We start from the raw sequence: 138,229 nt of genomic DNA, 5'->3' as shown, positions 1-138,229 counted from the left end.
AACAAAGGCATTTTTTTAAAGTGTTTTTTTTTTCAAGTTTCACAATTATGCCATAATTGTGTAAATACTTTCCAAAAACATGTTGCATGAGCCTACGGACAATACCCACCCGATATAGCCGACGCATACGACCTGGGATGGTTGGAACCCTCAAAATAGTCGGTTCAACTGCTATGGTACGTAGATATTTTGTCAAGGTAGCTATATTTATCCCATATTTTCAATTGTCAATGTCAATCTACTATGGCGTCACAATGGAATATTTGTGACGTCATGACTAAAAAAACAAAACAATAAAAGACGTGTTTTAAACAATGGCCTTGTTTTAAACGTGGTTGTTTTAAATTGATTTTTGATTCAATTGAAACCCTATAGCTGTGAGTACTGTTTCACCCCGATGGACAAGCTTGTGCAGATGAAACGGTTGTACCGATTACAAAAAATGTGAGTCAAAATTTTCAAACTTATAATACCAGAGGAAAATCCTGAAAAAAGGATTAAAAAACGGTCAACTTTCCACCTCAGCTACCGAAATACAGTTTTTCTTTCACACTTTACGTTGGTTGACTGACAAGATGGTCGTCACTGTCGTTCGAACCAAGAATTTCCTATTTAGCGTCATTTATGCCCATTATCACTCGAATCTATCCGTTATCTTTTCTCTAAAAGCTGTAATGGAGGACATTTACAAAAACCGGAAAAATGAGGACAAGTCCTCATAAAGGAGGTAGTATGGTAACCCTATCATAAAGTAATAACTAGTTACTATAAGGCGTGTTTTTGCAACTTTTGCAACATGTTTATTTACAGCTTCCGGCAGCTTCCTAAATACTCGGAAATTATCTATTATGGTGTTTTAAGCTGTTTGGAGAAATCTTAGAATGCAACTTTTTGCAACTGTTCTCCATTTTTTCATGCAACTTTTTCTAATTTTCTCGATTTTTCATGCAACTTTTTGCAACAATCTTTGATTTTTCATGCATGTTTTGCAATTTTTCTTGGTTTTTCATGCAGCTAACTTTTTACTTGAAATATTTGGCACTTTATGTGTAAATAGATCGCTTGATTATTTCACTGTCGTTTACATTTGAGGTCCTTTCTGATTTGACGTAGGCTACATTCAGGCTAGACTGCCAAAAAGTAGGCCTATATTTTAACTGGGTCAATTTTTTCAGTCTTTTGATTGTGTTGAAGTCGCCAACACTGAGTTTTGTTACAGTGCCTTGAATACGGATCGATTCGAGTATCTCATACTCTAATAATTTAAAAGAATTTGTTATTAAATGTAACTTTTAGTACAACTTTAGTGAAAAATAAATCTTTTTACTGCAACTTTTGTGAAAAATTAATGCAACTTTCCATGGATTTGACTGCAACAAAAACTTGCCCTAGTAATAACGCTACTAACTAATAAATATCAGTACATTTGATAACAAAATAAGTTATTCAGAATCCAGCTGGTACGCATTGTAGTAAAAAACAAACAGGTGGTAAGCGATCAGAAAAAGTTTGAGAAACACCATGGTGTACGCAATTGAGAGACACTTTGAAATTATTCCACAGCGGTGATTGAGATCGTGACTGGTATTGAAAGTGGGGGTGAAGAGCAAAAGACTCTCCATTGTCCACGCTGCTGGATGCGGCTTTGCCATGCCCGTTTCATAAGCTGTAGCCTGCTCATTGATCATTTGTACTTTTAGTATCGGAACAAAGGTGGCTACATTTGAAATAGTAAGTTCGCGACCAACACAAAATAGCTAAGGACTCGGCAAATTTCTGGACTAACCGAAATTATATGCATGTACCAGGGTTGTTCAAAACTTGGACAATGTTTGAAATACTGCGTATCCATGGCTTGTTCTGTGTAATATTGTTAAAAAACAATAATGGGCCTGAAAGAAGCTCGCAGGAAAGTCGGTAAGATTTGTCTAAATCAGGATTGTAACCAAGTCACAAAGCTCCGAGTCACAAGTCAATCTCACTTTTATAGTTTTGACTCGAGCCAAGTCGAGTCATTTTCAATTCACGACCGAGTCAAGTCCGAGTCCAAGTCATCGATCAGAGGTTCGAGTCCGAGTCATGATATTATGACTCGAGTCCGAGTCCAAGTCATTGTGTTGACTGCTCTGTTTCCAGTTAAAGTCTTGTTAAACCCACTTTTTATAACTCTGTTTGGTGATATCGAATGGTTCGCATTTATGATATACTGATTTCCCTCACTTTTAACAGTTTCTGGTCGCATTTTCAAGTACCAGTACCAATAGACGAAATGCCAACAGGGTGGTTACTTTACTGCCCTTCAAAATGACAATGAAATGTTGGTCTAGGCCGTCTGATTCTCGAGTCTTATGACTTGGTTCGAGTCATGCGCAATGACTCGAGTCCAAGTCGAGTCAATACACAGATTGACTCGATTCGAGTCGAGTCATTTCCGTATTTTGAGAAAATGACTCGAGTCAAGTCGAGTTATGACTCGAGTCATTACAACCCTGGTCTAAATGCGTTTGAAAGTCGTTGTTGAGGAGTGGGCGGGCCACCGACAGCAGAGGCGGGCAATCGCTAAAGCACGGTTCTTGATTGGCTAATCAGCTAAGCTTCACTGATTACTGCAACAGCTGACTCGGATTCGGGAGCTTCGCTTTACTAAATTGAAAGTCTGTTTTGCAGAGGCCGGGTCTGTTGGTACGGAGCGGCTGTAGTTCTTTACATGCGGTTTGTGGGTTGATGAGTCATTAGCGGAGGTGGTCAAAGTAGTCATGAAAACTACTCAAGTAGAAGTAGAGGTAGCGACAAAAAAATCTACTCAAGTACGAGAAGAAGTACTTTTTCAAGAAGCCACCTAAAATTACTTGAAGTAGAAGTAGAATTGACTGACTTTAAATCTAATCAAGTAAGTAAGTAGTTTTGAAAACAGTCTTAATTCGTTCGCATGGACTGTCGAAAGCCGCAAATTGAGCTATGCGGAAGGTGCAGAAAGCTTGATACTCGTATTGATGCACTCCAGAAGGTATCAATTTCCGACAGAATAAGGTGTAACGTTCAAAAAGGCTGGATTTTCCAGATTAGCAAGACACGTAATGGGCTGCTAGATCACGATATGATAGGTAATAGATAGATCGCAAAACGGTAGTTTCAAACATTATGGTAGGCCATATTTACTGTGATGAAATATTTGATATGGGCGACAATGCGGTGTGAGCGGAAACAAGCAATCCGGTACCCAAATTATATTCAGTGATACTGTCGTGAGAACATATTTGTCACTCCAAAACTACTGTCCGCGAAGCGCAACAAAATTTTTGGGCTTTACTTGACTTTTATGAATATTAAATGTTGGTACTCCGTGAAAACAGCCCCGAAATTTGTCAGGCTATCTTTCGTATTGAGGGATTAAACTACTTCTACTTGAAAAACTGAAAATAGCGTAAAGTAAGTAAGTAGACAGACAGAAAACAGCAATTCCTACATGTTTTAAATAGCGAACAGGAATGACAGTTGATAACTTCAAGCTAGAAAAGATTTCTTCACAAGGGATGACTACAGACAATGTGTGGCTAATGCTCTTGCTCTTCTCGGTGCAGGTGATGCTACTACTGGCCAGAAAAGATTTCTTCACACGGGATGACTATACAGACAATGTGTGACTAACTGACCAATGCTCTTGCTCTTCTCGGAGCAGGTGAAGATATAGGCTACATCATCACAAACCTGGTGCAACACATCATGCAAGATGGATGGGCACAATTCTGTATGCTCAGAAGACGTTCATGTGGACTTATTGCAGTTACATAACAAATCTGAAGAAGTGGAACTACTGCATTGCTTCAATTTATTTTTAGCTCTCTGTTATATCCCTGCCTGGGTTGATTACAGCATCGGTCGTGATGCAGCCGGTAATGACTTGAGATTCATCCAGGACATGTTGAGTTACAAGGAACATGATGAACAAGTTTCCAAAGCTGCTTCCCAAAAACTTTTAAAGCACGACTGGTATATCGTGGAGGAAACCGCTGTATATGCCTTGTTTTTTCGCCGAGTGATAGCAATGAAACCCCAGAAAATATGGCAAAGACGCTCCTGCAGGTAGAGCGAACTTAAAGTTTCCGAAGGGGCCCGCCCTCGTTAAATGCAACTGTACAGATCATCAAGGACACTACTTTGTCTGATTTTAGTGGGCCACAGTCTTGGTACATATTTTATGTATTTTAATGCTCTGAGGCGTGGCTAACTCAACCGGTTGATGTTTGGGACTTATCAGATACCTACACCAGAATGAGCTTCTACATAGTTCCGTCAAACTAGGTAATGATGCAGCAGAACGAAGTGTAAAGCTAAGCACAGACTATGCTGCAATCTTGATTGACAATTAACCACAAAGACAGTCTGATTCAAGCTGTGGAACTGCATAGGAAGACAGTTGGACACAGCAGGAAGTCAACATTAGTCAAAAGCCTGTAATCTGCCACGTGTGCCTGACAATGGAACACTGATCCTGCAACGTACTTTTTTAATGTCTTTTGTAAATAGTGCTTTTAGCCTTCATTCAATCGTGAATAAAAAGTCTAATATGCGTTCGGTTATTGGTGAGGCGTCGACTAGTCATAACAAGTACTACTGAGATGTTGACTACTGGTGGGAAATTTTTGAGTTTAACTCACTGTCAGTAACTCTGGAAAGATCGAAGGTAGCACGATGCAAGCATCTAGTTTATTCGTATCTCAACTGGCGAGAACTTCTGTGAAATACATAGCAACACTGTTATACACATTCTGCAGGTAAATAATAACTTATGGGGTTGCAATGTTGCATTATGGACTCTCGATGACAGCATTAACAAAGGCAATATATCATTATGCAACGCCACCAACAGAAACGACTGCACAACAGCAGACAGAAATCGTTACCAACAATGTTCACAAAGTCGGTCTTTAAGCCATTCAGTAGCTTATTTATTTTTACCGGCTTCAACCAATCAAGAATATTGGCTGCTATTTGCCCACCCACATCGTTGATTCCCCGCTCACTGTTCGACGGCTACTTTCAAACGCATTTAAACAAATCTTACCGGCTTTCCTGTGAGCTTCTTTCAGTCCCATTATTGTTTTTTTAACAATAATCTACAGAATAAGCCATGGATACGCAGTATTCCCAACAGTTTCCAAATTTTTAACAAACGTATTCGTACAGGGGCTGTCTCACCTATTCGTCAATATACAATTTCACTCATGATCGTGTTGGAAACATGTCCCAAAACTACTTCCTACTTTAGAGCAAAAGTCCAGAAAGTGAATATAGTTTCGCCTATAAAACGGAAACTTAGAAGTAGTCAAAAAACTTAACCGCTAAATTATTTCAACTAAACAAAATCTACCTGAGCACTCTTGAAAAGTAATACGTTTCCCACACCTGCATGTGAATATAAGTCCAGTTTTCCAATACATCTACTTGATTTTTAGTTGGCTATTTGTCAACAGGCTCAAACAAAATCGATAGTTTTGCAGTCCACAATGCGTCTCTAATGCAGATGCCATTCAACGTGTCTTTCGCGTTTTCCGTCGCATGCGCCTGGCCGATTGCCTATACAGCAGCGAACGCTTGTAAAGCATAATATTTTTAATTTTATTTCAGTTGATGCATGAGTGAGCATCATGCTATCAGGACTTGTTTGATATAGAATTCCGGATATGTTTTACCGACCACATCAACCCTTGAGGTAAATTCTGCAGGATTCGCGAGTATACCGAGTCTGCCCGGCGCCGGGAGATATTGAAAACAGGATGTGCAACCATCGGTCATGATGTGTGTGCGAAACACGCGATTAAGACTTAGGGGAGATGTGGTACCGATGAATCACTGGAACCGAAAATACTTGAAAAATTCTCCATGATAATTCCATGATTGCACTCCGTGAATTTGTCTACAATTACATGCTGACAGAATCTTTCCTCACGTGCAAAAAAATTCGACCTGCGTGAGTTATGGCGTCTGTGACAAATGATTTGCGTTTTAGAGGGTGTAAAGTAAATTTGGATCGACATTTGCATTTTTCTATATCACCTTTCAGACTAACAAACCCGCAATAATTTTTGATGTGAAGTATAGGGCTTGTTTCAGGGTATATAATGACACATATTTTTTGAATCAATACCATCCTCGAGTGGACTATTTTCAAGTCAATTACAATATTTATGGGGTGGGGGACCTATGGTACCATAGCCAAATCAAGCAAAATAGATGGGCCAACTAATCACTTAACAACAGAAACTCGCCTGCATATATATAGCCTGTAAATCATAGTTACCTGTGGTGTTTTATTGCTATTACGAGGTATTTGAAAGTCAAAATGTCGATTCGCGGGTAATAGGTATGTGGCATTAATTTTGTAAGTTTCGGCGTAAATCAAAACATGATTTTATGCCAACATTTGAATTGATATGATCTATTTTATTCTTGAAGGTCGCAACTAAATATTCTTCATTGGCTTGCTGTAGTTTAGCTTATAGTACACAACAAAACAAGTTAATAAATTTGAGTTTTTGAGCGTATGTCTCATAGGTCCCGTGGTCGTGTGGCTTTGGACCCACCGGGTGGGGACAGATGACACGTTAGAGCAACAAATTTTAAACGCTTATAAATATTTTTTGAGAAGGCGGATATTCATGTAAATGTCCGCGATAGGTAGAGCTTGTATCGAAGTGTTGAGAAAGCAAAAGATCCGCTATTCTCGGCTGAAGATTTGTGGGCCAGAGATCATTTTGCAATTTTTGATCCATCGGTACCACATATCCCCTACAGTCCGTGCTTGGGCAAGAATCATGCGGCCTTGCTGAGAAGGCCACACTTCTCGGGCTTCGCTCAATTGCCAAGGCTACAATACCTTGTTGTTTTAAGACAAACCTATGGATTCGTAACGTGCTTATAGTTCCCTGAGATAGGGTAGAGTGGGGCAACGCGCCTACCCTAAGCGGGAAACATCATAATATCCACCAAACTAGTCGAAACGAATTGAATTTCGGAATTTGCACGCGAGATATCGTCCCCACTCTACCACAATCGTCTGGAAAGTCCAAGTATCAATTATCATGTGTAAAATTATCATTCATCTATGTCCATCAATTTGACGTTTTGCTACATGGGTGGGGTAAAATGCCTCCATTGGCGTTTCACCCCGTTATACCCTACTAAATACCGCATGGCACCCAGTATCCGATGAATATTTAATCCATATACAGACCTATACAAGTTTCTCCGCCTCATCATGGCGTAACTATTCTGTTGAAAACAAATTCCTTCCAGAAATACCAACTGATTATAATAAGACAAAAAACAAAGTCGGAATTTCTTGAAATGTATCATGTTTAGTCAGAGGGATAGCCAATATTCGCCAGCAGAATAGCAATTTCAATAGAAATGGCGTTCTCCGAGAAGGCATCCTTGAGGAACCCATAAACGGCTACTCAATCCACATTTACTGTACTTTAAGGGGTGGGGCGTTTTACCCCACGGTAGGGGTAGGCGTTTTAGCATCGAGGTCGCCATTGTTTGTCGATCAGCTACCAGACGGTTATTATTAGGGCTGGGCACAATGATTCGAGTACTCGAATCTGAATCGAGTATTAATTTTAATGATTCGAGTCGAGTAGTAAAATTCGATTTTTTTCGAGTACTGAAATTATACGTTCCTCACCACTGAAAGTTAATTTATCAACGAGAAATATAGTTATGATACTAATTTTCACTGTTGAAGCCTTGAGGCCTTGATTGGCGGTATCGTAGCACACGAAACATACAGTACAAAGCTACGAAGGTTACTGGACGTAGCACATTTCTCAAGTCATGATTATCCCACAATATTGTCATCAAATGGAATGAAATCGGTGTAGTCGAAAAAATAGCAAAGTATGTTTATGTGATGGATATATCAGACATTATAATCTTAGTGGTTGCATAAACGGTACATATTTAAACTTTGGCGTATTGCGTTGTGGTATGACGTCATAATGAGTGATACTCGATTACTCGACTCGACTCGAAGCATATTACGTGATTCAGAATCGAATCACTCAGGTACTCGATTTTGCCCAGCCCTAGTTATTATGTGAATTCGCCTCCGGACTGTGGCTTAAATCCAACTACGCGCTGGTAAATCATAAATAAGACCGGAAAACTGTCTGCAGCATCCGTTAAATATGACATTTCACGTGGTTGTAAAAGGCTCTCTCTTGGTAAGAATATGTGTAAAAGTCATAAATTCTCATAAAACGTTACAAATCTTCATTAGGGCTAGGAAATCAAAGTGACAGTTTCGTCTGACCATTAGGCGATATTTGCAATACTGTGACGCATTCAACGTTAGCTTTGTTCTAATATATTGATGGTAGGCGTCTTACCTCGCCGGTGCGTCTTACCCCATTACATATACCTTCCTTTTACAGAAATGCTTCCCGGGCCACGGACCAGCATCACCCGCACCTGCGACACGCGCATACTTTACAACACATTACTTCGCGATCTTTAAATTTTAGTCGACTTCACCACGCATAATATCTTGGTTACTCCTGAATTATTAAGCAAATAATCGCCGCGTTATTGGCCTCATGTCGCAGATTGTTTCAACTTCCCCAATGATCTTTATCGTGAACAATATAACTTGTCTAAACATGTTGACTCATAGAATATTGCAACTCTACCTAAAATCATAACGATATGAAACCAAACTTCAATTAACTACGAAGTTTATTTAATTGTGAGTTACAGCCGATTGCTCAACTATGTTTAAACGTTGGTGTTAAAATTGAGCAGGGCCAAATATTATGAGCAAGGCAACAAGCTAAAAAGCGTTATGGCATATTTATTGGTAGTTCAGCAATCTGCAAAGGTTCATTTTCTTGTCGCAATGAATTTGAAAATATTTGGAGTTGATAATCATCGCTTTGTAACCGTTAACTCGAACGCAGTAACGACTTCCTGTAATGTATACGCAATATTGCTCATTCAGTTTTCCATGATAATAATAGTTCAAAACTACTATACCACTAGTCTAGAAATACCCATGGTTAACCAAACGATGAGAATACGAAGTCCCAATTCACTTCATGACGTCACTGAAAGGCTAGAATTTGGTCTTATAAGTTTGGAAGTGAGCGTACGACAGCCCAGCTCTCAAAGCTAACTCCACTCACAATTTGCAACCCCGACCTGGATACGACCTCAGCTAGTAAAAACACTCTCATAGTCACATCTATAAATTCGTCAGAAGGAAAACAAAACAAAATCAGCAATATCACAACAAAGTTATGATATATGATCCTGACCATAGCTACTGTTACTAAACAAAAAACATGATCAACCAAGATATGAGTTCAGCATTACACACATCACGGCTCAATGGGAGATATACAATAAGGATTAATATGTGAACAAATTGGCCAAGTAGGATAACTCAGCATACTATCCAATTAACGGGTTACGAATCGTTTGATACTGTTTATTAAACCAGCTCAATTTGTCAACTTTATTCGTGCTTACGGACTATATGAAATGAACATCGAAAGGATATTTGTTTACGGATTTATCTAATCCATCGATTACGGAGTAGTCGCCGTTTGGTAACATGATGTTTCAACATCTGAAAGCTCGTTTTGTACCATGTCCGGTTTCGTTGTAGGCATTTTGTGACACAGATCCACCATATACAAAATCCCGGAATTGAGAAGATGACTACGACCCAAAAAACTACCAAAAACTACCCAAAAATAATGCAGATACGGGGCAGGATAACGGCTGTTTATCATGGGAAGGAACTAAAACATCACTATCTTGGGAGCTGCATAAAATTGCTTCATCATGCAGGTAATCGGTGACACCATTTAGTAACTTTTCACCTGACCACATTTATGCTAATCACAAATCCATTCCGGTCGTAGTCCTACTCCCAAACCTACGACTCCTCGACTTCAATACGGGTCCCTCGGATAGGATTTTAAAATCCAACTTATATCCTTACAGTAGCCTACTCCGCACACGTCCCGTAAAATTCCTGGCCACGGGTAGGCCTACACGTGCAATTGTAATTTCGCAAGTATAGTTTTAGAAGACGTTTGCTCGTGCCAAACCTGACGATTCTTATTCCTTGGCAGTGCGTAAAACTTATCACTTATCAGCATAGCGTCATATCGATGCAATACCGAAGTAAGATCTATTCAATCAATCCACCCTGGACAAAATATATTATCCGTCGATTTTAAGTAACTATTGTCAAACGCCATACTCTACTGTCACATATATTTTCGGTACACGGTTTTCAGCCAATAAAACGCGTACTCTGGTCCGGAAACCTGTAACTTACCAGGTGGTTTCTATAAGAGGGTGTCAACATCTGTTACTCAGATATGGGTCGTCTAAATTCTCGGTTCAGTCATTCCCTGCTCGTACACACACTGCTTTCTTAAATATCTACTATACCAACTAGTGACAATTCCATTATTTCTGAAATAGTCCTCGACTAGACATTTGCGTTTAGGAGAGTCTTCAGCACAGTCGCGATGAAGTGCACTTGTACATTCAATGGGCTATCGTGTTCGAGGTAAGCGAAACGTCATCGGGAAGTGTGTATTTTCGCTATACGGTAATCCAAGGAGTTGTACGACGTGGGATATACGCAGCTATGCTATATTAAAGTTGCACCCGAAAATCAGCACGTCCAGTATTTTAAGTACGCATATATCGAATGTAAAGCGTGCTAAGTTCAGAACTCAAATAAGAAAGGCCATTTTCTCGCATTGTCCATGTTAGCAGTGGATTACAGGTTCGTTGACCATGTTACACTCTATCGCTCGGATAAATAGTAGGGATGGTGTGAACCTCTGAAAGGTTCGGGTTCGTGTGAACGCGAACCTTTTTGAAAGGTTCTGTGTGAACACGAACGTGAACCTCGTGACGTCATATTGCTAATTCCAACCCTATCCTTCAATGAAGTGATAGCCTATATCAGAGGTCTCAAACACGCGGCCCACGGCCCGCATGCAGCCCGCCAGATCATTTTGTGCGGCCCGTGACGACATTTTAGATTTTCAATAATTTTACAATACATAAGTGGCACATATATCTTTTCAAGTTTTAAAGTGAAAATTCGCTCTATTGCTCCGAAAGCCTGGAACTATTCAATAAACTTCACTATCCGCGTCCATGCAGTAGAATTTTCACTATTTCGCCACATTTCCAATTCATGATGATAAACCCTGACCCCTAGACGATAGTCGTTTACAGCACTACGCTTAAACGATGCGTGACTGAAATTTGTGAGTTAGACTTGGACGCGACCTTTATTAGAATTACTCCGACTCGGGCTGACTCAATGGTTAAATGAAAATGACCCGAGTGGACACGGAGTCATGGGAATAGTAATAGACCAGAAGGTCGCTGCATGGTATTTCGCTTACTAAGCAAGTAGTTTTGGCAACCATTGGCAATCTATTCGTTACATCTTGGGTCGCTAAATCATGTTATTAGGCTACTTAAAGGTACGAGTGCCGTAGTGGTACGGGCCAAGATGTAACAACAATGGGTTGTTCGGCATTTCGACATTTCTATACCTATGACACATTCATTACTATATTTATATTGTTATTTTTCTGCTCTATATTCGAAGGTAATTGATCATGAGCTTAATAACCCACTTATCAGGAGTATACCCCAATCCTGGATTGGGCTACACTGCTGAACCCCAAATGCTGTGATATCAGATCAATCTCTATTATTATCAATCTGTTAAATTCACAATATTCATAGTAGCTGCAAAATTATAACGTGATAGCTTTTATGATAACATTATATATTTTTCCGCTCACATGGCGTCTATATCTTATAATTAATATATATCAAGTACAACAACATTTCTATTAAAATAGTTACAAATGTGATGATTTTTTCATGCCAGGCCTAAATTGATACAAGAGTAAATCACATTTTTACGATGTGTGTTGAATGTCAGTCTGCTGCATCAGCTCACTTTTAATAGCACAACTTCATCCCGTCAACTAAGGCCTACTTGGAAAGACATGGAATAGCCTTATTGATGCTGCGGCCCGCGGCGTCGTCAAAAACTGGAAAATTGGCCCGCGACCACATTTGAGTTTGAGACCTCTGGCCTATATTAATGTACCCTAGGGCTGTTCAAAAATAACCTTTTTTCCTGAATCTTGCTGGTTACGTGATTAAATCGTTAGGTTGCCTTAAACAACGACGCACACCAAATTTGAATTCATTCCAACCGATATTCGCGGATTTCGTACAGTTAGATAATTTTGAATTTGCCTAAAAATGCAAAAAAAAATTTTTTTCAAATTTTCCTTCCAACCTTATGAAATTGTTGCGCTGTCTTCAAAAACGATGGAAAACAAATTTGACTCAATTCAAAACTGTAGAAGCGGAGTTATTCAAGTTTTTTTTATGATAATCCTGGGATGATCCACCAATCAAGGATAATCCCAGAATTATCAAAGAAAAACTGAAATAAGTCCACTTCTATGGCTTCAAATCGAGTCAAATTTGTTTTGCATCGTTTTTGAAGACAGCGCAACAATTTCATGGGGTTGGCAGAAAAATTTGAAAAATTTTTTTTTTGCATTTTCAGGCACATTCAAAATTTTCAAACTGTACGAAATCCGCGAATATTGGTTGGAATGAATTCAAATTTGGTGTGCGTCGTTGTTTAAGGCAACCTAACGATTTAATCACGTAGCGAGCATGATTCAGGAAAAAAGGTTATTTTTGAACAGCCCTAATGTACACGATACCTAGCGAAGACTCGGGCCACATAATGTCACATTGCTGAAGTACATATTGGCGTTTTAAAGGTCGCTAAACCGCGGTTATGAAGGCATATAATAATCTCATAAAATCAATACATTCCGTCGCTTTGCCAACAATTTCGACCAGGACTTACCAGGGAATATAAGCTTACGCCTTAACGGTCTTTGACAGACCGGGCAATGTGTTCGGAGTCTGAGTATTGCTACATTGATATTGAGCAGAGTGTAAAACGGGTTTCTATACTCGCTACCGATACCGTAAACAACAAGTTATATAGCAGTAGCCAGCACCTTAATCGGTCGGATTTAGTTTCAATGATACAGTAAGGATATGAAGTCAAGATTGACCCCGTACGCCCGCTCGATTTTTTACATCAGAAAACGATATCAATGTCATTGATTGGTTGAATAAGCATCATTCGCTGACTACGTATATCGCTCTTGATGTTGTGTGATTGCGGGTCAAGTTCACAGCAGAGAGTCACTAAATATTCACAAACGGAAAGCTGGATATTTCGAGAAATATTTTGCAACAAAAAAGCAAGTAAAACTTTTAATGTTGTCAAGGCGCATGCTCGTTTAGTGTTGATTTTTTATGCTGCCAGCGCCATGCATATAGAGTGACCCGCAGTTGAAATGCAATATATTTTAATCAAAGATCTTATAGTGAAGTCCAAATTGCTATTTACCAAAAAGGTTCACGGTGCAGAACCTACCAAGGTTCTGTTGTGAACGCGAACCTCTAAATTTCCGAGGTTCACACACAGAACGCGAACGTGAACCTCGCGTTCACACCATCCCTAATAAATAATTCACCGCACCTCAGCTTTGGATCCAGTTTACAAGATGTGCGCATTTCAAAGAAGATCTGAAAACATCGCCAAGGGCCATGTAAGTTTTAAAGTATAGTTGATGTCCATATTGCTATTTATTCTAATTAAAAATACACGTTATCCTCCTATAAATTATATTATTTTACTTCCATAAGCGTCACGGGTCACGTTACGGCGGTGCTCACAGTAATTCGTGGGATGAGTCCTCGTGATTTTGATTGGAGCGTGAAATCGTACAATGCGTTATTGTGTATGTCTGAGAATTGGGATTTAATATTTTCTTCAAAGGCATTGCGCAGGTTTTCGGAAACGCAGCAATCAATTCCGATTTGTCGCTATATTCAGCAAACAATTGCCGCGACACCAGTTGCTTACAGCTAGTTTGTATTCGACGTAAAACACAAATTGCTGATTGGATATACGCTTTTTCAATCGGAATTCCTTGTGTTGTTTTTCGACTACAATGGTCACTTCACCAGGCCGATATTCTTTATTATGATTCGGCATCTGCCGTCTTGGAGCACGGCCCACTTCCAGGCTTTTTAGACAACGCTTACGCAGATCATATGCGAGAAGGATCCTGGATAAACCCTCCGTTTGTAATCATCTGTTACATGCGGAACCATATCTGCTGCACCCCAAACCTCCAATTGGGGGCCGAAAATGATCTCATGAATCAACATAAGTCATGGAGTATTGTTTGTCGAGTAACTCAACTTTTTTCAAATCTTCCTAACGCCTAGCGCGATTACACATCATTTAATTTCTTTATTTTAATATGCGCACACCTTCACCCTGTTAAAAATACGCATAATTTATAGAAATAGGCATTTTGGTGTCGGTCATTACCGCGCCACGACACACCCTGGAATATGAAGTTTGCACAAAGTAATTATTAACAACGGGCCCGCCCGAAGATGTAATGATTATTACGTGACCGAACTCATTCATGAATTCAGGAAAATGCTCTCGCAACGGGCGCGACCGTATAACTATAACGCACACTGAAAACATTAAAATTCAACCTCGCGAGCATTGGTTAAAACGTTAGTTGGAAGAGGGGGTGTGGTGGGTCGCGCAATGAAATTTGAATGAAAAGTGGTCGCGAACTGAATAACGTTGTGAAGCACTGCTGAATAATATCTGGACATCTATCAACAGACCGAACCCAATATAGCGGAAAATCCGTAATACACTCATTAAAAAAGCTGATATTTCAAATAATTTTCTCTGAGGTTTCTCTAAATGTCACCATATTACATAGCAGAGGTGGGCAAACTGCGGCTCTTTATTGATTACACATTCGTTTCATCAATTTTCGAGAGAGGTTAAACCTAATTATAAATTGATGTACTCTATTAATGATGAGTATTGTTTTGTGTTGTTTCTTTCCTGATAGTTTACGGAACACTTGTCAAGTTTACAGAACACTTGTCAAATTTAGGTAAGGTTTAGGGTTAGCCGTTGGCAATTGAGCTCTCGGATAGAGCTCATATAAACGTTTCACCCGCAACAATGGTGCATGGTCATTGGTCGATGGCCATGGCCATGAATCAATGATAAATCATTGTGTTGAACAATGAAGTTGATAAATTAGTCGTGGTAGTGCAGCAGGTCGCGATCATTTCCGGGCTGCCAATGATGGATAGGCTCTCCCATTTTTATAGTAACAACTAACAATAACTGCATAGTTTGGTCAAGAAAATGTCGTTGATCGATAATTACCAGGACAGAAAGTATGAACAAAAAAATAGAACTTTTAAAATAAAATGGAAGGAGCAGTTTACATGCAGTGATAATGGCGGTAAGCCGTTGTCCTTATCTGTCAAGGTCAAAGCTGGAAGTTGAAACGTCGTTACGAAACCAAGCACCAAAACTTTGCCACTAGTTACCTAAAGAAATCGGAATAAAGGAGTAGTAACATTACTTAGCTGGAATGTTCCTTACTGCTCCGCAATGTTTTAACGTCAAATTAGCCTGGTTTCAAACACCTTACAGCCCCAGGTGGAGACGCACCGTGTCAACATACAATAATAAACTTCATTCGAAAACTTATACATTGCATGGTGACGGATTAAATTCGTATTTTCAAATTTTAGTGTTGTGGCTCTTTTAAAACCAAGATTTTAGATATGCGACTCGCAACGCACGCCTTCCCACCCCTGTTATACAGTAGTGTGTTGTCACTGCGACTACGGTTTTATAAAAATCCCTTCTCCCTCTAGCTAACACAACCAGATTTCTACTGAATATAGGCTAGGCTTACCATATTTCGGAAATGAAAAAAGAGGACACTTTTTCATAAATTTCAGACAAGCAAAACTGGAGAAGAATTCTCAAAAACAGGTAAATTTCACCCGCTTCACGAAAGGTTGACTAAAAAAAAAAGGTCTTCTTTTCGCTCAGAGCTGAAATCACCACTTTTCCCTCCGAAATACCCGCCGGAGCTTCACTTCTGCGCTAATTTGTGGCATATCACTCGCAATTTCCTCTAAATATGACCTAAATTTTCAAAAAAGAGGACAAAATCTCAAAAAAAGAGGACAAAAGGGCGTCCTCCGAGGACACTTTCAAAAAAGTCAAAAAAGAGGACAAATCCTCTTAAAAGAGGACGTATGGTAAGCCTAATATAGGCATCATGCGAGCTATTCATGAAATCAGACAATCTTTACTACATAGCCTACTGGGTTATCATCAGATTGTCTTTCCTATATATCGGTGGAAGGGAAAACAGCTTATAGGGGTACAATTCCTGAATGAAGCTCAACCAACTGTGTCATCTGTTTAGGCTTAGGATCATCTAGACCAGTGGTTCCCAAACGGTGGGGAATTCCCCACTGGTGGGGAATTCAATGGTTTCTGGTGGGGAATGGACGCATTTGTTCAAAACTATATGCAGAACAGTCAACATATTCACGGGGACACATGCGCAATTACCGTTATCAGTTAACTGCTCTGGAATGTATCTATCGAAACTTATATATTTCGTGTGTTGTTCACAAAACCTCATTTAAACTCTGGATGGCCAATGATGGCGTCACAAACGCATCTAGCACGACTAGTTTGACGTGAAATAACGCTTTCGCGAAATTTTGAGCTTTACTGGTATCGGTTCACAATACGTTTTATGTTGCAGTTATAGGCGATTGTCTTGCGTATTGGTGTGGTTGTGTGTCTTGTGTACTCAAACCAGTACATAGCTGCTTTGTGATGACAAACGTGCTGGGTAGTGGGGAACAGGACCGTAACTGCCCACCCCCATTGGGGGGGGAACTCGAAAGCGCCTAAAATTATTTCGTGAATTAACATAAATTAAAGTATTTTTTTAAAGTCATGTCACTTCTTCAAATTTTTTTTTTGTGCTGGGTGCGCGATTTAATGTTGCCGAATATCCGATTATTAGGTACCCTTCCCCACGGAAATTCGTAGAGTTTATAGAAATGAACACTTCGGCGTCGGCCATGACTGCGCCACGACTCATCAAGGCATATGAAGTTATAGGCCATGAAACATGCAACTCCGAGAAGTGTGTCAGAACGATCAGCAGCGAGAAGACCTTGGCTGAGAAGGAATGCCCTTGTGTTGACCCAAAACTTCGAAATATATACAATATACATGTATGTTTAATTGGCTAAATGGCTGGCGCCGAATGGTCCTGTCCTGGCGATCTGAACCCCACAGGACAAATGCCATCGCATAGGGAAAAGTATATGCCAGTAAAGCAATACCAATTTGAAATCGTGTGTGCCTTTTAGTTTTTGCGATTCCCATATCTTTTGACATAGCAGATATAGGAGGTTTCGAAATAGCATAATGTAACGAAGTCAATATACCAATGGGTCCGACCGAAGATGTTCAATTCTTATTTAGGGGTCCTACCTTTTCCAACACACCTCACTCAGCTCTACCGGTAAATCTGATTACGTGAGCAGAGAGCGGATGAAAAATTGATAGCAAAATATATGCAATTCAAACACGAATTATATTTTTTCGCGCTTCGCGCGTTTAGTCGAAATAAAGCGGCGCACTAAACATTAGACCAAATGTAGCTGATAAGTTGTAGGGAATAAGCGTACAGGCTCAGCGGGGTTGAGGGGGTTCTGTGGGCCCAAGACCTACGTTTTTTTGGCGTGGCTGACAAAGTGCTGTTACGGTCCTAGTGGGGAATGAAGGCTCGGAATGAACCTGAAGTGGGGAATGAAGACAAAAAGGTTGGGAACCACTGATCTAGACACCTTCTGCGCAGACTTGGACAACTAGAAAGTTCTAATTATCTAATTTCACTAATTCGGAGCGAAATGCCAGTAATCGAATTCTAATTTAATTTGTGAAATGTATCTACGCTATAATTCTAATTCTAATCTAATTTATGAAATGTTCTTAAGCTCTAATTCCAATTGTAATCTAATTTGTGAAATATTCCTATGTTCTAATTTTTAATTCTAAACTAATTTATTGTTGCCCTGAAAATGCCTCTTTTTCTGAGGCATTTTGCAGCGAGTTAACAAGAATATCCCTCTCGCTCAGGGAAATCCTCTGTCATGCCGCCTTCTCCTACTTACAATGTAGCCTACGTAGGCTACACTTGTACAATCATGGTAGTTTTTGTGACGAATAACAGCCCGCTAGCATAGTAGCTTGTAGTCTGCGAACAACATTCTAGTTAGTACAACGCCGTGCTGACTAACACGAGCGATGCTCATGATTACCACAAAAGAAGAAATATTTTATTAAAGTAGCACAAATACAACAAGAAATATCGTGATCATATACGCCATTTTATTTTGATCTATATGAGCTGCGCACGATCCCGACAACGCTTTCCAGCGACTAATGAATCGATATTGGGGTTTTTCAGACATGTTGATAACTGAAGGACCATCTCATCCTAACGATTGATCTTGTGGGGTCGTCCTATGCCGTTTTCTAAGCGTTTCGCTCTTGGCAGTGTCTGGGCCATTGCACGTCAAGGCAATAGGCTTATTGATATCATATGACACTCCATCGATTAAATGCTGTTGCCATCGCCGTTTCAGCTAGTCTGGAATAGTGTTTTTGGGCACAGGCGAATAGTTTAATTTGAAACAACAACAATAAATGAAACTGATGTCAATTTTTGCATTTCAAAATGCGTTAATTTGTGTTCTTCCAAAATCACACATCAGATCTCCGGCCGCGATTGCGGTGACCGCAGTCATAGTACAAAAAGTGCCAATAAGCTTGGTGTACGTACATTGTACAGGCTAGAACCATTCTCATTGGTGTCGGAATGCACTGTGATTTGATATGAGCTTCTTTTTGCTGTATTTATTTCCCATTCGCTATTTCATTCAATATCCAAGTTTTTGCGAATTCAGTAATTCTAATTCTAATCTAATTCGGAAAAAGCTGTGTCGCTCTAATTCTATAGCTGTAATCTAATTTGGAAAAACTTGTGTAGCTCTAATTCTAATCTATAATTCGGGAAAACGGTGTGCCTCTTATTCTAATTCTAGTCTAATTCGGAGAAGCTAAAAAATTTCTAGTCGTCCGAATCTGCTTCTGCGAAGTTGTGATCTCAATCGAATCTGAAATCTACACCACATCGACAGTTATTATACTTTGTACATCCTTGAGGCACGCTATTCGGAAGGTTTTTCAAGTCATTCTACGCAGTATAACATGAGTTAAGCTGAGCTCAAATTTTTAGCAGCTTAAGCTATACTCAATATAATTCCAAATATTCGATAAAAGAGCCGTATCTCTTGAAAGAACTTAAGGAACCGAAAAGTAAACCGTTACTGTCACCCACCAGCTCTCTTTTAGACGCCTATATGACAAATATAGAATTCTAATCTATGTGCTCTTTTCTTTTGTACCCTATGACACAATCGATCAAAGTGATGACAAAGCAAATATCTATCGTATAATAATCGCATCACAAGGTAGCGTGTTATTACAGGTTTGTTAACATTGAATTGAGTGTTCGGCTTTATGTCAGTAATTCCCTACCGATGAGCGATATGGCCCACTTTTGGGCTACAGAGATCTATGAGGAAATGAAGTTCATGAAAACTTAAGTCATAATGTCAAGTTGATATACTCCAAGCTTTTTCGCTGACTCTCATCAGGAGCGAACGTATTTAAATGCGGTGAGCCGACCTTGAAATGAAGAAATAATCTTTTCCCTGTGACTTACGTATTGCTGACGAGTGCACTGGCTCGCTAATGGCAAATGACATCGAACGGCAATAAGAATTTTGTTCTTGTCCTTACACCATTGTAATATTGGTGAAATGAGAAACGACATCTTGTTACTATAATATCATCATCGCGTTCTTTTCTATAATCTTTTAAACCTGTAAGTAAGACACCCGTTTTCTCACTTACCGCTGCTACCGCCACGTATTATTCTGTATGGGCGAAAGAGTTAAGTGCCGAGATGCATTCAAAGTTAGAATTCTCTTTACACTTCCCGCAGAACAATGATAAATGGACAATGGACATCTACCAGTAAATATGATCATGATCACATACAGGAAAGTACTTAAATTAATGACCAAATTCATTCATTAAATTTGAAAAGGCCATGATAAATAAGTTATCCCAACACTGGATTTGGCAAACCCACTTTGAAGATTTGTGGTCAATGGATGAAGTAAATATCCTTTTCAACTTTTTCATACCTCTTTATGCACGTGTTGTAATCACTTTTATTAATTGGTTTCTTTGGAGGGGTGACGTAGCCTACCTGTTGAAGTTGCGCACTCAGTGCAGAATTGCCTCTATCTCCTTACGTGCCACCATGTTTCCTATATTCGCACAAAGCGAGGATGCAATATCGGGTTCAATTTCTCCGCGTCGCTCATCATCTTAGTGCAAGTCTTACATTTTGGGTTGCCGCAGCCAGGGGTCGGCAATCATTTGTTTGCAGCGTGCCAAAAAGAGTCAATTTCAAAAATATTACCAACTGGTGTGCCAAATATTTGTTATTTACGATTGTCAATTCATTATTTTCCTTGCGCAATGCAATCGTTGTAGCAGTTTAATTATTAACAACCATTTCTCTCCTCTTTTCACTTTCACTCATTTTCACCGTACGGCTCAGGCACAGGACCGTTCGCCGCGGGTCATTTCGACGCCTCGACGATGGACGCATCAATATCGAACGTTTGGCAAACCTGCGGCGGGTATTCAATTTCAAGGGTTTAACGGTGCCAATAATTTTAGGAGTGCAATTCACTGAGTCGCATGTTTCCCGAAACGGTATGTGTCTTGGAAACACCCAGGAACGAAATGGCGGTTTGTAAATTTCGCGCTCCGACAGGCTACACAGAGCGCACCTCTAGACCAAAGCATCTCCAGGGCAGCCTGAGATATTAGCATGCAGTTCTCTCATAATTGCTAATACAATTGGAGTCATTGCTGCATATTAAGCATATTGTTTTTAAATATTTTTCTATGTATTGTTTGGGGGTATCCACAATATAAATCAAATTCAGAACCAATAAATCGTGCGAAGCGCAGTGAGAATTTTCAACATAAATAGAACCTGCCTAAAACGACTCCGCTTTATTATTGATGTACGAAATACTCTTTGATCACGTTCGAGCGTTTTCCATTTGGTAAACTTATGTTTCACTTTTTGCAACAAGCATGTTTAATCAGTTTTGGTAGGCTAAAGGTTGTTTGCGTCAAATCGTTTGGCGTGCCATGAAAAATCATCTCGCGTGTCGCAATTGGCACCCGTGCTAGGTGTTGCCGACCCCCGCAGCACACAATGATAAGGCATATAGCCGAATATCAGGTGAAAACGGGCGTTACACTCTATGGCTTTGTTAGAAAAGTAGGCTAAACATATAAGAACGTTTTTACTGTCAATAACAAAATCCCTAGCACACTCACTTGGAGCACTATATCATCGGTCATTCAGAGAGCAAATAGACCCGAGTCGGGTCGATCACGAATAAAATAGTATAAATACGAGAGCGAGGCACACAAAGGAATAATGATTGGTCACACAAGAAAATATATCTACTTGTAATCGCAACTATACAAGAACGGTATATTCCTAGAGTCGGTTAAAGCCGTTTAGACGCTTTAGTCACAGATAGTGGTTCTGAGCTGGGGGTCGTTTGCCTTTATTCTGGGATTCGCGATGATGTTGAACGTAATCAGCTTACGAAATGGGCCGTGATTAGGTCTAGGCTTATCAAATTTTGAGCTGCACCACGGAACATTTTCAAATTGGAAATGGATTCGAGACCATAAAATGATTAAAGCCACCAGGTGTGCAAACTGCTGGGGTGGGCTCATAAATAGTCTTATCCGTGTGACATGAATATTACTTAACGATGTACAATTACGCTTCCTGCATTCTCGAATTTATCACTCTCCACCAGCTCTACCGTAGGGTTGCCATACGTCCGGAATTTCCCGGACATGTCCGGAATTTCACTGTTTTTATTGCGTCCGGGAGGAATTCCCAAAATATGCTCAAATGTCCGGAATTTTGAAGGCTTGAAAAATGCTCATAAATTTTTCGTAAATGAACATAGACAAGATTGTTTTTAGGCAGATTTTTTAAATTTTTCTTCGCGTTGTTCGAATTAGTATCACATATCTTCGTTTGGATATCGGACCTACAACCCTCTCAAAAACTGCGATAAAATTATAAAATAGCAATTATTAATTGTAATCGCAATTACAAGGAAACGGTATATTCATAGAGTCGGTTGAGGCCGTTTGGATGCTTTATTCAAAGGTAGTTTGCCTTTATTCTGGGGTTTACCAAGAGGTTGAACGTAATCAGCTTCCAAAATAGGTTGTGAGTATAAATCTGGGCAAATTTGCCGACCATCAATTAGTAATCAGCTGGGCAACGCCAAGTTGGAAATGGAGTCGCGACCATAAAAGGTTGGAAACCACCGAATGTGCGATGTTTATGTAGCTCAGTGGTGCAGGTTGATAAATGATCTTAACGGTGTGACATGATCATGACGTACAATTGCTCTACTTGCCTTTTCGAAGTCGTCATCCTCCACCAGCTCGACCGCTAACTCTGATCATGTGGGCGGAGAGAGGATCAAAATTAGATAATAGTATATGGAAGAACCAATATTATTGACATAATTCCACAATACGCGAGGGAGATAGCGTAGTGATTGACGATAAGGGTCCACTAACCAGGCGGCCCCGGTCCGATTCGCGCCGGAGGTTTATCTGGTCTCCTTTTTCACCGCCGTATAAAGCCCAGAAAAAGATCCGACGACAGAAAGAACTCACATGGAATAGAAAGAACTATAAAGGGCCGTGGCTTCATAAAATGTCAACATCGAAAAGAACTGTGACGTCGGGCACTATAGGCCTATCTGTTCATTACAACGCATTGTGTCTTATCGCATTATAGGCTACCTTGTGTGTCTTGTTCAGATATAAAAAAAAGTATCCCAACGATACATCATTATCATTATCGATATTGATTATCGATTATCGTAGAGGATTGGTTCTCCGCACTCTTCTGTAATTCATTCAAATCATTTGCGACCAGATGCATATAGTAAGGCCCCAGAAGTTGCATCGATTACCGTACGGTGGGCCGATCAGTGTCTATTTGTGCGGGAGTGAGGTGAAAAAATGTGGCTTCGGCCGTGGTTACAACTTACAACACACATCAACATACTCCTGAACAGAATCGTGACCACCTCAAGTCGATAGACAAAGCTTTGCTGGTGTGACGTCATATTAATCGAAATGTGCTCATAACTCATTTAAAATCCGCCAGTGGGCGCTAAAGAGCGTCCGGAATTTGGGTCACAAAAATATGGTAACCCTACTCTACCGCTATCTCTGTTCATGTCTGCAAAGCTAGGATGAAAATTCAATAGTAATAAATGGAAAAACCAATATTACTGGCAGAATTCATTCACAACATTTAACGACCAGATGCATATGGTAAGCCCCTCGCCCTCCCGCAGACGTTGAATGTATTACCCTATGGATAGCCCAAGATCGGTGTTTATTTGGGCGGGAGATGGCTGAAAAATGTTGTTTCGGTCCTAGTTAGAACACACAGCCACATACTCTGAGTCCTGAACCGGATCCCTACCAACTGACCACCTCTGGTCGATGGGTAAAGCTTTGCCAATGTGACGTCATATTGACAAACAATGCCCATACCTCATTTGAAAATCCGCTAGTAGGCGCTAAAGAATGACCGGATTTTGACCCACAAAAATATGGTAACTCTACACTAATTACATAGTCCTGAACAGATCAGAGGCGAAGGATTCCAATGTAAAAGCAAGAATGTAGCAGTCCTCTATTCTAATTAGAAAAGGTCGTTCACATAGGTTGATAACAAAACGTTGCGTCCATACATCTAAGCCAGGGGTTCTCAACCCGCGGCCCGCAGACTCCTATTTTGCTCCTACCTTGACTCGACGCTTCAGAAATGTAGATTGACTCGTGACTCGAAGCAAAATTTACGAGTCAATTAAAAGTCATCAAGTAATTGATGTTGACTAAATCGCTGGATCTTGTATAAGTTCGCCAAACCTCCATTGTTATATCACAAATAAATTGATCGCAAACGCAGTGATCGGAGCTGATACAACAGCTTACGTTTCTTGCTCACCTCAACCAGCCCTCTTGTATATAATTTAAATCAAACGAATGTCGCTCATACGTTTATAATTGTATATCGTTGATAAGTAGGTGGGTAGGGTATTGAACTATATCATTTTTTAAACTTTCTGAGGTTTCGTATGTTATCCTGTATTTTGGCTGATATTTAAAGACTGGGGCTACACCGCTATACTTGCGTAGTTGAGCAGTTTTGCGTATGCGTGAGCGATACAGCGCCTTTTGCGAGTAAAATCAACTCTTCATTCCATTACTCCTCGCCACTTAATCCGCGTGAGCGGTGTCTTACACAAAGCCTAGAAGTGGGCCGTGCTATAAGTCGGCAGTTGAGAAATAAATATGAAGAATATTGGCCTGGTGTAAATGACCGTAGTAGTCGACAAACACCATTAATATCTCAAAATAAACAAACAAACTGTTTATTCGTTCGTCGATTGCGAATAAATGTCTGTATTTAAAACAGTTAGCAAAATGTAATGACTTTGAATCATGTCTAGTAATTTAATATTTCAACTTGACTTGACTCGTGACTTGGCTTGACTTGACTAGAGTCACCTTCAAAAATCGAGTGACTTGACTTGAACCGAGTCACCTTTGAGAATCAAGTGACTTGACTCGAGTCAAAATGTGCAATGACTCGTGATGACTTGTGACTCGAAGGTAGTGACTTGATCCCAACACTACCACGAACATTAACGAGGAAGGCCGCGTTCCAATATAACTGATGTTCGCGTGCAGTCTTTAGTAAGGGTTTCCGCATACGACATGTAACCAGAGTTCGAAAAACTAGTTGACAATATTGAACGATCACAGATCTCTGATTGACTTCAATAGCTGTTGTGAATAAATTCAATAAATACTGTTTTTAGACTCTATGCTTTAAACTTGACGTTTACATTAAATACAGTGGATTCCTTGTATAGGTGGATAAATACGCGATTGAGATATAGTGTATAAAGTATATATTCTGTAATCCGGCCCGCCAAGTGCTTCCTTTTTCCATATCCGGCCCGCCGATCGGAGAAGTTGCCCGCCCCTGCTCTACTTATTACTGACACGGTATGGTGACATATTAATTTAGCTACTTGGCTCTCTTATCGCACCGTCTCTGTTTCGATTGATTACTCATTCTTTGGTGTGTTCTGGTTTCTTGATATATGCTCTGGTTTCGATTTTGATTGTTGTGAATCGGTATTCGGCTGGACTCTGGTTCAAGAGAATCCCAATGCGTAGTATATTTTACAGAGTGTTTCACCCACCGCGAAGGGTTTGAATAGAAACAAGGAACGGGAAATTAAGCCGCGAAAACTGGGTTAGCAAATCTGCGTGGAAGCTAGGACTGGGCACAATGATTCGAGTACTCGAATCTGAATCGAGTAAGTATTTTTAATGATTCGAGTCGAGTAGTAAAATACGATTTTTTCGAGCACTTAAATTATACGCTTCTCGCCACTGAAAGTTAATTTATCGACGAGAATTATGGTTTCGATACTAATTTTCACTGTTGAAGCCTTGAAACCTCGATTAGTGGTATCGTAGCATACGAAACATATAGTACGAAGCTACGAAGGTTACTCGACGTAGCACATTTGCGAAGTCATGATTATCCCACGACATTGTCATCAAGTGCAATGAAATCGGTATGGTCGAAAAAATATCAAAGTATCATTAATGAGATGGATAACAGGCATGATATTCTATGTGGTGGCATAAACCGTACACATTTGGACTTTGGCGTAGTGCATTCTGTTATTACGTCATAATGAGTGATAATCGATTACTCGACTCGACTCAAAGCATATCACGCGATTCAGAATCGAATCACTCAGGTACTTGATTTTGCCCAGCCCTACGTGGAACAATGGATTTACTTTCTCAGCTATATATGCAGGATTGCCATACCGTCCTTATTTCTACGATTTGTCCTTCTTTTGAAAGCCCAGGTCTTAGAAATCTCCAACTGTCCTTATTTTAAGAAATGTCCTTGTTTTCGACTTGCATCCTTATTTTGTCTTATTTTCAAAAAACTACAGAACTTCGATCGTTTTCCCGTGGCATCTGTGTTGAATAATATTCTCAAATTAGGCTTGTGAATTTGGGTTATATATGACACAAAGGAAAGGAACTCCCGTTGTGTACGTACCACAGGATTTGATTTCTAAGTGGTGAGATAGCTAGGGCGATCGTGAGTGGTGACAGTTTCGTCTGTACCAAGCTATCGCAGCGAACCTCATCTTAGCAGTAAACAGCATACCGGGTTTCTGCTGTTTAGTCTACAGCAGAATAAGCTGTGGGGAAGGCAGCATTTATTGTGTAGTGAAAAAAAGGGCTGTGCAGTCGACACTTTGGTTAAAAAGTAGTCAATCTATAAATCATTCATAAAATTATCTAAATTATATTGTACATATAGTTTTACCTACTGCTAATCTAAGACTGATTAGTTAAACTGAGCAAGCGTGAAAACGTTATTTGTGAGAGAGAATTCAATAGTATCAAACGAAGTTTGGGTGGCGAGTGTTTTACACATTGCAATATTTGCGATTGTGACATTAACCTGGGGGCCATAGGAAAGACCGGTATGTCAACTCACACAAAGTATCTACAAAAACACTTTTTTAATGATGCTCTAATTTTTCGACTGTCCTTATTTTTGGGTCCATGTTGATGGCAACTCTGTATATATGGAAAACCGATGTGTCATATTTGTCGAAGAACAGTGTTCGTAAGTCGTGACGAAGCGCAGAAGCTAAAAATGCTACCACGGCCGTGGAAGTTTCTTCTGTGGTTATACATATACATATATCGCCTGATCTTAGAAAGACGTTGCTAGCTAGGTGTCAAGTCCGGCAATTCATATCTCGAGGCATTGTTGAACTTGGCGACGACGTTACATTTGCATCGTTCAAAATTGCTTGGAAGATCGCTAAGCCAAGGAAATCTGCTAGAGATTGTCATAGCAGACAGGAGGTCACGAAATAACATCATGTAACGAAGTTATTATACCAACGGGTCCACCCGAATATGTTTTAATTATTATTTACGGGCCGTACAAGTTCCAAAACACCTCACTTAGCTCTACTTATTACGTGAAATGAGAGATGATAAAAATTGATAGCAATATTTATGAAATTCCCGATCATATTGACTGAATCAATCAAGAATTACAGAAATTTTTCACGGTTCGCATAGTACGCCACATCAGCTGACTCACTAACCATCAGTTAAACATATATCTCGCTGATAAGTAGCGGCCAAAACTTATGCTATAGCTTCCCTCCCCAGAAGTTTGGTTTAACACCCAATGGGGGTCCATAACCAACGTTTTGTGTTGGCCTGACGAAGTGCTGTTTCGGCCCTGGCGGTGTGTCAGTACTATTTGAAAGCAAGCGCCTTTGAACTTGGTTCTCATGCTTTCTCCAATATCCACGATCAGTTTTCACGACGTACACAGCACGTCCCAAATATTTCGTCACTACGCCAGCACAGGGACTGCGGGCTTAAACCAAGGAAGCAGCCAACCCTAGAATGCATACACGAAAAAACTTACGCTAATGTAAAGCAGGGGTCATTTAGACCCGTACTTCTATTACATGCAATTCTATTTTAAAGACATTGAATATTTTTCTTCTTGTTCTATCCTCGTCTCTTCCATTGGCGTTATGATGAGATATCAAGATTTTCCACCTGATATTAATGAAATAACCGACGAAAACTGTATAAGGAAGTCGATGAGAAAATGTATGCATTTTGGTGAAAGGATATACCAGATACCTAGCGACGACTCAGGCCATATTATGCCACAATCAGTGACGTGCGGTGAGTTCCATGACTGCTGAGGCACTGGCGCATACGAGGTATCCCATGTAGTGAGCTCGAATTAGTGCTACCATGACGTCACGAATTTTCAATTGTGACGTAACAGTTGATTAGCATGTATGGCTCTTAGGAAGTTGAGATGGAAAAAAATAGAGCCAATATGGCTCTTCGGACAAAAAATGTTCCCGACCACTGTTCTACAATATATTTTTAAATGTTTCTCTTTTAGTGAAATATTTAGTTATTCAATTCAGATTGATCAACGAAAAGGAATAAACGAAAAACATTTAAAAAAATAGGTTTATATTCTCATTGCCCTTTGCTCGTCCAATCTCCTTTTTACAAGATTGGATGGACAGTGGAACACAGTATCAGCAAAACTGAATATGTCGTCCTCATCAAACTTGGTTGAAGACATCATTCAGACTGTGGAAAATCAGGGTTAGATTCATTATTAGGAATGCCGATTTCCTTGATTCACGAATATTTCAAACCTACAAGGTTAGCTGGTTGAGTTGGCGTCCTTTTTTTTATCACATTAACCATCTGTATCTTCACACGCAAGCTATCTTGGCTACTCCTCGCCATCTGTTCCATGTAAGCGGTGTCTTACGAAAACGTAGAAGTGGGCCGTGCTACAAGGTGGCAGATATGGAATTAAACATTTAATATCGACCTGGTGTAAATGACTATTGCATTCGAAAATACCATAAAGGCCACAAACAACGACAACGCGGGCTATGTTAGTAGCTATCATAAACCACAACTAAACCAGCTGCATCAGTAAGGGAATGCATTTGCTCCGCATTAAGTATCGCCCATCTCTGCTTTAGAATTCATACAACACCGTCGGTTCCAAAATCGATAGCACGTTTCGCTGTGCTGCGATTATCCGATTGTTAGCGAATAGTTAATGAGGCAGATTCGATTCTGCCTCATGCACCTGACTATTGTTTCTCTGCGCTGCCATTGTACGCAAGAAAGCCAAATTTCACATTCAGTGGCGATTTTGAAGGGGTCCCAACTCCCAGTGCTCGAAGATAGTTAGTATTCGGATTTTCGGAATCGGTGCGACAATAGCATTTGATAGATCCCAGTTTTTACGAATTCTGAGCTGTTTATAATGAATTGCATTGTTCCAAGTGAGGCACGACCCACCCATGCCTCACCTATACTTTCGCGGTGTATTTGTCAACAATAAATATGAAAATATGTGATGTTGGATGAAAAAATATCCACAATTAGTTATTCATGAACATCGACGGTAAATATCAATAATCATGAAAGGTTTCGCAATTCCCCTTACTCATCCAGGCGACAGGTTACTGGTCACAATGCTGCGATGTACAGGTTGACTTTTTAAAACATCGCCACATGTATCAACTGAAGCAATCAAATGATATAATAATCCCATAAAATCAATATCTTCCGTGACTTTGCCAACAATTTCAACGGACTTGCAAGGGAATATAAGCTTATGCAATAACGGTATAGGCCACACCAGACAATGTATTCGGGTTCTGACTTATTACGTTGATATTGAACAGGAGTGTAAAACCAGTTTCTGTACTCGCTACCGGTGTTACCCCATAAACAAGTTATACAGTACACAATTGGCGCGGATTTTTTTTATTATACAGTAAATAGGGGGTGGGGCTGTTGTGGTGGTAAGCAATGTTCCCTCTAAGCTGCGCACGTGCGCAAATGCGCAGTGCTGATACGGTCTCTGCGCGCAAAAAATCTAATTGCGCAAAAAAATCCGAAGTGATGCCCTATTTTTTAGTCGGTACGCACAGTTGTCCAAGTGTCTGCGCAGTGAGTTGGTGAGTGCGCGCAGACTCGTCAAAAATTAGAGGGAACATTGGTGGTAAGTCGTATGCATGGCGTACACAGGAGAGGTTCTGGTTTGAAAAGGGAAATCCCGTCCTTCTGAAATGCCAATTCTATCTCCAACAAATCGGCTACAAGCTCATTTGTAACTAAGCAATTCGTTCCACGGTATTGTGCTTCGACCGAGAAATGCAATATTACTTTCCAATAAGGTAATGCCTTGCATTTGGGAACTGATACCTCAAAGGTAACATCATAAGTTACACTGATTAAGAGTAGGCCTATAGATATTCATTCTGAGGTTTTCGTTTTGAGCGAAAAATTTATTTTGATGGTATTTTAATGCACAGTTCCTTCTGTGCCTCAGTAATCTATAGTAATGTAGGCCTATTCGATGCGTATTTGTGGTAGGTTTCTGTTTTTATGGCTCAGCTAAAGTTTGGGGGTTCCACGAATGCTTCCAGCAGATTAGCGTAGACTTGTACATATGTACAAACTACTGGGTTTTCAAAAAGCTCAACTAAAACTAGAACTAAAAAGAGTAAACAATGTTCCTTGTTTACCATTGTTTTGAATAATTACGTTGGATAAATATTATTTCTGTACTTTAACTTTATACTCTTAATTGCCTAATAGTAACACATCCACCCATAAACTTGTAATTCATTGCTAACAATTTATCGATTATAATTATTGGAAATTAATACACCGCAAGATATAGTGCAAACTATTTTCTGGTTGTTCGGAAACTAAAATATGTTTTTCAACTGTGCAACTAGAACTTGAACTACAACTACTCAATTTTCAAAATTCCCAACTAGAACTAGAACTACTCAAAAACACCGTTAGCTAGTTTACTATCAACTAACTAAATACGTAGTGAGCATATAAAGAATATTCTGCTCCGTCACAATTTTGAATTCTGTACGAAACATCCCGCTTCCCCGTTCGAGACAGGGTGAAGGGTAATGATAAATCGGCGGTTCTAAGAATGCACAATGTATTATACCTAAGGTTAAGACGCAATACGGTGTGATGAACTGATAGGATGATGCTGAAACGACCAATTACGGTCTCTCAATCCACATAGGGGTAGTGCTTGTTGTAGGAGCGTCTGATCTTGATCTTTCTGATATCTTTCTTTTCAGGCGCTTTTCCTTTCACTTTTTTATTCGTCCCGAAAAAGACTTGATGAAAGTGCGCACTCACAAGGAATGGAAAGAGCAAGAAAGAGCCGCAGAAGGCGTATTAGAGACTAACACCGAAACAAGACATCGTTCTTGTAATGTAATTTACATTTGCCTTTTCATGCAACTAACTTTTTACTTGAAATATTTAGCATCATTTCTAAATAGATAGCTTGATTATTTCCCTGTCGTTTAAATTTGAGGTCCTTTCTGATTCGACGTACATTCAGGCTAGGCCGCCGAAAATTATATTTTCACTGGGTCAATTTTTTCAGGCTATTGACTTTGTTGAAGTCACTAACATTGAGTTTTTCTACAGTGCCTTGGATACGGGTTGATTCGAGTATCCTAATACATTCAAGGAACTTGTCCACAAATGAACTTTTTAGTGCAACCTTTGTGAAAAATAAGTGCAACTTTTTACTCCAACTTTTCACGGATTTGACTGCAAAAAAACTTGCCCTAACGATGTCGCTTTGAAACGTACTGCTGCCAAGACCTGAACAGGGGTCTCTCGCTTCAAGGGATTTTTCGACTGCGCCAACTCGACCAACAAGAACGGTGGCACGAATCGGACAATTGTCAAAACGTATAGAATTGCCGCGATGTGAATGGAGGTCACGACGATTGTGGCCGACAAGATGTGATAGTGTTGGAGCGTCCGGCTTCTTGATCGCTAGGTCGTGTCACACCGAAGACCTGATCAGTAAGAACGGTGTCTATATGGCGTTCAGCATATCTCGGTTAGCATGGCGGGGTGGTACAAGACTTGGAAAGACTTACAAGACTACTTCTGCCTCGTCCGGCGGCTCAATATGCACTCATGCGACAAAGGAACGTCGTATTCGCGCCCGATTGTGACAAGCCTTGCCTCGTAGCCCATATTGAATATAATAGCCAACATTTTTCTACTAACCAACTCACAAGAGCTACCTGCACTAGATCTATGTCTTTGGATAAGACACTGATATACTACCTTGTAACCATGCGTCCAGAGCAATCCGAATTAGATTCCTACAATAACTTTGCACACAAAACCGTATAAAAATACCACTCCATTGCACATACATTATATTTCAGTCGGTACATTTCGACATGCGACATACCAAGTTTGTACAAATGGACAGGTAGACATAAATATCTCACGCATCACATAAATGCATATCAAATAGCAGAGAAAAGATTTATGCGCATAGTCAGAAAACGCACTCCATTCATAAGTCTCGCCTCATCGGTACCAATTCTTAATGAGATATTGAGATGATCCAACTGCTAGAAAGCATACGGCTGGCCCATAGTGTCATTGCGTTATATATAACTGGCCCGCTATTCATAAAGGTTGCACGATGAACACTAGGGGTGTTCTAAAATGTAGTTTTTTTCTCAAATTGTACGGGCCACTCGATAAAATTGTTAGGTTACCTAAATAAAGGATGCACAACAATTCCGGTGCAATTCCAGCTTATACAGGCATTGTTGTAGGAGAAAGAAGTTTTGGATTTATTTAGGAAAAATAAATATATATTTTTATAAATTTTACGAGCTACCCGATGAAATTGTTAGGTTGCCCAAGAAAACGATGCACAATAAATTTGGCACAATTTTAACCAGTAAGAGCAAAGTTTATTGGAGTACAAAGTCCTGGATTTGGAAAAAATAGTATTTACAGTGGAAACCCACCGTAAATACTATGATTTGAAATCTCAAATATTGAACATTAATAACTTCCTTTCTACTGGCTCGAATTGTGTTGAATTCGTTGCGCATCGTTTTTTTTCAGACAATCTAAAACTTTTATGGGGTAGCCCGTAAAATTTGAAAATAATTCATATTCAATTTTATTAAACATACCCAAAACTTTTTTCTCTTATAGCAATTCCACTAGGCCTATAGGTTGAAATTAAGGAAAAAATCCTAACAATTTTATCAAGTAGCCAGTACAATTTGAAAAAAAGTCATTTTCGAGCACCCCTTGCTCCGACCGGTATGTAGCTGGCTACTTGGGTGCTGTTGGGTGGATAGGCTTACCCAGCTTTGGAGGTGTGCGGTTTGCAAGTTACTTAGTGGCAATCTGACATGGAATAACGAAACGTTCAATCACCCAACCTTCTTCCGGCTGGGGCGGAACGTTGACGCCCGCTAGCAGGCCTGTTCCCTGTTCCCCTTACAGTACGTTGCGTGCCAGAAAAGTTGTTACTAAAGTATATAACCGCATACAGCAGTATCAGGAACATAAGCCCCGGAAGTCCGAAGAACAGCATTATCATTAGAAAGATTATTGTCATCAAGGGCTCCACTGTCATACTGCCGACGGTCCACCTCGGTATACCCGCTTGCACCAGTTTCGCGTTCCAAGTATCGAACAGCGTGGGGCCTTCCGCTGCGTGGTGCTGACCACCATGATAGGGAATGGAATCGTCTCCCTGATATCCCCCATCTTCTGAGTGTATCCTTCCCTGGAGAAAAATAGAATATCTAAACATGGCCATGGCTGGTCTTAGTAGTAAGCGTTGGAGACCCACTAGAATTATGGGTTAAGCTTTGCTCATGCTTTGCAGAACCAAAGCGAATAAGGCATGCTTAGGACTATGGCATTTGCATGGTGTGTAAGGAGGGCTTGTGACCAAATTAGCACAACACTGTATACTGCACTAGCCCTTTATAAGCGATGAACCTTTGAAATAGAAATAACTAGGGCTGGGGACGATAAGCTGAGTACGGTATAGAAATCTGAACAGAGTTTCAATGTTAATGATTGGAGTAGTAATTGATGATTTCTTCAAGTAGGCATACTGAATTATATACACACTCCTTGACACTACAAGGTAATTTCTCAACGAGAATTATAGTTTTCGATACTATTTTCGACTGTGAAAAGCTGTAAACCTAGATTGGTCCTATTGCAGCATAGGCTACAGAACCTCGAGTGAAGAGCTTTGCACGTTAGTGACAATGATATATCTATGAAGTAGCGATCAACTCACAGCATATTTGCAGTGTGGTCGAAAAATTACTAAATAATCTTCAATGTCATAGAGAACTGGCATTATATTCGTTTGAGGCGCAGATAAGGTACGTGTACGTACATATTTGTACTATCCACAGTATTCATACTAAATTGCGATGTCATCATGAACAATATGATTCAGAATTTAGCATCGAATCGCTCAGGCACTCGACTTCGCCGAGCTGTAGAAAAAATGCTGTATATTTTCACTCAATTGCAAGTAGATGTGCAAGTGCGCTACCGTAATAGCGATTTCGAAAACATGCCACAACTTGTTTGAGTCGAAGTAGATGAAGAACATTTGAAAAGTACCCAAGAAACTGGTTTCTTGGCCACGACATCGCATACTGTTGGTAGTGTATCGAAAGTACAACTTTGAGACGAACGCAAAGTGACTAATGACACTTCAAATTCATGCAACTTTTGAATAAAATACGGTAGATACTCAGTTACCGTTACACACGGGCCATTTAGCCACCGAGTCGTTACGGCAATTCTTCATGCAAAATCCAAAAGGTATCAGTGAAAGTATATAGGCATAAGGCCTATCCACTGAATCAGTAATACAGGTAGGCAGTACCTACTCTAGTAGCCTAGAAACCAAAATAGTTAAGTACTTTGTTACTGACGACCTCTGGACACAGCATAATCCAAGTTCTAAAATATTTCATTCCACTATAATCAACAGCAAAACTAGACATTTGGGCAATGGGCATGTTATCAGTTGAACAATGAATAGTAGTCTCAAATCCCTCACCACAAGAGTGCAAGAGTAGTCGGCGCTTCTTCGATATACGCCCCAGATCGAAACAGTGATCCCCATGTTACCAACAAAAGCTCCCCATGAACACAATAAAATTAATAAATGTCAAAATATATATTTTTTTCTTTGGAGAGACGGATATTAGGGTTTGGAGAATGGAGATATTAGGGTTGGATGTGGGTTAGGCTTAAAGTTGGGGTTAGGGTGCTCCAAGATTAGGGTTGGGGAAGGGGATATTAGGGTTGGGGAGGGATTGGAGGTGGGTTAGGGTCAAAGTTGGGGTAAGGGAATCCCAAGATTAGGGTTAGGGGATATTAGGGTTATATATCGTGTCCATCACCCCAACCCTAATCTTGGGATAGCCTAACCCTAACTTTGACCCTAATCCACCTCCAACCCCGCCCTAAACCATAATATCCCCCTCGTCCAACCCTAATATCCCTCTCTCCTCCAACCCTAATATCCCCCTCCCAAACCCTAATATCCCCCTCTCCAACCCTAATATCCCCCTCTCCTGGATCGTAATATCCCGCCCTCCCGCAACCCTAATGTCCCCCCTTCCCAACCCTAATATCTCCATTCCCCAGCCCGAATATCCGACTCTCCAAAGGCAAAAAGAAATAATATATTTTGACGTTTATAAATGTTATTGTGTTGTGTTGTGGGAAACATTTGTTGATGTCACAGGGAACACTGTTTCGATCTGGGGCGTATATCGAAGATGCGCCGACTAGTCAGCAATCAATATATTGGTAAGCATGAAGGAACACGGTCATCACCAATCAATATATTTCCCAGAGTTGGACAGGATGTAATTTTTGAGTACTGTAACCTGACCTATTAATGGTTCGCTGAATAAAATACCTGAACCAGGTTTCGGCTACAGCAAAAAAATACATGAAAATAAAATAATTGACACGGACATGTCACAAAAAGCATGTCGGTGTTTATCGAGGTTTGACACACATCATTTGAGATACTGGTATTGGCAGTATAGGCTATATAAAAATGAATAGAAAATCATAGCTGCATCTATAGGCCACAGTCTCCCACAGACATTACCGGTCAGTGTCTGAAACGCATCCGGAAAGTTGGCATTTCAATCATTAGCCTACGACTCAACAGCGAAAGCTTAACTGGGGAGGGAAATATTGATTTAACACATATGTAGCTATATCTGATATTGTGAGCACGAACATAAAGGTAGTTAATGGTGGCATTAGTTTAAAGCTGCTTGCAGGGTAGGGTGCAATCAAAATCAATGCCTTTGGCACATGCAGCAATATACTGCCAATCTGCCGTAGTATATAATTTAATGACCCATTACCGACGGTGTTATGACACCGGTAGGTGTAGTTTATCAGCAAATATATCATATATCTACTGTTGTTGCTTGTTCCAAAGAGTTTCCTGGAGGTACAGAACTTCAATAGGCTATAAGCACGAAATCCTCATTCTTCATACTGCTGCAATTGCTCAAGAACCGATCAATAAAGTTATATTAATTATATTCTATTCTACTCAGAATTGAGTACTTTAGTTGTACATGATATTGCAGAGAAATCTGAGAGGGTGTGAAGACGAATTGAAATATTATTTGGATGTTGACTCGAATTACTGATAGTCGGTAAACCCAGAAGCACCCTTGCAACTTGCAAGCATAATGCACAGGCAATAAATAAAGGTACTCTCTGAGCATGGCAATAATTATCTACTGAAACACATTATCATATAACGAGTAGAATAATGGCAAAATCAGATAATCACTGAATTAATATAATTAAAATTAATTAAAAAATGACCTATTTTGCATTATGCACCATATTATATTTTTAACCATGTTGCTGTCAAATATCAATAATAAAACTATGTTTCGTGCATTCTAGTTGGAAACAGCTTTCAAATGACACCTTGCTTGTGAATTTTGGTTTGAATAGAATTGCACCAGATGAGTTGAAAAATATCGTTATGCATCACCGATTTTAACATATGCCAATTTTGAAATCACGTTTTGAACCTTGACCCAATACTGTAGAGCGGGGATATTCGTGGTAAGGGAAGAACATGTACCAGCAATTATTGCTAAATAACATTCAAACCTTTACTCTACGTAACCTCTGAGCTATATCAGTTACAATCATACACAGGTTTTGTGTTACCAAATTTCATGGTTGAGTAACCACAAAATCATCATTTTTCAAACTGCAATAACTCGAGAGCTGTTCAACGAAATTGTCCGAAATAAATTTCGTTGTACTCGGAACTAGATACTTTAGTTGTATGTAGATTTAGAGAAAAATCTTGAGGGGGTGTGGAGACGGATTTAAAAAATATTTGCATGTTGACAGGGAATTACTCCTATGCAATTGAATAGTAGGCCTATATTCATATTGAAATGAACCCGCATATTTTCAGCTAACACTAGTCAGGGGTAAGTAAATAAGCAACTAGTATAGAATTGGAAAGAACATTGTATATCAACCGACAACAATCGTGTTACAAAATATGGCGTCAATTGCTTGTTCTTTTAAATGTTTCTTTATAGTTTCATTCAAAGCAAACTGACGTGCATTGATGCATATGCATATTTTCAGATTAATCGTATTTAATCACAGATAGTCTAACAAGTCAAGAGGCCAAGAGGTAATATATAACTCATGATTTTTAAAACGATGCAAAAATAGAATCTTACAAATCTATTTTGCTGATTTGGCCTTCTCAGAATCCTCGGATCATCATCCTGAACAATATCACCATTCGACAGTATACGCACCATACTATGCTTTTGATATATCCACGAGAAATTCTTCAGCGTTTATTACAGTTTAGACAAATGATTCTGAATAGCAAATCCTATGGTCAAATTGATCACTCATCAAGACACTTATCAACACAGACATCGCGGTTACATAAAATTTTCAACGGATCATATGAAAAAACACGTGTCAACGGAACCTACGAGCACTATTTGTGTCTGCAAAGAGAGAGAGAGAGAGAGAATCTTCATTCGTATACATTACAAATCAACATAACACTACAAGAGTGTGACAGTGAAATGCGACATGCAAGGTAGACGGGAGGCTCGATATGACATAGTCTTCAGAGCCGAGCCACCCGGGACAGGAGCAATTTTCACAGTCGATAACTAATAAATAAAAAATAAAATTAAAATAAACTAACGAACGAAAGTAAAAATAAGACACAGTATCATGGACCAATTTAAAATACAACGCAAATACAATTCAGCGGTAGTTAGAGATAAGAGAATGAAAACATTGTTTTTTAAAAGCACAAGAGTCTAAATTGCGGATATTAGGTGGCAGCTTATTCCAAATATTGACTCCAATAAAACTGATTGAATTTTGTACTAGACTGGTAGAGCGGTGTTGCACAGACAGAGACAAGTTAGAAGAAAATCTGGTATGATGTTGGTGGGTATCTGAAGGTATCTTGAACAGATTATCAAAAGGAAAGGAGGACGTAGTTTATTTTTGTCCTTGATGTTTTTGCGGCATATACACACCAACTCATGATACACATACACACGATCTGCGCATATGCATGCCATGTGTGCATGATGTGCATAGTGCATATGCCACTGAACAAGGAAGGTGCAGAGCAGTTATAGCCTGGTATGGCTCTCTAAGTCTTGCACCACCTATCTGGAAAGTCGTGGTCGTGGATACCAGTATCCGAACTGAACATGGAAGTTCTAGCAAGGCTGAAGGGTCGAATATTTAGTGTTATGATTTATAAGTAGGCCAATATTTCACACACTTTCTATAATTTAACTAGCTCATCTAACTCACTAAGCCTTATCTGTTGACGAAACTGCGTTTTGATCAATGCTAGCGAAATAAATGCCACTGCATATGGCCTGAACGCAAGAATGACATTTCGAACACTGTATTGATCTGAAGATCAATACAATCAATAACTATTCTACGTTATCGATTGTAGTGAGGATGAGGTAAAAAAAGTCGTTGAAGAGCAGTGCAAAAGTGCCCGGCAAGTGGGCCAGTGGTTCTAAACCTTTTTGACCTCGCAGCCACCTTTGATAATGAGCGAGCACAGTTTTCAAGTTTTTGGCTAATACTAATAGCAGGGCCGTAACAGCACTTTGTCAGCCCCCCCCCCCCAAAAAAAAAAACGTTGGTCCCGGGCTCCCTATATAGTGATCAACCAAACCTCTGGGGGCTTTGCTCCCAGACCCCCCTACGTTTCTCCGCTGTATTAACGCCACTTGTCATCTAGATTGGGGCTGTTTGTTGAGTTGGCTTTTCTCGATTAGACGCGCGAAGCGCGAAAAATTTGTATAATGCATGATTGAATCGGTCAATATGATCGGGAATTGCATATATATTGCTATCAATTTTATCCTCTCACTACTCATGTAATCAGATTTACAGGTGAGGTGTGTTGGAAATGGTAGGACCCCTCAATAATAATTAAACACCTTTGGGCGTATACCCGTTGGCAGGAACGAAACAGCACTTCGTCAGGCCCCCATCCCCGAAAAACTGGGGTCTTGTGCTACCATAGGATAATAAACCTACCCCCAATCACCCTGTTCGCTTTTGCCACGAAATTGCCACGTACCGTTCAGTGAGCCAGCGCGAAGCGCGAAAATTTTTCGATAATTCATGATAACATTGGTCAATAAGATACGGAATTGCATATACATTGCTATCAATTTCATGTCCTCTCTGCTCACGTAATCAGATTTACCGGTAGAGCTGAGTGAGGTGTCTTGGGCACTGTATGGCCTGTTGGTATGAATCCGTAACATGATGGTATATCGTGTCCTCCAGACGCACACGATTTCAAATTGGTATTTCTTCACTGGCATATGATTTTTCCCTGCGGGATGATATTTGTCTTGTGATGTTCAGATTGCCAAGACATGAACATTCGGCGCCAGTCATTTAGGCGCCTATGAACAAATAAACCTATATGTATTTTGTATATATAACAAAGTTTTCGGTCAGCATAAGGGCAGTCCTTTTCGGTCAAGGTTTTCTCGCTGCCGATCGTTCCGGCACACTTCTTGGAGTCGCATATGTTACATGGCCTAAAACTTTATATGTCTTGGTAAATCGTGGCGCGGTAATGGCAAATGCCGACATGCCCATTTCTATAAATCTTGCTTATTTTTTCTTGGGGGAAGATTACCCAAAAATGAAGACGTCTGGCAACTTGAAATCGCGCCCAGCGCGAAAAATTTTTGAGAAAGTTTCAAAAAATACTCTATAATTTATGCAAATTCACGAACTAATTTTGCGCCCCCTTCGAGCTCAGCCTTCCTCCCCAATTGGGGGGTTTGGGGTGCGGCAGTTACGGTGCTGACTAATAGCACCTGCAAACTACCAGAATGTTTAGCAGAACCCAAAGTGGTACATGGGTGGTTTCTGACGAAGTATTTCTGCCTTTACGGAGTATACTCAAGTAGGCTTTGCTCTGCTTCATATGCGAAATTACGGTACCTTGTAGGCTATATATATCCGGACATATCACAAATACGTCTACGAATGGTATCATTTAACATGGAAATAGTTTTCAATTCTTCCACATGCAGCTTCGGTCCATGACATTTTTTACAGTTCTAGAGCAAGTCGGAATAATATTTTCTCCGCTTCCGTGTGAGGTTTTGAAATTTTAGCTGTGACCTGTGCTACCACATAACTGGCCTGTTGCGAACTCTTCAAACGTTTTGGTGAACGACTAACAATGGTCTTTTCGCTCATCCAAAAGTCTTGGATCGGCGATATGTTAGATATAAGTGTCTATGTTTTTGAACTCGTGCTCTTTTTTTCTAATATACCTCCACTGCCAAAAGCTCCATTTTCACTGCAATGGTCGTCTCACCGCGTGACTTCTTTTCTTCAAAATAAACTTTATTTCAATATTGTTAACAGTAAACTATACTACGTAAGTCATTCCTACTACAGCTCACTAAGCGCGGATAGAATAATGTCGTCGCACTAATCGGGCCAGAATGCGGTTCCTTCCTGATTACAACAAGCATGGCGCATTCAGACGAAAGTATAGGGGGACACTTTGATTTAGTAACCATTTACGACGTCGCAAAAACTTCGGATTGCTCTTAAGATACTCTTTCATGAGATTTGTATGACAAGAAACTCTGCCCACTACCGCATTTTCGATGTAATTAACCATCGCATGGAACAGGCCAAGTTCGATCGCCACTAATGAAGAGACCCAGAGGCGTAGGCCTACGCAAAGCCAAGTGCATTTACATGCAGATCGTGTAGCACGAGTGAGGATAGCCATATCTTAAACGATCTACTGTCAGACACCCGCAGTTTAATTATAGTTCCAACAAACCGAAATCTCAGCCGCGAAGACATCATTGACATGCAGGGGCCTTCATGTCTGCTCCTTTCTGTGACCAAGCAACGTATTAGGCAAAACTGAATTGAGCCTTCAAAGGCACGCGATATGTCGGTAAAGCGAATTCGTAAGGGATGTTAATTGTGGGCATGAGAGCAATTTAATTTGGCAAATGTCCTAGCTTCATTCACATCGAGCCCGATTTAGATTATTAATGGTTTGCTATATATATAGACTAGAATTATTTTACGCATAATTGCAAAGTTTTGAAGAAATCTCTCGCTGCACCCTAGCGAGATGTAGATGGCAGAGTGCCTCGGCACATCGGTTGAGAACCACTGAACTAGGCATACGCAATATGAATAATATTGGGGGGACGTTACATTAAATATTGCGATTTGTAACCTCTCTGCCCTGAAACCATAGTGGCTTCGGACCTCGTACTAGCAAGACCTGCGTCCAGTCATTCGGCCCGCGAGGTAATCATGAAAACAATGCCACGTTTTGCTGTTATAGGGAATAAGCCGATCCGATGTGTGTGCGTAGTCACGCGAAAAGCGAAAATTTTTTATACTGAGGTTCGAATTATGTCTGTGTATAATATTGGTAATGCATGTATAGATAATAATTTATAATTCTCTCCCAGTCCACGTTAATAGAGTTACCAGTAGGGCTGAGGGAGGTGGCAACTTCAGAAAGCAAGCGCAGGACATTGCCATGGACAATAGACAATTGACAATAGGTTATATATATGGGCTATATATTGATGGTTTCGGCCAAGATGCGGATGTAATTTTCGGCCATGGTTTTATTTGGTAACAGACTTTGCTAAGTCGCATGTTGGCCCTTCAAAGGTTATAAAAGTATGGTAGCAAAGGGTATAATTTTGGGTCGACACGGTTCCGGAGCTATTTGTTAATATGTACCTGTAATATTTGTTAAAATTATTGCAAGAAATCCTGCAATGGATTTTACGTATCCAAGCTAACTGTGTCGGGTAAGCCAATAACCGAGACACGCAGGAAATATGGCATGATCATGAGAATCTGCCGATTTTTGGTTTGAAATCATGATAAGATTTGACCGACTGTTTTTTTCTGAAAAACATGGTCGAAGACCGTTGGATGAACTAGCGTAGGAGTGTGCAACGAGCGAGTTCAGGCCCATGCGACGCATTCATTTCGAGGTCAACCCCTTCTGCGACGGGCATAGGGTTGCGTTTGGAACAAATAGTTGTTTCACACACTTTGTGTAAAACATGTTTTAAACAGTTTTTTAAAACAAAAGCCGTTTAAAAAAATGTGTTGTTTAGTTGTAAAATCACGCCATAATTGTGTAAAGACTTTCCAAAAATATGTTGTATGAGCCTACGGACAATTACTACCAGATATAGCCGACGTATACGATATGGGATGGTTAACCCTCAAAATAGTCGGTTCAACAGCTATAGCACGAAGATATTTTGTCAAAGCAGCTATATTTACCCTATATTATCAATTATCAATGTCAAACCACGATGACATCACAACTTATTCTTCGTGACGCAATGGCTTAAAAAAAACGATAAAAACACGTTTTACACAAGGGCCTTGTTTTAAAATGTTTGTTTCAAGTTCATTTTTGTTTTAAATGCAACCCTAAAGTCGGGCACGTGAAGTCGTAAAGTTTTGGCCAACATACCGCTGATAAAATGCGATGCCAAAAGCGTCAGCGGCGACAAAACCTTGGCCAAGAATGACCTTCGCTTGATGGCCGATATGGATGCTCCGTTGTCGGCGGTCAGCAGCAAATAGTCTCGCTCTTGCAATCTGAGTGGTACAACGAGCAGAGGAATTGTCTTCATCCTAAATTGAAATCGCGTGCGTCAGACATGTGTTTCATAGAGCTGTGTTGGGTACAATTGTGGACGTGTGTGCGCGTTCCGTATGTCATACATGTCCGTAAAATCGTAACATGCTACTGCAATATTACAAATGAATTCTTTTTCATGTGTGAGGCTAGGGTGGCGAGATGCCACGAAAACTCCGATTTTGGTCGTAGTCTAAAATGCTACTTTAAGGTTATTAAACTGTTATGAACTTTCAAGCAGGGTTGTAATGACTCGAGTCATGACTCGACTCGAGTCAGACTCGAGTCACGATTTTCTGATGACTCGACTTGACTCGAGTCATTTTCTCAAAATACGGAAATGACTCGACTCGACTCGAGTCAATCTGTGTATTGACTCGACTTGGTCTCGAGTCATTGCGCATGACTCGAACCAAGTCATATGATTCGAGACTCAGACGGCCAAGACCGACATTTCATTGTAATATCGAAGAACAGCAATCACCCTACTGGGATTTCGTCTATTGGTACTGATACTTGAAAATGCGATCTGAAAGTGTTCAAAGTGAGGAAAATTAGTATATTATAAATGCGAACCATTCGATATCACCAAACAGAGTTATAAAAGTGGGTTTAACATTACTTTAACTGGAAACTGAGCAGTCAACACAATGACTTAGACTCGGACTCGAGTCATAATACCATGACTCGGACTTGAACCTCTGCTCGATGACTTGGACTCGGACTTGACTCGGTGGTAAATTGAAAATGACTCGACTTGACTCGAGTCAAACCTATAAAAGTGAGATTGACTTGTGACTCGGAGCTTAGATACTTGGTTACAACCCTGCTTTCAATAGATTGAGCTGAAGAGCCGAAAACACGGTATAGTTACTTCCTTTAATCTTCTCATTTACTCGCGAGACAGAAAACCGTAAATCGAAAGAAAAAAAAGAACACAAGTTGGTAGCGAGCTCTTATGTGCCTATAATCTCCTTGATCGTTTCGGAGCTTATTTTCCAATACATCAAGCAAAGGTGTCAACACAAACATGTGGGATTTTCACCCTGTTGACAAACTGGATCCTATGGGACCTTTGTGTCATCCCTAAAAATCGATTTCTGTCAGCAAGAATTTTTTCACTCTCGGAAAATACGCTGTATTTTGGATAGGGGTGTAGAGCAGTTCTTAAGACCTGGCCATCCCAGCGTTAGTAGATGTTCATGTACAAAACCCAACTGTTTGGCCGAGAAGGGTCTTAGTGAAATAGTTGAAATCAAAACGAGGGAAAAGAGTTGCCTTTTTAATGAGACACTTGATGGCCTAAGTTATATAGTAACCAATTTGTTGCACATCTGAACAAAATATTGTTAAGTATCTTCATCTTCAATTTTCGGTTGGTTTGTGCGAATGAATTTTTTTTCTAAAATACGTGCGAATGGAGTTCAAAAAGACTGAAAAGCAACGTAGTAGACGTTTAATTATGCTAAATTACGCTACGAACATTTGAAGTTGTACAAAATTTCCTACAAATTACTCTACAATAAGTTATGTTGATTTGCGAAATAATTTTGGGCCCCCTTCGAGCCCGCTCACTTAATTGGGCGTTTGGGGTGCGGCAGTTACGACCCTGCCCAAATTCTAAGGACCCCAACATTGTTGTGCACGTATTTTAGCGACTGTCTTTATATTGCGCAGTGTGCAATATGTAGACTTCGACAACTAGAAAATTTTCAGCCTTTCCAAATAGATTAGAATTCGAGATACGCATTTTTTCAAATTAGATTAGAATTAGATCTACACAGCTCTTTCCAACTTAGACTAGAATTAGAATAAGAGTTACAAAGTTTTTTTTCCAAATTAGATTAGAATTAAAATTACTGAATTCGCTAAAACTTGGATATTGAATGAGATTGTGAATGAGAAAGAAATACAACAAAAATCTCAATCGATTTACATTGGTGCAGTCATGGCCCATGTCTGGTCGTATTTGAGCTATTCATACAATTGCAAAGAGCATATGCCGCGCATTCCAATATCCAGAGGTGCTCACCTCTGCTCACCAGTCACTGTCTAGAAAGGCGCACAGAGGTAGACTATTATCAAAGAACATCCGGAGAAAAGTAGATCAAGCATCACGTATATATAGCCTATTCATCGTGCAATCGCTTGGTGTCCCGCAAACCAGTTTTGTCGTTTACAATACCGCAGTAAGGCTTGGATCCGGAAGCGAATACAATTACCATGAAACGGCTTGTTGTTAAGTTGCATAACGCGAATGAATGAGGAAGCTCGTGCATCGCGTACAGGGCAGTTTCAGCTGTTGAGAATACTGCTTTTCGATCGCGCAGGTATTAGCAAAGAGTGACTCCTTACTCCTGCACTGTCTACTAGTAGACGGTAGGAAGGCGTAATTCTGTACCAGTCGTCGTTCTGTACATATGATATATCCAAGACTGTTTAGTTGACTGATAGTTTGAATGTGGAAAGAACGAAAGTGTGTTGCCTGTGTATACACTGTACGTGTACACACATTGTAGGCTACGCAGCATGCAGAATTGCAGAGCTACGGCGATGGCATTAAAATTTGTAATCTTACTGCAAGCGGTTCTTGAGATAGCTGAGGAAGTTTGCGGCTGAGTAGGCCTACGGATTACAGGAAGCGCAATATGAAATGATATGCCATAAACCACTGGTTCCTCTATTGGAAAATGTTCCGAGACCCATCTCTAAATTTAGTGATAAAGTAAATGCTGACAGAAAGGTCAGCACCGTCACCGATCTATACTGATTGCTCACCGCTAATCTGGGAATCTGAGTAATAAAAAGGCCAGCACTTTCAGCCAGAGCTTCTCTCGGCCTATTTGGGAGCCTGGTTACAAAAATACAAGGCCAGAACCTTCACGGCACCTAGAAAAAAGATATACGAACCCTGCGACCTCGAACCTGGGTTGAGAACCGCTGTCATAAAGGACACCAATTTCTGGAAATGTCACGGCCTAAATGTGACTTCTATTCTGTCCTAACGCTAATATTTATTTACATCTTGACGAGATGCCCTGCCGTGTCATGGAAGTAATCAATACTCAATCAGGTCTGCTCTAGTTTTCCATCCATTGAAATGGAGGATTTGCAGATGGCCAAGTCACAACTCGACACGATGAAAATAAAGGCTCAGTCAATATGCCGAAATCAACTCTGTAACATGTTAGTAGTAGAGTAATAATCATAAAAGCTACTGGTATTGAGTGAGCTATCATAGCTACTCTGAATTGTGATCAGAGGTGAAATTCGTCCGTGCACACTGCGCCCGAACCTAGTCCGACTACGCCAGCTTCTATATTGAAACTTCATTCAGCCATGACTACGAGCTCTGGTTGTGATATCAAGACTACATAATCTGCTGAAAAAACGAGGCTGACCTATAAAATGCCATGTACATTAGAGGTGTTCAAAAATGACTTTTTATTTTAAATTGAACTGACTATTTGATAAAATTGTTAACTAGACTAATTTAAGGTTGCCCACCAAAATCGGTTCAATTACAACCAGTAGCCGCATTGCTGCATGAGAAGAAATTTTTTTTAATTTGTAGGGGTTCTGGTGCTCTGACACTGTTAACATTTGGATTTTCAGAATCAGTGCGACGACAGCATTTGATTGATAACAGGTATTATAAATTCAGAGCTGTTTATGATAAATTGCATTGTCGCAGGTGAGGCACGACCCGCCCGTGCCTCACCTCTGCATTCGCGCTGTATTGTTGAATAATAATTATGCAAATCCTGACGACAGGCGAGGCACTGCCTCACTTGCCTCATTTGACCGCACTTCACTGCAATGATTTATATCTACATCAGTGGTTCACAACCTTTTTGTCTTCGCGGACCCCTTTGGGACGGTCACGGACCCCCGCGGACAACCCAAATTTTAGTTCAAATTTAGCTCAATCATCGTGCAGTCGTCATCTGTCTTGTGCAGATGATATCTGTAGGCTAGAGATAAACAGCAACAAAATTACTTTTCTTGAAAATAACATTATACTATATATCTAGAAATTGAGTTGACTTTTATCATCTGAAAGTGAATTTCGCAACTGCATTTCTTGAAATACGTGGTCGTGTCTTGAAATTCCACGCCTTCGATTTGATATTACCGAGTGCCACAGAAATAGGTGCTGGCAAATGTTATAACAACGCGTAACGCTTCCGACGACACATTCGGGTATATGATCGCAACAAACATGGCACCAAAATTGACAAACAATTGTTTATTATTACGGGAAATGGTTACGAATATCACAGGAGAAAATGGATCTTTGTAAACATTTCTAAGTCACCGTGATTGACCTTACCCATCCAACGTTTTATTTTTATACAATCCTCAACAAAATATCTCTAAACAGCAAAATATATGTATCGGTGGGCTATTGGTAATTTAGCAATTAAAATGGGTCTGCACAGTGGGATATTTCATCTCTGACGACCATTCTGTTGATGTGAGTTCTGGAGTTTTACTATAGTAAGAAAGCGAAACTTCCTCGTGATTTTCCTAATTAAAAAAAATTCAAGTTAGGTTATCCACTATTTTGCAAAATTAGAGGCTTCGCGGACCCCCGGTTGAGAACCACTGATTTAGGCTACATGCTATAACTGTGGAACCGACGATAATTTCGAGGGTTCCAACAACTCCACATCGTTTACGTCGACTATATTGGGTGCGAATCGTCCGTATGCTCATATTACATGTTTTTCGAAAGTATTGAGGCAGTTGCATTATTGCATTACACAATTATGGCATAACTATACAGCGTTTGAAAGAAAAACTTTTCTGTTAAAGCCATTTTAAATGCAACCCTATGATGCTACGCAGCTGCAATGACAGCATTGAAGTGCCGCAGTAATTCGTATCATCTACAGATACGCCCGATACGATGTATCGATAGGAATATATAAGAGATATAATTTTGATTACGCAAAACTATCACGGCAGCGTATAGCGTCATTGCGTCGAATATCATGTCTGATTGGAAAAACCAGATGGTGACGATAGCTGACAATGGCTGAATGGGCCCACGCATCTTGAGCAATATCGCGCATATATCTTATACGCAGCTCATGATAGAAACACCTACAGTTAATCGCGTCAAGATGCAAGATATGTATATCCGGCGATATAGGAAGCTACTTCAAGACAAGAAGTGAGCTTGTACGCTGAAGGTTGTATGCTGGCACGCGATATGCGTACGCGACGGCGTACAGGATGTGTAACCGACGCTTGCTGCTAAACGCAACCCACAGCTAACAAAATCGAAACATATGGTTACCATCAGCGCAGCAAGATGCAATAATAGTTGGTCGGCGAAATAGTTCGGTTCAAGTATCTTAGATAACGAATGGATGGCGTAGTCTATAGATGTCGAGAATGTTTTCGACTCGCGGACCTGATGAAAGGAATTGTGAGGTAGACGGGTCGGGTATACCCTGACCAATATTGAGGATTCTCAATCATGTCGAATTCACGTCCGTGGTATGCTACTTTGCATGTTTCAGTGACAGTTCGTTGTTTGCAACAGGCTATTCGAAAGCAATTTATTACTTTGAAATTATAATAGTACGTATAGCAGGCCTGGGCAAAGTGCGGCCCGCGGGCCACATGCGGCCCGCGAAGCTATTCTGTGCGGCCCGCGAAAGTTTACTTGTAAATCAAAACATAAAACTTGCTTTTTGAATGATTAAAACTGGCTGTATCAAATGAACAGGAAATTCGTTTACTTTGAAGTATTGTTCATTAATATGCCACGATAACGCTGCCTACGTACGCATGCGTAGTTCAGATTCAAAATAAAGGCAACGTGGCAAAGTATGAGTAGCAATTGAAGACAAAAGAAATCGCTCTTTCCACATAGTTTAGTTCAAACCTTCCTTGTTGCCATTGTCAAATTACGCATTATACGGTATGAAATTCAATTTGTTACGTGATATGTTTCCCAATCACTAATTCGTAAAACAGGTCAATCATTGCATGTGATTGCTATAAGACTCGTCATACCTATCAGCACACATAAAGGATTAACGGTCATGCCCAAAAAAGAAAGCCGAAAACTGAAATTCAAAGAAGATTTGGGTTTAGCATTTAGAGCACTATATAAATACACTATACTGGAGTCATGGGTAGACCCGTCCTTTCAGTTTTTGCCGAGCATGTCGCCGAGATTAAGAATTTTAACAAAAGTCGGTCTTACGATAAAAACACGAAAAAACACTCGGCCAAGGGAGGGCGAAGTTCAGAAAAACTGCAAGCTTCGCTCAACATAATGGTTATTTAAGTTGTACACTACTCGGAAGGCAGCGACCAAGAAAATAAGCTTTGTACTCTTGCATATACATTTCATTGCAGTGGTTCTCAAACTGGGATACGTGAAAGCATCAGAAGGGTGGCGCGAAGCTGAAGTTTATTGAAAAAAATTTTCGCGCTCCGAGCGATATACCCCAGCTTATAGTTGTTGCTTTGTGTATTGTCCGACTTTATATTTGTCACAATTCCTTCATTAACAGCCATAATCTTCCGTGCTATCAAACTATCTATTGGGATTACTAGCATTCCGGTTGCACTTTTTAATACTTTGTGATATCATGATAAGGGGGCTCGAAATTGTTCACTATCATAAAAGTGGAGTGCCTGAAAAAGTTTGAGAACCACTGATTTAAATTCATAATAGAAGAATGTGGTTAGGGGTTTTAAGAAAGCAAAAATGTATCATGTTTAACAATGTTACGAATCATGACAGCAAATAGATATTTTTTAATTAACCGTCACTTTCTCATTATCTAATATCAACACATTCACTGAGCAGCATTTATTAGGAATGTAATTTACAAATAAAATTAAAATACGCTGGAGAATATAGCTAAAATATTTCACTCGGCCCGCCAACTTATTTATGTTTCTCATTTGGCCCGCGGAGAAAAATAATTGCCCACCCCTGACGTATAGTGTAGGGTTACCATTCGTCCTCTTTTAAGAGGATTTGTCCACTTTTTTGACTTTTTTGAAAGTGTCCTCGGAGGACGCCCTTTTGTACTCTTTTTTGAGATTTTGTCCTCTTTTTTGAAAATTTAGGTAAGATTTAGAGCAAATTGCGAGTGATATGCCGTAAATTAGCATAGAAGTTACGCTCCGGCGGGTATTTCGGAGTGAAAAACGGTGATTTAAGCTCTGAGCGAAAAGTTGACCTTTTTTAGTCATCCACCTAGCAATGTGGAGAGAAAAACGGTATTTTGAGCTCTGAGCGGAAAGATGACCTTTTTTTTAGTCATCCACCTAGCAATGCGGAGAGAAAAATGGTATTTTGAGCTCTGAGCGGAAAGTTGACCTTTTTTTTAGTCAACCGATCACAAAGTGGAAAAAATTCACCGGTTTTTGAAAATTCTTCTCCGGTTTTGTCTCAAGTCTCAAATTTCTGAAAAAGTGTCCTCTTTTTACATTTCCAAAATATGGTAAGCCTAGTATAGTGTGGACTAATTCAGCGGGATGATTGAAGTTACGTGGGTTCTTTCGTAAGATCAAAGTTGGTAGTAGAAATCTACAATACTCCATTCAAACGAAGATGATATATTTGGGTTATTTGTCTTTACTTCGAGCTGTTGTTGTTGTTGTTGTTGTTGTTGTTGTTGTTGTTGTTGCTGGGAATCAGTATACATCGTGTCGAGACAGCCACGGTCGTTTCGCAGTCGGCCGACAATTGCTATGTTTGTCAAATTCGTCTGTCTTGTGGTAGATCACTTTGAATAAAGTAAGAAACCGTGCTGCACAATCTTCTTATAAATTATATGAGTTTGAAACAATATTATTTATTGAAAAGACGATATAGTTGGCATATGCAGCAGAGAAAGATAATGTGTAAAATTGCACATAAGCATATATTGTCTCACAATTAAATTCTTTTTTAGATGGTAATATGATTTGTGATATCATAAATTCAATCAGTAATGCAATATGTAAATTTGAATATGTGATGTTTTTATTTTTTCTCCTTATTGTACAGTTAGCGACGGAAGCGAAAGTAAGTGAATTTCGAAACCTTTGATAATTGTAATTAGTCTGTTTGGTTAGCCATGTGCCTCAACAACAGTCGGGCGTGCTGCCGAGTATTCTTTATTGGCATACCGCTTGTTGCTCTTTGGGAATATGGTCCTGAACACATTTTGGGAAAATTCGTCCATGAAAGCTTTTCGCAGGTTGCAGCGCTAATGCTGAATGATATCGTGGTGTCATGCGCATTCAGGCACGGCAGGTTGTCAGGACGCGGGAATATTTGTATGGGGGGGGGCAAACATACGGACCGCGGGTAGGATTCTGCACGCAAAAGAATTCTGAATGACAAAAAAATACAAAGTGCTAGTAATAATTCAGGACATAACTATGATTGATTGAGGTTTTCATCAAAAAGTAGTATGCAAATGTCGAACATGTTCTATGTTAGTTAAAGTGACCGTCCGAAGGCAATGTTGAGTTTCCACTAGTCACCGTCTATAACCCGTCTGTGACATTGACATCGAATCCGAGAGTCTTCAGAGTTTCAAATCAGAGTTTTCAGGTGAAATGGACGATTGCTAAACCACTGCATGGAAATTACACAGTGCTCGAAGAACATAATTTAAATGTGTATGGTGGCACTGATACGTACCTTTCGACTCAAAATATCCCGGCCTCATCAAGTTATTTGATCTATTCTATCCATCCATGTGCAGTGTGCAGCACTCTTGCGGCAACCATATTCTAGAAATATGCCAATTTATACAATATAGTCGTCACCCGACGGTTAGAGTCAATGTTCGAGTTGTTTATAACTGTATTCAATGGTTCAATCATGGAGTTGTTGGAAATCCATCGTAAGCGAATAATGGTGTGTCTAGGAAAGAGCCCCTATGATCGGCAATGAAAAACAAAGCGATGGATTCGCAAGTAACATTTTGGAATGAATTGACCGGCCTGTTTTGTAGGCGATCAAAAGGTTTAAATCCAGCCCGCGACCAAAATAGAGTTTGATATGCCTTTAGCAGACGGATTATCTATCATTTGAGAGCGGTGTGGGACCAGTCAATCTGGAGCTATCTTGGAGTTCCATTCTTTCAATTTTGGTCGCAATAAATCAATCGGGAGGGCCCATTATAATATTGTCGTCAGTGTTACTGCTCAGAGTTTATTAGCTATTCCTTTTTGCAGGGTGATGTGTTTTGCGGAAACAGTAATCCTCTATCTGAATCTCACGTTACTTATTGTTATGGTAAGTCTTATCTTACGCTCTATATATGATTTTCCCCATGCCTTTACTTGTCAACAAGATAATTTTTAAACGATGACAGACCAATGTATGCCTGTCACTTGGCGTTACCATATTTTGGAATCGGGAAAGGAGAAGGCTTTTGTCAAATGATATAAGTTAGTTTACCAAAATTGAAAACAAATGATTTCGAAATATTTACTGGAAATCTTGTTGAGTTGACTCGAACATTTGCATAACGTATTTGGCGTCATTTGTGGCGATTTTCAGTTGACCCTCTCCATTAGCCTAGCTGTTAAATCTGCAAAGGACGACGAATTTCCAAAAGGAGGACATTTCGGCGTCCTCTTGTATTGTAAACAAAACATGCATCTTTAAAAACTCTATCGAAACGTCAACAAATAATATCTAATAAACCTTAGTTATCTCTTGGCATAATGGTATTCATTAAGCCCAGTAACAGACTCTACAGATCGCTGAAGAATGAATGGTCCAAAACCTGACATTGGACAACTGCAATCAATGTTGTAACCAAGTCACGAGGTTCAGAGCCACAAGTCAATCTCACTTTTATAGTTTTGAGTCGAGTCAAGTCGAGTCATTTTCAATTCACCACCGAGTCAAGTCCGAGTCCAAGTCACGTAATAGAGTGTCAAGTCCGAAGTCATGGTATTAAGACTCGAGTCAGAGTCCAAGTCATTGTGTTGACTGATCAGATCCGAGATAATCTCATGTGAAACCCACTTTTTACTGCTCTGCTCGGTGATATCGATAGCTTCGCATTCATAATATAATCATTTTTCTCACTTTTAACGGTTTTCTGTAGCATTTCCAAGTACCAGTACTGATAGACGAAATAACAATAGTGTGATAACTTTACCATTCTTCGAAATTACAATGAACTGCTTGTCTTGGTAGACCCATTCGCGAGTCATATGACTTGGTCCGAGTCATGCGCAATGACTCGAGTACAAGTCGAGTCAATACACAAATTGAATCGAGTCGAGGTATTTTTCATTTTTAGGAAAATATCTCGATTCAAGTCGAGTCACCAAAAAATCGCGACTCGATTCTGACTCGACTCTCTCAAATCAAAACGAAAGCATGGGAACTATACTTCAAGAAACAATTTTCCAAACAATAAAATAATTCGCGTGAAACATGGAGATCCATAAATCGTGCTATCAACAAAATATCCAACTCTCAGGCACCTAACACAATAAAAGATTTTGTTTCTGATCAAATGGTCTCTGATCAATCCCGGATGACTGAGATCTTTGATATTTTCTTTTCTACCATCGGTATACAAAACTCTCATAGTTTTGCTCGAATGAAGATTTCTATTACCATCATATTTTTGGAAAACGTCCAAGTACATCATTCTATCTTCAACCAACGTCACCAAATGAAATCATAAGAGTTCCATATACAATGAAAAACAATAAAGCTAAAGGTCATGATCAACTACCTGTCATTATTATCAAACACATAGGAATTCACCTGTTAGATAGGCCTACCATTGCTAAATTATTCAATTTCCCATTTTCTTCTGGGATGTCCTGCAAGACTCTGCGGCAGACGAAAGCGAGAGTGACGCGCACTTTCCACGGAGGTAGCCTCGTTGTGCTGAGGGTGGTCAGCGAGTAGAAGTAGCGGACTCAGTTACAAGTAGAAGGAGAACGTCTGAAATTTTGTCGAGAAATGTCAACCGCGGACAATCTATCGCTGACCATTCTCTGTGTGCGGTGTCGTCACAATGTTGTATCGATGTTCGTAGTCGTCGTGACGTCGTGGCATGGCTTGCACCGACCGTCGTGACGTGATAACCCGATATTGCACCTGTGGTAGCCTACCTGCATTTATATGCGGTGACAAAACCAACGCAAACAACTATATCGACCCAATTCGAAATTGTCACCGTTTGCCACTCTGCTTGAGAAAATATTATTTCAGAGACTTGACAGTTATCCTAATAGAATGAATACCTTAAACTAAAATCAATACGGTTTTAGAAATAACCACACAACCTCTCAAGCTACATCACAGGTTACCTTGATAATATATAAGCTCATTGACTCTAAATATGTTGCCACTGGCTTGTTTTTAGATCTGAAAACGGCATTCGACTGTGTCAGTCATTCCAAACTAGTTGCTAAACTTGAATTCTATGGTATACGTGAACTTGCAAATATGTATTTCGAAACATAGTTAAATAAAAGGAAGCAATTTGTCCATATTGGAAATACGCGTTCACAATTACTACCGATACAGACGGGCGTACCTCAGGGATCAGTTTCCGGCCCCTGTTGTTCATAATTTACATCAATGATAATATACTGATTTCATATTGCCACCTCGTCGTATGAGTTATTGTTCAAGCAAGATCAAGAACATAACACAATCCTTCAGATACCCACCAACATCATACAAGATTTTCTTCTAACCTGTCTCTGTCTATGAAACACAACTCTCCCACTCTAGTGTAAAATTCAATCAGCTTTATTGGTGTCAATGCTTGGAATAAGCTGCCACCTAATCTCCGTAATTTAGACTCTTGTGCATTTAAAAAACAATGTTTTCATTCTCTTATCTCTCACTACCACTAAATTGTATTTGCATTGTATTTCAAATAGTTCCATTACACCGTGTCTAGTTTTTCTTTTCGTTCCTTAGTTATTTTTTATTATTATTTTATTCTTTAGTCATACATACTGACAATGCTGTTCACTTATCATTACAGGCGTGACAGCGTACTGTTGCGGATACCACCATGAAAGGTGTTGTTGGGACTCCATATGGAAAGTGTGGTGTGAGTATCTGTATTCGTATTGCATTTGACATTCAGCAATAGTCAGTGAATAATACAATAAATGTATATTCGTCATCTGAATCATGCGATGAATAATATAAGCCTCCAACGAAGAGGATTCATACCAAGTCAACTGTACTACGAACCCTTGATCATAATGATACGTGATACGGAGGCTATTAGTCAACAAACGACGTACGACTATCCTGTAACGCAAAGCGTTTGCATTTCTTTTTCATGTCTTTATATCTCAAGATATATAGATATCATATATCCCAATGAATATATCAAGAATTGGAGTAACGTTTGCAAACGGTGTCTTAAACTGCTAGGTCTGCATAACCGTTACAGACCCACCGCAATATATCCATCGAAATTGGATAAGAATACTTACTAGCTGTTGTAAACATGTCTTTCAGGGTTTTGGGTCGTGGTGCTTGTAGTATTGGGGGCGTTATTCTCTTGCATCGGTTACTTTTGCACTTGCATGAATGATGACTGGAGTAGCGAGGGCCGGACGAGCCCTTTTTACGCCTTCGGGGATGGTATTCGGAGACGTTTCTCTTCGCCGCAGGGCATCGCCGATGAAACAGATCCCTACAAGGTACGTTGCACATCCCGTCGGTATACAAAAGGAATATATTTCTACACGCTAACATTGCATGGACAATGAACACATTGCGTTGTTTTTACGAAAACTAGTTCGATGTCACATGACTCTGGGATTTCCGGTAATATCAAATATACTTTACACGCAAAGTACGCTCAATGATAGGTCGAATGGTCTTTTTGTATGAAACTACATGGTATCATTGCGAAGTTTGCACGTGAAAGCGATAGCACTGGAGGTTATATACACTGGCACAGTCGAGTGGGCCTTTGCGTGAAACGCTGTTGAAATTGATATCCCTCCAGACTCTAGCAGATGCGTGGCATATAGTCAACTTCCTTTCATGAAAATCTATATGGTATGTAATGTCACGTCGAATGGGAACTAATGTGATGCAAAGGCCAATGATACGACTGTCCGAGGGGTGACAAGTAGCGTAATGGTACCTTCCATCGGTGCAACCCCGTGCAGGTTCGAGTCCGACCGAGAACTACTCCAGGATCCACAGTGTTGTGGCTTTATCTGGGTTTCTCATTGACATTCAATGTTTTTTTTATGTAATTCACAATCATACAAACAGCCAACTCTATTGGGCATTACTGTCGCGCCTCATATTGTCAGTCTGAATACGCATTTGTGTTGCAGGACTACAGAGCTCAGTCGGTAGTTCTACCTCCATACTACCCTTCTACGAGTTCGGTACCGGTAGCAAGTGAGCAGCCTGCGTCTAGGACCTATCCAGTGAGTTGTCAAGGTTCATGTTATCGAAGTCAAGATGCAACAGCCGATCCTGTTTTGGAAAGCTCTATGGTCCGACTCCGGTCGGACCTCTCAGCCGGATTCTAGAAATGACCGTGTTCCGGTCCAAAAAAGTCCGATAATAATTATCTACTCACAGGATGGTATTGGATATTGATTGAAACAATGCAAACGGTATATTAAAACTCAAAGATCAAACCCAATCCTTATCTGAAGTAATTATGTTAACTTGGACTTGGCATGTGGTTTATTTCCATGAACGTTTCACTTTAACTATTGATTCGAGGGGGAAGGAGGTAAGGCTGTCGGTGTCATATTCTTGGTAAAAAGTACTGATCCGGCTCCGATCCGACATCGACCGTATCATAAAAAGTACTGATCCGGCTCGAGCCAAAAATGAGAAAATCCGGCCGGATATCCAATCCGCCTCCGGTCCATGCTCCGCCCTACTACGTACTATAGCTGTCGAACCAACTATTTTGAAGGTTCCAACCATCCCATATCGCATACGTCGGCTATATCGGGTGGTAATTGTCCGTAGGCTCATACAACATCTTTTTGGAAAGTATTTACACAATTATGGCATGATTTTATAACTAAAAAAAAGCAATTTTTTTTCAAAGGCCCTTGTTTAAAACATAGATTTAAACGGTGTTTTAAACAACCATTTGTTCTAAATGCCACCCTAGCAACAAGTGTAAGTAGTGACCTTCAAGACATGTCAAAACTATTTCAAGAAGAGTTAGAAAAGAAAAAGTCTGATGATAAGTAGGCTACTCGAGTACATAGTTTCAAAACCTAGATTTGCTCGAGAGCTGACATGCTTTGAGCAGTTAATCGGAGGTGGCAACTTTGGAAATTACAATATATATCTTCGTGAGTGTCGAAAAACGACTAATGTCACTACAAATAGGTACAATACTTACATACTTTTCAAGATCAGATCCAAATTTTAAAAAGTATGTAATGTTGCCTACAAGTCTGAAGTGGAAGAGGTCAAAATGAGTTATTATCTCCATAACCGAACCGAAATATCCGCTCGTCGGTGTCATGTTGAGATTACCAACGTAGAACGTGCCGCCGCACAAGTTGTACCATGCCTATAGGACAGGGGCGGGCAACTCCTCCAGTCGGCGGGCCGGATATAGGAAAATTAGGATCTTGGAGGGCCGCATTGCTGAATCGATACATTATTCGCCCATCTATCCACATATACAATAAATAAATCGTATTTAACGAATGTATTTGAACGACAGCAATGTAACTTCAAAGCCATTCCTCGCCAATAATGACGAGAACAGTGTGGATTTGAGAACAGCATTGTCGTACAGGCACCACCAGTCCACCATGTCTGATTCTCTCTGATCAATCAACATCTGGTGCAATTCTTAATTAAGATTTGAAGGCGTTCGATAAGCCCGGTACCCCAAATTTACCAAGATATCAATTCATTGGGGTTTAGTAGGTGACGAGATAGCGTGGTTGTTCCGTTCAACTATGTGGCCTCTTTTATCTCGATATTGAATTTATGCGGCCCGAGGCCTCCACGAAATTTGAAAGTGGCCCCCGATCCGTTTTGAGTTGGCGACCCTTGGCATAAGATCTGTCTTACAAAAGCCTAGAAGTGTGCCGTGCTACAAGTCGACGGTTACGAAATCAAAAATAAGAAATATATGCCTGGTGTAAATGACCATAGTCGACAAACACCATGATTACCACAAATGAAATTAGGGTTGAGTAGCCTACATCGTGAATGCCGATAATGCAATAAGTCTTCTCGCTTCGACGAATTTACGCGTAAGCTGCACCCTCACTCGCTGCGCATACATGTGTATAATGACTTAGTCATTAAAATATGTCGTATGCAAGCAAGTAGTGGGGAATCTCGAAAGACTGGGGCCGTGGGCCACACTATCATATAAGACGGAAAACTGTCCGCGGGCCGTATGTTGCCCGCCCCTGCTATAGGACTATAACATCACAAAATGTCACCTTGAATGAAGTACAGAGCAGGATTTATTGTCGTAAAATCAGAATCATAACCTTGTTTCGTACCATGCGAGGAAATAGAACGGATATACGCACGGGAGCGACACTGGCAACTTACCATGAAATATAATATGACGTTTTCTTTTAGGATTCGCCACCGCCCTACACGGAGCAGCCCTCATCTGAAAATACCCCGCTTTTACCAGTTTCCACGTCGGCGTCGTACGTAAACTCGCGACAAGATTTAGCGCCAAATCCAGTTACTGCAGGAACATTACCACCGCGATAAAACTTGTCTGCTTTTCTAATGGCGCTAATTTTTTTTTGTCTAATTAATATAAGTAGTAATAGTAATGTGCATTAGACGCCGTTTCGCGATTTATAAAGAACAAACAAACATTATCAAGATAATAAACAGTGTAAGAATTAGCTCATTCTCAGTTTTGCAGCAATACTCGAGGGGAATTCCCTTCTGACTGTGCGGCAATTAAAAAAGGGGGAATAATTACCGATAGAGAGAAAACGAACAAAGAATCTGGATTGACCTTTGTACTCAGACATGAGACCAGACATGGGGTGATTACTTTATGAATGTAATCGATTGCGATTACGATTACTTCGGAATCACGCGATTACGATTACGATTACGATTACAGCAAAATCAGGAAGTAGTCGATTACGATTACGATTACATTGAAAAAGTAATCACGATTACTCACGATTACATTTGTTTTGCTTAGGACTATAATCTTAAATGATATATGGGAAGGCAATACAAGGATTGCGATGAAAAGGCTTAATGAGATATCAACTTTCTTCATACATCTTGCGTCTTTTGCTTATTACGTCATAATATATCAATTGCACAACTTTATAGTGCATGATTTATCGCATCCAACGATTTGCATTATTGCCAGGTCTTTACCTGCCGCGCCCCAAATTCCTTAATAGAGTGGGGAGCGTGCTCGAAGGGGACTCAAAAGTATTTCGTAAACCAACAGATATTATAGAGCATTTTCGAGATTTTAATTAATTCTTGTAAATGTTTTTCGAGCTTTGCGATTCAAATATCTCTAGTACAGGGGTCACCAACGCGGACCAAATGAGTCGTCCGCGGTCGCTGTAGTAGTGGTGGCTTTTGGGGTGGGCGAGGTGGGCGGCCGCCAGGGGGGGCTGGCCGAAGGGCTCCCCTATTTGGATTATGCGCTTTTTTCAGGGATAATAACGAATAAACGTGGAAATCCGTGTAAGGCAAGAATAGGATTCCGTACAGATGTGTCAATCATCATCAAATCTCTGCATTTGTTAGAAACGTACCATATCCCGATAATCATCACGTCTCTGCATGCGGTAGAATTACTTAGTTTTAATGTCGTCTATCTTTGCACACATGAAAAAATAGACATGGCCGAATCCAGCACCTGGCCAAACCTTGATAGATAGATAATAATAACAGATGCGAAAGAGGGGTCTGGGGGGCGAAGCCCCCCATAAGTTACGGATAGATACTTATAGGGCGGCCCCCGGTAAGTCTCGCCCAGCCCCCCCCCCCCCCCCCGTTCGTATGGCCACCACTGCGCTGTAGCCAATATCAAAATGAGAGATTTGATAGTTGAAGCTCGTTTCATATGAGCAGCAGTTGAACATGGGTCGGCCGACGCCAAGGAACATACGAACGCAGTCGCTCGGGGCATTGCTTGTCTTCGTCCACGCGGCGGCTCAACGGAAATCTATATAGTTAATATTCCCGAGTCTAGACGCGGAGATCGGCGCTTCTGCGCGCACTGCAGCAACGCAACTGAGCTTGGAGGAGCTGGTGTGAGTCCCTGCGAGTGAGCGTTTTTTTCTTGGTAAGGGGCGGAAACCCGGCCCAGTGCTCTGATTGTCTTACTCTAAGTGAAGAAATCCAACTGAACATGGATAAACGACGGGAGTAGGCTACGTGGTAACCCGTCGGTCGTCGCAATAATCAGTACACATTACACAAGAAGTAGCTTTTTGTTTCAAAGCAGTTGGTGACCCCTGCTCCAGTAGATAGCTGGGTTTGAAATGCATACCTGTTCCCCTCAAGAAAAAACATACATAGGCTATATTTTATGGGAACAGGCATTTCGCAGCCGGTCATTACCGCGCCACGATCCCACAACACACCAAAACATATAAGCAGTTTCGGCCAACACGCAACTCCACGGGATGTGATACCAAAGAAATACCTTGGCCGAAACTTAGGGTATTTTATTGTCAATAGCCGCGCTGAGTGGGCGGGACTAATAACTCTTGTCCTTCCAATCTGGTCCCACAATGCAAATGTCACCCGGCGCATCCACAAAGGAATAAAGCCATGACAATTTGTGTGTGCGTCTCACAAAAGATATTCTTTTAGTCTGCTACGTTTGGGCGAGTACAATATCTTGTGATTATACAACGGACTGGAGGTCGCGAATTAACAACATACAGTAATTATAACAACATACCAGATGCTATGAATATGAATTACGTGCCCCAGCTTTACAGGTAAATCTTACACTCGGGGCTCAGAGAGGTTATAAATGAATAGTAATATAATGCAATTACCAATATTATTGACGAAATTCACTTTTGAAAGTTGACCAACGGTTGAACAGGGGAATTGCTGTTTTGGCTGAATTGCTGATTCTAGCTACAACCCACGCTAACATGTCAGGCTATATAAGCGGATGGTTATGGCGGCAGGTCCAAATGCTAAGTAACGAACTGTGAAATAACGATTGACGCCCGTTTCAAGTAGTTATATGAGAATAAGATATGGTTAACATAAAAATTCTGCCTTCAACTTAATACATATACAGCGAGCTGCTGTTACGAGAAACGGCTAAGCACGGCTAGGTTATGATATATATCAGCAGCTGTTTATTTGTAATGCTTCATTGTGGAAACTGCAATGTCTTATTCGACGAGTACAAAATTCCGAATCTTCGTCAGGTGCACGTGCGTACGTAGGCCTCCTGCTCGCCAAGCAGCAATGGTAAACAGCGTTTTACTAAGCACAACTAAACATTAATACATAACTTACTATTTGAAACTATAGGCAGAGTGGTGATCAATATCCTGCTGCGAGATAGCGGCTTCTGTAGTGTATTGATAACCTGATATACACCACGGGAGATGTTCTTACAATCACACTACAATGTCCATCGCATGTCTGTTTACTATATGTGGATACTGGTTACGCAATGACGAGCGGAGCTAATACTTCTGACGTAATAATGAGTCAGTGGCGTTTTAAAACAGACGTTTGTGCTAACGCTAACGTGGTATATTATCTCATTCTTGTTCACGAATATTCAGTTTATGTCATAGTCCTTGTACAAACAAAAAGTAATCGTTCATTCACAAACAAATCGATTATATATGGGAAGTAGTCGATTACGATTACGATTACTTCGGATTTTTTTCGAATGTAATCGATTGCGATTACGATTACTTCAAAATGCTGTAATCGTCGTAATCGATTACGATTACTAATCGCGATTACCCCATGTCTGCATGAGACTGGAGTAATTCTACTTGTACTTTTCCACTCGCCTCCTGATTATAATACATTGTAATTTTACTGTATTTTTCCACGATCCATAGCTGACCTCGGTTTGTACTCAGACTGGAGTACTTCTACTTGTACTTTCCCACTCCTGATTCTACCTCGCCTCTGGTACACGAGACTTGTGTATTATTTTTTTATATTTTCCCACGAATAACAATGGATCGACTTTTAATTTCAATGGTGTGCACGCCGACGAATCGGTATAGTTCTCCTGGCTTGACTTGTCGCTCCGCGGTGGGTTGATTAATCCAATTGCGTGTAAACACGATGGGATTTGGGAATATTTGCCCGTCAAACATGACGTCAGTATAGTATTTGTTACTTTGGATCCGTATGTGAGATCCCGGATCGTGTTTTAGGTGGATTGTCAACGCGTTCGGCCAGACGAAACGATGCAAGGTAACGATTCTGGTCTGCGTCATACTGTCGTAGTGGACCTCTTTTTGCTCCCTGGATAGTAGCGAGTATGATCTTTATCAACACCTCCACGCATATTTACAATATCATACTAAGGAACTATTGCTTCGGCAGCCACGCACTGTCGTATGAATTCGACAAATTTCGCTGCAGACAGTCAGTTGTGTTCGCGTATGTGTCGTGAATATATCCTCAACACACGTTATGCCAATACCCCCGAGCATATTTACAATATCAGGAGCTATTGCTTCGGCAGCCACGCACTATCGCTCGAAGTCGACAAATTTCGCTGCAGACAACCAGATGTGTTCGCGTATGTGTCGTAAATATATCATCAACACATGCTATGCCAATACCTCCAAGCATATTTACATCATACTTAGGGTTCTGGTCAGGTTGATTTAAATCATCACGTGTCGACAATCGCTCGAAGCCCGTCAACTGGTATTTTGAAAGCTCCCGGTATGGTGTATTATTGTGTATGGATTGTTGCGGTATTAGAATTGTGGTTACGGGTCGTTGACGGTGCGAGGATCAGGTTTATAGTAGCTATAACTACTTAGCTCGGATGTTATACGACGCGCTGCTATCGTTGCTTTGTCCAAGACCTGATTCCCGATAATCGATCTCGCTGTCGAAAATGACATGCGGCCGCGTAGACTGCATAGCGCCATTTTGTTTTGTGATCCATCCTGCTGTGCCGAGGATCGAAACATATCCTCAGCACATGTTATGCCAACACCTCCAAGCATATTTGCGGCATCATACTACGGATATATGGATTCGGGGGAGTGTTACCGTCAGAGAATTGCTGTGTCACGCCTTCGGGCCTTGCATTTTCCTCTCGGTAACTGCGAGTACGATGTCAGATTCAATTGTACAGTGACGAATCTGGGATAGCTCGCTTTAGCGCGGATCAGTGGACCGACGTTATTTTGTTGAAACACTCTCGGTTGCGGTGGTGCAATAATGGGGGATGAATTGTGTCAGATCATACGAGATGCGATCTAGCCTACTTTCGGTGAGGTGTAAAGATGAGCGAGAGATTTCGAATTCTGACTCCACCCCGACTCGGGTTGCCAAATCAAAGTCCAGAAAATGTGGCTAGCACGTAAAGTCCTGTTATTTTCACATGTTGTGAGGACAAAATATAGTATAAATCCGACTCTCAAGGTCATTTGGCCGCATCCAGACTGGCTTCCCTGAAAACTGATGAAATCTGCCCCGGGTCCGGAGATGTTTCGTGACCTCCCCCGTCCAGACAAGATTGTTCTGCTGTAATATAGGTGTCGTTGTATAATAATTTACGTACAAGGAGACTTGGTATCGACCCTTTGGCGGAATTCTGTTTGGTTCGTCTGTACAGGTGTTATTAGTGCGATCAGATTTGGCACCTCAAGGAGTATATTGATAAAAATCACACAACGATGACAATAACTTTACCGGTCAACATTCAGTCAACGGTCAACGATGCGGTGTGATGTACGTAACAGAGATGAGCGGATTTGAAATTTCTATGTCCTAATCCAATCCAAATCCGAACCTTCAAATCCAAATCCATATCCTAATCCATAACTTTTTCATATTCAAGTCCATGTTCAATCCTAATCCGATTCCAACTGGAAATTCAGAAAAAAATACTATTTTATGCAATGGAGGGATTCGAAAATTTTCTTTCACAACCAACGATTCACTTGATTCAAGATAACTTAGTAACCATAAGTACATTAATAACTGATCTGAATAAAGTTTGTCGCCATTCGCCACACGACATTTCAATCTCCCAGAAAATATGTAAATCCAATCCAAATCCTAATCCGTTCTGAAAAAAAATGTCTAATCCAAATCCGACAAAATTTCACAAATCCTGTTTTTTTCAAAACCTAATCCTAATCCATGCTCATCTCTGGTACGTAAATCAGCTGTGATCAATCGAGCGTGACACAATCGCTGTCAGTCATCAATCTGCGACTTGACAAAACTCGCGTTTTCGGGTTGACAGCAACACAGTGCGATATATTTGATGTCCCCGTCGACCCTCCTAATAGGGTTACCATGCGGCCTCATTTAGGGGAGCATATGTCCTCCATTTCCAAGATATGTCACCCAATTCACCTAAATGTACTCTCTTTCTGTCAGTTTGTCCTCCTTGTTAGCTCAACATTTCCAAAAAAACACCACGAGTAACGCAAAATGTGGGCCTAGATTACGAAAAGTCGGGTACGTAGCCAAATCGGAAAAATTACCCTATGATGGTATTGTGCAGGCTATTACGTGGATACGCGGGCGTGTGTAAACATGTGAATAGTAAAAGCGCCCCAAACTACCATGAAAAAAGATCGAGCGCACTCGACCATGACGGGGCCCACCTTAGTACAGCCAAATGATCCCATGTCGTACCGGGAATAGCCGAGGTGGTGGTACATCATTCTCACAAAATGTACTTTGGAACGCGTGTGAAATCGACATTGTCCGCTACTCGACTGACGCAAGTCGCCACTGCAGTCCCTCTCTGTGTATACACAATGTGCTGAGCACTGCAGATCCAGACGAGACTACGCATTCTGGCGAGGTTATCGAGATAGCTGGAGCGATTTACAACACATGCTACATTTACTTCAAACGGAATGACAAAATATGGTTTTGGAGTACTCAAGTAGTTTTAAGGGAATGTCAGTATCGTGATATCGCTTTCTATCCTAATTATAAAAGAGTAGGTCCCCATAAAACTGTCGAGCTCAAGCACGTTGGTAACTGTGATAGTAGACAAAACTGACTCGAGTACCTCAGAAATAGTGACTGTATTTCGTTGCTGACCACGCGCCTGTTTATTCACACCGACTGACTCTCGTAGTAAGCAACTGCGCCCCCGTCATCTTCTTATTGCTCAAATAATTTTACAATACACGATATTCATTCTCATTTGTCGATAGTTTTATCAGCACAAAAGTCACAGTTACACAAGTCTCGTAAATAGGTGTCGATACACTACAATCGTTTTATCGCCACTATTTAACTCATAGCCCGATCACACGACTGACGTTTCCGCAGATCAATTTTTGACGTTTGATCAACTCTTGCCTGGTTATGGGGTTTCTAATCACAGGGCGTTTGAGATTCGGGTGTGTCTTTTCGATACGTTGCTCAAACTCGATACCTTTCGTTCGGAGTACGTATTCGCACTGCGGAAACCATTTTACATGTTCTGTCCAAACCTCGTCTTCACGGTCCCAACGAAGCCCGCCGTCACAGTAAAAACATTTGGTTCTGTCCGAATCGACGTAGTAAAACCCCGCTTTTGCTAACTGTTCAACACTAGCCTTAATTTTATTCGGTTCCCAGCCCTTGTCGAACGTTGCGATTCTTTTTGACAACGACGACATGAGAGGGTTCACGGGTTTAAGACAAGGAAATAGTTGCTCAAGACATCGCTTTTCGTCCTCGGAGGGTTCCTCTGGTTCTTGCAGATGTAAAGTGAGACGTCGTATTTTGTCGTCAAGCAACTTATCCAAATTGTCTCGTTCGTACTCGGTTAACGCCACATTCCCCGAATCGTCGCCACGTGCAAAACAACAATCCGAGCGATACGTCAAGTGTATTTCAGATATATCGTCTGTAGGCCTCCAATTGCGGAGAACGCCGGAGCAGTTGAAGCACTGCGTTCTGTCCAGGTCACCGAGGTAGAATAAACCTTGTTTTGCCAACTCGCCGACCGCCCGTGGTATGGGATAGCTGGGCCATTTCTCAAAGGTTTCGCGACGCTCCGACTCCTTTCGCAAGTCGAGATTCCTAACCCGATGCTCGTGCTCTTGATCAACGATATTCGCAAAGTTGATGTTGGCGTTTCCAGCGGCTTTAAACTGTCGCAATAAACTTTTGAAATTCGATTTCACAATAGGTATGTTCAAAGCGTCTCGTACACAATTCGCGTCATGACGCCGTGCACTCGACCCAGTCCATCTTTCTAGGTACACACTACATCCAAAGCATTTGATTTTGTCTTCAAATCCTAGCCAGTAGTATCCCTCAGACGCTAAATCGGTGCGTGTTGCGTATGATACTTTAGAGAATTTGGCGAACGTGGCGAGTCTGTATAATTCAGTGCGGTGTGAACCGGAAGCGATATACACTCGTTTCTGTCCGGGCGGATCAGAGTATCTCTCCATTGACGTTATGCCAAGCTCTTTCATAAACATGGAGTACTAAGACAGAGCTTTTTGTGTCTAAACCTGTACCATAGCTCACACATATATATTCCTAGTTTATCCTTGCGAGCTCTATCGATTACTGGTTGGTTGTACTTTTATGTGTGATTGACAACCGTCAGCTGTCGCTATTGCACCATTTATATATGTGTTATACCAGGAGCGGTCAACTTCTGCAGGCCGCGGGGCGTGTATAGCATAATTAGGTACTCGGCGAATTGCTAAATCGATACATTATTCGACCACCGATCAGCATATGCCAGGAATAAATCGTATTCAATCAATGTATTTTAACAACAGCAATGTCAATGCAAAGCCGTATCTCGCCGATATTAACGAGGACAAAGTGGATTTGAGAACGGTATTTTTATACAGGCACCGCCATGTCTGCTTCTCTCTCACGGTGCAATACTTAAATATAAGATTTCATAGTGGTCTATAAGCCCGATACCCTAAATTGACAGAGATATCAATTCATTAAAGTTGTTTTCTAACGACATTACAGAGGCCTGGCCTATTTGCAAGACCTCATGGCTTTGGCAAACTTACTAAAGCGGAAATTCACAAAGTCACTTGCGTACGTGCTTTCATGCCTTTGAATGTTTGTTATCATCGAGTCTGGTCATAAATAGACATGGGGACAAATTTGATGCGTTCAGCACAATTTACGTTTACCACATCTCATTCCGGACCGTAACCGATCGTTTACCGCACCCTCTATATAGCAAACGTCGCTTTTGCTCATAGGTAAGCCGATGATCTGTGAAAACACATGCGCTAACGTGCCATTTCGTTATTCCTTCAACGTCACATGACCGCCTATGAAGGCTTTTTGGGTGCCCACCAATACAGTGTTGAAACGTGATCCATAGGGACCCCACTGCGTGCTATACGCCTAAATATATATGTTTACTCGAGTATACACCTGGTGTGGAGCAGTGAAGTGGATGCAGAAAGTAAATTAGACAACGCAAACCAGTTGACAACGTCGATTAATATTTTGTCAAGTGACTTTTGAATGGATGTTATTTGTTTGTTGTTTGATGGATAAGATTGTATTCATTCATAAACTACTAATATACTTCTTGTGGTGCTAAACCTGATTATACAGATGAATCAGACAGTATTCCGCCAATTGGGACTAGTTGCCTGTCGTCGTGATTGATCTCCTAGTTCGCGGTGGTAACAAAAAAAATGTATAACACAAAGTGTAAATCGTACAATAGCGACAACTAACTGTTGTCAGTCGTCCACAAAATTACAGATAACCAGTAATCTATAGAGCTTTCAAGAATAAACTAGGGGTATAAGCGGTTAGCCCTAACTTATCGTTCCACAACTGATTAATCCTATTTCGTCACGACGGGGCTAGGGAGTTGTAGCCTGTACGATATAGTAAATCAATCTCAAAATCTAATGCAATCCTAATCCAGCAAAATTTCACAAATACGTTTTTTTCTAAATCCTAATCAATACTCATCTCTGGCGTATACGTACAAGTTTTGTCAAAGCAACAGATTGATGGAGCGTGGCTGACATTGATTGCGACACTCGATAACAGCTTCTTCCGGTGGAGTTTTTCGAACGGTAAATCCAAGGCTAGGTCGAGGGGGTCAAACAGCATTTCTCTCACGGTAGCACTCCGCCGAGTCAATACGTCCATAGTATGATATGTTTCGCAACTATGTTTTGTTGGGGGTGATGAGGATATTTTGCGGTACACGTTTTTCACAGGTTGCAAGTTACGATTGGGGAAGACGTATTTTTATATTTATACCGCTAATTTCATTAGATTGACTAGAAAACAATGTCATTTCTTCTGACTTGACTACCGAAATACCCGTCAATTACTTGTGTTGTGCGAGTTAGCTAAATGAAAGGTCACTCACCGAAATCGATCAGACCGACATTTCGCGTTATTCGTGGTGTTTTTTGTTATTTTAAGCTGAAAATAAGGACAAAATTACAAAAAAGGAAGACATGGGAAAAGGAGGAGGACTTTGGTAGCCCCATAAATATAAGGATCGATGTGAACATCAAATGTATCGCATTGCTGTCAACCCGCTCGAATATGCGAGTTAGTCAAACAGGAGAGTGTCGACTGACACCGTTTGTGCCACACTCGATTAATCACAACTGGTTTGTGTACATCACACCGATATTACAAGCATTCGAACGACGAGTGATGACCGTTGAGTTTGCCGACAGTTAAGATGTTATCGGTGTGTGATGGATAAGATTTTGCCAATATACTTCCTGTGGTGCTAAACCCTACTGCAATAACAACATATGTACAGACAAATCAAACAGAATTCCGACAATGGTTCGATACAAAGTTTCACTGTACGAAAATGAATATGCAACGAAACCCCGCATATCGTGTAATGACAGCAGAACCATTTTATCTGGACGGAGGTGGTCATGAATCGGTTCCGGACCCTCGAATTTCATCGCTTTTGAGTGAAGTCGGGACTGGATACGGCGACGTATCTTTGAGAGTCAGACATATACTAGATCAGGGGTCTCCAACACGCGGCCCGCGGGCCGCATGCGGCCCGCCAAGTCATATTCTGCGGCCCGCGACCTGATTTGAGATTTCAGAAAAAAAACTAAGAAAACCAATTTGAAATGCTAAAATTGACTACAGTCTCAACTTGTTTTGTGTTGTTTCAAAATAAGCTATTCTCCTGTGTCCAACATCACTATTCGTCACTAGCCAAAACGGCTCTGGTGATGGCAACAGCATTCCATCGAGGGAGAATCAGCTGATATGAATGGGCATATTGCCTTGACTTGCAATGGCCCAAACACCGCCAAGACCAAGACGCATAGAAAACGGCTCAGGGCAGTGGTTTACAAACTGGGGAACGCGAAAGCATCAGAAGGGGAGGCGGAGCTGCGCTCAACTGAAAATTTTTTCGCGCTTCGCGCGATTTACCTCTAATTCATCGTTATTGCTCTGTGTATAGGCCGGAATTCATCTTATAGAGCTCTCTCATCATCAATCATAACCTTCCATGCCATTAAACTAGCCGTTGGTATTGCTAGCTTCCTGGTTGCATTTTGTGATATGACGATTTTTCAGTATCATAAAGGGGGGCGTGTCTAAAAAAGTTAGAGAACCACTGGCTTAGGGCTTTCCCACAAGATCAAACTTTACGTGGAGATGGTATGTCAGCTAGTAACGGATCTCCCTAGTCCCAATATCGCTCAGCTAGTAACGGATCTCCCTAGTCCCAATATCGACTCCTTAGTCGCTGAAAAGCGTTTCCACGTATCGTGCACAGCTCACAGTTCAAAATAGCTCAGCGTCGTACTGACGTAGAGTTTTAGAACGTGGTTGCCTATTTTAGATCGATATCGAATTCATGCGGCCCGCGGCCTCTACGAAATTTGAAAAGTGGCCCGCGACCCGTTTTGAGTTGGCGACCCCTGTACTAGATTTTGTCCTCACAACATGGGGAATAACAGGACTTTGCGTACCAGTCTGGATTTACTCCAATTCGTAGTGCAAACAACCTTTCGGTACACCCGATAACGCGCGTCCACCCCTCCAAACACATAGTTACGGGGTATGGCGGCGACCCGGAAACTCGGGGCATAGCTTATTAGTAATTTTACGCGATCATTTTTTTTTTGTTACCACCGCGAACTAGGAGATCAATCACGACGACAGGCAACTAGTCCCAATTGGCGGAATACTGTCTGATTCATCTGTATAATCAGGTTTAGCACCACAAGAAGTATATTAGTAGTTTATGAATGAATACAATCTTATCCATCAAACAACAAACAAATAACATCCATTCAAAAGTCACTTGACAAAATTTATCAACCCCCGTATATTAATCGACGTTGTCAACTGGTTTGCGTTGTCTAATTTACTTTCTGCATCCACTTCACTGCTCCACACCAGGTGTATACTCGAGTAAACATATATATTTAGGCGTATAGCACGCAGTGGGGTCCCTATGGATCACGTTTCAACACTGTATTGGTGGGCACCCAAAAAGCCTTCATAGGCGGTCATGTGACGTTGAAGGAATAACGAAATGGCACGTTAGCGCATGTGTTTTCACAGATCATCGGCTTACCTATGAGCAAAAGCGACGTTTGCTATATAGAGGGTGCGGTAAACGATCGGTTACGGTCCGGAATGAGATGTGGTAAACGTAAATTGTGCTGAACGCATCAAATTTGTCCCCATGTCTATTTATGACCAGACTCGATGATAACAAACATTCAAAGGCATGAAAGCACGTACGCAAGTGACTTTGTGAATTTCCGCTTTAGTAAGTTTGCCAAAGCCATGAGGTCTTGCAAATAGGCCAGGCCTCTGTAATGTCGTTAGAAAACAACTTTAATGAATTGATATCTCTGTCAATTTAGGGTATCGGGCTTATAGACCACTATGAAATCTTATATTTAAGTATTGCACCGTGAGAGAGAAGCAGACATGGCGGTGCCTGTATAAAAATACTGTTCTCAAATCCACTTTGTCCTCGTTAATATCGGCGAGATACGGCTTTGCATTGACATTGCTGTTGTTAAAATACATTGATTGAATACGATTTATTCCTGGCATATGCTGATCGGTGGTCGAATAATGTATCGATTTAGCAATTCGCCGAGTACCTAATTATGCTATACACGCCCCGCGGCCTGCAGAAGTTGACCGCTCCTGGTATAACACATATATAAATGGTGCAATAGCGACAGCTGACGGTTGTCAATCACACATAAAAGTACAACCAACCAGTAATCGATAGAGCTCGCAAGGATAAACTAGGAATATATATGTGTGAGCTATGGTACAGGTTTAGACACAAATAGCTCTGTCTTAGTACTCCATGTTTATGAAAGAGCTTGGCATAACGTCAATGGAGAGATACTCTGATCCGCCCGGACAGAAACGAGTGTATATCGCTTCCGGTTCACACCGCACTGAATTATACAGACTCGCCACGTTCGCCAAATTCTCTAAAGTATCATACGCAACACGCACCGATTTAGCGTCTGAGGGATACTACTGGCTAGGATTTGAAGACAAAATCAAATGCTTTGGATGTAGTGTGTACCTAGAAAGATGGACTGGGTCGAGTGCACGGCGTCATGACGCGAATTGTGTACGAGACGCTTTGAACATACCTATTGTGAAATCGAATTTCAAAAGTTTATTGCGACAGTTTAAAGCCGCTGGAAACGCCAACATCAACTTTGCGAATATCGTTGATCAAGAGCACGAGCATCGGGTTAGGAATCTCGACTTGCGAAAGGAGTCGGAGCGTCGCGAAACCTTTGAGAAATGGCCCAGCTATCCCATACCACGGGCGGTCGGCGAGTTGGCAAAACAAGGTTTATTCTACCTCGGTGACCTGGACAGAACGCAGTGCTTCAACTGCTCCGGCGTTCTCCGCAATTGGAGGCCTACAGACGATATATCTGAAATACACTTGACGTATCGCTCGGATTGTTGTTTTGCACGTGGCGACGATTCGGGGAATGTGGCGTTAACCGAGTACGAACGAGACAATTTGGATAAGTTGCTTGACGACAAAATACGACGTCTCACTTTACATCTGCAAGAACCAGAGGAACCCTCCGAGGACGAAAAGCGATGTCTTGAGCAACTATTTCCTTGTCTTAAACCCGTGAACCCTCTCATGTCGTCGTTGTCAAAAAGAATCGCAACGTTCGACAAGGGCTGGGAACCGAATAAAATTAAGGCTAGTGTTGAACAGTTAGCAAAAGCGGGGTTTTACTACGTCGATTCGGACAGAACCAAATGTTTTTACTGTGACGGCGGGCTTCGTTGGGACCGTGAAGACGAGGTTTGGACAGAACATGTAAAATGGTTTCCGCAGTGCGAATACGTACTCCGAACGAAAGGTATCGAGTTTGAGCAACGTATCGAAAAGACACACCCGAATCTCAAACGCCCTGTGATTAGAAACCCCATAACCAGGCAAGAGTTGATCAAACGTCAAAAATTGATCTGCGGAAACGTCAGTCGTGTGATCGGGCTATGAGTTAAATAGTGGCGATAAAACGATTGTAGTGTATCGACACCTATTTACGAGACTTGTGTAACTGTGACTTTTGTGCTGATAAAACTATCGACAAATGAGAATGAATATCGTGTATTGTAAAATTATTTGAGCAATAAGAAGATGACGGGGGCGCAGTTGCTTACTACGAGAGTCAGTCGGTGTGAATAAACAGGCGCGTGGTCAGCAACGAAATACAGTCACTATTTCTGAGGTACTCGAGTCAGTTTTGTCTACTATCACAGTTACCAACGTGCTTGAGCTCGACAGTTTTATGGGGACCTACTCTTTTATAATTAGGATAGAAAGCGATATCACGATACTGACATTCCCTTAAAACTACTTGAGTACTCCAAAACCATATTTTGTCATTCCGTTTGAAGTAAATGTAGCATGTGTTGTAAATCGCTCCAGCTATCTCGATAACCTCGCCAGAATGCGTAGTCTCGTCTGGATCTGCAGTGCTCAGCACATTGTGTATACACAGAGAGGGACTGCAGTGGCGACTTGCGTCAGTCGAGTAGCGGACAATGTCGATTTCACACGCGTTCCAAAGTACATTTTGTGAGAATGATGTACCACCACCTCGGCTATTCCCGGTACGACATGGGATCATTTGGCTGTACTAAGGTGGGCCCCGTCATGGTCGAGTGCGCTCGATCTTTTTTCATGGTAGTTTGGGGCGCTTTTACTATTCACATGTTTACACACGCCCGCGTATCCACGTAATAGCCTGCACAATACCATCATAGGGTAATTTTTCCGATTTGGCTACGTACCCGACTTTTCGTAATCTAGGCCCACATTTTGCGTTACTCGTGGTGTTTTTTTGGAAATGTTGAGCTAACAAGGAGAACAAACTGACAGAAAGAGAGTACATTTAGGTGAATTGGGTGACATATCTTGGAAATGGAGGACATATGCTCCCCTAAATGAGGCCGCATGGTAACCCTATTAGGAGGGTCGACGGGGACATCAAATATATCGCACTGTGTTGCTGTCAACCCGAAAACGCGAGTTTTGTCAAGTCGCAGATTGATGACTGACAGCGATTGTGTCACGCTCGATTGATCACAGCTGATTTACGTACCAGAGATGAGCATGGATTAGGATTAGGTTTTGAAAAAAACAGGATTTGTGAAATTTTGTCGGATTTGGATTAGACATTTTTTTTCAGAACGGATTAGGATTTGGATTGGATTTACATATTTTCTGGGAGATTGAAATGTCGTGTGGCGAATGGCGACAAACTTTATTCAGATCAGTTATTAATGTACTTATGGTTACTAAGTTATCTTGAATCAAGTGAATCGTTGGTTGTGAAAGAAAATTTTCGAATCCCTCCATTGCATAAAATAGTATTTTTTTCTGAATTTCCAGTTGGAATCGGATTAGGATTGAACATGGACTTGAATATGAAAAAGTTATGGATTAGGATATGGATTTGGATTTGAAGGTTCGGATTTGGATTGGATTAGGACATAGAAATTTCAAATCCGCTCATCTCTGTTACGTACATCACACCGCATCGTTGACCGTTGACTGAATGTTGACCGGTAAAGTTATTGTCATCGTTGTGTGATTTTTATCAATATACTCCTTGAGGTGCCAAATCTGATCGCACTAATAACACCTGTACAGACGAACCAAACAGAATTCCGCCAAAGGGTCGATACCAAGTCTCCTTGTACGTAAATTATTATACAACGACACCTATATTACAGCAGAACAATCTTGTCTGGACGGGGGAGGTCACGAAACATCTCCGGACCCGGGGCAGATTTCATCAGTTTTCAGGGAAGCCAGTCTGGATGCGGCCAAATGACCTTGAGAGTCGGATTTATACTATATTTTGTCCTCACAACATGTGAAAATAACAGGACTTTACGTGCTAGCCACATTTTCTGGACTTTGATTTGGCAACCCGAGTCGGGGTGGAGTCAGAATTCGAAATCTCTCGCTCATCTTTACACCTCACCGAAAGTAGGCTAGATCGCATCTCGTATGATCTGACACAATTCATCCCCCATTATTGCACCACCGCAACCGAGAGTGTTTCAACAAAATAACGTCGGTCCACTGATCCGCGCTAAAGCGAGCTATCCCAGATTCGTCACTGTACAATTGAATCTGACATCGTACTCGCAGTTACCGAGAGGAAAATGCAAGGCCCGAAGGCGTGACACAGCAATTCTCTGACGGTAACACTCCCCCGAATCCATATATCCGTAGTATGATGCCGCAAATATGCTTGGAGGTGTTGGCATAACATGTGCTGAGGATATGTTTCGATCCTCGGCACAGCAGGATGGATCACAAAACAAAATGGCGCTATGCAGTCTACGCGGCCGCATGTCATTTTCGACAGCGAGATCGATTATCGGGAATCAGGTCTTGGACAAAGCAACGATAGCAGCGCGTCGTATAACATCCGAGCTAAGTAGTTATAGCTACTATAAACCTGATCCTCGCACCGTCAACGACCCGTAACCACAATTCTAATACCGCAACAATCCATACACAATAATACACCATACCGGGAGCTTTCAAAATACCAGTTGACGGGCTTCGAGCGATTGTCGACACGTGATGATTTAAATCAACCTGACCAGAACCCTAAGTATGATGTAAATATGCTTGGAGGTATTGGCATAGCATGTGTTGATGATATATTTACGACACATACGCGAACACATCTGGTTGTCTGCAGCGAAATTTGTCGACTTCGAGCGATAGTGCGTGGCTGCCGAAGCAATAGCTCCTGATATTGTAAATATGCTCGGGGGTATTGGCATAACGTGTGTTGAGGATATATTCACGACACATACGCGAACACAACTGACTGTCTGCAGCGAAATTTGTCGAATTCATACGACAGTGCGTGGCTGCCGAAGCAATAGTTCCTTAGTATGATATTGTAAATATGCGTGGAGGTGTTGATAAAGATCATACTCGCTACTATCCAGGGAGCAAAAAGAGGTCCACTACGACAGTATGACGCAGACCAGAATCGTTACCTTGCATCGTTTCGTCTGGCCGAACGCGTTGACAATCCACCTAAAACACGATCCGGGATCTCACATACGGATCCAAAGTAACAAATACTATACTGACGTCATGTTTGACGGGCAAATATTCCCAAATCCCATCGTGTTTACACGCAATTGGATTAATCAACCCACCGCGGAGCGACAAGTCAAGCCAGGAGAACTATACCGATTCGTCGGCGTGCACACCATTGAAATTAAAAGTCGATCCATTGTTATTCGTGGGAAAATATAAAAAAATAATACACAAGTCTCGTGTACCAGAGGCGAGGTAGAATCAGGAGTGGGAAAGTACAAGTAGAAGTACTCCAGTCTGAGTACAAACCGAGGTCAGCTATGGATCGTGGAAAAATACAGTAAAATTACAATGTATTATAATCAGGAGGCGAGTGGAAAAGTACAAGTAGAATTACTCCAGTCTCATGTCTGAGTACAAAGGTCAATCCAGATTCTTTGTTCGTTTTCTCTCTATCGGTAATTATTCCCCCTTTTTTAATTGCCGCACAGTCAGAAGGGAATTCCCCTCGAGTATTGCTGCAAAACTGAGAATGAGCTAATTCTTACACTGTTTATTATCTTGATAATGTTTGTTTGTTCTTTATAAATCGCGAAACGGCGTCTAATGCACATTACTATTACTACTAATATAGGGATGGTGCGAAGTCCTGAAAAGGTTTTGATTGGTGTGAGCACAAGCGTTTAGGAAAGTTTCTCAGGTTAAACACGAACGTAAAGACATGGCGCCACAGTCCTAATTCCAAGAAAATGTGTTTATTTAGATCAGGGGTTTCCAACCTGGTGGCTGTGAGCCTTTTGGGGGAAGGCGTGATAAAATTTGAAAAGATCCGTCATCTCTGAATATACTCCACTTTAAAAAAATATGTATTAGAAGGTAATAAAAATACTATTACAGCAATAATCTACTTATTGATCTTGAGTTGACTTTTTTCCCTCAACGCCATACCGGCAACTAAGATATTATCAGGGCAAAGACAGGCTCAATCATCACGTTATCGAAATATCTAAGAACTCAGAAATACTTTCATGTTTATTGTATGTTGTATTTATATTATTTTATCATTGTACTTATCGGTTACTGTATAAACCAGTTTTTTAATTAATATAGCATTCTATATTTTTGACATGGTTGAAAAATTGAGGTCATGGATTTTTCATAGGCTGCCACAGTGTAAAAAAAGGTTTGAAACCCGAGATTTAGCTTTCTATATGTTAAAGTTTTGGCCAACCCTCACCGGAATTAGCAATAATCTGATCTGATTTTTTTGAATTCGCATCAGTAATAAAGAACATTTGTTTTTCGGTCGACGCTCATGTCTATTTAATATATAACCGAATCAGTATAGTAATCAGTCAGAACTCAGAAGGCACACCCGGTAGCACATCTATCTGACTCTAACGAAACTTGCAGGTATATTTCTAATAGATACAAGGTCACTTTGTGACAGTAAGGACCCGCATTCATACCCAATAGGCATGATAATTTGCGTAGCCCAATAACTATTTTTCACCTCCGACCCAAACATACCAGTTACCAGTTCGATTTCTTCAGACACAAATAACTGGGTAAACGGATGGGAATATATACGCCAACATGCTAACATAGCGTGATACTTCAAGCAAAATCACTGGTTTTGGGTTAAATTTGATTTCTTGCTGTCAATGAATATGAAGCTGAAATACAAGGAATTTTGATCACCTGATGTTAAGAATACTTGCAAATAGTTATTTCGAAGATATGTTCACAGGGGAAAGCCTATTAAGATTGGTTTGTGAACGCGACCCAATGAATCAAGGTTCTCATACCAAACACGTACCTTTACAGTTTACACCATCCCTATAATCATTCATTCATCCTGTATCTGTTCATCCCGCGTTATAGTAATAGTGTACTCTGTTTAATATGAGTTTGTGACTATATGTCGACCGATCTATTAAAATTGTGTTTCCAATCTCTAGCCTAGTGCTTCTTAACCGGGTGCGCACGAACACCAGGGTTACGCTGAAGGTCAAGATGCATAGGCCTACCCAATTCATACTGGTGGCGAAATAGCGTAGTACGGCTACAACACCAATGGGTTGTCGATTCGAGTCCGACCAAGGTCGACTGAAGGATTCCTGTATTGGAGCAGGAATATCAAGATATCCCTGTGTTGGAGAAGGGATATCAAGATATTCCTGTGTTGGAAGGTTTATCAGGAGCACTGGTTCTCAACCTTTTTGTCTTCGCGGACCCCTCTTGGACCGTCAGAAACCCCGCGGACCCACATAAATTTTAGGTCAGATTCACGTCGTCAAATATCGTAAAATCGCCATTTGTCTTGTGCTAATGATAAACGGCAACAGAATGACTTTTCTTGGAAATAGAATATTACAGATAGAAATTAGGTAGACTATTTTTCCAACCGAATTTTGCATTTATTTGCCTCTTATCGCCTGATGACGCCGATTATCCATCTCCACAGAGATAGGTGGTGGCGAATGTGTTAGTAACCCGTAAAACTCCCAACGACGACTTTGGCTTATCGCAACATATATGGCACTAAAATTGAAAACACACATTTATTACTGAACATTTCGCGTCCACCCTAGTCATTTTTATCTATGAGCTCATCTTGTAGTTATTCTGGAATATTATGGCTATGTTTTATGTCCACCACGAGTAAAATGAATTCAGTGGCGAGATTTCAATCACTATATCTGTACAGATTAGGGAAATGACTTTATTAATTTTTATTTCAAACGCCTGTGCACTAATTAGCTGGGACTGACAACGTCAAATCCAAAATGTTATGCAATGATTTCGAAGTCAGCCTGATTCACCTTGCTACCCCAAATTTCTATTTGTTTCCACAAACCCCAACAAAACATTTCTAAACAGCGAGATGTTTGTATCAGTTGGTTATTGACAATTTGGCAATTGAAATGACTTGACGGAGTAGGATAGTTCATCCCAGGGGTCCATTCTATTGATGTGACACCTTAAGTTTCATCAGTCAAGAAAGAAAACTTCCTCGTCATTTCCTCGTAGTTTAAAAAGCGTACAAATTAAGTTTTCCGTCAGTTATCAATTTTAAAGGTTTCGCGGACCCCCTGAAAATGCTTTGCGGACCCCCGGTTGAGAGCCGCTGATCCTCGCCATCTCATCCGTGAAGCAGTGTCTTGGAAAAAGCCTAGAAGTGAGCCGTGCTACAAGTCGGCCCATGCGGAATCAGAAATAAGTAATATAGGCCTGGTGTGAATGATCATAGGTAGAGTCGACAAACACGATGAGTAACAACAAGATCAACAACAACAACAACAACTACTCATACACAGCCTGGGGAAGCGAGTGGCGCAGTGAGCTAAGCGACACTGTCAGGACATCAATGGTTGCTGGTTCGAGTCGCGGCTCTGCTATGTTTCTATGTGTCGGAGGTTGATCTGGGCTCCTAGTCGCCGATCCTGCTGTAAATAGAGAGCCTTTTAAGGCCCAGAGGAAGAAGGAGCCGAACTCAAGAAAGATGACTGGGGCTGCAGACACCAGAAAAAGTACGCAAGGAAGCGGAAAGACCTCAAAAGCAGGGTTGCCAGATTGGCCCTTTCGGGGCCAAATTCGTGAAATTTGGCCCTTTTTAGAGACAGTTGGCCCCAAAATAATAATTTGGCCCCTTGGCCCTTTATTTTCAATTTTTGGCCCTTTTTGGAAACAGTTGAGACATACCGTCAAACTAACTATTAAAATAAATCTGTCCCGCAAATTGGGCTGACAATGTTTATGCCAATGGCAAAGATTCGAGCGGAAACGCTGTAGAAGATTTGGATTTGTTTTTGTAGAATGTAGACTGTGTTGGAATTGTAAATACAGATTTGTGAACAGGTGGGCGAAAAAGCGGCGAACATGGCTGGGAAGCTATGTAGCAGAAAAAGTCTGAAGAAGAGCACCCTTATAATACTTAATGATTGATCAAAATTTCAAAGAAAAAAAATCAACATAACCTTAGAGTTTTCTGGTGTAAAACCTAAAAATTCGGTAGATAAGTTGGATAAGTTTCAAATGTAAAGAAACTATTCTCTCGATGTTTAATTAAAATTCATAAAATTTATTCACTCTCATATTATAGCTCAAAAAGTTTTATTTTACGATTTTATATTCAGTCGGAAAAGGCTTGAAATAATGAAAAAGTTATTGTAGTTGGATCCAGTGTAGTTGCAGGTAGTGGATTTGGTGTCCTACAACAGTATCAACAATATAAAACTGGAATTCCAGGTGTCTATGGGTAATGTGGCAGCGTTATTGACGTTATTGAACAATTTGGCCCTTTTATTGGCCAATTTGGCCCCTTTTCCGGCGCTGTTTGGCCCTTTTTCGCAGAAGATGTCTGGCAACCCTGCTCAAAAGGGCATGAAATTACGAAATACTGCGCAGGCGCAAATGATCCAAGTGTTGATATGTGCCAATTGTGCTAAGAATACAAATAAACATATTATTCGAGATCGCAGGCCCGCTTTGGCTATTATCAGTTACAGGGAATTAGGCGCGATCATTAGTATAATTGTGTTTCAGTTTCCGAAAAAGCCGATTTCCACGTGTATTTTCTGGCGAATTAACCTATTTTAGTTGACTCTGCATAGTCGCCTAACATTCAAGACAATAAAGAGGACAGATTGCGAAAAAGAAGAGGACATTTGGGAGTCATCGGAGGACATTTTAGTTTTAATAAAAAACGAGGACATATGGTATCCCACTTTGTACAGTGGCATAATATTCAGGGAAGGTTGGGGAAGAATTTTGAATATAGAATATGATTATAATTCACTCAATGTGACAGAATATTACAAGAATATTAATGGTGGGCAAGATAGCGTAGTCGTACTGATATAATCAACAGCTGCAACACCTATGGGTTGCTGGTTCGACTCCAGCCGAGGTCGACTCCAGAATTCCTACCTAAGTGTTGGAGGTTTATCTTGGAACCTCCTCGCCATCTCATCCGCGCAAGCGGTGTCTTATAAAAAGACTAGAAGTGAGCCGTGCCACATGTCGGCAGCTACGGAATAAAAATGAAGAAAATTGGCCTGGTGTAAATGACCACAGTAGTCGACAAACGCCATGAATACCACAAACAAACAGAAATGGTGCTGATACGTCGACTATCGAAGGTATTGCGATAAGACAATATTATTCTGCTGCGTGGGATTTATGGGCCTAATAAGTAGAGATGGTGTGTGTGTGAACCTCTGAAAGGTTCAGGTCCGTGTGAACACGAACCTTTTTGAAAAGTTCTGTGTGAACGCGAACGTGAACCTCATGACGTTTCGTGACGTCATATTGCTAATTCCAACGCTACATCTCAGTGAAGTGATATATTAACGTACAATTGTACTCGATACCTAGCGACGACTCGGGCCACATAATGCCACAGTGCTGAAATACATACTGATTTTTTAAGCGCCGCCAAATCTATCAACTGCGGCAATCAAGTGATATAATAACCCACTAAAATCTATATCTTCCGTCGCTTTGCCAACAATTTCGACGAGAAATTACAAGGGAATATGTGATTAGTAAGCATTGCTTACGCCTTAACGGTCTAGGCCGGACCGGACAATGTATTCTGCGTCTGAGTGTTGCTACGTTGGTATTGAGCATAGTGTAAAACGGGTTTCTATACTTGCTACCGATATTACCCCTTTTAACAAGTTATATAGCAGTAGCCAACACCCCAATCGCACGGATTTGGTTTTTATGATGCAGTAAACATATGAAATCGAGGGACCCCGTACGCTTGCTACATTGTTCACATCATGCAAAGATACCAATTTCATTGATTGGTTGAATAAGCATCATTCGCTGATTACCTACATGTAGCGTATTTCGCTTTTATTGTTGTGTGATTGCGGGTCAATCCCGCATCAGAAAGTCACTAAATATTCACAAACGGAAAGCTGGATATTTCGAGAGAACTTTTGTAACCAAACCAGTATAATCTTGAAATTGCCGAGGTGCATGTTCGTTTAGTGTTGATTTTTTTATGCTGTCAGCGCCATGCGTAGATTGGCCAGCAGTTGAATTGCAATAAATTTCAACCAAGTATGCTATAATGACGTGAAAATTGTAATATACGAAAAGGTTCACAGTGCAGAACGTACCAAAGTTTGTTTGTGAACGTGAACCTCTAAATTTCTGAGGTTCACACACAGACCGCGAACGTGAACCTCACGTTCACACCATCCCTACTAATAAGTATCACGTCACTAGCCGGGTATCGCATATATTCTTCACGTAGCGTGCATCGGGACATGCGTTCAATTTTGCCATTTTGTACCTATCGAAGACTGTTTGAAAATGGTCAAACGGTGACGTAATTGAATGGCTTACTGGTGTCAGAAGGCAAGCAAAGTTTATCTTAGTCGGTCTCGGAAAGACTATATTAGTGGTTACGTACTTCTATAGGCAGGCCCTATATAGCAGAACAAGGATAAGTAGTATTTACCTTGAGTCGAAGACCTTAGATTAGGCATGTCAAACTCGATTCGGGTCGAGAACTATAAATTCAAGAACTGGATCAGTCAAATTATACCAAACCTCAAATGACCTTTTTTCAGTTGGTTGACTCACTGTAATCAAGGACGTAACTGCCGCACCACAAACACCCGATTGACGGGGCCCGCTCATTATTTTCTGGGCAATACCTAACATATAACAACGGACCATTAAGGCTCTATTCTAGCAACACTTTGATTCGAAAACAAGGAAATTTGTAAAAATGCTACAATTGACTTATGGAGTAGGCCTAGGTATCAGAGATGAGCATGGACTAGGATTAGGTTTTGAAAAAACAGGATTTGTGAAATTTTGTCGGATTTGGATTGGATTTGGATTAGACATTTTTTTTCAGAACGGATTAGGATTTGGATTGGATTTACCTATTTTCTGGGAGATTGAAATGTCGTGTGGCGAATGGCGACAAACTTTATTCAGATCAGGTATTATTGTACTTATGGTTACTAAGTTATCTTGAATCAAGTGAATCGTTGGTTGTGAAAGAAAATTTTCGAATCCCTTCATTACATAAATTAGTATTTTTTCTGAATTTCCAATTGGAATCGGATTAGTACTGGACATGGACTTGAATATGAAAAAGTTATGGATTAGGATTTGGATTTGGACTTGAAGGTTCGGATTTGGATTGGATTAGGACATAGAAATTTCAAATCCGCTCATCTCTGCTAGGTATACACTTATCAGCGATCAAAATGTGGGCTCTTCATCCCCACGTCTTTATACGCAAAATTGTCCATCGTACAATAAAGTGTTGCGGCAATGTCTTTGACTCGTGGTATGTGTAATAGGTGACTTTTCACAGTGTTCATTGCATCTAGCTTCCAGTTCTGCGCAATTTATGGGGGGATCTTGACAAAAACTATGGTTACATATTTTATCTTGGCAATTTATATCAACCGCTATTTTGAAGTACATTTTGCTACCTACGCTCGCACAGATTCTGGGAATACGATCTTAGATTATTATGGTCTTAGCCCGTGTCATAACTCATGGTTTGGCTAAGTTGTTTCAGAGCCAGATTTCGCCGTCATTTCCGTTCGATCGTACAGTCAGTCCGTTGTGCGCAAGTGTAAACGTTTGGTTCTTGTGAGACTGTGCAACAAAAATGCTGTCAGAGCAGAAAACCTCGCGGATGCTAGAGTGTACAATGTACTTCTATCAACATGTAAACTCGATTGAGCCTATTTATTTGTACTATTACTATTAAATGGTAGCATTCTATTCGATTCTTTAACGGCTATTGTTAGTATCAAAGTAAACCAGCGATATGCCAATCATCGCTCCAATCTGCAGTTTTGTTTGTCTATGGTTGACTGCCCACGGGTGTCAAAATTCTCTGGAAGCGGACAGTGGGGTTCTCAGCTACGACAGCGCTGTTGATGGTCCTTCCTGTCAATGGACTCTTCCCAGTTCGTACGCGAGATGCAGTGCTCTGGCGATTCGGTTTGACGCTATTGACATGGAAAGCGATGATAGAAGATGCAAGGGCCAATTATCCTTTCTAACAGGTACTTAACGCGTACATTGGAACGTTTGTAACGTCATGTCCAGTTTTATCGCGAAAAGTTCCCTGTAAAGCAACAAATGAAAATTCATCACAGATGCACCACATCGTTCAACAGCAACAGCGGTACCTGGTAGATGAATCTTGATAGAAAAGAGTGACGAAATACCTTGAAATATATTTAGCGCTTCGCGCAATTGTCATGTACGGAATTAACTTTCATAACGGATATGATATTGATATGTAATTGAATGTAGGCCAATAGAATGTCATTGGTAATTTTCGCCTTTGCCATTACTCATTCCCAATCAAATGTTGGAGGCTATTGCGGAGGTGGTCAGCAACAAGAGGTTGTTGTTGTTGTTGTTTATTAAAAGGAAAATTTGTCGCTTATCACCTGTTGGTCTTTTGCACCACGGTCAAGAATTGCGTATTAAATGAAAAGCAGTCAATGATCGCGTACTTATAGCAAAGAGAGGTAAGCTATTTTTACTTTTCCTGGATGCTCTCGGGTTTACTTGCTCTAATTACCCTAGTAAAGGGGGTGGGCCGCATTCTGTCCGCCAGACGATTTCTTCCGGACCGCGAAGCAATTTTGAATAACTTGAAAAATGCTTGTATTATCCAGCACCAGGGTTGTAATGACTCGAGTCATGACTCGACTCGAGTCAGACTCGAGTCACGAATTTTTGGTGACTCGACTTGACTCGAGTCATTTTCTTGTAAATGGAAATTGACTCGACTCGAATCGAGTCAATATTTGGATTGACTCGACTTGTATTCGAGTCATTACGCATGACTCGACCCAAGTCATTGACTCGGCACATTTTATATGACTTGAAGATGAAGAAATTTGCGAATCGTACTAGCTAGATCAACGCATATGACGAATTCTGCCAATATCGCTATTTGACGCCACTGCTTTCGTTGCACTCGTCTGATATCAGATATGCCGCCGTAAAATAAACAGACAATGGCACATATAGGAGCAAAGCATTGTACAAAATTATCCTGTGATGAAGAGGTAATAGATCCTCCGCAATAAAAGTACTAGATACTTTTCAATTATACAAGCGAGCAATCGAAGCAAAGTTCAATTAGAGCAGGGGTGGGCAAACTTTTGAGCTCGCGGGCCGCATTCAACATCTGGATGGATTCGCGGGCCGCACTATATAAAATTGGGATTTAAAAAATAACCACACATTGCTTTGACGAAATCGTACACGCTTCAGAAACAGTGGCGAGACTTTATAGGCTGCGGTCGACCTCGAAAACCAATTTGTCAAAACTATAGGGATGAAAGTCGGTATTCCCGATTCTTAGAAAAAGGATTGAGATTTAAATCGGTGAGCAGTTATCTGTTCATAGATGTGCTAATTCCACTTTGGGTTCAGTTCCCGGACACACAATGCTGACAGCATCAAAACCATGTTAGCTGCAAACACGCTTCTACCATGTGTAGATAAAGTGTAGCCTACTTTTATGCCAGGGGTGACCAACCTTTTGGCCTTTCACGGCCGCATTTCCACTTCTCATGTAGCCTACGGCCGCAATCCTGGGCTTATTCCTAACGAACGAGCTGGACGCCAAATTACCATGTCACAGTGTATATGTTTATTTCCGGTGAACTCCGGACTCGTCTATTTACTGATATAGGCTTAGTATACGAACATAAATCACGAGTGGGCACTGGAAATGGAAAGGAAATGTGGATATCCGCGCGAAGCGCGAAAATTTTTCAGATTCACGGATGAATTTCGTCATTAATATTAGTAGTTTTACACATTAATATCAAACTTTAACCTTTCTCAGCCCATGTGATCAGATTCACCGGTAGAGTTGATGGCGGGGGTGTTTCCGAGAATTTAGGGCAAGTTATAAATGATGATCTATCTCCTGGTGGGCTAATTGCTGCTAGTCACATTGTTGCATGCTGTTATTTCTTGACCTTCCATCAGATTGTCGGTATAGTGAGGATCACATGATTCCGAGTTGGTATTTCTATATGAGGCGTATGATTTTCTTCTGCTTTTCGCATCTGTACTGTGGGGCTCTGATGGCAAAGAGCGCTACTATATTCAAATCGAAAAAAGAAGTGAAATTGAATCGCATGCAGCGCGAAGAAAATTTTAAGACTAATTAAAATCTTTCAAGAAATCGAAAGTCGATTCGTAAATTCAAATTGCATGTCGACGGCCGCCAACACATACTAATTGAATTGCGTGTCCACGGCCGCACAAATTTCATTCTACGGCCACAGGTTGGTCATCCCTGTTTTACGCATACAGAGAACGAATCTACCTAATACACTCGCGAATCGCTTTCTTCAAGCACAGCACTAAAATTAATAAACGTTGCTGGAGTGGCCGATCTGAAATCACACTCGTGATCCGAATTATTTCAATCTCGTTTATGATATCTGTGATATTTACCACTTCAAACCTTTCAAAATGCGTGGGCCTTGAGGTCGGTCTGTCGCGCCAGAAATTATACATAAAAATATTATAGGAAGTATTTACCTTAGAATTAACATATATGGTAAAATATATTTTAAATAAGTTTAACTCTTTCGACGCCGAGCTAAATTTGACGATTGTCTTCAAAACGCCGCGATTTTCACCAAATAACCCCAATTTCAACCGATCGTAACTTCGTCGCTACCTTAGCTACCGAGACGTACCTACGTCCGTATTGTAGCCGCGAACGATATCTATCTAATGATGCGTAACGTGCCTTGATTGATGCTGTCGTGTTGCTAGGACAGGCTTCGGTACGAACTGAAGTTTGGCTGATTTCAGGTGCGCTGCTGCCAAGGTATGGATTTTGTTGGTGTTTCTATGGTACTTACAGATTAGCTGTGACGTTGTAAAGTTCACAGAATATTCATATTATATTATATATTGATAATATATTATCCTTAAATCGTTAATTCTTTTTCAATGGCAATGCGGAGGTTCAGAACCGTCGTGAAATACTGCTGCCGACATGATCTTCGGCCGTCGATGCTCCAAGGTTATCATTGTGACGTCAAATCAGCAATAATGGCTCGAAATTTTGACTTCTGCAAGTACCGGTACTCAAGTTTGTTTTTCAGGCGCAGTAACACACCGACGGAGCCCATTTGTGTACGATTACAAGCAACGATCTGCACAAAAACATCATTATTTGTCACCGTTGAGTCCTCGTCATCTCCCGATGCAATTTCACCTTTGAAAAACTTGAATAAATACGTATATATTGGTGTGAAGTCTGTGTTGTCGCAGTACATGTACTGACTTGGTGGCTTCAGTAGATCCGTATATTAACTTAACGCGCGATGTGACGCTAAAGATTGGTGATAATGATGTAAAATGTCTTTAGGTATTGACATCTGTTGAAAATCATTACCGTCGTGGAAATATATAACAAATAAAGTTACTATTCCGTACATGTAATCGAGCGAAATTGCCTCTCAGTAGCAAGTCTTGAATTTTGAATTCATTACCGCACAATGCCCCGACTGCCATGGACGCAAAACGGCATGTCAGATTTTCGATACAAAAATACGCTCTCTCGATTTAGCGAACATATGGGGATACGCGGCGTTTTGAAGACAATCTCTAGCGAACATATGGGGATACGCGGCGTCGAAAGAGTTAATGAAGTCCCTGTAGATTTTTAGTACGTATTTCATCAATATTTTTAATACGTTTCTTGAGACTCTCGCGGGCCGCACAAAACAGTGTGGCGGGCCGCATGCGGCCCGCGGGCCGTAGTTTGCCCACCCCTGAATTAGAGGCAATGAAATGACTCAGATGGTCAAGTACTTGGAAGAGACTGATAAGCTCATGTGTAGATTTGAAGGCGATGATTCTTTGCATTATTGGGCGACCAGAAATAATGAGTATCCAGTGCTCTTCAATGTGGTTCAAAAAGGCTTGTCAATTCCTGTATCTAGTGCACCAGCGGAACGTGTTTCAGTAGATGTGGATTTATTCTAAGGTCATGCCGCTATAACATATATGAGGATCTCCTTTCCCCTTTAGTATTTTTGAATTGTATCCCATCATTGATTTGATCTGCTGTCAGTGAAAACACACAATACACTCCATCCATTTGACGTTTTGTTAGGTATGTGCATTGTGCACGTGAGTAATACTGAATGGCTAATGTTGTGTGCTTTTTGTACAATAGGGTTGTTCGAAAATAACTTCCTATTTATTTTACTGGGTGGCTACTTGGTAAAATTGTTATGTTGCATAAAAAAAACACTGAATCTGGCTTAATTTTAAAAAGTAGAATCAATGATATGAAAGGAGAAAATTCTATATTTGAAAATAAAGGGAGTGTTTTTAGTGAGAAATTATTTCATATAATATAATTAAATGCTAGTAGTAGGCCGACTATTTTTTCATATCCAAAATATTCCACTCTAATAAATTCGCTTTTTCTAGTTGGAATTGAGCCAAATTTGCTATGAATCATATTTTTACACAATATAACAATATCAAGAGGGGGCCGATAAAATTCGAAAATCTCTATTTGTAGTTAATCCAAAATTTCCTCTCATATTAGTAACGCTCCGGCGGCTATTTCGGGGGCTGAGCAGGAAAGCTGCCCTTTTTTGAGTCAACGACCTGACAATGTGAAAGAAAAACTGTACGTCTACATAAACATGCATCTGTTGATTCTCTATCAGCTGGTATCTAGACGTGAATTCGTTGGTTCTATATCAGATAGCATGTAGATGTAGAATGAATTCGTTGATTCTCTATAAGCTATTAGCTAATTCAGGATTGAAAACATTAGTTGAACATGACTTCAATACTGTGACTTGGACTCGACTCGAGTCATAACACCATGACTCGGACTTGAGCCTTTAAACGGTGACTTGGACTCGGACTCGAGTCGGTGATGAATTGAAAATGACTCGACTTGACTCGAGTCAAAACCACAAAAGTAAGATTGACTCGTGACTCGGAACAATGTGACTTGGTTACAACCCTGTCCAGCACATTCGTAACATATGTTGAGATTTTTTTGTACAAAATATTCCCACAGATAATCCTTTAAGACAGCCAATGCTGTGCATGTCCATAGGCCACATTATAACCAGCCACTATATTTATCATTTTGGAAACAAGTCAGTGACATTGACACCCAATTCCGAGAAAGCCAAAATTTTCACAGTCAGTTCAGAGTTATTCACAAACGGAAATCTGAATATTTCGAGCAAACTTTTCTAATGAGCAGATACATTTTTTGAAATTGGTAGGGTGCATGTTCGTTTAGTGCTGAGTTTTGTTTCACGCTGCCAGCACCATGCTGAAAGTGGCCCGAAGTTGAAATGGAAAGAATTGATGTTTTAATGGCGTGAAAACTGTAATAAATGGAAAAGGTTCACAGTGTAGAACCTACCAAGGTTCGTTTGCGAACGCGAACCTAAAAATTTATAAGGCTCATATATACACCGAACGCCAACGTGCACCTCATGTTCGCAACTTCCCTACTGTTTGAAACTATACCTATACTATCGTCTTTTTGAGACCCCTCACTGTCATCTATATTTGAAAAGTTTTGGTATGATTTTGATATCGCCACTTCTACTTGCGATGAGTAGAAATTTACGTTATTACATCTAATTCCACTAAGTAAGTTGACTATAATTTGACAACCTTTGGGATGTCGACATCATTACCGATGATTACTATTCATTCCGTGCAAGTGCGAGGGAGCCTATGTTAAGAAATTGCGTCCCATGGATCTACCCCGTTTTGGACGTGTGGCCGACTTTTAAGATGGATTAATGACATGTAATTAGTGTATCTCATCTGTAGGCACCGGATTGACTCACAGCTGCACTATGCGCGAAGGATCGTGTTATTTGTTGTATGACGAATCCGTCTTTGGAGAGAACAGTCATGTCGCTCATTCTCTGCTCGACGATAAAGACCTGAGTTGCGGTGGCAACCCAACAATATATCACAAGAATGGACCGGTGTCGGGCGAAGTGAGAGTGGAAAGGATCCGAGAAAGCGGTTCCGATGAGCCCATTTCCTTTCGACTGTCGTATTCTTACCAATGCTGTGCAAGAGAATCAGGTGATTGCGATTGATACATAAGATAATTTATTTCAGAAAAATGATTGCTTGAAACCTGTGTTAGCCGAGTGGTCATTAATGACGCCCGCAATTCATCCTGAATACTCAAACACATGTGGTCAGTCAACTCTTTAGACCTGGTGTAAAAGTCCATAGTCCTGACTCCTAACGTCTACATTTTCGGGCTCGGCTACTTGCATTACTTACTCAAGTAGTTATGTTTATGAACTACTTCCGCTTCTTCCAGAAGAGATTTGGGACAAAATGGCTTACTGTTTACGATGTGGATTTTGAATTGTAGAGAGAGGTTTTGAAGTTTCCTTCGCCTAGTGACATAACCCTTGTATCCAAGTAACTGAATATATTTCGAAGTTTCTTTATAACTGCAATATTACAAATAGTGTCATGTTAGTCATTTTTAATTGGTCGCAAATATACATATAGTATTTTGAAAGAAGTCACCTCCGTATAACTGCTGGAGGTATGCTACGCGGCCCCTCATGTCTAGTTGCTCCAACGGAAAGCTATGCCATTGGTATTTTAGTTTTACGTATGATCGTATGATCGATTTAATCAGTATTTTGAATGCAATCGTAACGATGCCCGACACTATTTCGCATATTCAGGAAAACGAATCCACGGTTCAAAATTCAGTAGCTCTGCGGCACCGGAATCTTCTTGCAAAGGCCTTATAGTGGCGGTCATTATCCTGACATTACTCAGCGCTTGCTTACTTGCTTTCATCGGGTATTTACGCTGCAGGTAAAAGCGAAGTGCGCATATTTTATGTGTAGGCCAACGGCTATTGAGAAATGTTGCCCGACATATTGTGCATGCGACAAAATGAAATACGACAGTAGAACATGGGACACTTTAGCATGTATCCCTTCAGCATGTGACTTCATAACCCCACAACTAACACTAGCCCCAGACATAACCTTGGAATTTACCCTTCTATAGATGTCCTAACCCCAACCATTACTATAACCTAACCTTAAAAAATCCTACCCTAACCCAACCTTAACCCAAAACCTAACGCACATGCTAATGTGTCGCATGCCAAATTGTCGCACGCTGACGTGTCGCATGCGATTATGTCGTATGCTCAAGTGTCCACGGGCCATAGCGAACCTATCAGAACAGAACCACGATTTCCCCCCTAAGCACGCATCGGGACTTAAGTATATAGTATTGATTGTGGGTCCTATCTCAATATGTGAACCGATTTCGGAGTTGAATAGTCGCTTGTAAATCAATTAAAGGCGGGAATGCGAATATATAGCTTTACTTGTATTGTAGGGTTACCATACGTCCTATTTTAAGAGGATTTGTCCTCTTTTTTGAAAGTGTCCTAGGAGGACGCCCTTTTGTCCTCTTTTTTGAGATTTTGTCGTCTTTTTTGAAAATGTAGATCACATTTAGAGCAAAATGCGAGTGATATGCCGTAAATTAGCACAGAAGTGACGCTCCGGCGGGTATTTCGGAGTTAAAAACGGTGATTTGAGCTCTGAGCGGAAAGTTGACCTTTTTTTTAGTCAACCACCTAGCAATGTAGAGAGAAAAACGGTATTTTGAGCTCTGAGCGGAAAGTTGACCGTTTTTTTTTCGGTCAACCGATCACAAAGTGGGAAAAATTCACCGATTTTTGAGAATTCTTCTCCGGTTTTGCTAGTCTCAAATTTCTGAAAAAGTGTCCTCTTTTTAGATTTCCAAAATATTAAGCCTATTGTATTGCCCACGCTATCCACAGCATGCATATTTCGTTTCCTGGTATTCGCACATGTCCTTGCTGTTTCAAGGTAAATTTGCGTAACGCGTAAAGATTAAGGCTATATTCCTCTTATTATTGACGTCGTAGTCGATCAGTCACACGAAAATATCGCACCACTCGAAAAACCCGTGCACCTACTCCTGCTTGTTTCACTGTCGCGACTCGTTTCGTCAATGCTTTCTCTAACTGCGTGTATATGGCCATCGCCGCTTTCGTTACAAATCTACGTTCACACATCAGATCAATGCGACAGTGTAGTTTTACTTTCGTAAAAATCACAGTAACGACACTGCGATTCGACCACCTGTGATACCACTACAATTCATGTGCTCATAAAGATGTACAATGTCCACGTTCAATTATGCTGTTTATCCTTTTCTAGATCCCCGTCATTATTTGAACTTAAACGAAAGAACCCGAGCCCCAATGGCACTGCTGCCGCGACTGAGGAGCATAAGTGTCTTCCATCGCGAGATGGCGGTACCGCTCGGAATGATGACACTCAAAATATCGGGAATATTTTATATCACATGGAACAAGGCCATGCTACTGTGACGGATCAGCAGGAGTCTGCCTACGCATTTGCGATGTAAACGTGGCAATGGCATCACCAATGCAACGGATTCCACTTTCAGGAAGCGGTTCATTACCGTCGTCCATGCAGTAGCGATTAGCGAGGTGGTGCGCTCCACTGCTGGAAAACCAATGCAATCCAGTCACAGGTTCCAGTCCGACCGAGGTTGATAAGCATATTAGCAGTGTCTTACAAAATCCTAGATCAGAAGTTAAGCGGGTAAAAAGTTTATTGCAAGCAGCACTTGAACGAGTGACCAAATCACAAATAAAACGGATTTATATATAAAGCGACACGACAATGAGAGAAAGCTCTGTACGCTTAGATGACCAGTTGACCACAGTGGTGGTGTCGCATGGTGTCGCCACAGCCGTGCTATAATAAGACGGCAGGTTATGAATCATGATAAGAATGTCTGCCACGTGTAAAATAAACTGGGTTGTCGACACATCAGGACTATTAGACAACAAAATAATTTACACCGTGAATTGCATCTATAAGAATAGCCTATACATGTCGATGAGGTATTTCAAGCAATGCAGTTAGCCGTCCCTAACATTTTTGTCTCGTCGGACCAACCCACGTGCTATCCTCACTACCGGAAGTAGTGGCGGAGATGCTGACGCTTGTATTTGAACATGCGTCAAAATGAAATAAGGTGAGCCGAAAAACGAATATCTAGTTTGGTGATTTAGATTGGCACAATTGTCTCGTGATCGTATAAGCGAGAGCCCTCAGCTCAGTGGTTCTCAACCGGGGGTCCGCGAAGCATTTACATTGGGTCCGCGAAACCTCTGAAGTTACAAAATGGTTCATGACCTAATTTGTATTTTTTTAAATCAGGCAATTCACGAGGGAATTTTGCGTCATCACTGGTTAATCTCTAGAACTCACATCAACAGAGTAATGGCCATATATGAGATGAAATATTCTACTGTGCAAACTCATTTTAATTGCTAAATTGCCAATAGCCTACTGATATAAACAGATATTTTGTTGGGTACAGTGGATAAAATAAATAAGTTGGAGAAATAAGGTCAATCGCGGTGACTTCGAAATTATTGCAAAGATCTATTTACTCCTGTGATATACATAACAAAATAACTTTAAGACGAGCTACTATAGATAGAAACGACCATGCTGGACGTTATGTTCATTAAAAATCAGTTACTCAATTGCGGTGCCAATATTTGTTGCGATCATATATCCAAAGCTGTCGCCGGAAGCGTTACTCATTATTGTTACATTCGCCACCACACCTTTGCGGAAATGGATTTTAGGCACTATAGTTCATATCAAATCGAAGGCGCGGATTTTCAAGACGGAAACACTTATTTCATAAAATGCAGTTGCAGAATTCGCTTTGTAGTAATAAAAGTCTATCGAACTTCTACATCAATTGTACGATGGAAAGTAATTTTGATGCTGTTTATCACTATAGTCTATAGTTCATATTTGTATTAGACCGGTGGCGGTTGCACGATCATTGAACTAAATTCGAACTAAAACTTCGGGGGATCTACGGGGTTTCCCTGACGGTCCAAAGGGGTCCACGAAGGCAAAAAGGTTGAGAACCACTGCCTTAGCTCTTTTCCTGTAACGGAACGGTTTCATTGGAGGTTGGAAACGATAATGGCTAGGCATTTTATGTTCTGATTGTTGCCATTGCAGAAGAATTTAGGCACACTGACAGGCTGTGGGATATGACTATTAGATTTGGTTGTTCCAAGCACGACGTCGGAGTGATAACTTCGTCATCTGGTTACCTATAGTCCATTATACTGCTTGTATTTGATTTTCATTTCATATCGATATGTTATTGCTGTTATTCGAACGTAAACGTAAAAATCTTTGTGACAGAATATTGTTACAGTGCCAGAAAAATGATATTGATCGCGTTCCACCGAAAATTCTCTCGCGTACTCCAGAACGCTGGCCTAGCGAGTGGTAGCCTATGCGTCCTTGACTCACACCGTTGCGTCATGTTTATTGGTGGCTTTGTAGATATTTGGAGAATCTTGACATATGAGGCACAATGACTTTCTTATTACTGAATGCGAACTCCCCCCTCCATCCTGCTTTAAAAGTTCTATTTTGCTGCTCGTAATTTCTTTTCTTGCAATTATCTCTCGATGACATTTTCTTGGCCAAACTCTGCAGTTTATTCTAGCCTTCAAAAGCCATTCATCATTGTCGGTCCTGAAATGATCGTGACCTGCGCCACCGTGATGAATTTATCAAGTTTATTGTTGATCACAATGATGTATCCTTGATTAAAGACCGTGCGGGAGCGGGTGGAACGTTTATGAGAACTTGATTCGAGAGTTCAATTGCAAACTTCTAACCCTGTTGTGCAAGAGTGCAACCTTCTCCTAAATTTTACAAACGTAAACCATAAGGAAACAACACGAAAACAATACGCATATTGGTGATACGTGATAGAATGCACCGATTTACAATCAGGTTAAAACTATCTTGCAAAATAACAATCAATAAAGTGCCGCAAGCGGATCGCGAGACGCAGTTTCCCCATTCCTGCAGCATATAGCTTATGGTCCATGCAACATCTTGGAGTGATTTTATCGTACAAAAACGTGAAAGCATCCCTGCGACTGACATCCTTATTTCCATGAACTCAACAACTGTATTAGTTCTTGTTGGTCTCTGATATTGACAGAGGAACTCGATAGCCTATTCACCTCTGCGCTCCGGCATCTTCCAACTGAAATTGTTACGGTGCAACTGCTGGTTACCCGAATTGGCGGATTGTTCCGAAGAATAGGTGTCGTCGTAACTCTGTGGCTGTAACGAAATGGTTACAACTACATCAGATCCAGTGACCTGTCGCTCCGCTAAAATCAGCCGCAAATATTGTTGACGCGAGGCTAGTAATATTCCAAGTAACGATAGCACTCATCACATCAGCCACGACGGTTATACTTGCTAAACACACTATCGCATGTAGGTGTGTTTGTTCAAATGATCATATATAACTTCATTCCATCAAGACCATAATGTCGACGCCTAATACAAATATCTGTAGTGCGCAATGCGCATGCTATCGGCGCTGGAACAGTTACAGGTGTCGGGAGTAGGATAATTATCTCGCAGGCCTTCTTGCATAGCAATAGAGCTTGTATCAGTGAAGATCACTGTACGACAAAAGAAACCCAATTGTAGCAGGGGTTCCAACGCTTCATTTCCGACTAAACGCAAGCATATGAGTACAAACTGCATTATTGAAGCGTTGGATGAGCATATCTAAAAAGATGTTCAGTTACAAAATTCTAGACAACTCAATAATCATGTAGCCGTCGATCTATATCGGGAATTGTCATCTTCGGAAAAGTCCAATGAATGATAACTGTAGAAGTGTAGATTTTATAGATCGTATAGCTGATGCGGGTACTGATAAGGTTTGGCAACTTTCTGAACTTAGAGAAGTAAGCCGAACATTAGCGTGCTTGTCGTTTCGCATCAGGTAGGATTCTCGAAAAACGAATGATGTGATAATAAATACGATGTATTAGCAAACTTGAAACAGAGTCACGGAAAGGATCCTTCGCAGGTTTACTAATCCTGCGAAAGTATTTCTCAAATTGCATCCTCGGCTATCTCGAGTGCAGAGGGATTTCCGAAGACCTGGTATAGACAACTATAGTAATGTACAATGTACAATGTTTGTAGATTGTACATACGCATGCTGTAATCAACCAGCGGCCAATCAGAATAATGAGAGAAAAGTTTCAACAGTGAAGTGCGATCACAGATACACACTTTGAGGTAGCTAATTATCACGGTACCAGAATGCAGTAAAATTATAATCTTCTGGCATGAGTGGTTTTGCCGACCACTCGGAATCTATATGTGGTCTACGCTAGGTATCTAATTAGGGCGTTATTTAACCGCTATCATTACCACGAGCAGTGAGCGGCCGTGCTGCACAGTAGTGCAAACTGCAAACATGAATGATATGGGGAGAGTACTGTATCTATGGTACCGCTTTCGATCACTCAGCAACCGTGCGATTGCAGTTACTGTAGTTAAGTACGATTTCATGGAAAAAGTATAGTCACGATTATTGACGACTACATTTATTATGCTTTCTGGAACTCGGCCCTGTCATAGCACATATTCAAAGACTATTGAGATGACGAGGCCGTATCATACGTACTCAAGTCTGAATCCAGTATCAATTCCAATGATTCTGGCCGAGTTGTGAAAGATGATATTTCGAGTGCTGAAATTATACGCTCCTTGCTAGTAAGTGCTGATTCATCAACGAAAATTATTGTTTCAATAGTAGGCTATTATCAGGGTTGTAACCAAGTCACAAGGCTGCGAGTCACAAGTCAATCTCACTTTTATAGTTTTGACTCGAGTCAAGTCGAATCATTTTCAATTCGCCACGAGTCAAGTCCGAGTCCAAGTCATCGAGCAGAGGTTCGAGTCCGAGTCGTGGGATAATGACTCGAGTCCGAGTCCAAGTCATTGTGTTGACGGCTTAGTTTCCAGTTAAAGTCTTGTTAAACCCACTGTTATAACCCTATTCGGTGATATCGAATGGTTCGCATTTATAATATACTAATTTTACTCACTTTTAATAGTTTCTGGTCGCATTTTCAAGTACCAGTACCAATAGACGAAGCCCCAATAGGGTGGTTGCTTTACTATTCTTCGAAATTACAATGATATGTCGATCTAGGCCAGGGGTTCTCAGCCCTTTCTTGGCCGTGGCCCATTTTCCGGTTTGAAAATGTGCTGTGGCCCGCCTCTTATCTTAGAATCATAATCCTGTTCAATGCGTGGTAATCGACTGCACCGATGCGCCTATTTTTCTAAAATATGCGAATTCTTTTCTCTTAATTCACTGATAAAATTAAAATCTAGACCTCTAGGGATGTGAAATCGCGCTACGCGCGACGAAAATTTTCGAGTTGAATAAATATCTTCCAACAAACGACCAACAAAATAATCTTTGGCCCCTTCGAGCATCCCCAATTGGGGCTTTGGATGCGACAGTTACGGCCCTGGTAGGTCATAGGCTTAAACTCATGCGAAAATTATGATCGTCCGCTGCTCCATTCGCCTTGCGTAACACAATGATCAAATCCCCGCATGCACTGTGTGATTGGGGTTTTAGTTCCACTATTGTGGGCCAGCTACAACCGATTCATGACTGAATGGGGTGCTAGTACTTCAGATGAGTGGAGAAAGAGTTTTTTTTATTATGCATGCTGTACAATGTAGTCCTACATTTTATGTCCTGTACCAAACCAACTGAAGTTACTATGTCAGAATGTCAATCCAATGATACAATCAATTCACGTGACTCTTACATTATGTTCAATGATTTTCAGGCCGGACATTTTAAACCGACTGCAAAGATCTCTGCGTAATCCTCAATCCATTACGATTCGTTGCGGTGGGGCAGTATACCTTCACTAGAAGTTGTTAATAATTTTCAATTATGGCTAATTTTGTCTTACAATGATACGATCTGCCGAAGTGCAGTAAATCTATACATCGAATACACTTGATTCCGAGTTCATTGCACACCCCTTTCAACGGCATACGACATATCACCCTGTCGGAATACTTGGTTACTTCAGCATTACCTTCCAGTTATTATATACTCGAAATTACTTTAGTTGCTGTTAGCCGTAGGTTGTCATAGCCAGTGGAGAAAGCCACCGTTTGTCCCTCCCGTTTTCGACTTGTACATGTTGAATCCATAGCCTAACGTGCCACTACCTCTCCTCGGAGTCGGATGAAAAGTTTATGAATATATTTCTAGCGTTTAACATAACAAATATAACTAAACTTACATTAATTCTGAAATTTTGTAACAGCTTTGTGGCCCACCTCAAAATGCTCTGTGGCCCACCAGTGGGCCATGGCCCACCCTTTGAGAACCCCTGATCTAGGCCGTCTGAGTTTCGAGTCATATGACTTGGTTCGAGTCATGCGCAATGACTCGAGTTCAAGTCGAGTCAATACAGATATTGACTCGAGTCGAGTCGAATCATTTCCGTATTTTGAGAAAATGACTCGAGTCAAGTCGAGTCATCAGAAAATCGTCGCCCATTACAACCCTGGGTATTATCCACCGTGGAAGCATTGAAACCTCGACTGGTCGCATACCAGCGTACGAACGTGTAGTACAAAGCTACGCACGTTGTAGGAGACGTAACTGGGAAGTAACCTACCAACGTCACTGTCACAAAATGCAATGAAATACTGTCGAAAAAATACCTAATTATCTTTAATATGGTGCAAAACAGGCATTGTTTTTGTTGTGTTGTGGTAGCATAGTGTCCTATATGGCGTGGACACAAGCAAATCTCACGGTTCAGTGAAATTGGTCTACGTAACACTTTCCGTTTGCTCAAAGGCAATCTGACGGTAACTTTTGATCGGCTTGTCGAGCATGAAATTTGATAAAATGGGTATCAATCGAATTAGCTACCGCGGTAGTGATTGCGAAAATGTAAATTTTATTATGCTCGTGGTCCTGCATCCCCCAAAATCAGCATCGAATGTTGCATAGTAACGGAGTGTGGTATTGTGACGCAACCATGCCGTCTGAGCAGCTCAGGAGCACGCGCTCACGAGGGTGAGAGTGTGAATGCTCAGTCGGTTGCGCAACAGTGGCTAATTCGCTTGCGGTTTGCTCTGCTGCTCACCTAATCCCAGACGTCATGGTTGCGTCACAATACCAAACTCCGTTACAATGCAACATTTGAGTCTGATTATTATGGAAGAGGGTTCCAGGACCACGAGCAGAATAAAATTTATATTTTCACAATCAGTACCGCGGTAGCTTTCGATTGATACCCGTTTGATCAAACTTAATGCTCGGCAAGCCGGTCTAAAATCACCGTCAAATTGCCTGTGACCAAATGAAGAGTGTGACGTGGACCAATTTCACTGAGCCATGAAATTTACTTGTCCACACCATATAGGACACTATGGTGGTAGTGTAGTGTCGAGCGGGTGAGTGATGGCCGCAGATCCAAATCTTGGGCAAAATTGTCGGATATTAATGACTGGAATTGAGGTCGGCAGCTGACGATACAATTTGTTCCAGTGATTAAAATTGCATGACTGAGTGCATTTTCTAACCACTGAGCTATATAAGATTCATTATATTTGATATAGTTGTGATCACTCATCTTTTGATGTTTATTTACTTATTTTCCCGATCGTTTCTATGATGATAAGAATTTCTGGTCGGTGTATGCGTGGAGTCGCAATTGTAAGTTACGGCGACTTATTGCAAGCTTAAGGCTCCCTCCCGCAATGCATGTTAGGTAACTCGAATTGATTTGGTAGTAATTAATGGTTTCGGGGAACTAGACGACGTGAGTTTTGAACGCTACAATTTCAAAGGAAGTCGCGTCATGTAATATATAAAATCCGTCGATGATATTATGGTACTTAGGTATGGCTAGCCTGTAAACACATAGTAGGCACCAGTCAGATCTATAGCAAGCTTTTATATTTACCTGTCGTTATAGGGAAATAGCAAACTGTTGGTTTATAGAACATCATCTTTAAGTATCATATACCCTTTCATTTTAAATGTCCACAGACCGTCGATGATGGCCTATCACGGGCGTCGTCTCAGTGTCTCAGGATATTTTAATCAACGCTTGTAATAGCGCATGCTTATTAATTTAGGAATAGCTTGATGATTGTTGTGTCGTGGTAAAAAACATCACTGACAAGAATGTCTAGAACTATAGATATCCCAGACTAAGATCGCGCAATCGGAACCAATCAATCGGGGAGAGCTTTATCCCCTTGAATTACATTTTTACGCAACTACATTGAAAACCCGAAAGGTCGACTCCAGGGGTGTCAAACTGAAATTGCGTTGCGGGCCGGATTCAAACTTTAAAATCTCTGGGGGGGCCGGACCAGTCAATGACTCCATAATGTTATCTTATACGCTTGCTTTTCACTTGAATGCTTTATTATCAAGCACATTAGATAATTATGATAATAGTATGTATTACATTGTGTCCCGTATCATATATAATTTTATTGAAGAATCTAATAAAACCGTTATTCGCGAAAAATGGAATTGTCAAAAATACAGTGATTGGCCGGTTGAATACGGCTATGAGCCTATGAGAGTGACGCTAACGACGATATTAGTTCTGTGCTACCTTTATTTTAGCCGCAATCTGGCGATAGCCCTGCGTATGCTTTGTGGGGAATACACGAGATTTAACTGTAACCAACGAAGTTGGAATTTGGTTTAATATTAATAAATCGCAGGTTTATATGTAGACCGGGGACCTTTTGAATCGGAAGTAACGAGCAGTGCGACGACAGATATTTGAATTATATTTTGTGTATCTCCGTGTAAATTGCATATGGCGGTTCCGCATGGGCATTTAGGCATCTGTGACGGACTGCTTTTTGTTCCAATTTTCCAGTAGGCCTAAAACGCCTGACTCAGTGCGCACTCTTTTGCCTTCTCGAAATTTGGTTTCAATGTCACCAATTTGTTCCTAGAGGCAACAAGAGTGAAATCACAATACCACAGCCGGCTGTCTATAGTGTGGCCTATGAACATTAAACATGGTCGACATTTGCTGCCTTGAGGGATTATTTAATGGATGTATCTCCTATAAAAAATTTAAACATTTGTTACACATGTGCTAAATAATATAAGCAATCTACTCAGAATTACGTCTTGGGCCGGATGAAACAGTCTGGCGGGCCGTAGTTTGACACCCCTGGTCCACTCCCTCTACATTACATGTAGTCGACTAAAACTGAGATCTGAATGTTTCTGGATTCCGTGCTGAATTATTTATACAAATTGGGTGCTTTTGCTCGATGCTTGGGGTTGCCCCAATAGGTATATAAAGATTTACTTATATACGGTATATAGAGGACGGAAAAGCACTTGACGCGAAAAAACCTGCCAGTAGTATTGACAATTAAATATATTATTGCTATATAGCCAAAAGATATTGGAATCGCCCAAATGTACCAGACTACATTGAAAGAAAAACTTATTTCGTGAGACGCTCACGATTCAATTCATTGGGTGCATCTTGGATGCGGGTGGCATTAGTACTGTTGGGCTCGCACATTACAAAGATAGAGCTGTTCGGCGCAGGTCATTTAGTCTCCTACGGATAATGAATATTCGAACATATACATAGCCACATGCGACAGTCAGTTTCGGCAGAGGTTTTCGTGCCACCGATCTCTTTATCAGCACACTTCGCGGAGTCTCATGTTGGTCGAAACTTCATGTCTTGGCGTGTTGGAGCGCGGTGCAAAAGGGAAACCCATTATAAAATATATAGTTTGTGTTGATTACGAAATAAAAATAATGATTTCTGACCCCGTTGAGCTCTCCCCTCCCAATTTGACTTTTTGGAGTGCCAGTCTTACGACCCTGTATATTCTATATATACATCTACAGCTCGAAAAGCTTCAGGTTTCACTGTATTTATGCAATGATGTATTACCTGAATAAATCTCTCTCTCAATAATATATATTTGTGACAGTGCCGGCAGGTGCTGCGAAGGACAAGTAAATCTGCCACTTCAGCATATATTTCGTTTTCAAAGCAGAGTTTGAATGTATAGGCCCCTGGTATATTTTCCGTTTAGAGCGGTGTGAATGCATATATGTTTGAAAATTAACAATTCGGATGGTCGTTTAAGCAGAGGTGATACCAGATATAAATACTCTGTATATCTTAGCTTATGAATCTATGATTTGCGGAAAGTAATGCTACGTGCGGAAGATCTCGCAGCTTTCGAAATTCCTGGGCGCACGAGTTTGGATGGATTTTCGAACAAATATTATTCTGTTCCTCCTATTCGAACAAAGTTTTGGTGAGTTATCTCCTAAAATGCCTATGTTTCCAAGTAACGACTGTAAACCTACTAAAGTCAATGTTACGAGTAGGGCTGGGCAAATCCGAGTACCGGAGTGATTCGATCGATTCTGAATGGAGTATTGGGCCTCTCTCTCTCTCTCTCTTTCTAACCACTTGAGAAATTAGTGCTATTAGGCAAAATCTACTTGATGCAGAAGTAGAAGTAGAAGTAGAAGTAGCCTAATTCGTTACCGACAACCTCTGACTATTATTGCCGACACGAGTACCTTGCTGCAATGATACTATATGAATATATATATATGAAGAGCTTCTTGTAGGTACAGAACTGCAATATACAATTGAATGGTACATTCATATTGAACTTAATCCGAATATTTCATTTCGTCAATCGTCAAGGGTAATCGTCAGCAACTAATAGAGAATTGGAAAGAACCTTCATATTAACAATCGTAGTAATATAACATTGTTGGGTTATTTTTCATCTGAACAGTCACACACATTGTACAATGCGATAAGACACAATGCGATGCCATGAACAGATAGGAGGATGTCGAACGACACGCATCAGTAGAGGTCCTTTACTCTAACATCCACCTCGGCCTAGAGTGCCCGATGTCACAGTTCTTTTCGATGTTGATCTTCATTAAAGCCGGGACCCTTTCTACTAGTTATTTCCATTCCTTGTGAGTGCTTTCTTTCGTCGGGTCTTTTTACTGGGCTTTTTTGCAGAGGTGGTCAGTAACGAAGTACTTCTACTTTTTGGAAGTACTCAAGTAGTTTTACTCTACTTCTAGTACTTACTCAAGTAGATCTGATTTTCTCTACTTCGTAATATTTTGTGATCTACTTACTTACTTTTCGCTATTTTCAGTTTGTCAAGTAGAAGCTAGTTTAATCCCCCCATATAGCCTGAGTCTGAGGAATTTCGGGGCTGTTTTCACGGAGTACCAACATTTAATATTCATAAAAGTGCACACATTTTGTTGCACTTCGCCCACAGTAGTTATGGAGTGACAAATATGTTTTCATGAGAGTATCAATGAATATAATTTAGGTACCGGATTGCTTTGTTCCGCTCACATCGCCTTGTCGCCCATATCGAATATTTCATCATAGTAAATATGGCCCACCATAACGTTTGAAACTACCGCTTCGCAATCTAGCAATTACCTATCAATTCGTAATCTAGCAGCCCATGACGTGTCCTGCTAATCTGTAAAATCCGGCTTTTTTGAACGTTACACCTGTTTTAGCAGATCACCTTTGAAGCTTTATGGACAAAAGACATGAAATATATTTTCCGCTTTTTAGAAGTGGTATTTGTATTTCACTTTCAATTCCGAGTATCATACTTTGAGTTCTAATTACTTTCAGTTCTTTTGTCTGCAGAACATACATGTTGAAGCATAAAAACAAGTGTAGTAATGCCTCTATTTTCCGAAAATAAAACTACATCAAATATCACTTTTACGATCCACAATATTTGTTATTAACGTAGAGCCTACTAATCGCGCAAAGTGTTTAAACCGTATCCGATACAACTTCTCCGTATTGCTCTTCGCCCAAACTCGGGGCCTTATCATGGGGTAAGGCGCCATGCCATGATATTCTCTAACATGGGGTCTTCAAGTAAACAAAGGGTCAGTATCGCATTTTCATATCAATACTATAATTTGCGTCCTAAGATACGAAAGAATGCTTATTCTGTCGACAATTGATACCGCCTGGATGCATCAATACGAATCAAGCTCTCTGCACCTTCCGCATAGCCCAATTTGCAGCTTTTGACAGTCCACGCGAATGAATTAGGACTGTTTTCAAAACTACTTACTTACTTGAGTAGTTTTAAAGTCAGATAATTCTACTTCTACTTCAAGTAGTTTTTGGTGGCTTATGGAAGAAGTACTTCTACTCGTACTTCAGTAGATTTTTTCGTCGCTACTTCTACTTCTACTTGAGTAGCTTTCTTGACTACTTGGACCGCCTCTGCTTTTTTGTCGCCGTAAGATCGGCAACGGCGGGGGAAGAGGAGCCCAGATAAACCTCCGACGGGGATCGAATCCGGTTCGTCAGATTGGTGGGCGCTTATCGTAACCACTATACTATCTCCTCCGCCAGTAGTAGTAAAGTAGTAGTATATCACTAAATATGACGTCACCGGCATGAAATTTCAAATAATCGGGGCAGAGAGAAAGAGAGAGAGCGCTTAAGCCTATTGTACTATTTTAGATGGCGTACAAACTCCTACTGTAGGCACAGGGTTGGTTGGCGTATTTTGATGAAAGTTGCCTCCACGGCACCCAAATGAAAGTGAGCCTCGCTCCCAACAACACGGAATCTGCCGTCCCGATAATTTATCGCGTAAACAGGACTATCCAACATCTGTATCTACAGCTATAATGACCTACGTTACGCCCCTTCAAAATTGATGAGTAACCAAACGTCTGCTCTTGCGCTCCAACATCTGTCCAGCCAATCGTAAAAATGGCGCCGCCCGAGAACAGCGAGTGGAAATCGTCTATGGGAGAATTTATGGTCTTTTGTCTCTTCTGAATGTAGCTTCAGGGTATGATTCAAGTGTGAGGCGTTCACCGAGCGTGATGCGCGTGTTCTAATAAGTCTAGGGGCATGCTGTTTTTTGCGGTCTATACATGTTTGTTTGATCAATCGCGCCCTGAACCATATCGCACCAACTGCCAGAGCTACAGAGCAACGCTGAAATTTTGTTTGTTATGTTATGGTTGAGTAGCTTTGGTTCTCCCCTCGAGTCCTGAGTGCTGACAAGTGACTTGTAGCCAGTGTTGCCAATTGGCGCATTTGGGAGCCAAATTTCCGAAATTTCCGAAATTTGGCTCATTCAAAGGTAGGTTGGCAACAAAAACTTACGTTTGGCGCGTTGGCTCCAATTTGACGCATTTTACTATAAAATTATTTAATAATTGAAATTGATGTAAAGTCAAATCGCTCTTTTATATCATGAGATTGATTTATTTAGCTGTTCTTGTGTAAATCACACTAACATGTAACTTAGTTACTTCCGCCATTTACCCGCTTCAATATATTAGGCCTACTGTTTTTGGCTGTAACTCGTTTTGTGTTCACACTAGAGACATATAGAAACATGATGTTTTGGCGGCTTTTGAGCTATATATCACGACTCTACGAACAGTGGTTGTCGAGATGTGCAATTTTAGCCTCTGGTGCGCAGAAATTTGGGGGTAGCCGGCTGAAAAATAGGGGCAATTCCCTAAAGTCAATTTTTATTGAAGTTTTAGGTCATTTGTCAGGATTTAAGAACCCCCTTTCTTCGATTTAAAAAAAGTTATTCTCACTCCACCCTAATGTAAAAGTGCACAGGCTATTGACAACGTGTCTGTGTTTTAGGTGTAATTTATAAGCATATTGGTTGAAATCTAAAATAGTTGGCTCCTTGAAGAGCCATTTGGCACATTTTGGAAAGCAATTTGGCTCTTTTGGACCACCAGCAGTTTGCAACCCTGCTTGTAGCGAGTTTTGGCTTTTAAATGTTATGTGACGCGGTTGATACACTATATAGAGTTACATCCTCTGTTACGGCAATTGTAACTGAATTTATCTTCAGCTGAATGTCAATGCTGCACAGGTCATGCAAACGAACCCGGAAATTCGAAATATTCGGGAAATAAGGACGACCGAGACATTTCAAGACGGCAAGTGGGACTATGTGATGGAGTTCAGGACTGCCAAGATGGAAGCGATGAACGATACGACGGGTTTGGATTCAAGTGCTCACTCTCGCGTAGCGTGCAAAGAACCTCCATTACCAGCAGGTATCGCTATATATATTCAAAACGCGTTCCGCAATGTGTTTGGTGGTCAATTCTGATGTCCTCTACAATTTTCAATGACAACATGTGATTATATGATTCATATCATAAGTAATAGTTGAATAATAATAGCTACTTTAGCCCAGAAATTGTATATATCGGACGCTTTATCTGAAGTACTTCAACTACACTTACTTTTCTGCGACCGGACAATCTTTTCTGTGTCATTTGTATTTTTATGCGATGGTGCATAATTTTTTACGGGTAAGCATGGGTTAGCCTGGAAATATCATGTCAAGAAATCAACTGCGGTCAAGCAGGCTAGATGCACAAATTACTACTGCCCAAAAGCTGACCAAAATTAAGCGTAATTTCTTATTTGTCTACATGGCCGAATGATTCCCGCAATATTTCGTTAGGGTGTAATTACCCTGTAACTATTGTGCATCAATCATCCCTATCCAACCTCGGACCGAACCCCTATACTAGGGAGGAAACCACTTTTATGGCAATACTAGCCAGTCTTCAGGATTACCGGACCACGACCTAACATCGACCTCGCCCTCCGCCACATGCCACCCCATTTTGTCGCTTGCGTCTTATATTCTCTGCATTACTTTTCATTCAGTGTGCATGCCTCTTATTTACTTCGCCTAGGCTAAGGTGGGTGTCTGATCCTAATGGCTACTCCAAGTTGTTTCGACACCTTCCTATCTTTTCATTGTATCGCAGTTTTGTGATGTTTTGAAACGATGAAACTATTAATAAACCTGATTGATTGATTGATTGGCATATAAGTAGTCTACAACTGTCGAAAGCTTAAAATTTGATGACTATTGATAGAAAACCTGCAGGCCCTATACCGATTTTACTTGGCCAACATCCTTCGTCATAGTGTTTCTATGACTTTAAAATGATTCCCTTTGTCTCCAATTGGCAATAAAAGCCAACAGATTATCATATTTCAACTCATGCTCATATGTCAAAATTAGTTTCAATTGTATATGAATGAATTGCATTTACTTCTGTGCTGTGAATTTTGTGTTTAAACCATACGATCGGACAATAATTAGCAATTGTTTGATTTCATTGAAATTCCTTAGGTGTTTACTTCCCGAGATATTTGTCCGTGACAATGTAGCAGACTGTGCCGATCAGAGTGACGTTTGCTATGATGGCAATGTGTTGATTTCGTCAAAATGTTTCCAGTGTTTGGATGGTAGCGGGACGATATCATTGTCACAAGTTAGTTGACTTATTTTTTTGAATAGCATAATTAGCGAAGTCAAAGCAAAGAAAATCTGCCCATAAAGTATAGCCTATACTCTTTAGTAGTAGGCCCCTACACTTTAGGTTATTTAGCAGTTAAGTTCAAGCGCTAAACTCTTGACGGTCAAGAGCCTGACTTATATCAAGATAACTCCACACGGCTAAAACTACTGATAATTGCCATCTTGATTTTGAAATGAGAAGCTTTCCTCAACACTGATAGCTCATGTTGAACAGCTATTGTAGTTCATTGTTTCTCCTGATGATGCACTACTATACCTAACAATTCTGACAGTCTTTCGGGGCAAAATTTTTTACTGAGGCTTTCAGTTGCTTACATTTAATGCGGGTGAAGCGGTGGAAGACTACGTTTTGTATGAAGTCAACTCACGGTAACTTTCCTTATTTTGCCTGAGATTTCAAGTTTGTGAGCATGTCGTTGTCCCAGAAGACATCGTAATTACACCATACTCCCATTTCTGCGGCAATTGGCAAGAATCAGGTTGAAATATTGTTAAAGATTGGTATCAATCGCAAACATTGACTTCACTTCCAGGCCAGCATTAAATAGATTTACTCTAGTACTCATTAACTACAAAATTCTACATTACTAACTAGCTCAGTGAATATTTTTGTGCATAATTTCTTATTATAGATACAAAAAGCACCGATTGCTAATACGGTATCCTGTATTTTGTAAGGTCTGTGACGGTACCCTTGACTGCCGAGATTTCTCCGACGAATGCGCATGTATTCTACAGAATTCGGATTGGGAACATGGCAGAAAACTGTTGAGAAACCCTATTTGCGACCGACTCGTGTAGGTATTTAGCCCATAATGCTTAACCGCCGTGACTATGACTATTTTGAAATTGGATATATGGAATTAAACTACATTCTGCTGCAATCTAGTAAGAGGATGATCTTTTTTGGAATTAGGAGGTATCACTAGATTATCATCGCATTTGCTCTAGACAGATACTATTCATCCTTTTTTCTGTTTAATATGGCAAGGTAACAGAGATATTTGGTTCTGATCTTGATGCCACCAAATCTAAGCAAGACATTTTTCAAATTACACTAGTTCAGATCTATTTATTATTGGTGCTTTTGTAGACATGATTACTGGTGCAACGAATTCTGAATATAGATGTAGATTACTGGTAGGCATGCTTAGTGGAACTATACGCAACTGGCACCATTAACTCTGTGGCCACAAAAAGATGCTTTATTTGAACCATCCAAGTCACTATTATTGGTATGTTGCCATAATAGGTGGCACTGGAATCACCAAGATACTAGAGAAACGTTGTAATTAATAGTATACCAATAATTTCAGCCGACACTCGTCAGGAGTAATCGTCAGTAACTTCAACTAGTGACTTGAAGTCGACTATTCTCACAATACGCCGACCAAGCCTGTGCCTACAGAAGGAGGTTGTGTACCATCTAAAAATACTACATTGCGCTCAAGCCCTCTCTCCGATTGTTGATATATGTTCATTCCAATTCTCCACTAGTTGCCTATGATTACCCTGGCGAGTATCACCAGATGATATTTGGTTTCATTTCAATATGGATATACTATTCAATTGTATATTGAAGTGATGCACCTCCAAGAAGATCTTCATCTTTATAAAGTAATGTAAATTTTCAATTCTTCTTGATTCTGGATTTATTGCAGATATTCCGGACCTCTTGGGTCTAATTTCAACGTAACGGAGCATGATTGCGGAATAGGGGACTTTGTGTGCGATTCGAACAACCCCTCTCAATCTAATAGTTGCATTCGGCCGGGGAGAGTCTGTGACCGGTTTGTGGATTGTCCACTTGGGGAGGATGAGAAGTATTGTCACTGGGCTACGTTCAGTTGTTCAGGTGGGGCTGTCTATGGACTTGTGAACAGGTATAGGTCAGTGTTGGGATGACTCGAGTCGTGAACAGGTATAGGTCAGTGTTGGGATGACTCGAGTCAGACTCGAGTCACCTTTTTTGTATGACTTGACTTGAGTCACTTTGCTAAAATAACTTGACTTGACTCGGCGTATCAGAAATGTGGATTGACTCGTAACTCGGAGCAAAATTGACGAGTCAATTTCAAGTCATCAAGTAAAAATCACCTTATCTTGCATATGTTCGGATTGTTCGCCAAACACTTGTGTAACCCATTAGAGCTGTTATATCCTGATTCTCGCTACAGCGAATTCACAAGTTCTGCCTCACAACATGTGTTGTGAAGACCGCTCAAATATGCTGCTGCTCGCGCTCACAGTAGTGCAGTAATGTTGCATTCTCTCATTGTTTCTTTCCTCAGATGTCGTTGGGATTATTAGCTCTAATCTTATAAATCTTCTGCCGGAACAGTCTGTCTGTAATCTCTCATCAGCATCAAAGGACGAGACTTATTAAGAGCGACCGATCCTTCAATGATCGTGTGTTTTACTGAGCCTTCAATATTCTCTCACAAATATATTGACCACAAACGAAGTGATCGAAGCTACAGCTCACGCTGTCGTAAACTAGTAGTAAAGTAATTTAACACCGAAATATCTATTTCTGTTCTCAGTTCTTACCTTAACTGAACCTCTTGTTTTATTGAAAATGAAATCAAATATAGTTTATACTCCTAAACTATTGGGGCAGACTTGAATTGTATCATATCAATATGTATAATTGGGTACTGCATCTTATCAATTTGTTTCTCGATTCTCAATCTTGACTGGTAACTATAAAATGAGGCTATGCAATTACTTACGTAGTTTAACAGTTCTATGTATATGTGCGCGATACAACGCCTTATTGCATGTATATTTAACTGTATATTCGTTCATCGGTTCAGAATCAATGACCAATCAATCTGTTATTCAGAGACCTAACGAAATGCAATGACTTAATCATGCTTCATACTTCGAAAAGGCAACTTGACTTGAATTTTGACTTGATACTTGACTTGACTCGAGTCACCTTTGAAACTCGATTGACTTGACTTGACTCGAGTCCAAATGTGCAATGACTCGAAATGACTCGTGACTCGAAGGTAGTGACTTGATCCCAACACTGGTATAGGTATGTATTTGTGTACGAAGTTGCCGGTACTAGTATCAAACATTTTTTCTATCTTCGCTGCAACATCGTCTGTTTAGCGGCATAAGCCCGCTTTTCATAACTAAACCTCTGTTCTTCGACTTGCAATACAGCATTTCTTCTTGATATCGGCTGACAACCATCTGAAATTCATTCTCTGCCTTGATCATGTTGAGAAAGTGAAGTGAAGTGATATGTGCCAGAAATACCTCGATATGGCAGAAATAGATGGATTGGAATGGTACCTTTCGTGAAAATCTTCTAGCTGCGGTTCAAATACGGCGATGGTCTGACGAAGATAGCCTATCTGTTACCACAACGTTTCTCACTCTGTCAACGTTAATTTGAGAACACATCCTGTATGGAGCACAGTGCCCTTCGAAGTAGAAGTGGAGATGGCAGGGTTGTAACCAATTCGCGTGGTTCCGAGTCACAAGTCGATCTCGCTTTTATAATTTTGACTCGAGTCAAGTTGAGTCATTTTCAATTCACCACCGAGTCAAGTCCTAGTCGGCTAGATGAGTGCCGAGTCCGAGCGATAGCGTTTTGACCAGAGTGCGAGTCGAAGTCATTATGTTCTCTATTTAGTTTTCAGTTCAATCGGGTTCAACCCACTTTTTTCAACTCTTCTCGAGTGATATAATGGCTCGCATTCATAATATAGTAATTTTCCTCATTCTTATCAGTTTTTGACCCTCTTTTCCAAGTATCAGGACTGATAGACGGAGTACCGTACCAATGATGCCGTGACTTTGCTCTGCTTCGAAGTTGCAATGAAATGTCTGTCTTGGCCGTCCTAGTCTCGAGTCATATGACTTGTATTGTGTCACGCTTCGAGTCGAGTCATTTTACATATTTGAAAAAATGACTTGCGTTAAGTCGAGTCACAATTTTCTGTGACCCTGGGTGAATGCAACCCTGGGAAATAGTCTGAAAAGCTAACTTAGGCTGTGCAGTGTGCAAGTCTGCATATAGGGGAAATTGACTGGAGTGGCGTGAAAAATCACAAGTAGCCTACATAGTTACTGACCGCATCTGGCAAAGACTACTTCGAACATCTCTGACGTTATATCAGTCGCCATAATACAGTCGATGTCTGCCGTGATGTCAATTTGGGAATGCGAATTCCTGTGGTGAGCTGGCTCTAACTGAATTTTTTTCCATTTCCAGGTGATGGTAATATAGTCGGGGTGTTTTGCGATGGCCGTATCGATTGCCCGGATTTCAGCGATGAGTGTAACTCCGACTGCTGGCTGACGAATGATTTTTGTGACTCGGTGCTTGAATTTCAAGAGAATATCTTCGGTCTGCGCTGTGCTGACTTGAATGGGACACAAAATTCTAGCGACGACTTTGTCGCTTTTGCCGAAGTGTGTGACGGATTTTCGAATTGCGCGGCATCTAGCAACGATGAAGCGGGCTGTTTGGCTTCGACGCATTTTTATTGTCCGGGTTGGTGTTCAAACTTTTTTGACCCATCAACGTGTCTTCATCCTTCCCATAAAAGCATGTGGTCGTTAGTAGGGCCACACACAATGATCCAAGCACTCTAATCTAATTCCAGTATCAACTGCGCGAGTCTGAATATTTTCGGCTGACACTCGTCAGGGGTAATCAACAGCAACTAGCGGCAGCTGACGATCACTGCTAACGAGCAGTAGCCGAAAAGATTCGGGTATATTTCAGTCCTAATATATATTATCAATTGTATGTTGAAGTTCTGTACCTCCAAGAAGCTCTTCTGTTTTTTTCGAGTCATAAAATTGCCAGGGGCGATATTTTTTCAATGAAAAATATATTTTCAATACTTTATTCCCACCATTGGAGCGTTTAAGGTTTGTCGGCCATATCTTAGAATCGGAAAGCATGTTGCATAAGGATCCAGATATTCATGGAACTACATTTCTGCTGATAATTTGGTTATGGAACGGTATCGTTCAGAAATATGAAACTAATCTCATAACTGGTGTCATTTTTCTTACGGCCGCAATAAAGATACATATTTCACATTTCCACGTCATTGTTGGGGCTATAATGACATCACAAGCGATTCTAGAATACTTGACTCGAAGCTTAACACTCAAGTCTGCATCGAATCAGCCAGGCACTGCATTTTGCACAGCCCTTGTCGTTTGTAATTTAGCAAATGTACGTTTCCGCAGTAGCCTACTCTAGTAGTTTTTATCTTAAGATACCTGATGAAGTGTATTTGTTTGTATGCATCATATATTTCAACGGTTTGGATGTGGAAATACAATTTTTGTACACCCTACTTCATCCACATTGAAACCGTTGAAATATATGAAGTATACTTGGACTCGAGTCATTGCGCATGACTTGAGACTCACATGGCCGAGACCGACATTTCATTGTAATTTCGAAGAATAGTAAAGTAACCACCCTACTGGGATTTCGTCTATTGGTACTGGTACTTAAAAATGCGACTAGAAACTATTAAAAGTGAGGAAAATTGGTACGGTATATTATAAACGCGAACCATTCGATATCACCAGAGTTATAACAAGACATTAACTGGAATCTGAGCAGTCAACACAATGACTTGGACTCAGACTCGAGTCGTTATCCCATGACTCGGACTCGAACCTCTGTTCGATGACTTGAACTCAGACTTGACTCGGTGGCGAATTGAAATGACTCGACTTGACTCGAGTCAAAACTGTAAAAGTTGGATTGACTTGTGACTCGGAGCCTTGCGACTTGGTTACAACCCTGTAATTCATACTATACAGTTCAAATCTCCAACATGAACACCAAATTTAGCATGGTGATAAAGCATTGGAACCTTGCACAAAAGTGCTGGATTTTTTCAAAATGCGCAACTAGAACTACCAATTTTTCAAAACTCACAACTAGAACTAAAACTGGAAATACTCATTTTTCGAAACGGGCAACTAGAACTACAACTGCAACAGCTCACTTTTCAAAACTCATAACTAGAACTAACGTACTTGAAAAAAACCGCAACTACACATGTTTTCTAGTTTTTCTACAACTAAATTATGTTTAAAACGCGCAACTAGAACTAGAACTATAAATTTTTTGAAATCGCAACGTTATGATAGATCAGGGGTCACCAACCTGGTGCCCGCGGGCACCAGGTAGCCCGCGAGGACTAGATGAGTAGCCCGCGAGCCCATTCTAAAAATAGGTGGAATAGCAGCATTTACCAATATTCGTCAGATTATTACCAGTGAGCTTTTAAATATATAGATTGATTGATTCAGCTATTCTTGTTTAAAACACACTAACATGTAACTTACATATATAAACACTTAAAAATATCTTCAAATACAATTAGTAATATATAGATGTTTGTGATAGAATCGCCAGAAATTCAAGATATGGCGCATTGCCTATACAGTTGACATGACGGAATGCCGTCCACGGTCTTCTTGAAATGGTGGGGGGTTCCGTTACGATAGCTCGACGACCAGAACAATGCCAAATTATAGTAAACAATATTACTATTCGGAGTCAGATAGCCGTGAAGTACAAGCAGATTTTCAATATCTGTATACGCATTACGTATTGTATCTTTTGGCACAGCTTGTTTCTGTTACACTCAACGCAGTTTATTATACCATGTTTCTAACTTTCTGTAATCGTTGCTGCTGTCCGGTATCATGAAACCTTGTCATTTCTGGATGCTGAACAGTAGGAGATTGAAATTGCAACACTGCAAAATGACCCCCTTCTCACTCTGCAGCAAACGTTTGGGCATTGTTGATACGGAAAAGTACAGTGGTGTATGCACATTGCACACTGCGCAGCAGCTATGAAGGTTGCAAGCGTCTATGGTTCAACTTATCGTTGTGAGTCATCCTTTTCGGACATGAACTTCATCAAAAACAAACACAAAACACGCCTAATTATTGCACATCCGGAACACTCACTCAGAATTGCAGTATCAAGTTAAATACGAGAGTACAGCGCACTAATTGATATCATACAATGCCAGGCTTCCCACTGACTGCTATAGAAACAGATAACATGATGTCCGGTCCTGCCCAGTGCTGTGAATATCAAAGCGGAAATTCAGAGTGGTACGGGTAAACGGCGGGAGTAAATAGTAGCCCGCCGCTTCAATGATTATGCAAAAGTAGCCCTCGGTTGCAAAAAGGTTGGTGACCCCTGTGTTAGATCATGTCTCAGCATCATACTTATGTCGAATCCCACCGGCTTACATCAGCCACCACATTGCGTGTTGTGTTCAGAACACGATCCAATATTCTTGAACCGAAGCGACTATTTGGACGGAGAGATCGATTGCTCTTCTGGTAGCGACGAATGCGGACATCAGACGGCTGCTTCGGGATTCCTCAAGTTGCGTTTGCGAGACGCCATCATAAAAAGCGGGGCTATGGTATTTTTTTATTTGATGGATTGCAGACTTGTATACAGATGGAATCAGTAACTAAGTACTTGCAATAGTTGTAGTGCTTGCAGTAGGATTGTTAAAAAAATTACTTTTCAAAAATTTTACTGGATACCCCATGAAATTGTTAGGTGCTGCACATTAAATAGATCTCAATCCCAGCCCGCAGAAGTAGAAATATATTATTTATGGGGGGAAAATTGTTGCTCAGTATGTGTGAACGAGAAGTAAAGCTTATTTACCTGACTTGATCAATGTAATTGCCTGGAGTTTTTGCTATATGTTTGAAATGAATTGACACCTATTCTGTGGAAAGGACTAAAAGTAAAAGGCACAGCACCACTGTGATTAGCAATTTCATCAAAGAAACAAAAAACAGCCGCAAGCTGCGTCAAGACTTCAAAATATATTCTTTGCCACATACATAACTAGAAGTTTGTGACAATCATGTCATTATGCTATGATTTATACTGTAAGCTCTTTATTGTATATTTCATTATCACTCGGTTTCTTTGCTATGACTATCTCATAGTTACTGGCACAATTGATTTTGTCTCTAGAGTGTTATTATAAATATTAGGCTAGCCTACATTGTTACTTCATACTTCACCAAATTGGGGTTATTTGAATCTCTTTTTATATGCATGTCATCATGCTCATAACTTGTGTTAAGGGACACACGAAAAGACTTTGAGATAATAAGTTATACTGCAATGCATGTAGTATTGAAAGACATATCGAAGTTTAGTACCGGAAGTCACGTATTCAAATTTTGTATTTGCAGATATTCTCTGTGTTCCTCTTTGGTACAATGGCGTTTGTCGGTAACGCGCTGGTGTTCCGGCACACCTTCAAAGAATTGTGGAACGACAGGCTGTGCGGCAGGCTCGGCAAGCTGGCCAAGTGCAATCGAATACTCGTCATCAATCTGGCGACGTCCGACTTTCTTATGGGCGTTTATTTGCTCACAATCGGAACCGTGTCGCTGATAACAGACGGAAGGTAGGTCTACAGATATGTCCAGAGGGACTCAGTCAGGGTTGTAACCAAGTCGCAAGGCTCCGAGTCAAAAGTCAATTTCGCTTTTATAGTTTTGAGTCAAGTCGAGTCATTTTGAATTCACCACCGAGTCAAGTCCCAGTCATTGTGTTGACTGTTCAGTTCCGAGTTAATGTCACTTTTTACAACTCTGCTCGATGATATCAAATGCTTTGCATTCATATCATACTAATTTTCAACACTGTTAACAGTTTCCGGTAGCATTTTCAAGTATCAGTACTGATAGACGAAATAATAATAGTGTGATAACTTCACTACCGGTATTCTTTGAAATTACAACGAAGTGCCTGTCTTGGTAGACCCAGTCTCGAGTCCTATGACTTGACTCGAGTACAAGTCGAGTCAATACACCAATTCACTCGAGTCAAAATTGAAAAATTACTCGAGTCAAGTCGAGCCACCAAAAAATTGCGACTCGAGTCATTACTGCCCTGTTGTTCTGTTCGGGTCTGCATGCATTTTCGACCGCGAACATTCAACGGACAAGGCTGTGTTGCAATCTAACTGATGTTCACGTGTAGTCGTTTCTAAGGGTTTCTACATCCTACGTGTAGCCAGAGTTCAAAGAAATTGTTGACAACTTCGATCGACCACAGATGTCTGATTTACTTCAGTAGCTATTGAATTACATAGGTTAATGAAGTCATTAAATACGATTGGTTTACGGCATTACTTGTACTCCAGTATCCCTGGCGCCGATGTAGGTCTACAGTTTTAGAGTCAAACTTTGATGACTAGCCTGATTCCTGATGCTTCTGTTGTTCATTTATCATTAAATCATAGCCTTTTTGATTGTCTTTTTGTAGATATTGCGCCAGCGACCGGTTCTGGCGTTCTGGAACGTTGTGCCTTGCGCTGGGGTTCGTTTGTCAGCTATCGAGCCAAACATCTGGTAAGATGTTACCACTGAATGTCAAACTTGATCTTAGAATTTGTGGGATCGGTAATGGTGGAGGCCATGCGTGGTCTGTTGTAGCCGTATGGGCATTAGGCTTCGAGTCAAGCTCGAGTATTACTCATGACATTGTGAGAGTATGGAATGTGGAATTTGCACAAAGACAATACCTTATTGCAAGTTCCACACCGTGTGAAGTTTATTTGCTATTTTTCCACCATACCTGTTCATTGCACGTTCCAATAATGCTTTGGGTCGATCATGACTTGTAGGAAATGCCAGTTCCACTATTGTTCATGGCTTTGCACTACATGTTATGAATGCTGTGAAACAACCGATAGGGGTTTCAAGGAATCCTTTGTGGGGAAAAAGTGACAAAACTACAAATCTCCTTGACAAATATAACTCTTAGTTGAAAGAGCGATATAATTCCGCCATCACCGACAAGATAGCGTTCTGGTGGAGCGTCTGGATTCTTGATCGGTAGGTAGTGGGTTCGATCCCCGTCCTGGTCAGACCAAAGACCTGATTAGTAACACTGGTGTCATGACTTTTCTGCTTGGTGCAAAGCATTAACGTGATAGTATGGAGGGGTGGCGCAAGACTCAGAAAGCCGTACAAGGTTATTTCTGCGCCTTGTCCAGCGGCATATGCATCTCATGCACCCACGGTACCATATGCACAGATTGTGTGTAGGTCATATCACGAGTCAGAATCTAGGACAAAAATAAACAGCGTCCTATCGATTGGAATCATGACAATTGACACTGGATTCCAATTCAAATACTCAACTCATTGTGACTACTATCCAGCCTTAGGTACGATGACGATTTTGAATCTTCTAATGTTAATGTGATTATTTTCGGCACCCAAAATAGTGGAATATATATTCTGATTCCTTCACACTTTGATTCGCTACCTGATCGGAACTACTATTTACAGTTCTGACGATCGTGCTGATGACGAGTTTTCGCCTTTACGGCACCCTGCGTCCGTTCAAGGCAGAGCGGAAAAACGTTGTTTATGGCTCGTTAGCGTGCTGCGTCGTTGTGTGGCTCGTCTCAGTTACTGTTTCCGCGATTCCCCTGGTGAGATTACTTTCTTTTTGCCGATCCCGTCTCCCGAAGGGTTTTGGACTCTGGGTGGAGCCGGGCGGTGCATCTACTTTTTAGAAGTGGCCAGCAGATATGTCTTCTACTTGTATGGACTGGTTCGCCATGCCATCCATATTTCTCACATTTGTTGTTATTTTGAAGGGCGATGGAATGATAAAACTACACTGTCCTTATTTTCTAAAAGTGACAGGAATTGAATTGTTTTGAGTGACACACCGACATGTTTTGTTTGAATCAGTCAAATCTGATCCCTATAACTTAAACCTACTTCTGACTCCAATCCCTGTTCTATTCTAAACCGTAACCCTGAACCCTAAACCCAATCCCTGAGCCGAACTCCAACCAGTTAAATTTTTAGTTTAACGTAATCTTGTCCAATGGTGGCACATGGATATTTTAGCGATTTTGTTGCCTAATCCCTTCAAATATTCAGGGTTGTAACCAAGTCACAAGTTTCCGAGTGACAAGTCAATCTCACTTTTCTGGTGTGGACTCGAGTCAAGTCGAGTCATTTTCAAAACACCACCGACTCAAGTCCAAGTCAGCTGGTAGAGGGTCGAGCCCGAGTCATAGTGTTCACTGTTCAGTTTTGAGTTCACCAAGGTTCGACCCACTTTTTTCAACTCTGCTCGAGTGATATAGAATGGCTCGCATTCATGATATATCGTAATTTTCCTCAGTCGTCACAGTTTCTGGCCCTATTTTCCAAGTATCAGGACTGATAGACGAAATACCAATAATATGGTGACTTTACTATTCTTCGAAATTACAATGAAATGTCTGTCTTGGCTGTCCTAGTCTCGAGTCATGCACATTGCACAATGACTCGAGCACAAGTCGAGTCCATACACAAATCGACTCGAGTCGAGTCATTTAACGCATTCGAAAAAATGACTCGAGTCGAGTCACCCAAAAATGACTCGAGTCATTACAACCCTGCTATTATCCCACTTGGGCTTAGCTCAAACGTACCTGACCGTAAGCTAAATCAAAAACCAATAGCACAACTACACGCATTCACCAATCACGCTTCATGCGGGGACATCTTATTAGTGCAAGGTTTGGTATATGCCTAAATCTAGTATCGGTGTGTGGATTGTACGAGGAGATTATGACATTTAGAATCGTAAGACAATAAGGATTACTTCCATTGTTGAAACTTGGAAGTTTCAGCACAAATTAAACTCATTCCAAGTTGAAGAAACATCATTTCTCTTAGACGGCTTTCCTCCTCCCCTCAGATGCTTTCACGCCCCCCCAGTTTGAGAATCACTGACCTAATGTAACCTGTCACTTAACCCATCAACAGGATTTATAGTTCGCATGAGTTCGACTTACGCGATGTTGAATCAGCATTGTCATTCATATCTGTTGAAGGTTTATTGAGGTTTTTTGTTTCAGATTGAATCGTTTTCCGACTATTTCGACTCTGTGATATGGCTGCCTCTGCCTACGACGTATTTTGATATCCTACCAATATCTGAGTTTAGAGAGATGGTCGTGCGGATGAATACTGTGGCGTATCAACGTGCTGAGATTTTTCCTGGTACGTCAGCATTCTAGAAAAAGCGAGCTCTGCTGACAATGCCGTTCTATCTCCAGACTTGTCCTTACGCGGCATGTTGACTTATCTCGAAGATGTCGGCGTGAAAGGTCTCCGTCAACACTGGAGTCCAAATTCGGTGCGACCTCTTGGTGAGGGAAGTGTTTTGCTAGTGTGTGACTTGCAGGGTTATAATAACTAAGTCACAATTTTTTGTTGACTTGATTCGACTTTCTTTAAAATTTAAAACTATTAGTCTTGACTCAAGTTAATGTGTATTGACTCGACTTGTGTCATTGCGCATGACTCGAGACGTTCTGTACCAGTGATTATGATTGAAGCTAGCCTTCTTGTGGCTCTAATTGGCCTCTGAATATGCCGCAAAAATATAATAGACAGTTCTTGTTTGTTTCTATAAATAGTTACCGGTATAGTCAATTTCTTTACATAAATGCTAAAATAGGGGATATTTGGTTTCTAAAGCCGTCCAAGGCCACTTCCGAAAACGGGGAAAGAGAACTCTTGCAGACTGGTATCAAACGCATGGATGAATGCTCATCAGGCAATGATGTATCTCGAGTTCTGCTGGTCATAGACCTTTATATATCGTCTCCGTGAAGAGTAAATTTCGACACAATTTTAATGACATCAAAGTGATGGCTCATGGTCAAGTATAAATTGCAATATTACCGATATTACTCAGCGTGTAGTCCCCCTCAAACTTTATCAATATAGAGATGGAGTGTATGAAGAGCTATCACATAACGGCATATTGAGTATGCTGTCATAATGATATGCGTTTTGAGTATATTTCGATGTATAGGACTCGCCAATCTGCGTTCATCAATGCTAAAATAACCGATATAGAATCAATGGAAGTCTAAGTGCATGCTTTTGAAGTAGTTGAATAGTGAAATCCAGAGGTAGGCTAGCTGTCGTTAAATTTTAGTTATAAGTACTCGAGTGTTTTCCTGCGGCTTCATATGTACTCTTGAGTTTGAAATGCAGTCCGACATTCAAAAAGGTTGCGAACCACTGTTCTTTACTATCTGATTCAAGTCTCGTGTATCATAAGGTTACCATACGTCCTCTTTTAAGAGGATTTGTCCTTTTTTTTTACTTCGGTGAAAGTGTCCTCGGGGACGCCCAAATGTCCTCTTTTTTAAGATGTTGTCCTCTTTTTTGAGAATTTTGGTTAAATATATGACAAATCGACTGGGACACAGTAAATCAGCACTGAATTAACGCTCAGGTGGCTATTTTGGGAGCTGAGCCGGAAAGATGATCTTTTTTTTAGTCGCCCGACCACGAAGCGGGAAAAATATACCCAAGGATTTTCCTCCGGTTATGCGAGCGTGAAAATTTTGAGAAAGTGCCCTTTTTTCAGATTTCCAAAATATGGTAACCCTAGTGTATCGGGACCGATGATTTTCAGGTGAATAAATAGGTGAAAAAATCCGATTTTATCTGTTCAAATAAACATGTTAAGATTGAGAAAATAAGTATAGTATGAATGCAAGACCTTCGAATTCTACGGAAATGATTTGAGCTCATCTTGGACTCAATAATGAACGGTGAACTCAGTGACTTGAACTCGGACTCGAGTCTCAATTGACTTGGACGACATAATTTATTGATTTGCGATAATTTTTCAACTGGATTTGTGCTTATTTTCTAGAAATGATTAACTAGTGTGTGCCTTCGGGGCAAGTATAACCCATTGCGGAATTTAGGTGTGATACACATTTAATTTTGGATTTTGACTTCAATTCAAATTTCAAATACAAATCCACTTTTTTCCCATACCCTTTTAATATTACTGTTACGTTATTTTCAGGTTACTACAACAAATACCCGTTATGCGTGCCAGACTTTTTCCCTAACTCCGGAGACGCGGCGTGGGTCTATTCGACTGTGATCGTCATATTTGACGCTTGCTCCATAGGCTATGTCACGGTCACGTACCTGGTCATTTACAAAGCCTCGTCGAGGCCTGCTGTTCGGAAAAGCATCAGAATCCGCTCCAAACAGTGGCGTAAAGACAACAGAGCTATGCAGAAAAAGATTTTGTTGTTAGGTAAGGATTTTTTTCTGTCCCTGTGTGTGTGTATGACATGGAAATGTGCAAGTAGGCAAAAAATCTGCCTTGAGTGCTCTGAAAATGACCACGGCGGTTGTAACCAAGTAACAAGGCAATTTGACCTATATAGTTTTGACTCGAGTCAAGTCGAGTCGTTTTCAATTCTCCGCCGAGTCAAGTCAGGGAGCAAAGGGTTGAGTCCAAGTCATAGTGTTTACTGTTCGGTGTCAAGTTAAGGGTTCAACTGCTGGGAAACTCTTGGGTGATATCCAAGGCCTCTGATTCAAAATATAATCATTTTCCTCACTCTAAGCATATTTATTGAAACAGATAGCAGACAGTTTCTGGACCTATTTGACAATTATTGGTCCTGATATTTGATATACAAGACAGAATATGTCCTGTGGAATATCTCAAGTCATATGACTGCGCATGACTCGAGTAGGCTACAAGACAAGTCCATACACAAAGGCTGTGTCAACAAAGGAAGTTCCTGTACCATCTAAAAATAGTACATGGAACGCTCTCTTATTCAAAATTTCATGCTGGTGACGTCATATTTTGGGATACGATTGTTGATATGGTCTACTAGTTGCTGACGATTACCCCTGATGAGTGTCGGCCGAAAATATTCGGGTTCATTTCAATATGAAGATACTAGTCAATTGCGTGTGGTATGGAATAGGTTTGGATGGTGATTTGTTTTGTGAATTCACTTTGCGATCACTTGCAGTAATCACGGATGCTACCTGTTGGCTTCCGATATGCGCGATGGCGTTTGCGAACTTGGTGCGGCCCCTTGACATAACAAGAGACCTCGCCAGCGTCATGGGTGAGTGTCTAAGCGATCTTAATCTTGGCCTTTTTTCGTTAAGCTATTCGTAAGATTGTGCAGACAAGCGTAGATATAATTTGACGACTGCGGATGATGGTCTGCTTTTAGACTTCACGTATCCAGACACAGACAGCTAGATAATTGTTTCTAATTAATTCTGTTCGTGTTTGTGAAATGTTTTGACACTTTAATTTTGAATCCAATCTAGTATCTCGTTGTCATGAAAATGTGCAGTAGAATTGTAAAGTGCAAAACGAGCCAAGCTTGGTGTACAGACGTCTCCCATTCTCCTAACGAACCAACTAAAACACAACTAACTAGGAACTTATAATACGAATTACTACACTGTAAATGAGCTAAAAAATATTTGAGATAGAATCGGCATTTCAAAGGAACCTGGTTACGAGTTTGAGATGGCAGGCTTTAGCCTCCCAAAACCAACCTACTGACTATACCACTGTGAGTAGAGGGATCTCTGAGCTACGCTACGGTTGCATTAACATCACACAGTAGAACACCAGTATCACTATTGAAATGACGTTCTATAACTGTTTTTTTTAATGCGTGACTGGAACTACATCAGATGTAGTGACTTTTCAAAATACGCAACTAGAACTAGAACTACACTTTACAAGATTTTTGAAATATTACTAATGCTAATCCAATCTGGATGCTAAATCTACTGGCGGGGCAGTCTGCCGTGTATAAGTTTGAAAGCACTGCGTCCTGTCGCAGGCGGACTGCTCCTTCCGATAAACAGCGCCGTGAACCCCCTGATCTATTCGAGCGCTTTCTGGCAAATGTTGCGGATGGTGAAACGCAAAATTGTTACGAAGGACGACAGTTTCGGGGTGGAAATGAGATCTGACCTGGGCAGCGATGCTACTTCGAAGGAATGTACCGGACAGACATCGGCACATTCGGGCACTGGGGCAGGTGAGGCAATGATGTTGTCTCTGACTAGGCTAGGCACAATGAGTCGGGTTCTCGAATCTGAAACGAGTATTATTTGTAATGATTAGCAGCAAGACATGATTTTTTTTATTACTGAAGTAATACGCTCTTTACTACTCGGGGTTAATTTGTCAATGAGAATTATAGCTTCAACAGTATTTTCCACCATGTGACAGTGTTGGGATGACTTGAGTCACCTTTTTCGTATGACTTGACTTGACTCGAGTCGCTTTTCAAAAATGACTTGACTCGGCGTATCGGAAATGGCATGGACTCGTGACTCGAAGCAATCGCTGTGTCTCGCATATGTTGCGGTCGTTCGCGAAACGCCGGTGTAACCTGTGAGAGCGACCGAACATTCAATAACCGTGGATTTTAGTGAGCGTTCATTGTCCTATCACAAATAAATTGACCGCAGACGATGTAATCGGAGCTTCGAGCTTACGTTGTGGTGGACTACCGTAATTTTCCATGTATAATGCGTAAAATTTTCCCGATTTTTTTGTCCTAAAATCGGCGTTGTGTATTATGCATGGGTACAACAAGCCTTGAAAAAAATCTCTCTCGATATATAACTTGAAACCACACCTTTCTTCAAGTTTGTTTTAATCGCGCATCAAATTCAGCCATAATGCCCGTAATTCGTATTATCAGTATTGCGCGCTGCCAATTAGCGAGAAGCATGTTGCCAATTAGCGTCTGCGCTGCACAACAGCATGCGATCTCGTGGTGAGGCAGTTTGCCGTTTGCACGCGAGCGAAATTAGCTCATTGATTGCTGCACGCGTGCGGCAATCCTCGCTAATTCATTGCGTCAACGACAGGCCTGAACAACTAATAGAATTCAAATATAGTTTACAAGTATCTATGCCCGTCAACTATTGGCGTAGTCTTGAATTGTATCTCATAAATGTGTCGGTGGGTAGCGTGTTGCAGCATATCAATTCACGTTTACTCTCTGAGGTTTCGTATTGCATTCTCTATTTTGGCTGATGATTATAGACTGAGGCAGTTCTATGTATGTGTGAGCAGTACATTGCATGAATATTTTACTCTGTATTCATTCCTTGATTCGGGATAAATGACCACTCGATCTGTATTCCAAACGGCTTGCAAAATTCGAGGACGTAATCATGCCTCGTACTTCGAAAAGGCAACTCGACTTGAAATGTGACTTGACTTGACTCGAGTTAAAACGTGCAATGACTCGAGATGACTCGTAACTCGAAGATAGTGACTTGATACCAACACTGCCGTGTTACGGTGTATACCTCTATTGGTTGTATTGCAGTATAGGAAACATATTGTACAAAGCTATGCACATTAGTAGAAATGGCATATCAGTGAAGTCGTAAGCAATCCACAGCATTGTCTCAAAGTGCAATGAAATAGGTGTGGTCGGAAAATTACCAAATATTCTTTATTGTGATGTAGGGCTGGTCGCAGAAGCAGAGTTGTAACCAAGTCGCAAGGTTCCGAGTCACAAGACAATCTGACTTTTATAGTTTCGACTCGAGTCAAGTCGAGTTATTTCCAATTCCACATCAAGTCCCAGGCCAAGTCATTATGTTTACTGTTCAGTTTTAAGTTCAATCCGCTATTTTCAACTCGGCTCGAGTGATATGAAATGGCTCGCATTCATAATATCATACTGTACAACAGGTTCTGGGCCTGTTTTCTAAGTATTAGGACTGATAGACGAAATACCAATTATGTGGTAGCTTTACTATTCTTGGAAGTTACAATGAAATGTCTGTCTTGGCTGTCCGAGTCTCGAGTCATCCACCATGACTCGAGTACAAGTCGAGTCAATACACAAATTGACTCGAGTCGAGTCGAGTCGTCAAAAAATCGTGAGTCGAGTCGAGTCATTACAAACCTGCGCAGAGGATGTACAAGTACATATTTGAACTCTCCGTATCATTCGCACCGCTGTAATGAGTGATACTTATACTCCACTCGAAGCCTAATAGTCGATTCAGAATCGAATCACTCAGACTCGCTCAACCCTAGCCACGACCCCACAACACCTTTCCGCGACCCTGTCCGACAACCACTACTGCATCGCATGTTTCCAGATCACAACATACGATCGTCCGCGACAGAGTCAAAGAAACTGCGACGGACTGATGTTCACACTCATTAGCGTGACGCCTGCACTAAATGTTTGTAAGTGGCTATAAGCGCAGAATGTCGATTCTCATGCGACTCTTGGAGAAAGTCCAGATGAGAAAGTCCAGATCTTAATGGACGACGAAGTAGTATGGGCCTATACCAGGACTAGACTGTTAGATCTTTTCTGTTACCATTATGTGGTAGGCTTACACCTGATTCTTTCGGTGATAATTTCTGTTTTGAAAGCATTTTTTTGCCAGAGGTAGACACTAGACTAGACTGATGAGGTACTTGTGAATTTCTGAAGAACACAAGTCTATTTCAATGCTTACTGACGTTGATAGGATTTCAGACTAATTCCCCATTGAACAAAAATGGTAAAGCATGAAAATATCAGATCAATTTATTTTATATATCCAATGATCTGCAATGGTGAAGGTATAGATCACAGGTTCTTCGACTGAAGGCCGTGTCACATGTCACAATCGTGGCAGGACGCCGACTATTTAGAACTTGGTGTCATAGTGTGTTGGAAGCATCGCTACAATATGAAATATTTTGTGGATGTATTTTTTTGCTCAATCCTTACCTAACACTTCCTTTCGTTTCGCTTCGAAGAATGCACAATAAATTGGGACGTTACCATCGTGTCTTCTCGTGACAATGTGCCTAAGAATAGGGATTGTGCGTTCACACCTGTCATGTAAAATTTGGATTACATTGTCAGAGTGAACGGGCGCGGGTTATTTAACCCTTTTAATGGGGGTCAGTTTTTGCAGATATGACCATCACTTTTCAGATTCATACCGTGATCTCACTAAGACTTTAATCTGAGCTGTTCCAGTTTAAAAGTGGGTGGAGTAGAGCCCTCTACAGTTTCTCTCCCATTTCTCAGGACTGATCCCCAGGATAGCGTCAGAGATCAAAAATCATGCTTCAGTGCGTAGCCACCGTTGCCTGGTTTCGAACAAGCCGTTAACCATGGCTGTAAACCGCGCGGCACGCCAGATAATACTAGATAAATTTACGTATGGGCGTGGTCATAATGGTCAAGTTCAAGATCCAGTGGCGGCTCGTGACAATATTGGGTGGTGGGGCGAGGGCTGCAAGCGACTTTTTATCAATATGACGTCACAATGGCGTTTTCCAACGTAAACAAGTAACTTAATGATGGTACGGTAACATGAATTTCCCGGCAACAGTGATTTTAACGTATTGGGCTCGAAAGTCACGTGACTTTTCAGCATAGCAACCACCGTCTGGGGCCAAGCGCGTTTCTGGTATCATCTTCTCTGCGACAGTAATGCATTTGTATGTCGCAATTTCTGCTACTGCGCTGGTCTTTGCTGTCACATTATGTGTTTGTGTTACAGGATTGATTTCTTTTCGTGCAGATAGATGACAATGTATAGTATTCAATTAACATGATGGAGTATAGAGCAGTTTAAGATAGCCTATTTCAAACAAATAATTCCAAGGTTTAGTACTTTCATCTGGACCTACTAACTATTCATCGTATGGCTGCAGCATTATTATGCTTCAAGTGTATACTTATCGACACGGAGACAGTGATCAGTCAACATCGGAGATTATTAATATTGTAACATTACCGTACCGTGTTAAATTTGATTTCAGATGGATTTGGTTAAGCTACTTTTACGATTTGCGAGTTCTTCAAAAATAATCCGAATCTGGTCAAAAGAAGTTAAAATGATTTAGACAACGACCACCCAATATCAGCAATGTATGGTGGTGATGGCAAAGAATTGGGAAATATTCAGTTCAGCCATGAGTATAATGAAAGTTTATGACGTAGAGGTTGGTAATGGTAACTGCAAAATTACCTGAAAGATTGGGGAAGCGTTGGAATTGAGTTCGAATCCCACTTGACGCAAGTGGGTCGGAGGCTTATCTGGACTCCCCACTGCTTACCTAACTACATGAGCAGCGTCATGTAATCAAGCCCAGATGGCTAAGTAAAGCCGATGAGGCTCGAAAATCGGCACCACTGACGAGGACGTATATGGAAGCGAGCAAGAGAAGAAAGAAAGAAAAAGCTTATCAAAAAGCAAAGAGACCCTTGAACTTTAAAGCATTTATGTTGTGGTGCAAACAGACGATCATCATCATCATTGGTTTATTAGCAATTTTATCAGTTCAATACACCACAAAATGCGATACAATGAAAAGACAGGAAGATGTCGAAGCGACTTGGAGTAGTCTATGGAATCAGACACCCATCTTGACCTAGGCGATGTAAAGAGGAGGCATGCACACTGAATGAAAGTAAAGAAGATAGTATTTCCACCTTTTCAGAGTACTATGTAATATTGCATACTTGCCGGAGTGTTATATTTTTTAAAGTAGTTTTAGGACATGTTTGCGGCACTTTTGTAATGTGTGTATTGACAGATATCAAGTGTCCCTATTCTACCAAATCAAGATCATTAATAGACTTGAGCGTTTAGAAGAAAGTCTTCATTTTGAAATGAGTCGGTGATACTATAGTACTTGCCCAGCATCACAAGTACTTTGACAAGTGCAGGGCAGCTCGTGCATTGCATACTCAAAACTTATGCCATTTCTTCGTTTTGGACCCGACGATTCCCTCGAGATTCTGAATAGAAGAACTACCTAATTCTGATATAATAATATTTCCACAACAATACTTTCTTAATCTTGCATAGTTGCATACTCTCGCTTGATTTTACAAAATTCTAAGAGTACTGACGAAATCAATAACTGGCCAATAAATTCGACAAATTCACAACTTGAGAATGTATTTCCTTTGTACCGAGAATGAAACAAATAGAATGTAGGATTGTAGGTATTGGTCACAGATTAGGTATTCCTGATTAATGTTGCCAACTTGCCATAAACGGATGCAGTTTTGACTTAAGCTATACACTGCTACTGTGGAGGTAGTCTTAAACTGACGACTCACTTAAACACACAGAGTTGGCTTGAAATGGGCAGTCATAAGCAATACAATTGATAGGACTGTGTTGGTATATCGAAATTGACGAGAATAACAGCAAGCAGTGTAACTGTGAGTACTCCATGGCAATCTGTAGTTATTGCGTTTCTGCATCGCGTCGACGTAAGTATCTTCCATTGACAAGCCAAGATCCTGAACGGCGTTTGTGTAAATTCACGGTGCTCTGGCCCTGAGAACGACGGTAAGGGATACCAGTGTTGTTGGGTCCGTATGGTTACGAAGCTGGTCTCACAAATGACCTACTGGTGGCATTGATGTACCATATGTCGACAACAATGTCAGTTCCTTCCCAGCGTTTTGGGTGGATTTCTACAAGTTCAGGAAGTATATGTGGTCCCGACTTTTAAGGCCGGTAGCGTCTTGAAGTGTGTCGCTCCACCTCCCTACGGTGACGTCATTCCATAGACAGTTGAGCTGCATTTTCTCACAGTTCAAGGGGTAAATAGCGTGCGTGTGCTTCTTGTTCTTGCGATGAAGGAGATGGTGTCTTCTGGAGAGCAGTTTTTGGCAGAGATACCAATTGCATCATACAAGATGCCGGGATCAGAGATGCCCCGGATATGGTTTACATATAGCGCACAGTGCAACTTCACTAGCACAGCAATCAGGTACAGATTAGTGAGGCTAGCATCAATGTTTGCATTGATTTGTTAAACATCTAAAAGTATCTATAAAGAGAATAAAATAGTTATGAATTACCCTCTGATTTTTGTTCAAGAAATTTGTGTAAATTTTGTATAGAGCAATGCAAAAGCTACTGAAAGTAGAAAATTCTTAATTTGGCTCAACTAGCCAAATTTGCTAAACATTTTTTGAAAACTCAACAATTTCATGGCATAGCCAGTAAATTTAATAAAACTATTTTATTTTTTCAATAAATTCAATTTTTTTAAAAATCTGATAGCTTCACTTCTGCATGTTGGAATTGAGCCAAATCTAGTGTGCAACCTTTTTTCAAGCCACCTAACAATTTTGTTCATGAGCCAGTGAAATTTGGAAAAAAAGTTATTTTTGAACAACACTGATGTATAGAAACTTGACCAAAATTTAGAAAAACATTGACAACGGTGCCAGTACTAAATTATAGGAAGTAGTGTCATGAGTAACAGCAAGACCTGGTCTCCCATTAAAAGAATATTTACATTCCAGTTAGAATGATACCAAATTGTAAATCGCTGCATCATCAAAAAAACCAAGTCGAAAGTACGGTACTCTTATCCTTGTCCGGCAATAGCAGTCTTCTCAGCACTATCCTTGAAACAATCAATAACTTCCTTCTGATTGGCATGGTTGAATATAAATTTGGCTGACCGAAATTCTTGATTATCTTTTTCGATAAATGGCACAGATATCTTAAAGCTAACCGATGCCTGCAGTTGATGCATCTATTCTTAGGCCACTTTCACTACATAAACACTTTTAAAAAATCTAATAATTGTGGCTTATCTTAAATCAATTGCTATTGAAGCTGACTCGATTACGCTGTCTTGGGGCACACGAGATACCGGTATGACATTTGATACCACCAAACAAACAAGTCAACATAGTTCAAATGTTAATTATATTTATCATTCTCACTAGCTTTATTAATTTCAGTCACTTTCCTGTCGTTTTCTGGCAATTCAGAAGTCGATTGAAAGACTACTCCGAATTGTTTTCTCATCCATTATAACAAATTGGCACGTTATACCCTGGCATTTTGCGCGGCTGCAAAACAACATAATCCTACATAGTTAATATCTAAAAGTCCTGAAACTAGCTAATAAGTCATAGAAGATAACATAAAACCCAGAACTGTACTTCAAACAACCTCACTGAGACAGAAAATACGATTTAAAAACAGACCAATATCGCAAATTAACACAGGCAGCGGCTATCTAAGATAGTTGTTTGGCCCCAGCGAACCAGAAGTCACGTGACTTTCGAGCCCAATGTGCCACGAGAGGTCCGCCGGTGAGCTGTGACTTGAAGTGTGGTAACGGCGTACGGAACAAAGTTTTAACACGGTTCATGTTCGCACTAGACCTGACTAATTATCTGCAGAAATGGAAATGACAAATGACTATAACTCGAGAGATTGCGTAAGCCTAATTGGAAAGGTCAACGAGTTCGGACAGATACGCAATTGTTATCTCATAGATTGGGCCTGTCATATTGAATCCAAAACATCATTCTGAAGAACTAAGAATAGTAGCCTCGGAAATGCGGTCTCGGTACAGCATTGGAGATTTTGGCCTTGAAACTGGAGACTGTAACACGACACATAAGGCTTTATTACTGTCTATAGGTCTGCTGCGAAATTGCCTTTGGAAAATATATTACCGAATAAATACGTGGATGAAAGCCGTAAACTTGGTACACTGTTACATGACATCATCGAGAAGTGGCCTCATGGCCCTTTTCGGTATGGTACACTGTCAAAATTAATGCGAACAGACCAACACCGAATTTTGCGTAAAATTTACTGAGGAATAGGCTGATCAAGTGATCAGCTGTTAGCCGCCATCGAAAACGAAATAGCTATCGCGCTCGACAGGGAGTTGTAAGCAAATGGCTTGAATGCCACAATTTCACGGTGAAATTGACATTGGAGAATATAAAATCAGTGTAAATATTTGAATGCAAACTGAGAATGATATCATCATCTCAGTTAACGATACCGTAGATACGCCGGCTTTTGCGTGAAATCCGCAATGCGTTGTAGGCTAAAGTGTCAGATCGGAGCACATCTCTACCATACTCGACCTTGATAACGAAATTACTGCCCTAATCATTGAGTGTCAACCTTGAGACTTGGCACAGCGTTCGATACTGAAATCAAGACATACCGTGCAAAAGCTTATGACGGATCTAGGTAAGGAGCAGGACCGTAACTGCCGCACCCCGAACCCCCCAATTGGGGGGATCCGAGCTCAAAGGGAGCCCAAAATTATTGCGCGAATTAGCATAAATCATAGAGTATTTTTCAAAAATTTTTCGCGCTGTGCGCGATTTAACGTTACCAGCTTTCTTCATTATTTAGTAGCCTACTCTTCCGCAAGACAAAATACGCAAGATTTATTGAAATGGACATATCGGCGAGACATTTAAGGTTTAAGGACATGTAACACGCGACTCCAAGAAGTGTGCCAGAACGATCGGCAGTGAGAAAACCTGGGCCAAAAAGGACTGCACTCTTACGCTGACCAAAAACTTCGTTATATATGCAAAATACATATAGGTTTGATTGTCCATAGGCGCCTAAATGACTGGCGACGAATGTTCATAGTTCATGTCTTGGCAATCTGAACCTCACAAGACAAATACCATTCCGCAGGGAAGAATTATATGCCAGTGAAGAAATACCAATTTGAAATCGTGTGCGTCGTTAGTTTAGTACATTTGGACGATTCTGGACAAGAGATCACGAAATGACATCATGAAACAAAGTCATACCAACGGGTCCGCCCGCCCGAATACGTTTAATTATTATTGACGGGCGCTACAGTTTCCAAGCCACCTCATTCAGCTCTACCGGTAAATCAGATAACGTGAACAGAGAGGACAAGAAATTGATAGCAATATATATGCAATTCCCAATATTATTGACCGATTTTATCATGAATTGTCGAAAATTTTCGCGCTTCGCGCTGGCTCACTAAACTGTTGCCCTTATTTCGTGACAAAAGCGAACAACGTGATGGGGGGGGGGGAGGCGGTCGGTTTATCACCCTATGGGAGCCCAAGACCCAAGCTTTATTGGGGGGCCTGGCCAAGTGCTGTTTCGTTCCTGCGAACGGGTATACGCCCGAAGATGTTTAATTATTATTGAGGGGTCCTAACATTTCAAACACACCTCCCTCAGTTCTACCGGTAAATCTGATTACGTGGAAAGAGAGACAATAAAAATTGATAACAATTTCCCGATCATATTGACCGATTCATTCATGGATTTTTAAATTTTTCGCGCTTCGCGCGTTTAGCCGAGAAAAGCTGACCCACTAAACGGACTATCAACACAGATGATGAGTAGCGGTAAACAGCGCACAGGCAAGGGGGTTTGAGGGGCGAAGCTCCCCAGAAGTTCGGTTTATCACCCTATGGGGGGCCCAAGACCAACGTTTTGGGGGGGCTGGCGAAGTGCTGTTATGGCCCTGGTAAGGAGCATCGTTAAAATCAATAGAGACCGATACCGGCTTTGCGTATAATCTGTTAGCGATAAATAACGAGTCAGCTCTCACTCGAATTAGGAAACGAAATTACCACTAACACAGTTCAGTGACAAACTTAAAACTTGGTACAGCGTTCGATACTAACATTAAGACTTACCGTGCCAAATGTCATAACCAGGGCCGTAACAGCACTTCGTCAGCCCCCCCCCCCCAAAAAACGTTGGTCTTGGGCCCCCATAGGGTGATAAACCGAACTTTTTTATACTTCATTATTGAATCGATCAATATGATCGAGAATTGCATATAGCCTATATTGCTGTCAATTTTTATCCTTTCTCTGCTCACGTAATCAGATTAACCGGTAGAGCGGAGTGAGGTGTGTTTGAAAAGATAGGACCACTCAATAATAATTAAATATCTTTGGGCGTATACCTGTTGGCAGTAACAAAACAGCACTTTGTCAGGCCCCGCAAAAAACTAGGGGCGCGGGCTCCCATAGGGTGATAAACCGACCCTTCCCCCATAACGTTATTCACTTTTACCACGAAATTAGTTGCACTATTTAGTGAGCACGCGCCAAGCGCGAAAATTTTCAATAATTCATAATAAAATCGGTCAATAAGATCGGGAATTGCATATATATTGCTTGCGATTTCTTGTCCTCTCTGCTCGCGTTATCAGATTTACCGGTACGGCTGAGTGAGGTGTCTTGGAAACTGTAGGGCCCGTCAATAATAGGCTAATTAAACATCTTCAGGTGGACGGACCCGTTGGTATGACTTCGTTACATGATGTTATTTCGTGACCTCCGCTATATCAAAAAATAAATAATCGCATAAATGTACTAAACTAATAGACGCACACGATTTCAAATTGGTATTTCTTCACTGGCATATAATATTTTCCTGCGGGTTGGTATTTGTCTTGTGAGGTTCAGATTGCTAAGACAGGAACATTCGGCGTCAGTCATTTAGGCGCCTATGGACAATTAAACCTATACGTATAGGCATAAGCGCAGTTCTTTTCGGACAAGGTTTTCCCGCTGCCGATCATTCTGGCACATTCCTTGTAGTCGCATGTTACATGGCCTAAAACTTTATATCTTGGTGCGTCGTGGCGCGGTAATGGCCAACGCCGATATGCCCATTTCTATAAATCTTGCGTATTTTTTCTTGGGTGAAGAGTACCCAATAATCAAGATATTTGACAGGTTGAAATCGCGCATAAAGCTGCATAAATTTTTAAAAAATACGTTATAATTTATGCTAATCCACGAAATAATTTTGGGCCCCCTTCGAGCTCGTCCCCCCCCCAATTGGGGGGTTTGGTGTGCGGCAGTTACGGTCCTGGTCATAACCGATCTCAGTATTGAACATCGTCAAAATCAATGGACACCAATACCGGCTTTTGAGTAGAATCTGTTTGCGATACATGACGGATCAGCACACACTCACCTTCGGAAACGGAATTACTACCCTAAACTTCGAGTAGAAACCCTGAAACTTGGGGCAGTGTTAAATACCACCATCACGACATGACATACCAAGTTTCAAGAGTTTTCATGGTGTGAAACACCATCAAAATCAACCTATACCAGCAAAGGTCGACTAAACGCATATGACGGTAACCGAGTTCAGCTATAGATACGATTGTAACATCACACCTTAGGGGCACAGAGCCATTGTGCCCCGGTTGCTCGGTAATTTTATGAATAGGAGAGAGTAAATCACCGTTTCCTAATTGTGCGCGGCTTCGAGAGAATAGACAGTGAAAGCTTGTTATGAGCGCTACCGGGGCATGTCCCGGCTAGGCATTCGCAAAGCGAAAACACGCAAGAGAATTCGATTTTCGCAGAGACTTCGCTATATATGGGCATTTGCAAGCGAAAGGACAAGTAGAATACGATTTTCGCTGTGATTTCGGTATATATAGATTGGTGTGCGTCTATAAATGGTAAAGAATTGTTATTGAACAGAATTTTAGGTGGGGCAATGCCCCAGTTGCCCTATAGGACGAGCCGCCACTGTCAAGATCAATACCGAATCGGACCCCTACCGCCCTGTTAATGGATTGAAACAACGTGGTATTCTTTCTCTTTCATATCCAACAATTTGCAGGCATATGACTCAGTCAAGTTCAAGTCCGAGACGGAATATGAGAACGAGGCTTGATGTTCGAAACGGGAAAAACTACACAGAATACCGTACAAGTCAGAAGTCAACTTCTGATGTTCTGGCAGAATTTCTGACTATATTTTCCACTTGGATAATATCTGGAAATTTTAGATGATAACCCATTTTTTCGGCATGGGTATTTTCGGCCGAACTCCTCATGCAAGATTGTCGGTACTCGAAAATTTTCATGGCTTATACCTTAATATTAGGTATCATATAAATCAGGAAAGATAGCTGGCTTTCCATAGAAAAAGCAGCCCACTACAACATCTATATTTGGAGAAATTGAGAGATTAACTTGTACTTGGGTCACGAGTGACCCCCCCCCATCATTAAAAGGGTTAATAATTACTGTTTTTTTTAATGCTACAGGAGTCTATGGTGCGAAATGAGCCAGGCTGGGTGTACATATGTAATAGTAAACGCTCTAGATTACTGGACCACGGCTGGTATATCGACCACGTTTCCCGACACATGCCCCCTCATATTATCGCTTATATGTTTGCATTACTTTTCATCCAATGCGCAATAAGTGCATTCCTCTCCTTGACATCACCCAGCTCTAGGCTCAGATGGTGTGTGAATTTAAGGATTACTCCAAGTCGTTTCGACACACGTTCCTATCTTTTCCTTATATTGCATATTATGGTGTGTTGATCTAATGCAGTGACGCACGGTCAGGGGCGACAAGTGAGGCAGTGCCTTACCTGTCTTCAGGATGAGTAAATGAGAATTGTGACACCTTGAATGATTATATCACGATTAGTTATGTATATTTTCCATCGATGTTCATCAATGACTAATTTTGAAACATTTTAACATTCAAAATATCGGAATTTACCTGTCTATTGATCAGATATGTAGCGCGAAAGGAGAGGTGAGGCACAGACTGGTCTAGCCTCACCTGTGTTAGCGCAATTTATCATCAACAGCACAGCATTTATAATAACTGGTATTTCTCGTATGGTATTGCATTGATCCCGAAAATCTAAATAATAATAGCGTCAGAACCCCCTCAAAATCTCCAAGGAATGCGCAGCACTGTTACGTACAATGGCACAGTGTTGGGATAACTCGAGTCACCTTTTTCGTATGACTTGACTTGACTCGGCGTATTAGAAATGCGGATTGCTTCGTGACTCGGAGCAAAATTCACGAGTCAATTTCAAGTCATCAAGCAATCGATGTCGGTAAATCACTCTATCTTGCATATGGTAGGATTGTTCGCGAAACGCTGGTGTAACCCGTGAAAGCGACCAATCATTCATTGATCGTGCGTTTTACCGGACCCCCATTGCTCTCTCACAAATAAATTGACCACAAATGAAGTGATCGAAGCATACAGCTTAGGCTGTCGTAAACTAGTATAGCAGTGTAATTTAATAGCAAAATGTATATTTCTGTTCTCTGCTCTTATACCTTGGCCAAACCTCTTGTTTTATTGAAATTGAATTCGAATATTGTTTATATAGTCCTCAACCATTGGCGCAGGCTCGAATAGTAGCCTATCATATCAATTTGTAAATGGGTAATGCATTGTATCATTATTAATTCGTTTCTCTAGTCTCTATTTTGGCTGGTAACTAAACTGAGGCTATGTAATTACTTACGTAGTTTAGCATTTCTATGTATGAATATATGAGCGATATAGCGCCTTCTTGCTTGTATAGTTAACTCTATATTCGTCATCGGTTCAGAATCAATGACCACGAAATCTGTAATTCAGACAGCTAGGAAAGCGCAATGACGTAAGCATGCCTCATATTTCGAAAAGGCATCTTGACTTGAATTGTGACTTCACTCGTGACTTGACTTGACTTGACTCGAGTCACCTCCAATAATCGAGTGACTTGACTTGACTCGAGTCCCCTTCGAAAATCGATTGACTTGACTTGACTCGAGTCAAAATCTGCAATGACTCGTGACTCGAAGGTAGTGACTTGATCCCAACACTGCAATGGCATCGCAGAGAAACTTTGACCACTGACCAGATGAGGCACAGATGACTTTGCCTCACCTACTGTCGTGTGTCTTCTAACGATCCGAAATCCCATTGCAGTCATAAATGCCCTATCGACTTCGCAAACCGCCGGTGTATTATGAATCGTGTAGTTGCGACGGCCAAACATGCAGATTCAGTGCAGATCAAATACATTCCCTCACTGGTAGCCTTATATATGTTATGTAGGCATAGTTTTCATCCATTCCTAATTACCTATACCTTCAATTGTGTATATGTCCAATACCTCTTGTGTAGGCCTAGCTTGTGTGTGAAGTGTGCTTAAGTGATATGACATATGAAACAAGTCGCCAACAGAATCAGCTACCATTTTGGGTGTAGGCCTATATATTTGTAATTCTGACTGTAAAGGGCCAGTGCCTCACCAACCGTGGACCTATCACCGCACGTCACTGATCGGATGGAATTATTGATAAGACTGATACTGGTACATACATCTACCATTCTCATGCTTATGGAAATCCGGGATATATACAGGCCTGGTCATTTTTGGAATTTCCTGAAACGAATGCCGAAACTGCCTAAAATCAAAATTTGAAAATGCCAAAAATAAAGCATTTTCAAAATATCGATTTTTATGAAATATTTTGATAAAAATATCAAGAAAAATTGGCGGGAGTTTGTATATGAAGCGACAATACAAGTGCGTAAAGCAGAATTCTCTGCAACAAATTTCCTTTCTTCTTATTGTAGAGCAACGTTATCGGCATACGGGGAGTCGCTGAATGCTCCCTCAAATTTTGACGAGTCTGTGCACAGTGCACACTCACCAACTCACTGCTCAGACCCGTGGACAACAGTGCGTAACGACTAAAAGAGAGTCATCACTTCGGATTTTTTTTTGCGCAGAGACCGTGTCAGCACTGCGCCTTTGCGCACGTGCTCAGCTTGGAAGGAACATATTCCTCGTATATCAATAGATTCACATCGCGTCCATCAGATGCAGATGTAGTCAGTAACGAAATACTTTTTCGGGGTACTCAGGTGTAGGTATCGTCGTCTACCCACTCAAGTGGTTATACTTTTAAGCTAGTCCCACTTTTACTTCAATATTTTAAGGCAAGACCACAAACTTTTGACACTGTATATTTTGTGAAGTAGGCTACAGTTGGTGATGGATATGTTTGGATCATTTTACGAGTGAAATTTTCATAATGACTTGGCTAGTACCTGCTGATGTACCGTGTATGCCTAATATATTTTCAAAAATTGGACCTATTGGTAGTGTCTTTAGTAATTTGTGTTATTCGCGAGGAAATGCCTCGCAATTTTGAAAGTATAACCGATCACATCATCCACAAAATGTGCATTTTCAAACTACTTTCTTGAACACGTCTCAGACATTGATTTTGTATACTTCCTATTGAAGCAGCTTTGGCATGTCTTGGGAATTGCTGTAATTTTACCTGAAATTGAGAAGAAATAAATTGCCTTACCTAATACCTCTTTTTGGGTACGAAAACGAACACTGACTAGTTTTGCCGCCTCTGATCAGATGTAAACACCAGACGTTCTAGTCTAGTCCAAAGCATATATCACCGTATGTTTATAGATTTTTTTTATTCAACG

The 138,229-nt window shown here is 40.8% G+C and overlaps 4 protein-coding genes across 6 annotated transcripts; 3 read left to right on the top strand and 1 right to left on the bottom strand.

The window, feature by feature from the left end:
• Nucleotides 1-32,155: 32,155 nt before the first annotated feature.
• Nucleotides 32,156-37,773, bottom strand: LOC145436276 (protein FAM241B-like). The gene is made up of 2 exons (XM_080313640.1): nt 37,564-37,773; nt 32,156-33,557 (listed from the first exon to the last, which is right to left on the bottom strand). The coding sequence occupies exons 1-2, from the start codon at nt 37,645-37,647 to the stop codon at nt 33,195-33,197; spliced, it is 447 nt and encodes a 148-aa protein (XP_080169766.1). The 5' UTR covers nt 37,648-37,773; the 3' UTR covers nt 32,156-33,194.
• A 13,024-nt stretch (nt 37,774-50,797) lies between these two features.
• Nucleotides 50,798-77,768, top strand: LOC145436295 (uncharacterized). Its single transcript, XM_080313661.1, has 7 exons — nt 50,798-51,114; nt 52,278-52,338; nt 55,076-55,144; nt 55,564-55,748; nt 56,400-56,495; nt 58,651-58,843; nt 76,449-77,768. Exons 1-6 carry the CDS (start codon nt 51,010-51,012, stop codon nt 58,789-58,791), a joined length of 657 nt encoding a protein of 218 aa, XP_080169787.1. The 5' UTR covers nt 50,798-51,009; the 3' UTR covers nt 58,792-58,843; nt 76,449-77,768.
• Nucleotides 77,769-83,422: 5,654 nt separating this feature from the next.
• LOC145436294 (uncharacterized) lies at nt 83,423-96,153 on the top strand. Its single transcript, XM_080313660.1, has 4 exons — nt 83,423-83,871; nt 89,684-89,947; nt 90,574-90,709; nt 92,101-96,153. Exons 1-4 carry the CDS (start codon nt 83,631-83,633, stop codon nt 92,309-92,311), a joined length of 852 nt encoding a protein of 283 aa, XP_080169786.1. The 5' UTR covers nt 83,423-83,630; the 3' UTR covers nt 92,312-96,153.
• A 5,654-nt stretch (nt 96,154-101,807) lies between these two features.
• LOC145436287 (uncharacterized) lies at nt 101,808-125,964 on the top strand. Of its 3 annotated transcripts, none has more exons than XM_080313651.1 (16): nt 101,808-102,162; nt 105,769-105,976; nt 107,077-107,218; nt 108,004-108,062; nt 108,927-109,120; nt 111,497-111,778; nt 114,562-114,710; nt 115,507-115,724; nt 116,588-116,673; nt 117,619-117,764; nt 119,193-119,337; nt 119,394-119,486; nt 121,172-121,411; nt 122,148-122,246; nt 122,985-123,185; nt 125,281-125,964. In XM_080313651.1, exons 1-16 carry the CDS (start codon nt 102,111-102,113, stop codon nt 125,346-125,348), a joined length of 2,382 nt encoding a protein of 793 aa, XP_080169777.1. In that variant the 5' UTR covers nt 101,808-102,110; the 3' UTR covers nt 125,349-125,964. The 3 variants fall into 3 exon arrangements, with proteins under 3 accessions (XP_080169777.1, XP_080169775.1, XP_080169776.1); XM_080313649.1 differs by having other exon boundaries at nt 101,812-102,162; nt 107,944-108,062; XM_080313650.1 differs by having other exon boundaries at nt 101,813-102,162; nt 105,790-105,976; nt 107,944-108,062.
• The last annotated feature ends 12,265 nt before the right edge of the window (nt 125,965-138,229 follow it).

This window comes from Botryllus schlosseri, chromosome 3 (assembly GCF_051294905.1).
Source record: "Botryllus schlosseri isolate E-star chromosome 3, Bs_hap1, whole genome shotgun sequence".
Lineage (NCBI taxonomy): Eukaryota > Metazoa > Chordata > Ascidiacea > Stolidobranchia > Styelidae > Botryllus > Botryllus schlosseri.
The sequence above is the reverse complement of the archived record's forward strand: the minus strand, read 5'-3'. Positions and strand labels throughout refer to the sequence as shown.

What these genes read in the sequence shown, in the direction of transcription:
- LOC145436276 (XM_080313640.1), bottom strand. Translation starts at nt 37,647, where the DNA reads ATGGTGCGTATACTGTCGAATGGTGATATTGTTCAGGATGATGATCCG. An exon ending in CAAATCAGCAAAATAGATTT is followed by an intron (nt 33,558 to 37,563) that starts GTAAGATTCTAT and finishes ATTTTTCTCCAG; the next exon opens with GGAAGGATACACTCAGAAGA.
- LOC145436295 (XM_080313661.1), top strand. Translation starts at nt 51,010, where the DNA reads ATGATTTGTGATATCATAAATTCAATCAGTAATGCAATATGTAAATTT. An exon ending in AGTTAGCGACGGAAGCGAAA is followed by an intron (nt 51,115 to 52,277) that starts GTAAGTGAATTT and finishes TCCTTTTTGCAG; the next exon opens with GGTGATGTGTTTTGCGGAAA. An exon ending in ATGAAACAGATCCCTACAAG is followed by an intron (nt 55,749 to 56,399) that starts GTACGTTGCACA and finishes TTTGTGTTGCAG; the next exon opens with GACTACAGAGCTCAGTCGGT.
- LOC145436294 (XM_080313660.1), top strand. Translation starts at nt 83,631, where the DNA reads ATGCCAATCATCGCTCCAATCTGCAGTTTTGTTTGTCTATGGTTGACT. An exon ending in ATGCTGTGCAAGAGAATCAG is followed by an intron (nt 89,948 to 90,573) that starts GTGATTGCGATT and finishes TCGCATATTCAG; the next exon opens with GAAAACGAATCCACGGTTCA. An exon ending in ATCGGGTATTTACGCTGCAG is followed by an intron (nt 90,710 to 92,100) that starts GTAAAAGCGAAG and finishes ATCCTTTTCTAG; the next exon opens with ATCCCCGTCATTATTTGAAC.
- LOC145436287 (XM_080313649.1), top strand. Translation starts at nt 102,111, where the DNA reads ATGGATTTTCGAACAAATATTATTCTGTTCCTCCTATTCGAACAAAGT. An exon ending in AGAACCTCCATTACCAGCAG is followed by an intron (nt 105,977 to 107,076) that starts GTATCGCTATAT and finishes GAAATTCCTTAG; the next exon opens with GTGTTTACTTCCCGAGATAT. An exon ending in TCATAAAAAGCGGGGCTATG is followed by an intron (nt 114,711 to 115,506) that starts GTATTTTTTTAT and finishes TTGTATTTGCAG; the next exon opens with ATATTCTCTGTGTTCCTCTT.